Here is a 132,735-nt window from a genome sequence, read left to right as displayed (position 1 = left end):
TTTTTACTTGAAACATCATGATCATTGAATAATTTTGTGATTTTGCCTTTAGTTGGTTGACCATGATTATGATAAAACACAGGACAAAGATTTTTGACAAATAAACAGGTTTTTTATTAACTATATATTTATAAAAATAATGTAACTATCATCTCAGCAATGGTCCTTGTAATATCCATGGCTTGTTGTGAGTTATCTAGGTGAAATAACAAAATGATTAAGATAATTAAGTCTGTAACCGTAATCTGCATGTAGCCTAAATAGGAATACTGATTTTCCTTCAACAGTTAACCCAAAGGGTTATTATATTCAGCCATATTCAAATTTCAGGTATGTGGTATATATCTTTATATATAAATGTACATTTTCGAGGTCCAGATTTTTTTCAAAAGGCTGAACATATGATAATAGTTTAATGAGTCTGCTGAAATGGCCTCTCTGATCACCAATTTGTGGTTACCACAGTGGCGAATTACTTTCTTGCACACATCACATGGCAGTTTCCCTATCAGCTGCAGTGAAAAGGGTCCACACAGCGCTTCTCTTTTTCTCCGCCATCACAGGCTGCTCTCAGTGCTCTGCTCTACCGATAGGCACCTTGGTATCGATACTATCAATATTTAGATCAATACGCCCAGCCCTATTATTAATTAGGTATTTCAGGTTGCATAGAAGGAGTCATGCTGGTCATTTTTATGGTTACAGCACCTAAGTGTATTCAAGCCCTGAAATGAAGTGCATTAAAGTGCACAGGAAAACACAGGCAAGACAATCAATAAGATGCTGAATATACATAAGATTCAGTACTTCACAGCCAGCTTTGTTCTCGAACACACCCCACTTCCTCACAATTATTTAAGATCACCTTGTTCATTAATTTCCCCTTTGACTTATGTCTTTGCATGATACGTGACAAAGCTCACTTTACATCACGGACCAGGAGCTTATTTTGGACCCTTCAGACGCTGTTAAGATCAGCAGACTCCTGAAGTCCTCCTTTTCCGAACATTCATCTCCACTACCACACTTGGTTGCGCTCAGCAAACCATATTTCCAGACGCTCATGGCTTTCAGCCTCCGACAACTCAAACATCAGTAGTAACAGGTCCATTCTCCCCAGCCACAGGTGAAAGCTCTGCCATGTACAGCACACTCATCCCTCATCTCTCACCTCTCATCCCTCTTCACTGCTCGGAAATGAAAATCTAACTTTTCAAACTGCTGAAGGAGCAAAACACAGGCATCTGGAGCACTTCCGGGTTCCTGGTGCTGCATCCATACTGACGCTGAAGAAGCCCAGCCTTCCACATCAGTCATCTCTGAGGGCCAGGTCGAATCAAACACTATTCAAACTCTTCCCTCAAACTTCACAAAGAATCTGAGCACATGTATCCCTCTATCCCAGCACCCTTCCCTCTTCTCACCCCCCTACCTTTCATATCCCATCTTTCTCGGCCACCTCACCTCCTCCTACCTCTATACTGGTCAGTGCAGCTGTTCAGACTGCTCCCTAAATAATTAATAAACACATTGGGGTCTACAACAACAAAAAACCCTGGATGGCAGCGGAGGTGCGGTCACTGATATGAGCCAGAGATTCCACCTTCAAAGCCAATGACCACAACTTGAACAGTGTGGCCAGGGCTGACCTGAGGAGAGGACTTAAGGCTGCAAAAAGGGAGTATGCAAGGAAGGTGGAGCACTATCTGGCTGATAACAACCCCAGACAAGTGTGGCAAGGTTTACAGCATCTAACAAACTATAAATACAGTGGGAAACGCTGATGCTGCGCTGGTAGAAGAGCCAAATAGCTTTTCACCGCTCACTTTGAGTCAGCCACAGACAGTGAGGTTTGGGACCCTAACATCCATCACCCGGACACTGAGCACAGGTTCGCCTCAGGGCTGTCTGTTAAGCCCTTTCCTGTATGCACTATACACTTACGACTGTGTACCATCCCACCACTCCAACATCATAGTGAAATTTGCGGATGACACAACAGTGGTGTGCCTCATATCTGGGGGTGATGAGACAGCATACATGGAGGAGGTCCTGAGGCTTGCAGCCTGGTGCTCAGCAAATAACCTCCTGCTGAATGCCAGCAAAACTAAGGAGATGGTGATGGACTGGAGGAAGAAGAGAGCTGACCCTGTTCCACTACAGATAGAGGCCGTCTGTGTGGACAGAGTCTTCTCTTTCAAGTTTCTTGGGGTGCATGTGGCTGACAACCTAACATGGTCCACCAACATTTCAGCGGTGGTCGGAAAGGCCCAGCAGAGGATACACTTCTTAAGGCTGCTAAAAAAATGTGACCACCCACTACCGTACCACTATAGAGAGTGTGTTGACATACTGCCTCACTATATGGTATCCAGGTTGCACAGCCAAGGACAGGAAAGCAAGGGGTCATTAAAACAACACAGAGAGTCATTGGCTGCCCTCTGACCTCCTTGGAAGAGCTAGCAAACATGCGAGGGCTAAACAGGGTCAAGAAGATCCTGTCTGACCCATCTCACCCAGGCCATGGGCTCTTCAACCTCCTGCCCTCTGGAAGGCGATACAGGCTAATGAAGAGCAGGACAAACCGGCTTAGAAGCACCTTCTATCCATGGGCAATCAGACTTCTGAACACTTAAGTCATAAATGTATGTTATATTATGTACATGTGCAAGAAAAACAATATAGGTTCTTATCCTTGACTGAGCAGCGCAGCTCAGTGGTGAGAGATTTTATACATACCACATTTGCATTAAAACCCGCAGGACCCCTGCAGCAATTCAATAAGGGAACTTATTGGGGAACACTAGAACATGAGCTCTACTGTTGTGTTTTGCAGCTTACTCTTTGCTTACCCTGTGCTGAACACCATCCCATCCAGCTACAACTTGCACTCTCACTGCTTCTCCCAGCATCTCACTGCCTCTCAGCCCCAAATAAAGCTCTGCCATCTTCTGTAGCCTGCCCCCCCACAGCTGCCCCCCATCCATCACCCCCAAAAATCTCCGTGCTGTTCCTCTCTCCTCAGACAGAGTATCAGCACATCCTTAGAATTCTCAGCATCACCCTTAACCCTTAGGAGGTCCTTCAAAAAATGCATTTTATCCTAATGACAAAAAATGCCACCAACCCAAAAACTGCTGTAAAATATTATATTATATTATATTATATTATATTATATTATATTATATTATATTATATTATATTTAGTGCTGTCGGGCGATTAAAAAAATTAATCTAATTAATTACAGGATTTGTAATTAATTAATCTAATCAATCGCATTTTAATCTCATATCTGCTAAAGGTCCCCAAATAAAGAATTTGAATTCTAGGACATTACAATTCACTGACATTCACATTACAGCTGGTGAATTCTTTTCATCACTGTAGTTCTCAACGGTAGCTGGAAATTAGAGTCAGATGACGCTATCTGAAACACCTCTTTTAGGCCCTCGTCTTCCACGATTGAAATCGGCCTGCAATCAGCAGCAACCCACTTTGCGATTGAGTTGGTCAGTTTTTCTGTCATGGCTTTGCTCATTTGTTTTCCTAACTCAGCAAGTGTGGGTTGGCGGAGTGAGCTCACGGTAGCACTAGCGGCACTAGCAGCAACTACATGTTTAGCGTTTAAATGATAATTCAGGCCAGAGCTGCTACGGTGATAGGAAAATTCTTTTTTACACAAGGTACAAATCACTGCGTTCTCGTTAATAGTCCCGTCTTTGTTCTTTTTATAAATAAACTTGCCGTTCAAAGGTCCAAGTAGGCTTGCCTCGCTCTCCGGTGTCGCATCCACGTCTGTTGTCACCCTGCTTTTGACTAGTAGCGCAGGTAGGATGCAGCCTACGGGTCACTCAAAGGGCCAAATTTAAAATGCTTGCGCATTGACTTGCCACTCATGATTAATTGCGTTAATTTTTATAGCACGTTAATTTGCAGCGTAATTAATTAATCTAATTAACGCGTTAAACTGACAGCCCTAATTATATTATATTATATTATATTATATTATATTATATTATATTATATTATATTGTTTCAAGACGTATTTGATCATTATTATTATTAGGCCATGAGATGGGTCAATGATTGGCAGCAACATTGATTTTTAGGCATTGTTATTTTTTTTTGCAGTGTTAGATTTAAAAAACTCGAGCTCCTAATGACAAAAAAATGTCACCTTCCCAAAAAGTGCTGTAAAAATACGATATGTTTATATTTCTTTTCCACATTAAATGATTCAATCTTTTAAAACTACTTCAGCCTGAAATACACATATCAAATATTAATTATATTTTGGGGATTTTAACCCCTTAGATGCCAGTATGTTTACTAATATAATTCCACTGTTTTGTTAGCGAGAAAAAAAAAAAATCTAAAATAATTCCCATAAAATACATTTCAAGGAGTATTTGATTATTATTATTATTAGGCCCTGAGATGGGTCAATGATTGGCAGCAACATTGATTTTGATGTATTGTTATTTTTTTTGGAGTGTCAGATTAAAAAAAAAAAAAACCCACACTCGGGGTCCTAACGACAAAAAAATGTCACCTTCCCAAAAACTTATTATTTACTTATTAGGCCCTGAGATGGGTCAATGATTGGCAGCAACATTGATTTTGATGCATCATTACTTTTTCTGCAGTGGCAGATTAAAGTTACTAACCTTAGCCTATAATGATATATGATGATTTTCACTAGGCCTTCTTCTACCTCAAGTAAAAAGTTTTTTTTTTTTTTTTTTGCCACTAAATGCTGTGTGTACAAGATCAGTTTGAACAGAAAAAAATTTATTTGAGAAAGATGAACATTGAATGATGAACACTGAAAGGTGAACATTAAATGATGAACACTGAAAGAGAAATGCGGAACATTTAGGTATGTTGTTGGGGATGGGGAGAGGGCAAAGGAGAGAGAGGATGAGAGAGAGAGAGAGAGAGAGAGAGAGAGAGAGAGAGAGAAACAGAGAAAGAGAGAACATATGTGTCTCAGTGTGAGAGTCCAGGTCAGGTGGAGCAAATGGACAGACTGTGGTCCGTGCATATTAACTTCCCACATTTGCAGCAGGTGCTGCCAACTCATCTCTTTCTGTCCGTGCAAAAGTCACACTGCCTCCTGCCCTCACGTTTACTCATGAGAGAGGGGCCTGCAGCAGCACTCCGCATAAGCGGGGGGAAGGAGCCCTCTCTTCTTGATATGTGGGGTCACCCAGTGGTGTTGCTAGGGTCTCTTGCAGATTAGTGATTCTCAAAGTGAGGTCCAGGGACCAACAGAGGTCCCTGAAAGCCCAGCCCTATCAGTAATCTTTGTAAATAATTTCAGTTCCAAAGTTATGACTATTATTGACTCCATTGCCCCAATTAAGTTTTGTCAGGAAAGAAAAAGGCACCTTGGAGAAACACCACACTGGTCAAAGTCCAGATGGGAAAAGAGACAGGCAGAGCCAGGTGGCAAAAAACCAAACTCCAGGTTCACTATGAGATATACAAAAACAGTCTCCACACCTATAACCATGAACTAAAGAGGGCAAGGCAGGCACTCTTCTCAGAGATTATCAACAGAAACTGTAATAATGCCCACACTTTGTTTTCTGTTGTGGACAGACTGACAAACCCCACAGCATCAGTCCCTCCTGAGCTGCTATCCAACAAGTCATGCAATGATTTTGCAGCCTTTTTTACAGATAAAATTTTAAGGATAAGACAAACAGTGTGCAGCTCCAGCTCAGGCAAAATGATAAGTCCATTTGTGCCTTCTTGTTCTCCAGTTAATCTATCACATTTCAACCTTCTAGATCACACAAGGCTGACAGAAACTGTATCACAGTTAAACCCCCCCCCCCCCCAAAAAAAATTCTGCCAACAAAGTTTTTTTTTTTTTTTTTTTAAGTTTTTAATTGCATAGCTCCAGATGTATTGCAGATAATAAATAATTCTCTTCAGTCCAGTCAGTTTCCCCAGGCCTTGAAAACTGCAGTAATAAAACCTCTTTTAAAAAAGACTAATCTGGATGCTTCAGTAATTAGTAACTACAGGCCAATATCAAATCTTCCCTTTCTAGGGAAAATTACTGAAAGGGTTGTTTTTCAACAAACGCATGCTTTCATGATGCAGAACAATCTCTTGCATGCAATGCATTTCAGTCTGGATTTCGTCCACACCACAGCACTGAGACTGTACTTATCAAAGTTTTACATACATCTGAATAATGATGCTTCCAAAACCTCAGTCTTAGTATTATTAGATCTCAGTGCTGCCTTTGATACAGTTGATCATGACATACTTCTTGACAGACTGGAAAAGTGGGTGGGACTTACTGGCACTGTACTACACTGGTTCAAATCCTATTTACAAGATAGAGACTACTTTGTGTCAGTTGGTGAGCATGTGTCTGAACGAAAAAAGATGACGTGTGGGGTGCCACAAGGGTCCATTCTTGGACCACTTCTTTTCAATATCTACATGTTGCCCCTAGCTCAGATTATGGAGCATCATAATATTTCTTATCATACTTACGCAGATGATATACAACTTTATATTTCTGTGTCATCACATGACTACAGTCCCTTACTTTCACTGAGTGAGTGTATTCATCAAATCAATGAGTGAATGTGCCAGAATTTTCTCCAGCTTAATGCAGATAAGACAGAAGTGATTGTTTTTGGCCCCAAAAAATGAAAGGTCAGAGATCAGTGCTCAACAGATAAAGTCAGAAATCTTGGTATAATTATTGATTCTGACATGAATTTTAACAACCATTTAAAGCTGATTACCAAATCAGCCTACTACCACTTGAAAAATATAACCAGAATCAAGGGATGTCTGTCCAAAGAAGACATGAAAAAACTTGTCCATGCATTCATCTTCAGTAGGTTGGACTATTGCAATGGAGTCTTTACTGGCCTAAACAAAAAATCAATTAGGCAACTGCAGCTGATCCAAAATGCTGCTGCACGAGTCCTGTGAGTCAAAGAATAGACTGTTGGTCTACAAAGCATTAAATGGTCTAGAACCAAAATATATTCTAGATTTATTAACCCCATATGAAGTATCCAGACCTCTCAGGTCATCAGGGATAGGTCTGTTGTGTGTTCCCAGAATCAGAACAGCCTGGCTCCTCCTCTCCTGCGCTGCTAGCCAGTGGACCTGTTTCCTCATCTCCACAGCTACCAGCCCAAAATCAACAACAGGCTGCTCCACCAATCCAGGCTGCAGGCCCACGTATTGGGGAACCCAGAATACCTGATTTCAAAGAAGGTGAAGATCCAGAGAGCTTTTTTGTTCGATTTGAACGGATAGCCAGAACATGGGGATGGCAGCCAACGGAGTGGGCAGCACGAGTGGTCACCTTGTTGACAGGAAAAGCTCTAGAGGCTTATGCTGGAATGGATGAGGAACAGTCAGAATCCTATGAGGCTGTTAAAGCAGCACTGTTGATGAAGTTTAATGTTACAGAAGAGACTTACAGACAGCGCTTCCGGAGCACTACTGTGCCAGTGGGAAAGACTGTGCGAGAAATCTACAACCGGATAAAGAGACTGTACAAACGATGGATGCGACCCAACAGCCGCACTAAGGAGCAGATTGGCGAGACCATCGTCCTGGAACAATACCTTAGGGTGCTCCCTCCAGACATCCGTATCTGGGTAAAGGAGCACAATCCCCAGACAGGAGAGGAAGCAGCGGACTTGGCAGAACGCTACACAGCCGCACACCGGGACCCTTTAAAGAAAAAGGTGACTGGGGGGAAGCCAAGGTTTGGGGATGGCAAACCTTACAGTTTGCCTACCATGGACAGTATGGACGCTGGGGTTAGTAAGAAACCTGTTTATTCACATTTAAAACCAAACTTTGTGTGTTACTACTGTCAGCAGCCTGGCCACAAAGCTGCAATGTGTCCTTTAAGAAAATCAAAGTCAGTTGAGTTGTGGTCAGTGCCATGAGCAGAAAGTGATGACCTGGATGAGGTTAATGATAATGGATTGATACCACACAAACATGTGGTGGAGGTCACAGTTAATGGTCATGTGGCAAAGGCGCTAGCTGACACTGGTAGTTCACAAACCTTGGTGAAGTCTAGCCTACTCAGGAATGCACTAGCTAATTTTGATCGAAATGTAAATATCACATGTGTACATTGATGTAAGAAAGATTATCCTACTGCAGATGTTATCATTGAGGTGGAAGGGCAAGCCTTTATGTTAACTGTTGGAGTGCTAGATAAACTAGTTTATGATGTAATCCTTGGAGAAGATTTGCTTATCCTTGACAACTTGGTCCAGCAAAACTCCGTAGTGTACTCTTGTGCTGTAGTTACCCGCTCAGTGGCCAAGGGGTTAGAACCCCTACCTGATATACATGATAGTTTGTTTGAAAGGGGAAATAAGGTAAAGAAAACCAAACGACAACGCCAGCAGGAGAAAAATAGAAATCATGACAAAGCTAAAAGCAGTGAAACTGCTCTCCCCGTGTCTCCCCACATTGACCCCCAATGGCAAATCCCTGACAATTGCAGAAAGAGTCAGGAGAATGACTCCTCTCTAAAACCTCTCTTTGCAAAAGCATGTGAAGTTGATGGGGTCCAGGAAGCCGGCACCGGGGGGCTGAAAAGTGCAATTGGGGATCCTTTCATTATAAAAGACAACCTTCTGTATATGGCAGACATTGAGAAACCTAGGCTTGTTGTGCCAAAAGAGCATCGTCAAGTAATCCTACATTTGGGTCATACAGTTCCATGGGTTGGGCATTTGGGACAGACTAAGACATATAACCGCATTGCTCAACGCTTCTATTGGCCAGGGTAATATAAAGAGGTACTGGAATATTGCAAAAGTTGCCATGGCTAATGCCAGGTTGTAGCTCCCACTAAAGCTAGTTACAATCACTGCCTATCATGAGTGTGCCTTATGAGAGAATAGCTATGGATATCATTGGGCCTTTGCCCAAAAGTAGTAATGGACACAAATTTGCCCTGGTCATTTGTGACTATGCATCTAGATACCCTGACGTCTGTCCACTACGCTCCATTCAGATCAAACATATAGTTCGATGTTTAGTGGAGTTATTCTCTAAAGTTGGCATCCCCAAAGAGATCTTGACAGATCAAGGTACAACCTTTATGTCACACTTGATGAAGTCACTGTACTCTCAACTTGGTGTGAAAGGTATGAGAACAACACCATACCGTCCTGAAACTGATGGTCTAGTGGAACGATTGAACAGTACTCTGAAACATATGTTGAGAAAGTTTGTTGAGGATACGGGTAAAGACTGGGACAAATGGTTGCCTTTTCTGTTATTTGCATATAGAGAGGTACCCCAGGCTTCAACTGGTTTCTCCTCTTTTGAGTTGTTGTACGGCAGGCAGGTCAGAGGCCCCTTGGACGTGCTGAAGGAGAACTGGGTGGCTGGTGAGGCAACGTCAACCACAACCAACATCATTTCCTAAATCCTGCAGATGAGAGACAAACTGGAAAGTTACAGAGGGAAAGCCAAGGAAAACATGCAGGAAGCTCAACTAAAACAAAAGGTATGGTACGACAAACGTGCCCGTGAAAGAGAACTGAAAGCTGGCCAGAAAGTGTTGGTACTGCTTCCTACGGGGCCAAGTAAGTTATTAGCCAAGTGGCAAGGCCCTTATACTGTGACCAGGAAGGTGGGCCTAGTGACATATGAGATTTTCTGTCCTGATAAACAAAAGCACCGACAATTACTCCATGTAAACCTGTTAAAGGAGTATCATGGAAGAAACAGCCCGGAGACAGGAGGGGAGTGTGTGCTAATGGCCCAGGATGTCCAGCCTGAAGAAGATGATGCGGTTGGAGGCTGAGGAACCTGATATGATACCCCTCAGGGAGAAGTGTAAACCCCAGACCCCTCCAGAGCACCTGAGTGAGGACCAGTGGCATCAACTGGTGAGCTGAAACAATCTTTCCCATCTTTGTTCTCTGAGAAACCGGGCCGCACTAATGTGATAGAACATAAAATTGTTCTGAAAAATGCTGCACCTGTTCATCTGAAGCCTTACTGGATTCCAGAACGAATGGTGGAACCCCTGAGGAAGGAGGTCCAGATGGGTGTCATTGAACCGTCCAGAAGTGAGTGGTCAAATCCTATACTGCTTGTTCCCAAGAAAAATTCCACTCAACCTCGGTTCTGTTCTGACATGAGGAAACTGCATAGCATTTCATGTTTTGACTCTTATCCCATGCCACGCATTGACGAGCTGCTGGAGAGATTGGGGAAAGCCAAATATTTTACAACCCTAGATCTTTGTAAAGGATACTGGCAGGTGCCCCTCGACCCAGCTTGCAGAGAATACACAGCTTTCCAGATTCCAGGAATGGGTTTGTTCCATTACACCGTGCTGGACCTTTTGGGCTTCATGGAGCTCCTGCAACCTTCCAACGATTAATGGATATTGTTCTTAATGATTGTTCCAGGTTTGCAGCTGCCTACCTCGATGATGTTGTAATCTATAGTGAGTCCTGGGATGAACACATGCAGCATCTCAAAGTTGTCCTGGGCAAGATACAGGATGCTGGACTGACCCTAAATGCAAACAAGTGTTCTTGGGGTCAAGAGGAGGTGAAATACCTTGGGTACCTGGTTGGCCGTGGACAAATAAAGCCACAAATAGAAAAGATAAAGGCCATACAGATGATTACCAGACCCCTGACCAAAAAACAAGTGAGATCTTTTCTAGGACTGGTGGGCTGGTACAGAAGGTTTGTTCCCCATTTTGCTACGCTGGCTGCTCCACTCACTAAACTAACAAAAAAATCTGTCACTAAAGTGAAATGGAATGATGAATATGAGCAGAATATGAGAATATGTTTTCCAGATGTTAAAGAGGCAGATTTGTGAAGCCCCTGTGTTGCAGAGCCCTGACTGTTAGAGAATAAAAGTCTGCCTAAATTTGTTCAGCATCACTCCCTGCCTGCATGATGTTTTTGTCCTCTGCACCTGACTTTGCAACAGTGGGGTTTTTATAAATTTAGACTAAAGACTAGACTAAATCTATAGATCTATAATTTTAATTATAATCATTAATGTTAATGTTTTGTTGCTTATTCATGTAAATATGTCTTATTTCACAGTACACTGTTGTCTCATAACTTTAAAAGGCCTTACTTTTTTGTAAATTTTAAGTTTTCAAAAAAAAAAATCGCTGGCTATTCATATTAGGCCGCATGTAAGCCATAATGCTAATATTAGCTGCTAGCAATCTTTGTTAAAGCTGAAAGTGACTGTTCAGTAACGTTAATTAGACAGCTTGAAAGCTGGAGTCTCTTCTCTTCAAATAAACTTTTTGTTATATTGGTTGAAATAGTCTTTACATACTGGGAGCAATCAAAACACAAGAAAAAAACAACTGATCACTGTATTAGACTATTATATTGCTAGCGTTAGCAGCTAACCACAAGTAACTAACGGTAGCAGCTAATAGATATTGTAATACAGTAATTAACGTCACTAAGATATAGACGTTAGAAATTGAACAAAATCATACCTACCTACCATGCCGACATATCACTTTGTTGCAGTAAATGTGGGAAAATATTCACTGATTTTCAACCAAACACTCCGTCTTCGACTACGTTCTTCTTCTTTCCGTTTTTTTGTTTTTGTTTTTGCAAACGGTAGTTTTTTGTACAACATTCGGGATGTAGAGTACTTCGGAAAGGCAACAGTGTGTAGAGCTGTGAGGAAAGTAACCTCACAGTGAAACGCCTGTTACAAATGATGGTAGTGACTGGTGACTAATGTGGAAATCATATATTCTGTTATTTTAGATTATGATATATATTCTGCTGCGACCTCAGAGTGGGTTCAGTCGCTTAATTAGCTGTCATTTTGCAGGGCTTCCAAATGTGATAGAATGCATAGATGGGACACAAATTCCTGTTACTGCGCCTGCAGAAAACGAAGGGAACTATGTGAATAGAAAATCCTTTCAGAGCATCAATGTCCAGGTTTATGACCTACCATCTTAAAAATGATGTACGTACATGAAAATGTATACATTACAGTACACTGTAACTCATGTCATTCTCTGCACTGGGAAGATCATATGTGATCATTGTGGCATAATGTTGCAACTATTACAGGAGAGCAACACCCTGCTGTACAAATTAATGACCTTGAGGATGACCATCCCATCCACCCTGCAGACGTCCAGGATGGAAGGGCTGTAAGGGACCTAAACAGCAGAAACTGCTTTTGATTAAAACAGTCAAATAATGACAAATTCACATGTGGGTTGGTCTTCTTTAATCCCTAAAAGTACAAAAGCAGCAGTTAGGATTTGTAATATAGCTCCAACCATTAACATATTTCACCTGTGAAGTGCACCCACCTCAACTGGCGTTCCAGTAATAGAATTTCAAGGTCTGTTTTTCTAATCTGGCGATCCAGATAGACCATTTCCTTTTCACTTTTCTTTATACTCTTCATGAGGTGGACTCTATAAAACTCCTTCACTGGTAACTGGGAAACTTATGGAAGACATTTAAATCCTACTGTTCTCCAAACAGATTTAACATGGTATTGACAGAAAATCTCACTGTGTCAAGTTGCGCTGTGGAAGTTGATGGACCCTCCTCCTGGTAATGCCCAGCTGTTCTGTTGAAGGACAAGAATGTGCTAGTTGTTTGTCCATTATCTATGCTCATCACTTCAACTCCAAATTCCACTCATGAATGTAAAGGAATGTGAATGGGCAGAGCACTGCCAGTAGCTCTAGATAATATTAAGACACACTTCAGTAGGCCTCTCTGGATCAATCCCTGTTGCAGCAGACAGTGTTTCATCATCATCATCATCATCATCATCATCATCATCATCATCATCATCATCCTCCTGTGATGAAGGAAAAGATACTGTTTCAGAATTCTTTGAATTACCATCTGAGGCAAGAACTGAGTATGGAATACTTACAGCTGCAGGGTGTTCCATTTTTTCAGTAGTAGGAGGCTGAACGAGGCAGATGACACCATCCACAACTGTCGGGGGGTGGAAATTTTATATAGTTTTATATATAATATACGTTTTATTTTTTAAAAAGACACAAGTGTATACTTGCATCTGTTGTAGGCACTTGTGTCCTGGGGGGTGACAGGCTCAGATGAGGTTCCCCCGGGAATGCCTTCAGCCACCGGTCATGATTTTGGCTGAGGGCCAGCTCCTCAGCCTCAGTCAGAGGTGGTGGATGTGGCCCCTTAATTATTAGTTTGTGGTTTTTTCTAGTATTGCTTTTGATTTTGTATTTCTAGAGGATTTTGGTTGCCTTTTTGTTAATAAATCACTTCAGTTCAGTCTGCACTTTTGGGTTCACTCCTTGGTTTTGGCTCAACCTCTAACTTTAACAAGGCCACAATGATGTCACATGCCCTCTCTGGAGTGACCCTGATTTGAGTATGCCTATGGCCATCTCAACCCTCATCCTGTAGTGGGCTTCATTAAAACGTTGTTGGGGCCCCCGCTCAGGGTCAGGGTAAGGGGTCAACAGAGTGGGCTGGCATGGATAGCTCGATCCCCCAGTGGGTAGCCATCAAACACTCCCGTAATTATTTGAACGCATTAAAAAGTGAGACAAAGAACATTTGTACAAAGTTTTAGCTTCCTTGCACATGCAAATCTGTTGCTCAGACTACACTCCCAGTAGATCTGGGAATCATGTACAGAGCCAGGCCACTTGGCTTCTACATTTATAATGATGTAGGCTGCATCACATATGATCTTCCTAGTGCAGAGAATGACAAGGATTTTCTATTCGCATAGTCCCCTTCATTTTCTGCAGGCGCAGTAACAGGAATTTGTGTCCCATCTATGCATCCTATCACATTTGAAAGCCCTGCAAAATGACAGCTAATTAAGCAACTGAACTCACTCTGAGGTCGCAGCAGAATGTATCTCATAATCTAAAATAACAGAATATATGATTTCTACATTAGTCACCAGTCACTACCATCATTTGTAACAGGCGTTTCAGTGTGAGGTTGCTTTCCTCACAGCTCTACACACTGTTGCCTTTTCGAAGTACTCTACATCCCCAATGTTGTACAAAAAACTACCGTTTGCAAAAACAAAAACAAAAAAACATAGCGCTATGCATAAAATTTGCTGTGATGTGATCGCATGTCTGCAGTGTGTGAGATTGGTGATGTATGGCCGATATGGCCGTATGTTATCAAGATAAATTATACCGTTTGATGAAAAGCGGTAGCGGTAACAGATATTCCTGTTTGGGAATTGGGAATGAATGGGCAATCCATGTCTAACAGATTTCTTCATGTGGGAGGAGACAGGTTGAAACTCAGTGTTTCTTATAGTAAACCTGCCAGCGAGCAGGTTATGTTCACAGAGTCTGTTACCATGGTGACCGACTCAGAGTTTCAGTTTCCTCTCTTTCTGCAACGGAAAACTCAGAGTTTCCATCTCAGGCTTAACTTACTCTGAGTTTTCACATAAACCGCTTTCTGAAATACCCACCAGGTCTGTAGGATCGTAACAAATATATTCTGCAGATTCCCTTACTCATTTCACATTTCCTCCTTTCACTGCTAGGCCACCTCAAGTCCATCACCTGTAACATCCCTCGAGGTGAATCTCTTTTCCACAGCCTCCTCTTTTCCTCATGTTCAACGACACATGCAAGACAGAGCTAAAGCTATGGCACCAGTCCCTGTCCCCACAGATCTTTCTTACGTGACGATCAAGTCACCAAGCCACCAGTATGCAGCCTCTTCCGCCGACTTTGGTGGCTACCCCGTGCAAGATTTACCACTGATCAATGTCAATGGCTAACGTAACAAGTTGCCACAGCATAATGGTGTGTGCATTTCTAATATACCAAAACTGTATTTTTTGTGCACAAGAAAGACAAAGACACAGGTGTAGTGTATGTAAGGATGTTATGCTACAGGTTCATGAGGAAGTCAGAAAAGCCCCACAGTCTAAGAGTAGGATAAAGAGAGAGCAGCTTTGTTACTGTGTTTGTTACCATTTGGTTAACATGTTCCTAACGATTTGGCTTATTTCAGACAAGTTAGAGTCAATAATAAAACCTAATCCTTAATGATCCTTCTTGTTCTTCATGAAAATAAAATTTAATGGATTCATAATTAGTTTTTGATGTTGTAAGTATAATTTAACTTCTATAATAAAATGGACTGAGAGCCTTCTTACATAATCCTTAACATAACATTAACCTGACAGAATTAATACAGCTGGTGCATTATTGCTGCACGTATGGTTTTGCAAACATTGTGCTGTTCTCCTGCTCCAGTCAGCACATTACTCCCAACTCACAATCCCAGTGGTTCTCCCAGTCCTCAGCTGTACAAAGGTGTTTTCATTTTCAAATTGTTTAAAAAATGCTTTTTCTTTTTAATTGTGTGATAAATAATAATCCACTTTAAGACAGATCAGGTGAACAGCTGGAAGAACCAGGGCCCAGTTGCAGAGTCAAACACAAAAAGTTTATTGAAAAAACAGAACCTTTGCAGGGAAAAACTTCTGTGTCCAGGAGCAAACTCACTAGCAAACAGCACAGAGAATGAAAAAGGAACTCAAAGTGTCTAGGAGCAAGCTCACTAGCTGACCAGTCAAAAAACACAGAGAAAATGCTGGAGACATGTAGAGAGAGCGAGAGACAAGAGATCAAAAGTCAGGAGCTAGACTAGCGTGGCAAGAGCAAGTAGAATAGTCTGGCACAGGAGTCATGCTGTAGCTGGCTTAAGAAGCCGGTTGATTAGCCGATGAGGCACAGGTGTGTCTCGCTCCCGAGGAGATCGACCCCCCGCCTCTCTCTCTCACGCGCTGCCTGCTGACAGACAAGAGGGAAGGAAAATAGTGTTAGACTGGGAACAAAAACCAAACGAATCATGACATCAAGTCTTTGAAAATAACAGCTCAAACAGCTTTTACATTTTAATATGGTCATGTGACTGCATGTCTGTCTGTCTCTCTCTCTCTGTCTCTGTCTCTCTCTGACTGCATTTCTGTCTGTCTCTCTCTGTCTGTCTCACTCTCTCTCTCTTGCTCTCCCTCTCTAACCCAACCGGTCGAGGCAGATGGCCGCCCACCCAGAGCTTGGTTCTGCCTGAGGTTTCTGCCTGTTAAAAGGAAGTTTTTCCTCGCCACTGTGGCCAAGTGCTTGCTCATTAGGGGAATTGTTGGGCTCGGCCTGTACCAGCTCTGTATGGAAAGTGTCCTGAGACAACTTTTGTTGTGATTTGGTGCTATACAAATAAAACTGAATTGAATTGAATTGAATTGAATTGAATTGAATTGAATTGAATTGAATTGAATTGAATTGAATTGAATTGAATTGAATCATAGAGCGGCCATACAATATTTGGAAATGAAAATACAAATTGGATTATTGAATTTGATTTGATTTGATTATTGGATTATAATTAATATTATTTTATTATTAGTTCAATAAGTATTAAATGTTATTGTCAAACATCATAAATATTCACTTTTCATTTCAACAGTCCGCTTGATGATTTGAGATCAGTATGGACATATCAGTATCAATATCAGTATTAGTAGGGAAAATTCAGCAGTGCCGTGACATTGTCAGTCTTGTCAGCCCTAAACATAATAGACAAAACACACAATGAGAATGAGCTGTAAAAACTTAAGAACTACATTATTAGCACACAGATGTTCTCAGCTGGACAAGAAGGAGGACAAGCAGTGGAAACAATGCAGATGTCTTAAAATATATACTGTAGTGTAATCACAAAACTACTTAACATTTTTATCAGAGATTCAAAATAAATGATCCACACAAAGGAGGCTTTGACAGTGGTAAAAGGGAGAGACATCACCAATGGAGGGCAACAGTGAGGCATTAACAGTAACCTATACCTTATTAAAATCAAGCAAAAGATCAGATCGAATAGAGGGTTCAATATGCAAATATAAACAGAAACTTAATTTCATGTGATTGCATCATGACTGACGGTCACTTTCGACGGCGCAGGGAGATGCACTGCAGTCTCCTCGCTTTTCCCCTGGCATCAATGGGCCGTATCTCAGTGACCTTTGACCTGATCAGCTGGTAGGAGCTTGCACAGTAGCTGGGTTTCTTGTAGTACTGGATAGGAAGGCAGTCAGGCTGAGGGTCTGCAGGGACACCAATGTTTAAGTAAAATCATATTCTAGTCTTTGAGCTTTGAGCTGTGTGTGTATGTGTGTATTATCAAGTCTTATTTTAATTGTGACAACTTCTTGCAACTTGTATAGCTTTGAGATGGAGGTATATATCATTCCTAAAAAGCAATGTTGCAGGTAGAAAAGCTTTATATCTGTAATTGCAGTGAGAACAATTGGAAATATCACATTAGTACAACTGATATAACCCAACCAGTTGAGGCAGATGGCCGCCCACCTAGGGCCTGGTTCTGCCTGAGGTTTTTCCTTGTCACTGTCGCCAAGTGCTTGCTCACAAGAGAATTTTTGAGTATCTGTAGATAAAACGTATGCTCTGTACTAGCTCTATTTGGAAAGAGTCCTGAGACAACGTCTGTTGTGATTTGGCACTATATAAATAAAATATAGATAGCATAGATAGCATGGTCTTAATAAACACCATCTCTCTTGCAGCCCCTAGGTTCAGCTTCCTGCAAGGCAAATGATGAAGATGCACCTACAATTTCCTGGTTGAGTTTCAGATTAATTGGCTCCATCCACACAGGTCAACAGCTGGCTTTGGGTCAAATGTCTCTGTGGTCATTTTTGACAGGTGAATGTGCATCAGGGCTGAGAGACAAGTATGTGACAGATCAGTACTGTACTTTTTTTATGTTGAGATGTGACAAGCCATACTCAGAGGACATTGTGTTTTCCTGCTTGCTTTGTGTATCTATGACTGACTGCAACTTTGCCATTAATTCCTTTCTCACAGATTGTCTATTGCTCTGCATTATCTGCGCACCCAACATTCACACCTAACAGTGTCAATAAAGCAAAATTGTCAGCATAAAAGGACATAGAATGTGTGTGTTTAGCCTTATGAAATGCTGGGAGAAAAACATACAGAGAGCTTGCAGCTGTTCTTCATTCAAATTGTTTCGCCATTTAGCAAATGGAAAATTGACTGCATTTATATAGGGCTTTACTAGACTTCTTTAACCACTCAAACTCAAACCACACACATGCCACATTCACCTATCCATGCACTGATGACAAATGAGCAATGTGAGCAATTTGGGTGTCAGTATCATGCCCAAGGACACTTCAATATGTGGACAAGAGGAGCTGGGTATTGATCCACCTACCTTCTGATTGATGGACTACCCACTATACCTCCTAAGCCACAGCTGCCCACAGCAAGTGAGCAGTTCAATAGGGGATGAGCCTGTATAAAATGCACTTCTTTCATCTGCTAGATGTGGATGTGAATAAAATATCTTGTGCTACATTTCAGTGTGCTCATTGTCAGCTTCAAGCCACCGCGCAGTCTAGAGCCACTTGTCAGGGTAAAGTATTTTCTTCTGCTCCTGTTCTGTTTGACATTTCTTTGTAGGTGGCCGAATGTGAAAGTAGCAGCTTGATGTCTGTTGTTTTTGGAAATCTCTCACAATAGGTGACTTCATTGGGTCGAATGTGTTGTCAAGAAACATGCGTAGGCAAGAAATGTGTATTGATGACCAATGGCAGTTGCTGCCATCTTCTGTTGAGTTTTACGGCAGTTAGCATCTATTACTAGCATCTGTTAGACAATGGGTACCTTCAGTGATTATTCAAATGGTATATCAGGATCCAATGACATCATTTGCATGTCAGCTGACATTCTTATAAGAAAAAACTTTACACTTTGGAAAATATACTATTATGCTTTTTTGCCAAAAGTTAGATAAGATGATCAATACAATTCTCATATCTGTAAATAAGAGGCTACAGCCAACAGCCAGTTATCTTAGCATAACATGATGGACCTAAAGGCTCAGATAACTTGCCATGAAGATCATGCTGCTACAGCTCTGCTGACCGCACACTTGAAATTTTCTGTAAATCAAAGAATGTTGTCTAATGTTGACTTATTTAATAAAAACTTGTCTTTTTAACATCTAAAGAACATTAATGGGAAACGTACAAGTAACTTTTCTGAAACATTTAAATTAACCCAGAATGTTCTGGGAACGTAACAATACCATTGGTTTCACATCATAAATGAGAGATATAAGGAGCATTGTATAGGAACATTCAATAAATTTTGCTAGCTGTGGTGTAATTATTCCCACAGCAGGTCTCCCCGTGAAAAAGTTGTATACCTTTCTGACAGTACCACTGTTGCATCCCTATGTAGCCATCACGGTTCTTCTTGTCCGTGTATTTTGGATGTGATCCCAGCAGGGAGCCTGCAGCCCCTCCCGGATTGTTGTCTCCGTCTTCCTCTTTAACATGTCGCTCCTCCTGCTGCCTGCTGTTCACCACCTCCTCCTGTCCCTCCACATTTTTCATCTCCTTCTCTCCTGTGTTGGGTCTGTCAACAGTTCTCTTCGACTCTTTCTCCTCCTCTGACTCACTGCCTTCCTGGCCACCCTCCTTTGCCTCCTTCTTGGCATTTTCCTCCAGGTCTACAAGCGTGCGTGCGCATGCACGCACACACACACACACACACACACACACACACACACACACACACACACAGAGAGAGAGAGAGAGAGAGAGAGAGATGTGTTTCCATCATTTTTGGGGACATTACATATACTTACATTCATGATGAAGACTTACCCTCACCATAACCATAATCACTACTTTACTAACACCAACCCTTACCCTAACCTAAACCTTAACCTAAACCTAAACCTAAACCTAACCTTACCCAAGTTTTCACCCTACAAGTTAGTGATTTATATTATGAGGACTTTTGTCTCCATAAGGAAGGCAAGTCCCCACAATATGACTGTGTAGACAGATTTAACAAGAAAAATGTTGTGAATGCTGTTGAGATTTCAGCTGGACATTATTTTGGAGGATTATAACCTCCATCTCCTTCTCCACAGGATTTACATAGAGCAGTTCAGTCATCTGTCCTGAATTCTCACTTGCCAACTGCCCAAGCTTGGATGGTAGCTTGAGCAAAACATCGGCTCCTCCTGCATGGCTTTCCACCATCTTTGAGACTGAGCTGAAAGCTTTTGTTTAGTTTTTGCTGAAACTAAAATAACAGTTTTGCTTTGACTTAACAGCACTGATCATATCAATTATGTTTTTATCTTCACCTGGGAGCTTTTATTTCACTCAGTAATGAAAATAGTGCTGTAGTATCTTACCCCCCCTGCTTAACCACCTGATTTCTGTGTGGAGAAGGAGATCCCTGTTCTCAGCAGAACATTCCTCTAGGGACAGCTTGAAGCTCCTGTGGTGCTTGGCCTTTGCTCAAATGGAGTTGATAATATTCGCAACAAGTGTCAGGACATGATCAAATCCCATAACCTTCATGCATACAGCCTGTTGGTGAATGACACCATGGTAGTTCAGAAATTGACAGCTTGAAGCTCCTGTGGTGCTTGGCCTTTGCTCAAATGGAGTTGATAATATTCGCAACAAGTGTCAGGACATGATCAAATCCCATAACCTTCATGCATACAGCCTGTTGGTGAATGACACCATGGTAGTTCAGAAATTTAGGAAAGTCTGGGTCCACTTTGAAGTGGGAAATATGGCAGTGATGGCAGTGATGCTCTGTCATAGCCAGTGCTCTATCAGTTGTCACAGACACCAGCTTTTCAACTGGAATCTTTTTCTTAACAAAGCAGTCCTTCACAGCATTGCAAATAGTCATCAAACACTATATGAATGAAGACAGCTAGCTATCACTGGAGTCAACCAACTCATCACACCTGAGGGAAGACCATTAGCATCCACAGACACTGCAGACACTCTCCTTGCCAGTTGTACAGATAGCAGACATAATTTCTGTCTTGCTTGGCCTTCTGTTGTCTTTAAAGTGTTGTTGTCAGTTCCTTTACCTTCTCTGTTTAAAGACTAGAACCAGCCAAAAAGTCCCATGAAAAGTTGTTGGAGACTTTGTTGAAGTGCCAGTTGATGTTAGATCTTTTGCTGACTGACACATTCTCACCACAAATGAGACACATGTACTTGTCATTCACATTCGTGAAAACAAATTTGGTTTCCCATTTCCCTTGAAAAAAATGTATTTTTTGCCTTTTCTTGGCCTGGCTATTTTCTGCGGTCATTGTCAAATGTTCAGGCAGTTCATAAAATAATAATTTGGAATAACAGGTGATCAAGCCCTACTTGCCAACAATGTGTCTCATGTGCATGGGCTGTGTCATTGAACCACCAAAAGCAAGAGCTGGAGGTGACACCAAGATGACCACGTCATCTGCAAAAAGCAGAGTTGAGATCCTCAGGTCACCAAGCCCGACACCTTCCACCGCTCGGCTGTGCCTAGAAATTCTGTCCATAAAAAGGGTAGCCATGGCGGATCCCAACCCTCACCAGAACAGATCTGACTTACTACCAGCTACGCAGACCAACTCAACCGACACGTTGGGTAGTATGGGGTGGATGGCCCCCAACAGGATGCCCCTGGGAACACAGTTGTGGGCCTTCTCCAGATCCACAAAACACAAGTGAAGTGGTTTGGCAAACTCCTGCGCTCCCTCCAGCACCCTAGCAAGGATATAGAGCTGGTCCACAGTCCCATGGCCAGGGTGAAAACCGCATTGCTCCTCCTTGATCTGCAGTTCAACTGTCAATCAGACTCTCCTCTTCAATACCCTGGCACAGACCTTGCCGAGGAGGCTGAGGAGTGTGAACCCTCTCTAGTTGGAACACACGCTCTGGTCCCCTTTCTTTTTTTGTGATCAATTGTTTATTGTGCTTTTCTATTAACAGAGGCAATCATACAGTCGTTGAATGTTCAAGAAAGACGCATTCAAATTACAATGGCATCAATATCTGCCTCCAAACCTCCCCCCAGCCCAAATAGTGTGCCCCAGACAGGGTAAAACATTCAAGCCTCCATAAATATCCCACAGATGATTACAGAGAATGCAACATCAACAGTAATAATAATAGTACAAACAGAGAAAGAGAAGGGAAGCAAAAAACAAAAACAAACAAACAAACAAAAAATAAATAAATAAAAATAAAAGAAAAAGAAGGTAAAAAAAAAACCATGGAAACAAATACCTGCAGAACAAATCACTCATGTCACTCACTCACTCACCCCCCCCCCCCCCCATTGCAAGATGCTACTGTAGGGCATATGTCTTTTGTAACAGGCTTGACCAGCAGGAGACATTCTGTGCCTTGGTGTGGCGACATCGTGCTATAGACAACTCTGTCTGAACAATCTCTTTGTAGACCGAGAGCCATTCCCTCACCAAGAGTACATGTGGTGTTTTCCAGCGACAGGCTATTATTTTTTTGCAGCAGTAATACCGGATAGCTGAAGTCGTTTTTCATTTACAGTAAATTTCAGTGATGAAGTGTCATTAAGCAAAAGCAGGTGCTGAGAGTGAGGGACAGCTCTATCAAAAAAAATTAGACAGAATGCTTGAGATATTTACCCAAAATTGGTCAACCTCTGAGCACTGCTACACCATGTGGATAAAGGTACCAATTTTGTTGTCTGAGCAAAAGCCACAAAATGGATCATCTCTGAACTTCATTTGATACAGTCTTTGAGGAGTGAGATAGGATCTGTGAATAAAATTATAGTTTATCATCTGATGGTTTGGATTTCTGAATGACAATATTATATTTAGCCAGATAGTATGCCAATCAATTTCTTGAGAACAATTGATGTCCTTTCTCCACCTATCATCAAGTGAGAGAGGCTTGTAAGAAGCCTTGGTTATATATTTGTAAAGAGCAGAGATAATCCCATTGTTATTTATATTCTTAACCAGTAACTCATGAAGAGGGTGTTTTTCCAGAAGTGTGCCCCATGGTACACCATGAGCACGCATGGGCGCAAAATAAAAAAAGAAAGTGCCCGATAGGTTGTAAGATTTTTGTAAGTCCTGAAACTCACGGAGGCCTTGTTGTCCCATGATGTCTTGAATGGTATGAACACCTTTATCAGACCATTGTGGGAAAATTATTGGTTTGCCATCTATTAGGAGGGAATAATTGCGAAAAATAGGAGACTGGCAAAAGAACTTGTCCGTTTTTGCGAGGTTCTGGACTTTGCGCCATGCAGTAAACATGTATGTAATAACTGGACCAAAGTCACATTTGACTATCTTCTGTGGTATGCTAGAATAAATGAGATTTGTTAGGTTGTATGGATGTGTTAGTCTCTCCTCAATGGGGCACCAAGACACTTGAGATGCTGAATTCACCCAAACAGTGAGTGGACGCAAAGCAAAGCACCACGCGTACCATTCAAAGTTAGGTAGGTTAACCCCACCCTCTGATTTATGTCGTTGCAAAGTGGAGGCCTTGATTCTGGGCTTCTTTTTATTCCATAAATAAATGCTAGTGTAGGATTTTAACCTACTTCAGAACCCAGCTGGAGGGTCAAGAGGTAACATTGAACTAATGAAATTAATACAGGGTAATATATTCATCTTTACGATGGAAAGTCTGGACTGAAAAGACGTGGAGAGTTTGCTCCATCTTTTCATGTCATTCTGGATATCGTTAAGCACTTTATTATATTTATTATATTATATCTATCTTAAAGATGGGGCCCACCACCCTGGTCAGCCACTCTAGTGGCACTCCAGCCAGACAGCCCTACAACATCCAGAGCCTTGAAATACTCAGGGCCAATCTCATCTACCCCCAAGGCTCCACCACCAGAGTTACTCAACTATCTCGGTGACTTCTGCCCCAGAGATTAGATGACCCTTCCCCAAGCCCCTCGACTCTGCCTCCTCTGAGGAATACGTGTTGATGTCAGCAGTTCGCCACCCTCTGTGACCGCAAGAGCCGCACACTGCTTGGCATTCAGGTAGCAGTTGGCTGCCTCTGGGGACCCACAGGTCAACCATGCCCTGTAGGCTTCTTTCTTCAGCCTGATGGCTCCGCCCCAACTAGCCCCAGCAACCTTGCAGCCACAGCTCACAGCCACCTCAACAATGGCAGAGCAGGAACAAGACCTTTCGGGCTCAATGTCCCCTACCACCCTCGGAACATGGTCTGCCGGAGGTGGGAGTTGAAGCAACTTAACAGGTTCTTCCACCAGGTGTTTTCATCAGACCCTCACTACTCATTTGGGCCTACCAGGTCTGTGCGGCATCCTCCCCTGTCATCTGATCCAACTCACCACTAGGTGGTGATCAGTTGACAGCTCTGCTGCTCTCTTCCAAGTGTCCAAAACATGTGGCCACAAGTCAAATGATATGACTATAAAGCCTACAACTATATATATCACCTATGACCTAGGGTGTCCTGGGGCCAAGTGCACCAAGGGTACCTTGGTCCTTGCGGGTTTTGTTCATAAGCGTCCTCTGAGCTGCTCTCCGTCTGGCTCTTCACCTAAGACCAATTTGCCTTGGGAGACCCTACCATGGGAAAAATACCAAAGGCACATTTTTTGGCAAAATAGCTCCTAAGGTCATTAGGGCTCTCAAACTTCTCCACCACAATAAGGTGTCAGCTCAGAGAGAATTACTTTGTCATTTGTTTAAATAGCTTGTAATGTACATATCCACTCCCTCTCTCTAAGTCTGCCAGTTACACATTTCATCAAAATTCTAGGTTTACATATTCTGTAGAAGGAAATATGCAGTATATTATTGAGGTGTTCAATGTTTGAAGTCGGTCAGGTCTTTATCAGGCAAAAGGCCAAAATGAGACAGCTTATAAAAATGTCTTGGATAACCCTCAAATATGTCTTAATTTCTGTGTTTCAGGGCGGATTTGTTTTCCCTTTATCACGGCTTCTCGTCATGGGTCTATTCAAATAAACCCATTCAAATACGTCTATTTGAATGTATGTATGTAATGCAATAAGTTGATCAATATTTTAACCTTGTGAAGACATACTGTGGTATCAGTGTAGCTACCTTTGGCTGCCTGAGCCCTCCATGTCTCCTTGTTGTGACAAATCTCTTGGTTCCATGTGACCTTGAAGCTCTTGAAGTCCACTGTGGCCAAACAGCAGCTGCTATTTGAGCCTGTACTCTTCGTACTGGAATGCTTTCCATCACTGCCACCAATACTGTTGACACTGTGGACAGTGTAGACATGTATGTGCGCATCACAAACATATACACATAAATTCATGCAGTCATACAAATGTATGTGTAAATTAACTGTTTAATTTGTGAAACTGTGTGATGGGCAAAGATGTGTCAGTCTTTGTTTTAAATAAGTAAGTTGGTCCTGTGATGATCCTCTGGCTTCAGTTATCACTGCGAAGTTGTTTACAATATGAAATTTCATACATCAAATGGAGAAGGGGTTATGTCCTGTTGTTTGTAGTTTTGTATTATTTAAAGGGCTCTGAAGAACAATATTGTTTCATCAACAATGGTAGCGGTATTTCTTTACTTGTTCAAATGCAAATAGTCTACTGTACATACATTTACAACTGTAACTTGTTTAAACTTAAAGAATAAATTGTCTATGTAATCGTAATTTCTAATTCACAAATTTAGCAAAGTTATGACAGCTGCTTCTTTGTAAAAAGTCAATGGTGTCATTCACTCCTCATCTCATGACACTACACTGACATCTAGTGTTTCTAGTGTTTCCTGTCGTAGTATATCATGGAGGGTTGCTGCGAGGCGCCGTAATGTGGCTGCATGCATGCCCCCTCTGTGTCTGTGCTGCGAAACCTCCCACCCCCCGAAAACCCTCACTTGCTCCCACATGTGCAAGTCTTTGAGTTTTGTTGTAATGTCTCATTATGCTGCTTGTGTGCTGAGGTGTTTTTTTCCTAATCCCACACTTTGCCCCCCCACCCGACACACACACACACACACACACACACACACACACACACACACACACACACACACACACACACACACACAGGAGTCTAGTTTTTTTGCCCCTTCCTCCCTCTTGTTCTCCTTTTTCTTATCTAAGTAAACGGGGCGCTGATCGCTGGATTGTGCAGACCCACAGTTCTCCTGCTCCTGTACTCCCCATGTTATGTGTCATTGTTCTTTCATGTTTCTTGGACGGGATGTAACTGAAATGAAATTTCCCCTCCGGGGTCTAATAAAGGCTTTCTGATTCTGAAAATTATAAACAGATATTTTATGTTTTTTTCGTGTTACAGAAATGGCATAGACGCCTTTCTGATTTTCAACTCTAATACGTGTCAGGATCATGTTAAAAATGGTAAAGCAATCTGCTGTTTTTGATATGTTAGAGTCAAGGTGTAGAGTGGCAGAGGATGACAATGTGACATTGCAGATTCTGCAGGTATGCCACTGTGTTTCGACCAATAATACAGTTCCGTAATATAGCAACAATATAGTAAAATGACTTTGTGATTGAATCATAGGCAACATCGTCATAGAAACACAGAAAACAGATGTATCAAGTGGGAATTGTGTCATATTTGAAGACAGTCAGTTTTATCTAACAAAATAAGTGTCAGGCATGTCAGGACATGAGAATCTTATGTGTGTCACTTAGAGCACCCAAAGCCAGCCAGTCTACAGTGAGAAGCCTCCTCAATCAGCGGTGTCACAATCTTCTCGATCATTTCTGTCAACACGGTGAATGTTGGCTCCACAATGAAGTCAATAAATCCTGCAGGAAACAGGAACCATGCAAAAATTGTCATTCACTTTGTACCCTCTGCTTGTTTCGTAAAGACCTGGAAATCATTAGATGTTCTCAGGCTACATTGGTAGTATGAGATGAGAACAAAACTGTATGGTCTTGAGTGTTTCTCATTCATCCCACAAATTTTCACCATCATTCCAATTTTTGTGTTTACATTTCAGGGAATCTTGAAGCTTTCAGCATTCACAATGTTCTCCCTGCAATCTCAATGAAAAAATCAGTGTCTCCAGAGAGCCATTGGCAATGCAATCAATCTCACTCTCTGGAGAGAGTTAGCAGCTTTAGGTACCTCATGGTTTCCATCAATGAGTAGCTGACCTAGCGTCTTTTTATGAGTTTATTACATCTGACTATTACTCATGAGGCTACTACATTATGCTTTGCTTAATACTTTACTTTACTTTATTACCGTGTTCTGTAAGACCACAGATGGAAAGAGCCTAAGATCTAAGAACTGTATTGTCAACGGCTGCTCCACTGTATTGCAGCGTACATCACAATAAAGGAACTTGAACTTGGTCTCTCTGATGACAATCTGTTGTGACATTGACATTACCACAGGCAGCTAAGATTGAAGCAAACGCTTACATGACATCTTGTCTTTCACTAAGGTTTTTCTCAGGGGCTGAATATATTCAAGTCTAATACTACTACTCAAAGGTGATCTGGTTTAATCCCTGGATTAATTTCAAAGCCCTGAGCAGGTTCTTCCACTCCACCTCATTTCAGGTGACAGACTTGTCAAATCCTCATTTTCAACAGAACGTTTGGCCATCCCATGAACACGATAACTTCGTCAATGAATCAATGAATGAATATACACCATAGGTTTAAGTTGCATATATGTTAAGGTCACATCACTGAATCCACAAAAAGGAAAAAAAAAAATACAGGATTGATTCCCAAGAGACTCCATAAAATAGTGGATTCTGCACAGAACTGTATATGTCTTAACGGCAGAATATCTTACACTTAAGCATGTAAAACTCGATGCTTTGATACATTTACTGGATAAAAAACACTATCAGGACTACATATAAGTTAACTAGATGTCTGGTATTGAACACACTGAAGAGAAATCTGCGAGAACTTCATGCTGTCAGCAGCATTAGTTGTATTTCTGTACCTTACCAATCTGGGACTGGGCGACCATGGTGGATTTGCGATCACAGAGAGGGGAGAAAGGTAGACCCAGCTCTGCTTCTTTATCACCCTGAAAACAAATTCAATATCACAAGGTACTGCCAGCATAGGCACACCTGGGCAGTTTCACTTACACATAGTATCATTTCCTTCTTTTTTAATATCAAACTATATGTACGATTATAGTGGCCTGTGCTTTTTGAATACAATAAGCTTACAGCCAAACAAATGTAACTCTTTTGAACAACAAAACAGCGAGCAAGATTGCAAATCAGGGCAGTTTTCAGGCCATGCAACTGTAAATGCTATTATGCATACTCTTAACTCTTGCTGATGACATAAGCCTTGCTTTTACAACCAGATTAGACATCTCGTTGTCATGCAAAAATTTGTCAATCCATTAATTTTCCTGTATTAAAACAAGGAAACTATAAAAGAAGCAAGTGTCATTGTATCACTGTGTAGCACGTGACCACATATTGGTGCCACACTTGCTCTTTGTGCAGTTAGTATGGTGGTGAATGGGCAAACCACTGCATCTTTTCCATGTCAGTTTCACAGGTTGTCAATCTGGGTGATAGAGGCACTGGTATTTTGGTGTGTTGTCATTTAGCTAATGTTTCATGTATTTTCAAAGTAGATTTTGTTTGCATTTGAATGCAGTAATTTTCTGTGTACAAGTTACATTAATGTTATGTAAGATTTACAATGGAGTTTCTTATCCCTATATGATTGAGTTTAGTGACAAAGTAATGTTACTAAGTTAGCTGAACTGTGATAATACCCTAACTCATTATTCAACATTGTGTAACGCACACATATGGTGATCAGGCATAAATAGGAGTTAGATTAGCCAAAACAGCGCACCTGGCATGCATTGTAGGCCAGTTGTTCATTTTATCATGGCAGAGATTGCTTACAATACTTACTAATAATGATTATGATTATTAATATTGAAACAAAATGACCCATTCTTCTTCTAAAATTTCCTTGTCTTTAAAGGCCCCAGGCCAGTAAAACAGGAAGTAGGTGACAAACATCTTGGTGACTACCTGTCTGAAGAACTCCTCCAATAGAGATGTAGTCCAGCGATGGTGAAGGTCCCAGTGTTTGGCAGGGTGGCTGATGTCAGCAGTGTGCAGCAGCAGGGATAAGGCTTTTGGTTTGTCAATCCTGAAAATAGAGTCCAGTCAGTCATTGCTGAGCTGCTGTCAATGACATACCATAACATACTGCTCATCAACTGCTACAGGAAAGTATTTTCTTTGGCCAGAATTTGGTAGCTCATTTCATATTCTGGAGTCTTTAAAGTACTGAAAGCGTTTAAAGCCCGTAAGGACTAATTCTCTCAAGAGAAATCCAAATACTCTTGCAGGAAAGTGTGCAATTTCAATTTTGAGAAGAAACTGATAATGGTGCCATGCTGATAGTAGTAGTTGGCACTACTATGAGCAGGTTAAGTCAGTCAATGTGATGTTACTACATGGTCTCCACAACATTTGTTATTAAAACTATTAACAAAGAATGACCAAACAATGACACAGTAACAAACACACTAAGCGTATACTGACGGGACAGTGAACAAATAAATGAAGGTGAAGAATTGGCAGGAAACGTATGAAAGTATGAATTAAACAAAATTTGCAGTGGCTGTCACTGGCACAGCTGGTAAAAGTAGTGATGAAGCCAATTATGATTAGAAATTACACAGTTAACAGAAATGTACTACTTGTGTAAACCTGAGTTCAGTGGCTGAGTTGGCTTGGCAGTGTCAGAAGCAATGAAATGGTGTTACTGCTGAAGGAGGGTGAGGTGAAGATTCAGAGAGTAAAGTTGAAGTTAGAGTGGAGACAGGGGATCTTATGGGTAAAATGCTACCAGTTAACAAATTAATCCTTTTGGAGGTGGAGGTGATAACCAGTTGGATTCATCGTTTTACTTTTGAGACAGTTTCCGTAAAAAACTGTATCATAATACTAAACAATGACAATGAATAAAGATATTGGGTTTTAATGCTCAGAGGAATACAATGACGCTAAACATTCCATATTTATCTTGAACAGGTATCCATGTATGGTTTATCATACATTTAGCTTGCAGCCTTTAGTTTTAAATGATAGCAAACATGGAAATAATACCAAAGTACCCAATCAAACAGTCAGAAAAGTGATAAAGTAATAGCATTGCAATCAATGTCTGGGAGGAAAAGAAAGAGGACATTCATCAAGAGAGAAGGGGGTCTCTAGGTGTAACTGCAGTCAGTGCAGGTGATGAAGTCTTTTTGGCTGAGGTCTGTTGAGCAGTGAGGATTACCACTATTTCTGCATATTGTGATGTGTGCGATGAAGTTGAGCTGTTGGAGCAGACATGGATTGTCATTGAGCCATACACGTATAAGTATAATGTATAATGTGTAAAATTTGGCCACCTGTCAAAGGTTGCCTCATACAAATAGGGGGTGGCACATCATTAGAGTAACCACAAACTGCTGCTTTTTGCTTTCATTATCTCTGGCCATAGCTACTAGCTGTTGTAAGCTTGTTAGCTCGGTAAGCCATACTGCTAGTCTTTGTTTCTTTGTTTTACTTTGTTATTGTGCTTTTTTTGTGTTTCTTCGATTGCTGGTCGTGATCGAACATGTTCACCAACAGGTGTACAACTGGTGAGAGAAGTGATTCTTCTTACTCTTTTCTGGACAATTTAAAACCACATCGGTTGGTGGTTTGATCCCTGGCTCTGGCAGTCTGCATGTCGAAATAGCCTTGGGCAAAAAACTGAACCCCAAATTGCTTCCGATGCTCTGCCATTAGTGTGTGAGAATGGATAATGCTTGTAAGGACCAGGTGGCTTAACTGCCCTTCGGATGTGTGTGTGGGTAAGTGAAAGCACTTTGAGTGTTCATCAGACTAGAAAGTACTATATAAATAGAGTCCATTTACCATTTACCATTGTTTATACATGAGGACAGCTGTTAGCATTGTACAACATGAAAGTAGTCACATTGGAAAGACCAGAGATCCCTGCAAAAATAAGGAGAAGGAAGAGGGGATGCAAAGCTGAAGTGAAGTACTGTGAGAAAAAAAGAAGGTATAACCCATCCATACTGTCTCTTGTTACGGACTAAGCACTAACCACTACAGAGGGAGTACTGGGAGTGTAGCATGATGTGCTACCCGGCTGAATGAGTTCACTCAGGACTTGAATGTTACTTTGGATGACTTTCAACTGCTGAGAGTGGACAGGAGAGCAACAGAGAACAGTAAGACAAAATTGTGAACAACAGATGGTGTAACCCAGGGCTAGGTCAGCAAAATAGACACAGAGCTGCGAGTTGTTCGCCATATTATCTTAACAGGAAGTTCTTGCATGTCATTGCGATAACGCTGTACATCCCTTCATCAGCAGATGCTGCAGCAGCCTGCGAGCTCCTACAAACTGTGATTTTACAGCTGCCGACATCATACCCATAGGCCAGTGTTTCAATCAAGCTCTGCAGTGGCCTTATAACGAGCCGATCATTTGAATCAGGTGTGTTGGAGCAGGAAACATCTAAAACATGCAGGGCAGTGGGGCCCGGGGACAGGAAAAGAGAAACACTGCTGTAGGCCCTCTTTCCCCACTTTCACCCATCCATCCATCCATTGTCTATACCCGACTATCCCTTTTTCGGGGTTGCAGGGGGGCTGGAGCCTATCACAGCTGTCAACGGGTGAGAGGCGGGGTACACCGCGAACCGGTCGCCAGCCGATCGCAGCCACTTTCACCCATGTATGTTAAATATCACACCAGAGACAAAAGAACCTTACTTACTGGATGCAAACGGAAAGGATGCTTACAGTTCTTCACCTCTCCCCCTGCTGGGCTGCTCTGATCACAACCTGGTTCATGTGCTTCCTGTCTACATACCTTTGGTGAGTAAACAATTCAAGTCAACCATACATGTGAGTAGGTGGTCTGAGGAGACCAGTATGGCACTGAGGAACTACGTTGATACCACTGACTGGGAAGTGTTATGCAGTCCACAAGGGGAAGACACTGACAGTTTAACAACCTGCATCACAGAGTTTCCACAATAACAAACTCTGGGTGTCTCTAAAACTAAAAGCCCCACTGAATGAGAAGAAGAGGGCTTTTAGATCAGGGGACAAAACTTAGCTAAGGAGGGTGCAGAGGGAGCTGGGACAGGGCAAGGACATCTCAGGAGGCAGCTGGAGGAGCACCTTCAGGGGAACAACAACAGGGATGTCTGGAGAAGCCTGAACAGCATCTATGACCACACCAGTGACAGTAGGAGGGGCCCAGAATCTGGAGACCAGGGGTTGGCAAATGAACTGAATCTGTTTTTCAAGAGATTTGATTCCACTCCTATTCCTTCCCTACCCAACAGAGCTGGCGGCATTACTTCTCCACACCTCCTCCTTCTCCCCAGGAGCATCCTTGACACCAGCAGCACCCTCCTCACACCACTTAACCCTACTCCACTCCACATCAGGGACTACATAGCCCTCTCCCCACATCACTCAACAGGATATTGGGATCATGGGTAAGTACAAATACCTGGGTGTAGGTACATTGTGTATCTTTACTAGTATGATTCAGTGTAAGCAATAACTCCTTCATATGGAGGTAAATGGCATAGTTAAATGTCCCATTGCAGAAGTCCTTGAAAAGAATGGCAAATTGATTCGAGGGTAAAATCACACATGCTAAATTTCGTGCCTGAAAGAAGGTCCATTGCAAGTGGCCAAAGCAAGTTGAAAGTCAGAGGCTGTGGGAGAAAGAAGCAGATAATTGAAAAAGGACTGAAAAAATGTGTAAAAGCATTAAAGCATTTGTTTCTTTGTGTGTGGACAATGCACATGTCAAAATAGTGCAGATGAGCTCATGCAACCAGCAATACCTCCCTCCCTGATGAGCACAACAACTTCTATGCTGGCTTCAACAGGGACGACAAACAACCAGCCATCAAAACTGCTCCCCACCCAGATGAACAACGCCTTACGCTTTCCACCTATGACGTGCGTTCTGCACTCAGCAGGGTGAATGTCCATAAGGCTGCTGGCCCTGACGGCATAACCTGCCAAGTGCTGAAGGACTTTGCAGAGCAGCTGGCTGGCGTCTTCACTGACATCTTCAACCTGTCTCTGGCCAAGGCAGCAGTTCCCAAGTGCCTCAAGACTACCACCATTGTGCCGGTACCCAAACAGCCAGCTGCAGTGGGCCTGTTAGGCAGTCTGCCACCAAATTGTTAGACCCAATGATGCAGACCCGGAGACAGCAACAACAACAACTTTATTTGTATAGCACATTTAAAACCACAAAGGCAGCCAAAGTGCTGTACATAAAATTATTCAAAAAATAAAATAAAAAATGAGAAGAATAAAAAGAATAAATAAAAGTCAGACAAATACAAAACACTTAAAACAGAAAACAGAAAAAAGACAGATGGGCTCACGGCAGGTGCTGTTTCGGGGGGATGCCAGTCAAAATAAATTAAGAAGTGTTAAAAGCCAAGGAATAAAAATGTGTTTTTAGAAGAGATTTAAAAACTGGAAGCCAGGGGGCCTGTCTGATATTCAGTGGTAACTCGTTCCAAAGCTTGGGAGCCACGGCAGCAAACGATCTATCTCCTCTGAGCTTAAGGCTTGTTTTGGGGACAGTGAGCAATAATTGATCTGCTGATCTCAGGGGTCGAGGTGGGCAGTAAGGCTGAAGCAGATTGGAAAGATATGGAGGAGCGAGGTTGTTCAGGCACTTAAAAACAAATAGCAGAAGTTTAAAATTGATTCTGTAGTACACAGGGAGCCAGTGTAGGGAAGCCAGGATGGGCGTGATGTGCTCACGCCTATGGGTCTGGGTAAGCAGGCGTGCAGCAGTGTTCTGCACAAGCTGCAGACGGGCAAGAGAAGCCTGGCTAATTCCTATGTACAAGGAATTACAGTAATCTAGACGAGTCGTGATAAAAGCATGGTCATGTCTTGATAAAATGGGTTTCACCCTAGCAATCTGTCGTAGTTGATAAAAACTTTTTTGTACGACACTGCTGATCTGTTTTTCAAATTTAAAATCAGGATCGAATTTGACCCCCATATTTGTGACACAGAAAACAGAACCGAGGGGGAGAAGGTATAGTGCAAATAAAAGAGGGCCAAGGATTGAGCCTTGGGGGACCCCATATGGAAGAGGAGCTGTTGAGGACACAGTGTTGTCAAGTTTAACACAGAAGCTTCTGTCAGTCAGGTACGATCGGAACCAGTTGAGGGCAACACCCTTAATGCCCACACAGTGTTCAAGGCGAGAGATTAAATTGCTGTGGTCAACAGTGTCAAAAGCAGCAGACAAATCTAAAAGCACAAGGACAACAGACTTGCCAGAGTCTGTTGACAAGATCATATCATTTGACATCTTCAGAAGTGCTGTGGAGGGCTTTGAACCCAGACTGGAACAGCTCAGTGATACAATTATCTTTTAAAAAGGGCAACAACTGGTTGTAGACCACTTTCTCTAAAATCTTGGAGGTATACGGAAGGTTAGAGATAGGTCTGAAGTTGGAACAGAGAGAGGGGTCGAGGCCTGTTTTTTTGAGTAGGGCCCGTACTACTGCATGTTTAAAAATCACAGGCACTGTGATTGGACACTTGGTCCAATAGCACCTGCAGGGGAACCAGAGGGCTTCATGTGACCGGGACGGTTGCTGCGAGGAGGCAGTGTGTGGTGGTGTTAAAAAAACGGACATTCCTTATTATAGAATCTATTATAGAGTGGTAGGAGAGAAGAGGGGGCGAGTGGATGAAGAGGAAGAGAGCTGTGGAGAATAGTTCGCATTGGTAGCCCTGTCCACACACGCAGGATGGTCAGCTGCAGGCAGATGGGAGGCCAGTGCCAGAGGAGGAGTTGGAGGGGTATTGGCAGCGGCTGAGGGCCGAGGGCGGCGCGAACCACCGGAGTGAATTGCCCTGCGGGCCACTTCCTTTACAATCCTGCGCCGGGAGGAGACGGAGGTGGAGTGAGTCGGGGGCCTGGAGGGAGAGTGACCTCGTCCGCTGTCCCACGGAGGACTGAACAGCCATCCTGTCAGCACCCACCGCGGACGGAAGGACAGCAGTCTCAGCAGGCGCTGTTGCTGGGTGAGCGACAGCGGACCGGACAGCAGACCGATTGGAACTCGCCTCGGGCAGAGTGACAGCAGCCGCCGTGTGCACTGCGAAGCGATTTGAGAGCTCCAGTTCCAGGCATGACTTTGATCTGGGAGCGGAAGATTTTGTTTTGGCACCCCGAACCACGTCAGTCCAGAGACGAGATGATGCTGGTTGGTTTGGAGTGGAACAGTGGATCGGCGGAATCTTCGATTTAGCTCCAACCCTGATCCACTCAGCCTTGGGGAGATGAGCATGAGCATGAGTGGCCACCGATGGAGAGGGCGGTGAGCCGCAGGTGATGAGGTCAGATGGCCGCGGACAGCCGGAGGGATTCCAGTAGATCGTGTCGTGGAGTGTGGCCGAGAGTGAAGAGATCTTCCTGAACTGCTTGTGGGCCAGATCCATAGACCGAGACAGCAGAAGCTCACTGTCTTTGAGTTTTGCAGCCAGTCAGTGATTTTCTTCCGTCAGGTAAGTGATCCTATTGTTAGCTCTGGTGAGCAGAAGGTTGTCCTCAGGTGAGGTTGGGGTAGCCAGTGTAGGACATAGGTGGTGGCTGGGGAGCTGCAGGTTAGCCGCAGGAGACGGGGCTGAAGCCATGACGGTAGCTGGAAAGACAGAGAACAACTGCGGCGGGTGAGGTTGGCTTCAGGTGTTGACAACGAGCCGGCTCTTTAAGTTAAATTAAAAATAAAAGGTCAGAATGCTGTCAGCCATGGGCCGAGTTTTCCACAGGGAAATTTTTTCCAGAATATAGTGAGTAGAAATGCCAAACAGCAATAAGGGAACCCAGAAAAAAGAGGTTTAGTAAAAAACCCTGCGCCGCACGAATGGAGCTTTCGGCTGATAGCGGTGTGCTGCAGTGGTCCACACAAACTCAGTAAAAATACAGTGATTGGATGGTGCGATCATTAAAAGTGACGCCCGATTAAGAGACACACTTATTAAGAAGTAGAGCGTAGATTTAAAAAACCATCATAAGACAGGACTTATGAAAATAAAAACGCAGTTTATTAACAAAAGACAAACCAAAAGCACACTCAACGAGTGGACAGAAAACAACTAAAGACGCACTCAAAAGGAGTGGATAAACAAAAGGAGTTCCGACGAGGCGGGTATAGCAAACAAGGCACGCATGGAAACCAATAGACCAGACACCGTCATGGGAGGATGAGGAATAATCTGGCAACAGGTAGGAGAAGGCACAATGCTTAAATACTCTGCCAAATCAGGAAGAGTGCTCACAGGTGAGTCCAGCGGGAGGTGGAGCTGGCTGAGGTAAGGGGATGTCCAGCCACGCCAACAGGGGTGAACAGACAGTCAACAAACACAGGGAAAAAGGGCAAGGAGACACACAAGGAGAGACAAGAAGGCAGGATCCTAACAGGGCCTTAATGAACTCCGACACGTCGCACTCACCCCCATCATCACCAAGTGCTTCGAGAGGCTGGTCTTGGCCCACCTCAAATGCTGTCTTCCCCCCACACTGGACCCCCATCAGTTTGCCTACTAATCAAACATGACGACAGAGGATGCCATCTCCATGGCACTGCACTCTACCCTGACGCACCTGGACAACAACTAACACCTATGTGAGGATGCTGTTCATCGACTTCAGCTCAGCATTCAACACAGTCATCTTCTCCAAGCTGGTCAACAAGCTCAGTGACCTCAACATCAGCACCTCCCTCTGCAACTGATCCTGGACCTCCTGACAAACAGACCCCAGTCTGTTAGGTTAGACAACCACACTTCCGCCAACCTGACCCTGAATACCGGCGTCTCTTCTCTACTCCTATGGTGTTTTGTGATACATATGTGTTTTTGGTTTTCTGTGTAGTTGTGTGGGGAGGGGTTTTTCGTTTTTCCTCTTGCGGCAGACATTGGGCAGGGCTTGGGAGCTGGCCCTGACACAGCTGATCCCAATCACATTCCCGGATGGGATAAAGATGGCGAACAGCGAAGGACTCGTTGCCAGATTATTTCCAAGACTCAGTGGTATAGTCTGCTACCTTACGTGTTCTCTAGAGATACTGTCTACTTTGTATAAGATAGATTTTGTCGTCCTTGTGAAATCTCACGTCTTCTTTTGTTCCTTGCCTCCGCAGAGGGTCCACCTGTTCCAGCTTGCAGCTTGCAGCTTGCAGCTTCCAGCACCAGCGTGCCTGCCGCCTCACCAGTGTCTCACCACCATAAGCCATCCCGTCCAGCCAATATTCATTCACCTGTACACTGATTGCTCTCCGGATCCACTCATCACCTCTGGATCCCGTGCCTTCCTCGCTGCTCACACAACACTCACTCCAATCATTCATCTGAGTATCTGGAAACCACTGTTGTGCAATAAATGGTTAACTGTTCACTCAAGTTTGCAGACAACACCATGGTGATAGGCCTGACCAACAACAACGAGTCAGCCTACAGGGATGAGGTTCAGCAGCTGGTGATGTGGTGCATCGACAACAACCTGACCCTAAATACCAAGAGGATCAAGGAGCTCATTGAAGGCCCTGCGACGGGTAGTGAAGACCCAGTACATCACCGGTTCCCAGCTAATTGCCATTGAGGACCTCCAGTGCAAGCGGTGTCTAAGAAGGGCCCGCAGCATCAGCAGTGGCAGCTCCCACCCCAACCATGGACTGTTTTCCGCCCTGCCATCTGGTAGGAAGTTCAGGAGCCTCTGTTCCCGTACCAGCAGGCACAAGAACAGCTTCTCCCCCAGAACTGTTATCCTGCTGAACTCTGTCCACCAGCCACCCCTCCTCCAATCCCCACCACCCTCCCATTGACACTGACACCCCTCTACCACCTCATGGCCTCCCTCTAACCCCCATCACTCTCCCATTGATTGACACTAACACAATGACAAAAGAAAAGCCAAGATCACCGACCTGGAGGGGAGAAGTAAACGGTGCAACGTGCGTTGGAGTACCCAAAGCAATCAAGGAAACACAACCAACATCATTTTTCTCTACTCTTCTGGTGGATATACTGGGAAAAGATGTGCTGCCTACTCCCCCAGAACTTGATCAGGCTCATCATGCACTCAGACAGAGGGGGTTAACATAGACCTGTAATTATTTGCTTTCACAAATTTCAGACCAAAGACATGGTAATATGTGCTGCCCGCAAGAAGCGAGATGATCTAAAACATGATGGCAAGTCGGTGTACATATACGATTACTGTCCCGAGGTGATGGTCATGCGTCAACTGTACACTGTCAAGCTCAAGCCCTCTCTGCTGTATCCAGCGCGGCTGTTCATCAAGGCTGACGACGGAACGAGACAACACTTCTTTTCAGTGAAGGAAGACCAGCAGTTTTTGGCATCGTACCAGAAATCCAGACCTTGTGGGGAGAAGGACTGATTGCAGACTACTTTTTTTTTTTTTTTTTTTACATGCTAATTGGCAAATTTGAGCAGGCTAAGCTTGAGATAAACTTGTGAGTTGACAGTCTGATGGGATTACAAGGTTCTTGTTTGGCATGATACCCTGGTGGTAGTCTATATTCTTGCCTAATATTAATTTAGCCTGGATCTTAATTTTTTACATGCCCTTGTTTGAAGTAGACAGTGGGCTTTATGTGTAATGGTGAGCTGTGCAGGTGGGCAGGTCATTGCATGTTCTGGTGTGAGATGTGGTGTTTCAGAAGCTTTCCTGTGTGAGTTTTTTTCCCTTCATTGGACTGTATGAGCTTCTTAGCCTACTGCGTTCACATTATACAGGTGTAGCCTATCCCGCAGAGCCCTTAGGTTAAAGGCACACACAGTTTAAAAGTGAAACTGCTGTTCATCTGTGCTTTTGTTAAATGTTGAGTCTATTGTTTCATGACCATGACCATGTGGTAGGGCGGTAGGTGTAAAAGGGGTGAGGTTGGTAGCCCCTCACTGAATCCATCCTCATCCCCCCTTGGTTGTTTTTTTTATCTCACACACACACACACACACACACACACACACACACACACACACACACACACACACACACACACATATATATATATATTTTTTTTTTTACTCGGATATTACACTATACAGTCATGTCCCACCACTACCTTAATAGAAAGTAAAAGTACAGTGAAAAATATTTGTTTCATATCATGGAATGTCATGGGAGCAATCTATTAAAATAAGTAAGATTATGTCTCATCTTCAAGATCTGAAAGATGTTGTGTTCCCGCAGGAGACACAGTTACGCAGTAATGAGATTCTGTGCATTAAAAGGAGTAGGTTCAGTCAATTATAACACTCAAAGTTCAGTGCCAAAGCCAGGGGTGCTGCATTTTGATTCAAAATAATATTCCATTTGAAAAAGAAAATGTCATAGCTGACTCGACTGGTCAGTTTGTTATTGTGTCAGGGACACTCCGCAACATCAGAGTCCTTTTAGCCAGCATCTATGCGCTTAATTGGGATGATGAACAATTTATCTCAAGGCTTTTTACTTCCACATACCACAATATAATTGAGCCAGATTTTAATTTCATACAAAATGCAGATTTGGACAGATCTTCCAATACACCGCATTCCCTAACTAATTCTGCTAAGTTACTAGTATTTTTTGCAAGGGAACTGGGCTTGTCTGACCCATGGAGGTGTAAATTCCCTGATAAAAAAATCTTTTTCATTTTTTTCACATCTACCACTCTCGAATAGGTTTTTTTTCTTGTAGATAAGAGAATGCTTTCAAATGTACACTCATGCGATTATCATAGTATTGTGATTTCAGACCATGCTCCTACATCACTAGACATACACTTCCCCAACCACAGTCGTTTCTTAGAACCATGAAGATGGTTCAAATTTTCTTGCAGATGACCCTTGTGTAGACTTTTTACGATTAAATATTCAATTCTTTTTTTAAATAAATGACACACCAGACGTGTTGAGAGGAACTTTGTGGGAGGCCTTAAAGGCATATCCAAGAGGCCATATAATTTCATACTCATCTCACCTCAGAAAAATGCCCATGTCTAAACAGAGATACCACAAAAGATTCTGGAGATGATGATAGCTATGCAAATAACCCAGATCCTTCACTTTATAAAAAGCGTCTACAACATCAAACTCAGTTCAACCTCTTAACTACAAATGAAGCAGAATTGCAATTGCTCAAGTCTAGACAAAGAGTTTTTGAATCAGCGGACAATGCTGGCAAACTTGGCTTGCCCAGCAAACCAGAGCTGCAGCAGCATCTAGGCTTATCCCGAGTATTTAATTTTCTCCATCAGGCACTACCATCACTGACCCAAAACTTTTAAATGAAACATTCTCTAAATTTGGCTCTGATCTATATGCTTTCTTCCACCCAGACAGCAGTGCTGCCAATGTATTAAGCACCATTGAGTTTCCTAATGCCAGGCATACACTGTGCGATATTTTATTGTGATTCTGCTCCATCTCAAACTGAACGACTAGATCGCTGAGTTCAAAAGTTCACAGCCCACGAATCTTGTTCTCACACTATACGGCCCGATGCTCTGATGCGACTTGACTGCTCACACTATATGTCCTTAAACTACACGTCGGACTCTTGTATGTGGAACGGCAACGTCAAAAAGAAGTAGAAGAAGAAGAGGAACCCGGAAGTGGGAGACGTCAACAAAAATGCCAACGAAAAACAAACGCGTTGCCTTGGCAATTTGTGCCATTCTGTGTGGAGAAACTCAAAAAAAAAAAAAAAGCGAAAACGGCGTGTATGGGCAAGGAATTGGCTGGGCAGACGTGGGCAATACATGTTTCTTCGTCTACTTGTTTTGACCTGACGTCACTTCAGAGATCGCGCATGCTCTGTGTGAGAGGTTACGGCAAAGTGGGTCGTGACAATGCTTCTACTGTGCAATATCTTCACGAGGAGCGACCAGGATTTCAAACAAGTTTGATTTTCTTGCGAGCACACGATTTGTGATCGGGAGCTCGTCGTTAGGTGTTAATCTCTCCTCGTTACCCCACATACACTGTATCAGGCACGACACACGGTTGAGCCAAATTTCGGCCTGATCCAAAAAATAGTCGCACGAGTGGCAAATCGGCTCAAATTGAGCCGATAATCGCACAGTGTATGCCCGGCTTAAAGTGGATCAGGAGCTAGTAGAAAATTTAGCCAAAACAATCTCAGCAACTGAGATCATGAAGGTGATAACTACATTGCAGAGTGGAGAGTCCAGATGGATTCACAGCAAAATTTTATAAGAAATTTGGCTCGCTTCCCTCCATCGTTCTATGCAACGTGTATAACGAGGCTTTGTCGCTAGGCCGACTTCCCCCAACCTTGACTAATGCTACAATTACTTTCCTCCTAAAAAAGGACAGGGACACCTTACGTTGTAATAGCTTCAGACCCATATCATTATTAAATGTAGATTATAAAATTCTTGCCAAGATTTTAGCCCTTTGTCTTCAGCAGGTTCTGCCAGAGATCATTTCATCAGATCAAACAGGCTTCACGTTAGGGAGGCACTCATTCCATAACACCAGGAGACTCATAAACATTCTGAATATGACCAGCTCCAGCAACCCTGAGGTAGTGGTGTCGCTGGATACTGAGAAAGCTTTTGACAGGGTGGAATTGGAGTTTGGGGGCTTGCCCTCCCCAATGTTTTACATTACTACTGGGCAGCTAACATTCAACAGCTTTTATACTGGACTGACGAAGCTACTACTAACCAGCCTGCTTGGGTCCAAACTCTCTTCCTCTCAGACCTCGTTACTGTCATGGCTATGTTCTCAGCCTACAGTGTCAGCCACTGATTTTAGCATTAACCCAGTAGTCACTCAGTTGTTTAAAATATGATTGCAATTCAGAAAGCATTTTAGCCTGCAGCGTTCCTCTATCCATGCCCCAGTATCCCACAATCATAGTTTCAAACCATCGATTAAGGATTCAGCCCTTCAACTCTGGAGTGACAGAGGTATCTTATCTATAAATAACCTCTATGACAATGGTACTTTCACCAACCTGTCGGCTTAATTTCAGATTCCACCTTCCCACCTTTTTCGTTTCTTTCAAATGAGGCATTTTGTTAAGAAAAACTATCATGACTTTCCAAATCTCGCGCCACAGACACCATTTGACACTCTTCTCATAGTAGACCCCAATCAGAGAGGGAATATTTCTCACATCTATACTGCCCTGGACTCCATTATTTCAGATTCCCCCCAACAAACAAGGAATTTATGGGAACAGGACTTGGGGCATATTGAAGATGACCAATGGGACAATATTCTGGAGTTAGTCCACAATTAGATTATATTATTAGATATAATTAGATATATACAATTAGATATATACTGTTCAATGTCTTATTTCATGTTGTTCAGGGTGGTTATTGCAAAGGGAATAAAGGATTTTTTTATAGATGTTTTTGCGGGCCAGTGGGACTTTGTAGCGTCTGCCTGATGGAAGTAGCTGGAAGGAGTGATGGAGGGGGTGAGAGGGGTCCTCTGTGATCAGGGTGGCTTTCCTGATCACAGAGCGGTTATACAGCTCGGAGATATGAGTTTGTGGTGAACCAATGATTTTGCTGGCCTGATTAACAATACGGGAGAGTTTTGTTTTGTGTTTTGTGGAGAGGGAGCTGTACCAGGATGCAATATTGAAAGTGAGGATGGATTCAATGAGTGAGATGTAAACCAGGGTTAAAATGCTTCTGCTGACATTAAAAGTCCTCAGTTTCCTCAGCAGGTGGAGGCGCTGTTGTGCTTTCTTGTACACAGAGTCTCCATGTTTTGCAAACGTCAAGTCGGTGTCGATCTTGGTTCCCAGGTATTTAAAAACGTCTACCTGCTCGACAGACTGACCCTGGATACTGAGGGGTGTAAAAAGGGGTGTCAGGGATTTACCTCTGCCCCCACAGCACAACTCCTTTGTTTTCAAGATGTTTAGCTTTAGCTTGAGTTTTCATCAAAAGCTTGGGCAAGGTTGTTGACCGTCAGCTGGTAACGGGTCAGTGCATTGCTGTCCAGTAGGTGAGCCACCAGAGCCATGTCATCTGCATATTTTAAAAGAGTCATTCCTTCACTGTTACAAGAGATGTTGTTGGTGTACACAGAGAAGAGAATGGGGGATAAAACACAGCCTTAAGGAACGCCTGTGTTTAAAATCAACTTACTGGATTTAAAACCATTTAAGAACACCTGATGTGGTCTGTCATGTAAAAAACTCTGAATTTATAAAATCAGTGTGGGGTGAACCTGAAGGTTTGAGAGGTGGTGCAGTAGGGTGTCTGTGTGTACAGTATTAAAAGCAGAGGAGAAGTCCATGAATAAAATCCTGGTATGGGGGTGTGCAGAGTACAGTTGTTTGGTGACAGTATCTAAAAGTGTGAGACATGCATCCTCTACTCCACGTTTTGCCCTGTAGGCAAACTGAAAGGGGTCCAGCTTGTGTGAGAGCATGTCTGACAGGCAATCACCTACCACTTGCTCCATGCATTTACATAGCACGGAGGTCAGGGCCACTGGTCTGTAGTTCTTCAGTTTTTTAGTGTGGGTTTTTTTGGGAATAGAGATGATGGTGGATTCTTTCCACAGATTGGGGACACACCTGTAGTCCAAAAGGAGCTGGAAAAGTCTGGTGAGGACTCCACTTAGCTGGGTGGAGCAGTCTCTGAGCACCCTGCCTTTGAGCCTGTCAGGGCCAGAGGCCTTGTGTGGATTTACTCTGCGCAGGATGGAGGTCACCAGCTGCTCATCGATGGTGAGGGCTTCTTCTTGGGGAGAGATGGAAGGTGGGCAGGTCCAGGTGATTGGTGTGCTGCTGCTGTCAAACCGGGTGAAGAAGGTGTTTAGCTGTTCTGCAAAGGAGGTGGGGTCTGGGCAGTTAACCGCTGCAGGTTTTGGGGCTCTGCCCATCATGGTGTTTAACCCCTGCCATGCCTCCCTTGCATTTCCTGATGTTAGTTTCTGCTCCACTTTGTTTTTGTAGTGGATTTTAGCCAGCTTCGCCATCTTCCGGAACTCCTTCTCCAGCTCCCTCACCCTCAGCTTGTCTCCTTGTAAGAAGGCCTTTTTCTTTTGGACCAGGCAGATTTTCATGTCCTTTGTCACCCATTTCTTGTTTTTTGGATGTATTGTTATTTGTTTGGTAGGAGTGACAGTATCCTCACAGAATAAACTATAGGAAGTCAGCACATCTGTCAGCATGTTAAAATCATCATCACAGTCATTAAAAAACAAATTCCAATCTGTCAGTTCAAAACAACCTTTAAGCGTTTCTGTTGCCTCATTATTCCAGACTCTGATTGTTTTTTTTATGGGTTTCCCTGTTTTCAGTTGTGATCTGTATTTTGGCAACAGAAGGATGACATTGTGGTCAGAGCGTCCAAGGGGTGGTCGAGACTTTGAAATATATGCACCAGGGATATTGCCATAACATAAGTCCAGTATTTTCTGCAGTCTGGTGGGAGTTGTGACATATTGTTCCAGATCGGGCAGATGTGTGGCGATGTGACATCTGTTAAAATCCCCCAGTACAAACACTGGCTGCTCTCCAGTCTGACTGACAACTCTGTTGTAACAGTCTGATATATGTTCGGCAGCTTGACTAAAGTCAGGGCCTGGTACATAAACTAAAATCACAGTTATTTGTGAAAATTCTTGGGGTAGGTAGTGTGGTCTGAAGGACACGGTCATCAGTTCATAGTGTTTGCAATACTCAGTCTCTCTAACAGTAAAGTTTGTTGCCCACTTGCTGTTGACAGCCATGCAGAGTCCGCCCCCAATTGACTTCCGCGTTTTAGCCGCATCCATGTCAAAGCAAATGATATTAAAACCCTCTAGATCAAAGTTAGCGTCTTCAGACAGTCATGTCTCTGTAAAACAAAAAAGACTGGTTTGTCGATAGTCCAGATCGTACTGGATCAGGGTGGAAAGCTCCTTGCTTTTATTCCGGAGCGATCGTACGTTTGACAGGGTTATGGCAGGTAAAGGTAGGCAGCTTCCTCTCTTCCTCAGTCTGTTCCTTATCCCCCCTCTCGACCCTCTTTTCCTTCGTATTTGCTTCCACTTGTGTCCGCGAAGTAACTCCGGATGTATGTTGTCAGCGTGAAGAGATGTCACCGCTGGCTCTGACAGAGAGCAGCTCAGCTCCAGCAGGTAGTCCCGTGAGTAGGCGAGCCTACCTGGGTTGGTGGTGAACGGCTGCGCCGGTCGTGAGTGGAGTCCATTTACATGCCATAAACAGGTGATCAGGAGCAGGGCACAGGCCAGGTATAACACTGTTTCTTGGAACATTTCGGAAGGAAAACAAGCATAAAAAACATAAAAAACATACACACTAGTCCACTCGTACACACCAAGCCTTGTCAGGAGTCGCTCCGACAGAGTAGCGCCCCCCTTAGTTCAACAAGTTGTCAATTTTGATTTGGCCTGTTGTGGACACTGAATAGGGGCTGAAGGCAGGAAACCCCACACTTTTAAAGACCCCTCTAATAAAAATCTGCTTTTAAACTTTGCTAAAATGGAGTTTTCTATATAGTACTAGGCATATCATGAGCAAAATAAGCAGTCAGCACCATGGCTGGACATCTCCACCTTGGAACTGCAGTGGACCAATGAGAGTCAAGGTTTCATCCATCAGCTTGTGGAGTGACGCTGCAATGAAACGAGGGGTATCAGAGGAGGTTTTGCTGCATATCCCTCCTGAACCAAACAGTCCATGGTTGGGGTGGGAGCTGTCACTGCTGATGCTGCGTACCCTTCTTAGATACCGCTTGCACTAGAGGCCCTTGATGGCAGTTAGCTGGGCACCAGTGATGTACTGGGTGGTTTTCACCACCAATTGCAGCGCCTTCAGCTCGGAGGCTGTGCAGCCAGGTTAACTTTCTTCTGTCTCCTCAGGAAGTAGAGACGATCGTCAGTGACTGCCATACGACCGTAAACATGTCAAATTCCTCCATTTCTGCCCAGGACGGACTGATTCAATGTAAACTCATACACAGGATTTACTACACTAATTATAGATTGTCTAATATCTATCTCAATGTGGTTGATGCCTGTAATGGATGCAATTAGTCTCCTGCAGACCTCATTCACATGTTTTGGTCATGTCCAAAATTAGCAGACTTTTGGTCTAAAATATTTGACACTTTTTGGATGTCTTACAGCTGTGTGGCAGACCCACATCCTCTTTCTGCCCTTTTTGGCATCCCACATGGCAACATTCTATCAGCTGAAGCATAACATTCTATGGCCACCTTGCTGGCCAGGCACTTGATTTTGCTGAACTGGAAGCAGGTCTTGCCTCCGTCCTATGACAGGTGGATTAAAGAAGGTCTATGTCATCTAAAGCTAGAGAGGCTAAGTTTTTCTGTCAGAGTCTCCTTGAGGAAATTTGATAAAATTTCGAACCCCTTGCTTTCCATCATAGACTCACTAATACCTGATGAGTCAGATATCTGACTTGTTTTGACTTACAGTGTCACCACCCACCAATCCATAGTTTTTATTATTATTATTATTGTTATTATTATTATTCAAGTCAGCCCATGTCATACTGCGCATACTACATAATGCACTTAATACTTGTATCACTATGTTTTATATGCACTGTGTACCTGGAATCAAAAGAATCAGAAAAAGCTTTATTGCCAGGTATGATTTTACACATACGAGGAATTTGCTTTGGTGAGGTTGGTGCATGACACATCTATTCAAAAGAAGCTAATAAAAAAGTAAAAAATATAACAATATAAGTATATGTACACAAGTCTCATCTGTTTTACTTTTTACACATACAAGGAATTTGCTTTGGTGAGGTTGGTGCATGACACATCTATTAAAAAGAAGCTAATAAAAAGAGTAAAAAATATAACAATATAAGTATATGTACACAAGTCTCATCCGTTTTACTTTTTACTGCACTGCTACTTACTACCTCTTGCATATGTCACCTGTTGCATGCTGTCTTGTTTGTCACGTATTTACATACCGTGTTGCACATGTTTTTATGGTTTCACAGAAATTACTGCACTATCTGCACCTACCTCATACTGTTTATACTGTTTATACTTCATGCCACTTGCACTACTTCCATGTATTTATATTTTTTAGATACTACAACTATTTGCACTTCTGCAAACTGCATTTCATTGTCTTGTTGCACTCTGACGATGACAGTAAAGTTAAAATGAGATGACATGCTGAACCTATTGTACAGTGCCATTTTGTGATTAGGTAGTAGAATTTTACTTAAGCTGGCCATGAGCTCTTTTGAAGATTCCCAGATGGTAATGCTGCAAGAGTGCATAGATTCTCCAAACTCTTCAGGTCCTCATGATTGGGGATATGAGTATATGGTAGATTACCTTGGGGTTTGGGATGCCATTGGCCCAAAGGCTGGCCACACAGGCCAAATGAGAGGATGTAGATGAGGGAGAGGTAGGATTTCTATTTTCCTATTTTACCTGACTCTCCACTCTGAGTCCAAGGAGCTACTTTTTAATATTACAGTTCATGGCTGTTATGCTCCGGTCTAGGGGAGCAGGGATCCAAAAGTGAAAAAGCAAATCAACCCACACGGAAAGAACCTATATGAGGATATATGTGCATATATGAAACCTATATGCAGTTTATCTGCGCATATATGCTGCATATATACAGCATATATGCACATATATAATAATATATATGCCGCAATTATATAGCATATATGTGTATATATGCCACATATATGCCGCATTTAGGTCACATATAGGCCAAATTCAGGTGCATATATGTACATATACAGGGCATATAGGTCTCCTATATTGCTTCTTTATATCCACATATAAGACCTATATATACATACAAGATATGTCTCCTATATAGCTCATATACCCAGTGGCAGGTTCTGTTTGTCATACAAAAAAAAATCATGCAATAACTTATTAATGTGTGAACACGTAAAACTGTCATTACATTTGATCATTTATTATTCATTATTAACTATGGCAAGTGAGAGGAAATGAAAAGCTATGATGTCAACACGTATCTATTTGCTCCATTTTTTTCCTGAAACATTAACAAGGTCAATTCTTTCTTGTATGAAGATTGTGGAAGAGAAGGAAATGTATAGCAAAATGGTTTGATGTTGTTTATTTTGCCAATTAAGCCTTTTTTTTCCAAGTTTAAGAAAGTAGTGAAAAAGTAGTACAAAAAAAAAAGTAGACAGAACATACATTCAAGTAAACACCAACATCCATCATCATCATCATCATCATCATCATCATCATCATCATCATCATCATCATCATCATCATCCACATCTATCTGAGCATTTCACTGTGGTTAATGAATCTGAAGACAAAGTCTACATTTCTGTTCACAGTTTTAATGAAGAGACACTTGTCTTTTATCTTACATGCTTGTATAGCAACTAAGGCCCGAGACTTTTCCCTACAGGAATGAAATAACAAGGATTCTTAAATTGACCGCAGATGTCCTGTTTCACTTTTTGGTAGTACTTCCCCACAGCATTGTGTATTCTTGAGTTTATTCAAGAATACACAATTTTTTTTGGAAGGGACTGAAAAAGCCGAGGTGCACTTAGTGGAATGATGGAAAGGCCGCAAATCTTGGCCAGTGTATCGTGCCAAAATTCTTCTCGTGGCAAGTATGTAATGTTACACGCCAATGGATTTTAAAAATTTTACTAATATATAGGTGAACATATAGGTGCATCTATAAGTGAACATATAGGTACATATTTGCACCTATATGTACATATATGAAAACGGCCAATTTTTCAAATTATTCAAAACCTATATTAAATCCTATATGTTTATAAAGGTTCTATCCGTGTGGGAAAAATGAAACCAGGTACAAAAGCAAACCACAAATTTATTGTTCTAACAAAAAGAGGCCTGACGTACATGTAAAAGGGACCAATGCCAAAACAAAACAAAATAGTGCTAAATATATACAGTGTTATCAACTACAAACAAATACCTGGAGAAGATCAAAAACCACCACCAAAAACCACACTATTAACACTACCACAAATACACAGAAGATCTGGGGGCAAAGTTCTCAAGTTAAACACCAGAAACACACAAACCACTGCTGTCAAGCTGAGTCCCCCCGGTGAATGAAAAATCCCTGGTTTACAGCACACTGGACGCAGCAGCAGGGACCAATGGGATAGTGACACCACTTGCTGTATGGAGGAGGGCAAGCAAAAAAAAAAAGGGAAAGCACACACTCAGACACAGAAACACGGACCAGACAAAAGGACACCACAGGACCACAAAGGAACAATCGAACAGAGCAGAAGCAATATGGCCAGGGCTGTAACAATGGCACCATCTAAGAAATGTTGGCTGACACAGGTACAACTGAATCTGATGGGGTTGGAGCTGTTGGCTATGCTATTGTTAGTGATCACAAAGTGGTGAAATCGACAAGACTTCCTGCCCATCTGCTGAACCCTTTGATCTAACAAGAGTGTGCATTCTGGCTCTCATTTTGTTAACAGTACAATCTCATTTAGTAGAAAAAAGGTATTGATTTGAGAATTGTGCTTATGGGTGAAGACCTGAGGCTATAGTGGTCCACTGCAGGCAGTTAACCCAAATTATAAATTCTATTTCTGCCCAGGTGAAAGCAGCCCTTCTTGAGCAAATTGGGAAAACACTTCTCTATCAGGTGTAGATCTCACAACTCCAGCAAGTTTTAGTCATGAAACCCCCTTATTTGAGAAGATGATTTTTTTTTGTATCCACGAAAAGGAGTAACTCTTTTATCCTTGCATATAGATAGTTTATTTTATAATATGTGGGTTTTGCATATGCAACCATGAAAGGGTTGTTATTCATTAAGGACACTTGAAAAGTCTTGCCGAAACATCAGCACACCTGTATTCTGTTTGCTAGAACTGGGGGTTCATGTTTTAAATTTGACTGGTGGTGCTTGTATGACTTTGATCCCAGACGCTACAGTTCATTTCTCATTACCTTATATCTTACCTCATTGGCTGCTGTAGCAGTACAGTCAACCATGAAAATTTCCTTACTAAATACACTTCTGGATGCATATTTACTGAATGATGATAAATGTGGTGACACTGCAGATGAAAATTGCCTTCAAAAGTTGCAAGTTTACTTGGATGAGGATTTTGTGTAATGGACATTATTGTGCTTTTCTCATGGTGCTCAGATAATGTCACGAGCTACTGAAATTCTGTGATTCCTCTGAGTTAACGCAATTAATCATGAGTGGCAAGTCAATGCGCAAGCATTTTAAATTTGGCCCTTTGAGTGACCTGTAGGCTGCATCCTACCTGCGCCACTAGTCAAAAGCAGGGTGACAACAGACGTGGATGTGACACCGGAGAGCGAGGCAAGCCTACTTGGACCTTTGAACGGCAAGTTTATTTATAAAAAGAACAAAGACGGGACTATTAGCAAGAACGCAGTGATTTGTACCTTGTGTAAAAAAGAATTTTCCTATCACCGTAGCAGCTCCAGCCTGAATTATCATTTAAATGCTAAACATGTAGTTGCTGCTAGTGCGGCTAATGCTACCGTGAGCTCACTCCGCCAACCCACACTTGCTGAGTTAGGAAAACAAATGAGCAAAGCCACGACAGAAAAACTGACCAACTCAATCGCAAAGTGGGTTGCTGCTGATTGCAGGCCAATTTCAATCGTGGAAGACGAGGGCCTAAGAGGCGTTTCAGATAGCGTCATCTGACTCTAATTTCCAGCTACCGTCGAGAACTACAGTGATGAAAAGAATTCACCAGCTGTAATGTGAATGTCCGTGAATTGTAATGTCCTAGAATTCAAATTCTTTATTTGGGGACCTTTAGCAGATATGAGATTAAAATGCGATTAATTAGATTAATTAATTACAAATCCTGTAATTAATTAGATTAATTTTTTTAATCGCCTGACAGCACTAGTTTTATCATATTGTGTATTCACTTTATTCTTTGACAAGTTATACTTTGAGTAATGCTAAAGTTTTTTTTTCTATTAAAAACTTCATTACATTTCCTTCCTGAAGTTTTGTTTACTGCATTTGTTTTGCATTTGTTTTTATCATCGTTTTTTGTTGTTGTTTTTACTGAGGGATAGGGTGATTTACCCTTGATTAACTATTATTTCTGTTTTCAGTTTAATACTAATACTTACAGTTTAAGAAACTATGAGATCACTGCGAACACCCTCTGATTTATACCTTTACCTGTCACTCTTTTTTGTTTGTTTGTTTTTCTTATGCCACAAACACAGATACTACTGGCTTTGGGTTATTATTTGCATTAAGGTTATGATAATTCTGATACAATTTCTTAAGTATTTTTTTTCCTTCGGATTCTTACAATAAGTATTATTATGTTTCATCATATTATTGTGTTGTGTCTATCCAATTCTTTGAGGATTATGAGTTATACTCGGAGTAATGCTTAAGTTTACTTTCTTTTAGATAATTCATTACATTTCCTTCCTGAAGTTTTTTTTATTATTATTATTGCATTTGCTTTTATTTGCATTAGTTTCATTTTAATACTTGATGCATTTGTGTTTTTTTTAATCTATCTTGAAATAATCTGACATATGCACGTGTTTCAGATACTCACTGAGTGTATTTGGGGTTTTAAGTTTGAGATTTCACTCGTAGATTTTCTTACTGTGCTACACACAAATTGGTGTGGGCCTGCCAAGAAAGATGAGCCCAATCAGCCACATGGTTGTGCTGTAATTAAGGCTTAAAGATTCAATTTTGGAAAAGCCATGGCTGTCACACAGAAAGTCCAAACAGCTTCTTCAGCCATAAAAGTACATCATGATGGATTTTCAAATATTTTGAATGTCTTGAAAAACAGCAAAATTAATTAAAACCAAAATGGGTATACAGCATTGAAGGACTGAGACACATTTCTTATTAGAAACTAGCAAGATTGGAAAACATGACAGCCATCAACCAAAATTTTGAGCTTAGCAGGAAAATGGCCTAAACTTATTAACAGTTTGTCCATTCATCGTGAATCTGAGTACATATCTTCAGGCTGTGGTTGGGAATAGACTTACCCAAGCATTTTAAGCCAAATGCATTGGGTACCACAAACACCCAAAAAACATGTGCTTCAAAACACAGTGCACAGAAGTTCACCAATTTTGGTATACATGTTGCTTAAAAATGCCATATAAAAGTGCTTAAAAGTGCCATATCCATGGTTCTCTTCTGGCTCTCAACAAAGGTGGACGCTTTTTCTCTTGCTCCCTCCCTGCCCTTATCTGCCCTGCTGCTGCTGCTGCTCTTTGTCTTGTGCTGTCTGTGTCTGATCTATTGGATCCTCTCTCTGCATTCTCTCCGAGAACCCAAAATCATGGATTTGATTAGCTGGTCTCTCAATGCAATCGACCAAATTTTCTTGACAAAGAGACTGGGTCAAGGTGAGCCCTCCTGCCCTGACGGAACGTTTGCAGTCGGATACACGATGGACTCCTGGGAGAGGTGGAGGATCGTGTGCCTGTCGATCCTTTCCGTTGAGGATGTTGAAGATGTCTACACATTTGGATTTATGATAACAGGCTTTCTGCTGTCTGGAGTTAGCAGCTTCCTGATTTATCGCAAAGTTCGGAAGTTGATGGCAGGACACTTGGCTACTGAGAGGCTGCCCATCATGGTTGAGGGAATGTGCTGGGCTGTCAACACTCAGACTCAAGCAATAAGTGAGATCGGTCGCAAACTGGATGCAATTCTTGATCAAAATCGCAGGCTGGATGTGAATTCTGAACTCCTTCACAGGGTGGATTCCAACTTGGAGAAGTTGTCAGCTCGGCTCGGATCAAATTGACCACCGAATTTGGATATATTTGAATTTCAGCCACCGGGAGACTCAGAAAGACTCAAGGCAGACGAAAATTGCAGTATTGGCCTAACCTAAACAAATTGTTATCTTCATTCATAACCGGCCTTCTCAAGGTCGGTATCTCTCCACTCTCCTGGATGTTATGCAGACAGGATGCTCTGGCCCTATCTCCTCCCCCAAACATCCTCTACTCCCGTGAACTTTGTGTCTGGATCAGAACACTCCAAGGTCGTCTCCATGGCTACGGCTGTGTCTTCGTCATCAGTCATCAGACGGAAGAGACAATGGGTTGGGACTGAGCGGAGATGATGTACATGGGCTTAGACATACACACACACGAAGACACATATAACACACACACCCCCCTCAAACTCAATGCCTTCGTGGCTCCCTCCCCCCTCCTTTCCTTGTCGCAATGTAGCACGGAGGGTTGCTGCGAGGCGCCGTAATGTGGCTGCGTGCATGCCCCCTCTGTGTCTGTGCTGCGAACCCCCCCCCCCCCCCAAAACCCTCACCTGCTCCCACATGTGCAAGCCTTTGAGTGTTGTTGTAATGTCTTATTTGTTGCTTGTGTGCTGAGGTGTTTTTTCCTAATCCCACACTGTGCCCCCCCCCCCCCCCCCCCCCCCCCACACACACACACACATACACACACACACAAAAACAGGAGTCTAGTTTGAGTTGGGATTTGCTTTTTTTGCCTCTTCCTCCCTCTTGTTCTCTTTTTTCTTATCTAAGTAAACGGGGCGCTGATCACTGGATTGTGCAGACCCACAGTTCTCCTGTTCCTGTACTCCCCATGTTATGTGTCATTGTTCTTTTCATGTTTCTTGGACGGGATGTAACTGAAATGAAATTTCCCCTCCGGGGGACTAACAAAGGCTTTCTGATTCTAATTTCTGATTCTGATGTGGTCTATTACATCTCAGCTCAGCATAGTCAACATACTTTAGAGCAATCCTGATTAAACTCATTGGAGACATCTTATGCTAGCTCCTAAACATAGACATCTAGTTTTGTTCAATTATGATAAATGGGGACAAATGGCTTGGAGATGATGAAACTACAGTGGTGGAAAAAAGTTTTCGGAGACCCTTAAAATTTTACACATCTCAAATATTATCATGAAATATTTGTGGAAAAATCTTTTTTGTGTTTCAAAAGGTGTGGCTGCATTAGACAGACACAAACAAATACAAATTATATTTTTTTTCTGTTTATTGTTTACAAGAAAACTAACAAAACTAAATTCTTGACAATTTCAATATGTCAGTTCTCAACATTGTCGGTATCAAAGTCAACAAATAACAGAGAATGTGTTCAAAACTGAACAAAAAATAAATAAACCATCAGATCATCAAATTAATATTTAGCAGTCTTGCCATTAGCACGCAGTAGAGCTCTAATCCTGGCTGGCATGTTCCCCACGAGCCTTTCACACTGTTGAGGGGTAATCTTGTCCCATTCTTCTTGAATTACTGCTTTTAATTCTTCTAAATTCTTTGGTTTACGCTTTGAAACAGACCTTTTGATAATCCACCACAGATTTTCCATGGGGCTCATGTTGCACATCTGCACTTAGGCACTCTTGCATTTTTTTTTATATATTTTATATATGATAGACATGAAATTTCCATTCCCTTGAACCAGTATGTTGTTTTTATCTCATGGTTGGCATTATCGTTGTTGTTGGGGGTGATGTGCCCCCCCGCCCCATCCTGTCTTCTTGTATGGTTGTATGTTTTTCATGTGAATTCTTGCTGCAAACAAATTTCCCTGAGGGGACAATAAAAGAACTGAAGTGAACTGAACTGAACTGGGGATTGAGCCGGCCACTCTAAGACCTGGACACTGTGCTCCTGCAGCCAAGTTCTACTGGCCCTGGATCTTGTTGAAACATCCAGTTTTGACCTTGACGGAACAGTGCACGTGCAGAGGGGATCATGTGAGTTTCGAGAATGGCACAATACTTGGCAGAGTTTAGTGTGCCATCACAGACAGTGAGATGACCAACACCAGCAGCACTCATGCATCCCCAAACCATGTTACTGCCTCCACCATGCTTGACAGTAGGCACTGTACATGCTGGAGATAATGCTTCGCCTGGCCTTCTGCATATCCTCACATTAGCAGGAGGAAGATAAATCTGAAAACTGGACTCATCTGACCACAGAATCATCTTCCAGTTCCTGGCTGTCCACTTCTTGTGTGCTTGGGCCCAACGACGCCGGGCTAACCTCTGTCTCTCATTGATCAGGGGCTTCTTGACAGTCTTGTAGGACCTTGAGCCATGATCTAAAAGTCGGCCAGTTTGGTTTGACCACTGCTGCTGAAACTCCTGTGACGTCATTTGGCAGCTTTCCCTGCACATGCGGATCAGGATGCGATCATTTCTTGCTGAAGAAACCCTTGGGCGCCCAGATCTTGTTAGCTGAGTTAGAGTGTATCCAACTGCTGAAGGACTGCATCTGCACTTCCTGGCTATCTGGCGGCAGCTGTACCCTTCCTGGCTGAGAATCTGTATCTCCAGGCATGTTTCCTGTTGTAGCAGAACTGGCCTCTAACTGACCTTCTCTTACCCTCTCTGCATTCCTTCAGGAGAAATGGAGTTGTAAAGCATCCCAACTTTCAAGAGCTATTGACCATTTGAACTGTTTACAGGGAAGGTGTTAATTTCAGAGACAAGATGTCTGGACAAGAGACATCTCCTCCATGTTTTCTTTTCAGGGAAGCCAGAGACACAGACACCTCAACATCAAAGGTGGCCTTCTCCTCACCTTCTCCTCCTTCTATGTTTCTCATGGCAATGCTAATTCTCTCCTGATAGCCAATGGAAGATCAAGACAATAAAACCGTCTGGAGAGACAAATGCCAGGCTCCAGAGGAACATCCACAAACATCAGCAAATGCTGATGGGTCGTAAACCGGACATCCATTGAAGCAGCTTTTTTATGCTTGTGTGCTTTTTCTCAATACTCCGGGATAAGCAAACTTCTATGTTAAACTTAACTTTTGATGTTTTCACCCTACAGGACTCATTGTATGCATAATATTGGTGTTTTTCTCTCTAACCTGAAATATGACAAAGTTGTGATTTTAACTGTTTTATAAAAGTTTGTCTGAATTGCCACCACAAAACCATACTGCCATCCAGAGGTTCCTAATCGTCAGATTGAATATGCTTGACTTGACACATTTATCGATAAGTAACCGTAATCGTGATAATCATTTTTGGCAAATATAGTCTGCCTTTCTTTATTCCTTGATCTTTATTTTTATATTAGTTATACATTGAGTCATTATACATGTTGAGATGAAATTGTTACCATGATTATCTTTAATGTTGTCATACAATCATAGGAATTGCCTAATGCATGTTGTGAACAATGTTGAAATGTCATTGAAAATCGTCCGTTCAAAATATATATGATTGACCATAGTGAGAAGCAGATGAGCCCCTCGTATGAATCATTGATTAATTCCAGCTCCATGAGGCGAGATTACATTGTGCGTCACAAACCGTCTCACGTGTGTGATGGCCTGCCCATTAGACACGCCCCGGAGCGAGATTTAAATGTCTGCAGCCGCAGCATGAATTCAGTGCACGTTACTCTGTCTTGTCAAGTTATGTTCTAGTTTAGTGCGCGTTACTCTGTCTTGTCAAGTTATGTTCTAGTTTAGTGCGTGTTACTCTGTCTTGTCTTAAGTTCTGTTTTTATTTTTCTTCTTTCTACGTCTAGTTACTCTCAGCTGATTTCTTTTTCTTACTTCTTTGTCTTAAGTTTTGCACAGTCGTTTTGCTCTTTAAGTTTTTCGTCTTCGAGCTACTCAAAGCCATTCCGAGTAGTGTAAGTTATCTTCAGAAGACGTATTATAATTTGCCGTAAGCTTTCAAGTTAACTTTCTATTTAGCCAAACGTTTTGTTTTAACATCAGTAAATTTAGGCAAGTAATACTAATTTTGTAGCCTTCTTCGACCGGCCATCGAAGAGACTCTTAATTTGTACTATCAGTCTAAAATAATCCGTCACAGACTCAACCGAACCAAACCCTGCAGCCAGCTGTTGATCCTTGGTCCGGCTAACAACCATCCGGAACCGTCCCGCATCTGTAACTGACACCGCAGAACCAGTTCCAGAGACACCCCCGTTCAACATCAGCTCTTCACCTTGGTGCCTGGGCCTTCCACCAGACCACCAAGCAGATCGAGCCACGGACGAACATCCGGAACATCTTTGAGTCAGTTCGGAGCAGAGCACAACGGCACGCCAGCAATCAAGTAGGCATGCTAAGCGGGTTTGAATAAGAGTTGGTCCGTGAGGTTAAGAGACGGTCAATTCGTCCAAATTATCTCCATTAATCGTTTATTCACTCTTCGTTCGCGTCCCCATTATTCCCTGTCAACTACTTCTCACTATCGCCAATTTATTTACTATTGTGTTGCCATAAGTTTCTTGTGTGTTCTGTCATATCACTTCACATCTTCTGTCGTATTATTCATGATACATCACCCATTATCCATAATTCTGCTTAATAAATGATATTTTGATTTAAGTCCTGGTTAGACGGTGTCCTTTTGAACTGAATATCTACGATCCCTGTATCCAGAATTTACATCTCTCCTTCGGAGATGGGATAGACAATGATGGACAGGGACAGGCTGAGAATAAAACGAACAGAATGAAAGCAAGTGTACTGATGAGACTACTGATGAGTTAATCCTCCGCAGAGAGAAGTCCATGAGAATCTGTCTGTGTGTAAAATGAATAAGGGAACGAAAGCAAGAAAACCATTACAGTCAGACAGCGATCTGTCCCTGACCCCCTTGACCCAGGTGGACCAGCAGAGCCGGTACCCTCCTGTTGACATAAAAAAGTTCCTACAGTGAACAAAGGGGCTTAGGTTGGTGACAGTTGAAGATCACTTCTCAGACCCAAAGGCTTTTATTGAGTCAGCCAGACCCTTGAAAAAAAATCAGGAAACAGTGGAGAAGACAGTCTGACAGAGCAGGACATCGATCGCCTAAAGAAGCTGATTCTGAAAGTTAAAACACAAACTGCTGCCGATGATGATGGTGATGATTGAAGGGAAGGTTTTGTTCCTCCCTCTTGCATTGTTCTGTGTCTCTGTAACCTCTCTATGTGTGAGTTTAAATTAGGCACTCTTAACCTTAATGGAGGCAGAGATGATGTTAAAAGAGCTGCTTTTTTTGACTGATGGAACTGAAGAAGATGGACGTGATATTGGTTCAGGAAACACACAGTGACAAACACAATGAGACTGAGTGGAGGGGGAGGTGTGATTGACAGGTGTTTCTGAGCCATAAGTACAGCTGTAGTGGTGTGGGCATCGTTTTCTCCAGGAGTTTCCTGCCTTCCTCCTGTGAAGTAGAGGAAATCATTCAGGGTTTTTTATTGAAGATCAAAGCATACTTTGGAAATGTTGTCATGGTCTTTCTTAATGTTTATGCACCAACCAACAGGCTGGACAGACTTACTTTACTGGATGTCTTATGTGACACCATTAGACCCTGCAGCGGTGAGGAATATTTGTTTTTAGGGGGCGATTTTAACTGTACTTGAGTATCCAGAGCTGGACAGAAACCACCAGGAACCCCAACCTGCTTCATCACGCAGCTTCAGACAGCTGACTGCAGCTCATGAGCTGTCAGACGTGTGGAGGGTTGTTTCACAACAACCACAGACAATACATCTGGAGTCACTGCAAAGATAGTGTTTTATCTCTGACCAGGTTGTACTCTTTTGAACACCATGTCAACATTTTTAAAAGATGTCACATCGACCCAGTAGACTTCTCAGATCATGCGCTCCTTTCTTGTCCTGTTTTTATAAAAAATTTTTGAGTGCATACTGGCATTTTAGCACTGCCGTGCTTCAGGACTAGGCTTTTAGATCAGCTTTTGAGTGTTTTTGGTTCACCCACCAGTGGCGTATTGTTTAATTTGGTTTTCCTGTTCAACCACTAGATGGCAACACCAGACATGAATTGTACATAATGTACAGTATTTTTGTATAGCTATATAGCTATTTGTATAGCTATATATTGTCTCAAATACAATAAATTAGGTTCTACTAATTCCACTTCCACTGTGGCCATCAACAGATACATTGTCATCTACTAGTTCTCCCATGAAATCACTGTTAGCACAATCTACAATTTATAGGCACCATGGATGCCATAGCAATAATCAAATCAAATCAAATCAAATTATACTATCATCAAAACTGTAATTAATCAAATCTTTCCAGAACATATTCAGTACAGTATTTGGCTGGCAATATGGAATCAATACAACTATTTACTAACTAACTAGTATCTTTTTTCTTTTCATTTTTCTTTTATTTTTTTTTTGCGCACTGTGCATATCGTCCGAGCACGCATCAGTGCGCATGACGAAATTATGTTGGGGCAAGTCTATGAGAGCGCCTGCAGCGATTTTCAATCTGACTGAAATCACCCCAAGGGGGCGGGGCTTCTGTTTGGAAAGTGATATTCAGGCTGCTGAATGTCACAGCAATATTCAGACCAGCAAAATAAACTCTTTTCTCTCTCTTTTTTACATGTGGCTTAAGGAGGGCCAGCCGCCCCTGTCACCCACAGATCCTGGAAATCTGACTATGCCTGTCTCCAGCAGTGGTGGGATTTTGGCAAAGTACAGATCAAGCAGCTGTGCCAGCAGTTCACTCATGATGTCATTAGAGACATAATCAGATCTAAGAAGGACCTGGACACTCAGGTGGTAGAACTGCAATGTTTAGCTGATTCTACAGGAGATCGAGCGGTTTTAGATTCCCTCAAATCTAAAAATTCGGCCCTAGCCAACCTGTTGCAGCACAGGGAGCTCTGGTCAGGTCGCAGTATCATAACATCTCGCAGATGGATGCCCCCCCTCAGTTCTTCATTGGTTTGGAGAGGAAAAATGGCCAGAGAAAGATCATTCACTTCCTGAGATCCAACAGGAGCTTTGTTCGCAGTTTGCAGCCAGTTTTTATAAAGACCTGTTCAGGAGTGAACTGAGAAATGAAAACCTTGATGTGTGCATTGTGCCAATGATAAACTGGGGGCCCCTCTATCCCTCAATGAACTGAATACAGGAGTCACATGGGGAGCACCTGGGAAATGGCAGCATCTTAGACACACTCCTGGTTCCCGTCACAACTTTTGGGGATTGAGGTGGGAGGATTGCACTCTTTCTATCTATGAAGACATGACGAAGGAGCGGTCCGACCAGAGGAGACAGTTTTCCCCATCATGAAAACACTGTGGCAGCATCAGGTGAAGCACACATTAGCACAACCAGCTAACCTGAGGTTCACATGGAAGGGGAAGAGATGGAGCTTTACAGTTTAGGTGGCACAGTGGAATGGTGGTAACCCTGTCGCCTCACAGCTAGACGGTCCCGGGTTTGATTCCCACTGTGGGCGCCAGGGGTGCGTGTCCTCCAACATGCCTTCGGTGCCTGCTCGAGGAAAGGGGCCTTTCTGGAGTTTACATGTTCTCCCCGTGTTCACCTGGGATATCCTCCATAAAAAAAACCCACTAAAAACATGCAAGAAGATCACCACCAATAGAGACGAAAGGAACTGGGTCCCCGGGCGCTGCTGTCAGCTGGAAGCCCACCGCTCCTGGGGCCTCATGTACAAAGACTTGCATGGATTTCCTACTGAGACATGCTGTATGCTCAAATCCAGAAAACGTCGTACGCACAAAAATATCCAGATGTATGAATCTGTGCGCATGCACAAATCCAAGCACATTTCCTTTGTACATCCCAATCAACGTGGAATTGAGCGCACATGTTGGAGTACCCGACCCCTCCTTGTCCATGCCCCTATTTAAATATGCAAATCATATTTAAATGAGCCCTGCACCTAGGATTCCCCTCTCTGCACGATCAGAAAATCGTGAGTGTGTGTGAGAGACTGTCAATGCTGTGGGATTAGAGAAGCGGACACAAGCAGAAGTGAACAAGAAGTGGTCCGACATCAAGGTGGATGTGAAGCATCTGGTGGGGGGATATGCTGTCTGGCAGTGGTATGGCGTGCCGGTGTGCCACATAGGACGCCGCACACCTTCACAATGCGGCACACCTTTTCGGGACTATACAGCAGCATACCCTCAGTCCTGTATAGGCAGCGCCACCGTCCCTTCAGCAGACCGATTGTCCTATCAACAACTGACTGAGTGCGGGAATGGAGGTCATTGTACCTCCGCTCTTGGTCAGTCTGAGGGTTGGGGAGAGGGGTCATCAGCCAGCTCTTAAGTGAGTAGCCATGGTCGCCTGAGGTCAATTGAAAGTCAAAGTACAAAGTAAGCTGGATTTACAGTTTCCATTTGTTAATTTTATACACTACATACATGGATCACACATTGTTGTTGCAAATTAGTGCAGAGGTGCACCGGGGAAAAGGTAAGGCTGATTAAGACATTTCACACCTTACGCACGGGGTTATTAACATGAGTACCTTGCACACAGAGACAATCAGGGGCTTGTTAGAAAAATCTTAAGCTGTAGTTTAACCAGCAAAAAACAGCAAGTCACTAACTTTAACCACTGACTAGTAATGATGCTGTGAAGGTGGGATAGAAATTGTTGAATGCGCATCACGGGGATTAATATTAGAACAATTACACGAATAAATTTATGTTTACGCTTAACGTTATGTTACGTGATACAAAGTATCATTTCAGAGGGCAAGTGCACCTCTGACCGCTTGTGTGTGTCTTCAAAATTATCAAATTCACCAAATAGGTTAAATGAAAATATAAAATCCCTCACATTGTCCACTGTCTTGCCGTTAAATAAAACAAACAAATAAATAAATAAATAACTAAATAAATAAAATGTGAAATCCATCCATCCATCCATCCATTCATTTTCTATACTGCCTATCCCTTTCAGGGTTGCGGGGGGCTGGAGCCTATCCCAGCAGTCGAGGCAGGGTACACCCTGGACCAGTCGCCAGTCGATCGCAGGGCAAAAAATGTGAAATAAGTGCCAGTAAATCCTCTCTGTCTCTGAACACACGCTTTCTTCGCATTGCACCATTTGCAATATCTTCAAATACTGCTAAAGCAGCCATTGTTTTTAACAGTATTTTTTGCACCGCTTTGCGCATACTTTTATATCCACTCGTATTTGCAGACATGTGGGTGTGTTAATTGTTCATCAGTCTTAATTGCTCATGTGTCTCTGATGTGCACATCCCAGCATCACCTCTAATGTCACCAAAGGATCAACAGCTGTAGAAACGTGCGTACACCAGCCATGAAGTTGGTGTGATGCACCGCACATTTCCACGGCCATTTCACTCTTGATACATCTGAACTTTGCCGTGAAAAAGAGCCACGTTTTTGTGCGTACGCACCCTTTGTACATGAGGCCCCTGCTCTGCTGCGGAGGAAGGACTTTCCAGGATGGGTCAAATGCGGAGAAAAATAATTTCACCGAGCATGGCGTGTGTGCAGTCTCCCCCCTGTAGCATGTGTGTGTGGTGATTAATAAAGTATATCTTCTTTCTTCTTCTTTACCGACCCAAAGAGAGCCGAGGATTTTGTTCGAGAGAATATCCAAACTCCTGACTGACTGTTTGACATGCAGATTATAGAGACTGGGACTTTATTTAGAAAATACAGCAGGAAAGGGGATCTACTGATGCTGCCACTCCGGACGGTCAGTGAAGTGAGTGAAGGTAGCCGTTCATAGGAATTATACGGACCGAAATCAGACCAAGCCAGAGAGGCTTATTACACAGTCATGTTCGTTTTAAAGGCGGCGTCTTTTGAGTTACTGTTAATTTTGATTGTTGATTTAAATGTTCTGTTTGAAGATGTAGGTTCAGTTTTTATTTTTACTGTTATTATGGCAGGAATATGGCATTGGCATGTTATATTGAGATGCTTGTTTATTGGTTTTATTTTGTTATTACTGTTTTGTGTTGTTTGTCTTTTTTCTGGATATGTTAAAATCCAATAAAATTTCAATTATATAAAAAATAAAAAATGAAATGCATACAGCTCTGATGAGCCTACAAAGTGGCAGAGCTCCTGGCCTAGACGGTCTTCCTGTCGACCTCGACAAAATACTGTCCAAGGTCCTGGTCATCAGACTTCAAGAGGTGATGGCGTCTGTCATCCATACTGACCAGACTTACTGCGTGCCCGGCAGGCTCATAAGTGACAATGTCACTTTAATTTGGGACGTTTTGGAGGTCTCTGGCTGATTGGCGGCAGACACTGGTCTGATTACAATAGACCAGGAAAGGCTTTTGATCAGGTTGAGCACCAGTATCTCTGGCAAACTCTGGCTGCTTTTGGGTTTAACCCAGGTTTCATAGCCAAGATCCAGGTCCTGTACAGTGACATTGTGAGTGTTCTGAAAATTAATGGAGGTCTGAGTGCCCCTTTTAGTGTCCAAAGGAGGGTCAGACAGGGCTGCTCTTTGTCCGGCATGCTCTACTCGTTAGCCATCGAGCCTCTGCTTCAGAAGCTGAGACGTGATCTGAGTGGTGTTCCTTTGGCTGACTGTGACGTCTCTTTTAAATTGTCAGTATACGCAGACGATGTCATAGTCCTGGTCAACACACAGAAAGACATTGATACGTTGGTGAATACAGTCAGCCTGTTCACTTCCGTATCATCAGCCACAGTAAACTGGGGGAAGAGTGAGGCTGTCATGGTGGGGGACAGGCTGGGAGTTCGGCTCAGGCTACCTGGAGAATTAGTCTGGAAGAAGGGGAGGCTAAAATACCTGGGAGTCTTTCTGGGAAGCAACATGTTTTTGCAGAAAAACTGGGATGGTGTTTTAGAAGAAGTCAAAGGCCGGCTCATAAAGTGGATTTTACCCAAAACATCTTCCAGAGGCCGTGTTCTGATAATTAACAATGTGGTTTCTTCTGCTCTGTGGCATAGGTTGACCTGTGTTGATCCCCCAGTTTCTCTTTATCACAAATTCAGAGAATTTTAGTAGATTTCTTTTGGGACAGGTTGCACTGGATCCCTCAGAGTGTCCTGTTCCTTCCTAAGGAGGAGGGTGGACAGGGTCTAGTCCATCTGGCCAGTAGGGGAGCTGCTTTCTGACTCCAATTCATCCAGAGACTGCTCACTGGTCCTACAAACCTGGTGTGGAGAGCAGCATCCTGCTGCATCCTGAAGCGGTGTGGTGGTCTGGGACTGGGCCTGCCTCTGTTTCGGATGGACTCCAGAAAACTGAACACCTCATCTCTCCCAGCCTTCTACAGAAGTGTTTTTACAGTGTGGTCTCTAATGAGGAAGCAGAGGCAGGAGCAGTCTGACTCTCTTTGCTGGCTCCTGCAGGAACCTGTGCCGCATGGAGGACATTTGGATGGTCCCAGCTGGGGTGGATTGACTCTCCACAGAATGCTTCACACTGCAGTGTGTCTGGAGTGTCCACTCTGGGCCAGGTGGTGGTGGTGACCGGACCTGCGTTGGACGAGCCTGCTGCACTGGCACTCCAGCATTAAGTACTGTTTTTATTGTATGTATGTAATTGGTGATCAGAGAGGCCATTTCAGCAGACTGATTACAAAAATATAAACACTTTTGTTTTTGCTCCCATTTTTCATGAGCTAATCTCAAAGATCTAAAACATTTTCTATGTACACAAAAGATACATTTCTCTCAAATATTGTTCATAAATCTGTCTAAATCTGTGTTAGTGAGCACTTCTCCTTTGCAGAGATAATCCATCCCACCTCACAGGTGTGGCATATCAAGATGCTGATTAGACAGCATGAATATTGCACAGGTGTGCCTCAGGCTGGCCACAATAAAAGGCCACTCTGAAATGCGCAGCTGGATGTCATCACGGTATCTCTGTGCATTCAAAATGCCATCAATAAAATGCAACTGTGTTTATTGTCCATAACATACACCTGCCCATACCATAATCCCTACGCCACCATGGGCCACTTGATCCACAATGTTGACATCAGCAAACCACTCACCCACACAACGCCACACTAGCTGTCTGCCATCTGCCCTGAACAGTGAAAATGAGGATTCATCTGTGAAGAGAACACATCTTCAACATGCCAGACGCTATTGAATGTGAGCATTTGCCCACTCAAGTCGGTTATGACGATGAACTGCAGTCAGGTCGAGACCCTGATGAGGACAACGAGCATGCAGATGAGCTTCCCTGAGACGGTTTCTGACAGTTTGTGCGGAAATTATTTGGTTATGCAAACCGAATGTTGCAGCAGCTGTCCGGGTGGCACAATCTTGGAGGTGAACATACTGGATGTGGAGGTCCTGGGCTGGTGTGGTTACACGTGGTCTGCGGTTGTGAGGCCGGTTGGGTGTACTGCCAAATTGTCTGAAACGCTTTTGGAGATGGCTTATGGTAGAGAAATGAACGTTCAATTCACGGGCAACAGCTCTGGTGGACATTCCTGCAGTCAGCATGTCAATTGCACGCTCCCTCAAAACTTGTGACATCTGTGGCATTGTGCTGTGTGATAAAACTGAACATTTCAGAGTGGCCTTTTATTGTGGCCAGCCAAAGGCACGCCTGTACAATATTCATGGTCTAATCAGCATCTTGATATGCCATATACCTGTGAGGTGGGATGGATTATCTCGGCAAAGGAGAATTGCCCACTAACACAGATTTAGACAGATTTGTGAAAAATATTTGAGAGAAATGTATCCTTTTGTATATAGAAAATGTTTTAGATCTTTGAGTTCAGCACTTTAAAAATGGGAGCAAAAACAAAAGCATTTATATTTTTTTTTCAGTGTACAACTTGGGTGGATATCAACAAAACCGACTCTGACCCAGAATTAAAATCACTACTCACGTCTCAGGCTGCTGCAGGAGGCTTTTCATGACTTTGATCTGCTGGAAGTGGGAAGACATGTCAGTGGCCAACACCATCTCGACTACGAGAGCCCGTAGTTCTCTGAAAAAGTGAAATATTTCAACAACCATTAGATGGATTGCCATCAACATTCATATTCCATTCAGAATGATTTGAAATAACTTTTCATGCAACACCATTATACTACATTGTGCAGTTTTTAGGCTGCCAAACCTTTATTATTCTTATTGCACCATGTTCCGAACATTTAGTAACCATTCACCTTACATTTAATATTATAATGTATTTTTGTATTTCAAAGGAAAAGATGCGGCGTCTGCACATCAGTGATGGAAAAGATAGGCTATATGAACCTGAGCAGGGGTAAGTTAATTAAAAAATACACAGGATATTGTTACGACCCCTAGCTCATGGTGGAAAAAGGGAAGCAACAAAAACCAGTTGTAATTGGTTAAAGTAAAGTTATTTATTTTAAAGGTAAGGAAAAATGATATTTGCAAACAAAAAACCTGAGGCAACTGCTGATAAATCAAAAAACAATCAAAACCACAGTTGCCGTGAATTTTGCAACTCGTCCCACATCGAAGCGGTGACGTCACATTTGATGGCCACTTTAACTGGGAGTCCAGACATGGATGGTGTGGACAGAGGAGTCCTTTGATGTAAGTTGTTGTTTTTTTTTTTTAATTTAACCCCTTTCTGTTGTTTCTTGTTGTTGTTTTTACTTTCCTGAAGCCTGTCTTAATTATTTCAAACAAATATATATTTTCTTCCAGTGGCCTGTAAGACATATTATGATACGGTGCGGAGGAGCTTCAGGTATGCCCAGCCAGCTCTTTCAGTTCAGACAGCAGCTGTGAAGATTTCAGCTCGCAGCAGACAGAGAAGTCCTTCCTGCAGCCGTCAGACTGTACAATAAGAACTGCTCAAAGTAATCTGACAATTCATCTGTAAATCATCTGTGAATAACATGTGCAATAATCTGGGCAACAACTGGTGAAGTAATCTGTGCATTTATCTGAAATTTATCTGTAAATTATCTGTTCAAGAACCTGAGCAAAATTTTACTGGGGCAATAATCTGTACAATACATCCTGTATATAACAGTCTGCAAACACAATTTATAATTTTCATCTTGATAATTTATCTGTATCTGTACATCTTGATAATTTATCTGTATCTGTACATAACAGTCTGCAAACACAATTTCTAATTTGGAGACACTTATTTCTATCACACTTTTTTATTTATCCTTGTATATACTTACTGATTGTCTACCTCGTCTATTTTTTCTTACTGATGCTGCTGTAATTTGGAATTTCCCCTTGTGGGACTAATAAAGGTATATTGAATTGAATTGAATTGAATTGAAACCCACCAACTGAAAAGCAGAGTGGCTCCGCAAATCAGGCAGAGTATTAAACATTTAACTGTTTAGCAGTTCAAAATGCTAGAAAAACACGACGCACAACTTCTGTTATTCATGATTAATTTTCTGGGCACAAATCACTCGGCACGCGGAGATGCGCTGGGAGTCTCTCCAAAGGTGGAGAGAGATGTGGAGGAAAAGGCAGGATGGGCAGATGAGCAGATCCAAGAAGTTTGTGAACGAGCACTACAATAATGTGGATGATTAAGCATAATTATATTTAAAAAACTGCACAGGGTGCCCTACTAGACAAGCAGTTTTTCTTACAGCAGTGGAGGCTATGTGCAGATCTAATGAACAACAAAGAAGACTCAGCAAAGCTGACACGGTAACCAATTATAATGACTGCTCCTCTTGGTGGACTGATCGAGTGAGTGCAGATAGTTTCCACAAATGGAGCTTAGGGGCATTACGAGTTGGCCCCGCGCCAATTACGTCATCGCGGGGGATCTCATTACAGTCACGAACCCGCCTACTGCAGAGCAGGGACTGGTCACGGACCCGCCAGAGCCTTAGCACGAGATTAGGGGAAATTCGAGGCCGCTACATCTGTAAATAGAAAATCAATATTCCTCCTCTTGTCCATCCTTTATACACCCCACCAGCGTTGAGTCATCCGAGAACTAGGTTGCACAATGAGGAGTTGTACTGGAAGTCTGAGGTGTACAAGGTGAAGAGAAAAAGAGACAAAACAGTCCCCTGTGGTGTTCCTGTACTACTTTCCACGGTCTCATTCAGAACATGCCCAGTCGAACAAGCTGTGGTCTGTCAGTCAGGTAATCAGGTAATCCAAGAGATTGTGGCCGTGTCTACTCCCATCATATGCAGCCAGGACCAGCCTCTCCAGCACCTTCATAATGAGTGATGTTAGGGCAATGGGTCGGTAGTTGTTGGGGGGGTGTGGCACTATATGCATCCTTTGCATTAGCATACAGTAGGTCCAGTGTGGTGTTGTCTCTGGAATTTTGGCAGAGTTTTGTCAAAAGTATTGTGATTAAAGCCCCCAGTAATGACTACAAACGCGCTTTGTTGCTGCATTTGTAACGCGGTTATGGTGGAGTGGATGACATCATGCGCTGCTTTCCCGTCAGCCTTAGGAGGGACATAAACAACGATCACGATGGCAGACGTGAACTCCCAAGGCAAATAATATGGCCGCATCCCCACAGCTAACAGCTCAATGTCCACAGCTGAAGCCCGGTACCTGCATACTCCTGCATACTCAGTAAAGGCCATTAGGCTGCATTGTATCCCCACTGAGTCCTGACCAGCGCAACAAGCTCATCCGTCTTATTTGTCAAGGACCTCATGTTCCCTGTGATGATCACAGACTGGCTGTGCCTTGGCCCTCCGTTTAGCTCCGGCTCTGTAGCCCCGATCTCGCCTCTTCAGCTCATCTGGGACCACAATCCTCTCTCTGGGCGGGAGCGTGAGTTTCCACAATGCAATCAGCTGCTCGTGTGTGTAGACAATGCCCCCACCCCTCTTAGTACAGCCCTCTTTTACAAAGAATGCAACAAGTAACAGGAGGGCCACCAAAAAAGTTGTTAAACTGCACGCAAAAAGTTACCAAAAGCACAGTTAAGGGATAAAAAGCATGAAAAAAACACACTAAATGAACAAAAAACAAAGGAAAATGACAGAGCTACTTCAACAGGCGGCCACCTAACACAGCGCCATCTTGCATCAGGTTGCCGATTTTGATTATGAAATTATTGAAATTAGTTGGTGAAGGTCGACAGGTGAGAAATACTCTAAATCTACGACAGGTTTAATAACTATTTCAATGGTTTCTGTTTGAAAATAAATCAGTACCTGTTGAGGGCAGGAGGTGATGAATTTTCTCTCTAATAGTAAGAATTTTATCATTAAACAAGCTCATTAAGTCATTACTACTGAGGGCTTAATACGTGGTTCAACGGAATTATTGACTCTTTGTCAGCCTGGCTACAGTGCAGAACAGGAACCTGGTGAAGAGTAATAGGCTGCTCTAGTGGAATGTCATTTCCTTTCTACTTTACTTTGTGAAGTTTGCTTTCATTTGCACCATCAACCACGTAGTCAATTTGGGAGGGACTAAAGTTGGTATAGGAGTCCTCTGTTGTACTGAGACATGGCATTGAATTAAATGCTGATGGGATCATATCCTTAAATTTAGCTAGAGAATCCGTGTATCATTCGTTCATCCGTTTTTCAAAATAAAACCAAAACCAGAAAAAATAAATAACGACAAAATCGGAAATCGGGAAAACGATTCGTTATCCGTTTTTTCGTTTTGGGTCTGGAAACAAATATTGAAAAAACGAGTCGTTATTTCGTTTTTCTGGTTTTGGTTTTATTTTGAAAAACGGATGAACGAATGATACACGGATTCTAGAGCACTATCAAAAAGGAATCTGGTGTAGGAATTTTTGCGTACTGGCGGGTAGTCTGGTAATATGAATTCTTAAATTATCAAATGGTTGAAATGGACAAAAGAGGATTCTGTGAGGAGATTATGAAGTGTTCAATTTTAATGCCATATGTCAGATATGTTGTACTATTTCAGTGGTTGTTTCAATTTTTATTCGGCTTTTGTTTAATTCCTCCTCTGTTTAGTTTTGGTTTAGTTAGTTTACATGGTTGGGGGCAGTCTCTTGGGTGGGTATGCAGAGAAGCGTGTAGGGCTAGCTTCAGACTTTGTCCTGTGTGCAGAGGCAGCAGTTTTGATGTGGAGACGATACCCAGCTATATTAATATATCAACATATGTCCTATGTCCTTTAACTTCCATGTAAAACAAATTTCAAGGACTGCCTTTTTTCACCTATGTAACATTGCAAAAATCAGGCACATCCTGTCTCAAAACGATGCAGAAAAACTAGTTCATGCATTCATTACTTCCGGGTTGGATTATTGCAATTCCTTACTATCAGGCTGCCTAAATTTGTTGTTAAATACTCTTCAGTTGCTCCAGAACGCTGCAGCATGTATTCTGACAAAAATGAAAAAAAAAAAAAAAGAGAACTTCTTTCTCCAATATTAGCTCCAATCTAGAATAGAATTTAAAATACTTCTTACTTTCAAAGCCATAAATGATCAGACACCATCTTATCTTAAAGAGCTCATAGTACCTTATTGCCCCACTAGAACACTGCTCCCAAAATGCAGACTTACCTATGGTTCCTAAAGTCTCCAAAAGCAGAATGGGAGTCAGAGCCTTTAGCTATTGAGTTCCTCCCTTGTGGAACCATCTTCCAGTCTTTCTGTTCCTCTCGGACAAAGACTAGAATGACATTTAAGAGTGGGCTTGACACTTTCCTTTTTGATAAAGATTATACTTATGGGCTGGCTCAGACTTGCCTTGGACGAGCCCTTAGTTACACTGCTATAGGATTAGACTGTCATGGGACTTCCAACTGTACACTAAGTTCCTCTGTTCTTCTCTCCCTGCACGCTTTCATGTCCTACCAAGGCATGTTGCTAACTTAGCTTCTTCCCTGGAGTTTTTGGGGACTGGGTCCATCCTGACTTCCTCTTGCTCTTTCGCCACGAGTCTGCCCACTTCCTGGTCGCCTCGCTTCCTTTCTCCGCTGCCACCTGCGCAGGCAATGTAGCAATAGCTGCCTGCACTGTTGTGGGAATCGGGCTGTTTGCCTCATAAGTGTGTTTGGTTGTAGCATCCCGTATGGCCACCCTGGGCTGACTTAGCCGCTCATGCACCATTCTCCCAAGCTGTCTGGCTGTTCTCTTCCCACTGCTGCACAATGCAAGCTTTCCACTCCTGCTCAGGTGGTCAAACACCACCCGATCAGTAAGTTAGCTGGATGGCAGTTGTGGTCATGTGCACTTTAGCCGTCAATGTGGTTTTATTCTGGTTTATTTGGAACAGGTGCTGTGGAATGAAAGCAGCGCTGGGGACCGCTGCCATTTTGCCTGACGAGGTTTTGCCTGAAGCTGTTTTGCCTTACGGTGGGGTTCGCCCTCACTTTATTTTGTTTGTATTGCTGATTTTGCTTTGTTACATTCTTTTGAGTTAATGACAGCTATAGATTGTTTTGGTTTAGTTGTATAGTGTTAATTTATTTTTGTTTTGTGGCTGGCTATATTATTTCATTCCTGATTTCTGTGAAACTTTGGGTTTTCGGATATGAATTTGATTTGTCGTATTTTGATTTATTTCGTTAATCAACTTGCTTTGGGGCTGCACGGTAGCGCAGCAGGTAGTGCGCATGCCTCACAGCAAGAAGGTTGCCGGTTCAATCCCCGGGGCCTTTCTGTGTGAAGTTTGCATGTTCTTCCCATGCATGCGTGGGTTCTCTCCGGGTACTCTGGCTTCCTCCCACAGACCAAAAACATGCTCATTAGGTTAATTGATGACTCTAAATTGTCCGTAGGTGCGAGTGTGAGTGTGAATGTTTGTTTGTCCTTGCATGTGGCCCTGCAATCGGCTGGCGACCGGTTCAGGGTGTACCCCGCCTCTCGCCCATTGTAGCTGGGATAGGCTCCAGCCCCCCGCAACCCCGAAAGGGATAGGCGGTATAGATAATGGATGGATGGATGGATGGAACTTGCTTTGGTTTATTTGATCGAAGGATTCCATTTGTGAGTTTTGTGAGCATAACCCCGGTAATTTTATTTCCCCTTTCCCCCTGCAGTTGCTGAGAGCTGACAGTGGTGGTCCTGGTGTCCTGGGTGGTGATTTCCCTTCTTTTTTGGTGTGCTGTGCGTCCCCTGGCCTGGTTTTCCCCTCACTAAAGTGTGCATGTGGCTGTCATGTGTGACTGGGGTAACCTTAATTTTCTGCTGGATCCATCACACCCTTGCGGACCCATCTCCCTGCTGGTAAGCCGCAGCACTTGAAGGCCCCCTTTATCCTTACACCCCATGTGCATGTTGTGTCAATTGTTTTTTTAGTATTTTATCATAAAGTATTGATTTTTGACCTTATTTGGAAGCACGTCTCCTGCCTCATTGTAGAGCAAACCTGAGTCCCTTAATTTGGGATTTGTTGCTCTAGTTCCCTGGGTGAAACTCCCAAGGTGGCATTGTCCGGCTTGTCCTGATTAGTGTCAATATTATATTCAACAACTCACTTTCACTTTCTTCCACCCTTGTGTTGTAGTATAATTTTTTCGAACAGATATGTGAAGAATCAAGTATAACACTGTAACTAATGATAGACAATAGTAGCAGCTCTGTGGAGATTGATATGATAGTAGAAATTGATTGCTTGATTGCTTGAGTAAAGAAGGAGCACATAAAAGGTCAAGATGACACGGTGCAAAGATAAGCAGAGAGGTTGCTGTGCAGCAATGGTGATGTGCAACAGTGACACTGTGCAGCTAAAATTATGAGGGCAGGGCACCTGTATCATGAATCTTTGGGGCTTTCCATGGCCTTGCAGGTGTCCCTGCAGCTGTCTTAGCCAGTTCTGACTAGTCTCATACCAGGATTGTTGTGACCTGATATAACCCTACGTGTCCTTACATAACCTTACTGTATTTAATCCATGTTTGAATATTTGTTATAATCATAAAAGAACTGAACGGTCTTATAATCACAACTATGATTTACTGTGCTTTAACGAATGATGATTTGGGATGATTCAATATACTTTACTATATTTTTAATACACTCTCTATGTGATATGTTCTTATGTTTGCATGCAATTATGATGATAAACTGTAATTTGATGTTGTTTTTAAAAAACAGAGCCCATAAAAAGTCAAAACTAATGGTGTAAAATTAGAGGAATAGAGAGGAGAAGAGAGGAGACAGCAGCCAAAAAGTACCTAATGGTGTAAAAAAAATAGAAGAGCCTAGAAAAAAGAAAAGATGCCCCAAGGGCGGGGAATACCTTGAGCAGAACTGTATAAAGAAGGAGCACTGACCATTGTAAGTTAGAGACTTCTTCAGATTTACACCCTGTGTGTTTCTGGATATTTCTCCCTTTGTTGTCGTGGCAATAAAGTGTTTGCTTCTCGGACTCTGACTCCTGCAGATCCTCTTTGAGCACTTATCTCAGACAGCTGAATTCGACTATTTCTGGCCTGTTGTGGATCGTTCATTTGGCCTTCACATTCCACGACAGTGTCACCACACATAGTGCTGTATTACGTACAGCACTATGAATGTGCATCCATCCATCCATCCATTTTCTATACCACATATCCCTTTCGGGGTTGCAGGGGGTGCTGAAGCCTATCCCAGCCATCAACGGGCGAGAGGCGGGGTAACACCCTGGACCGGTCGCCAGTCGATCGCAAGGCACAAACAAACAACCATTCACACACACACTCACACCTAGGGGCAATTTTGCAGTCACCAATTAACCTAATGAGCATGTTTTTGGCCAGTGGGAGGAAGCCAGAGTGCCCGGAGAGAACCCACGGGAAGAACATGCAAACTTTGCACAGAAAGGCCCGACCCAGGAATCAAACCGGCAACCTTGTTGCTGTGAAGCACGCGCACTATGAATATGTATTACATACACAATCTGTAACCAATATGTACATATATCACATACATAAATATATCACATATGATATACTATGCTATATATACTACATATAGTTAAGAGTCTATTATTGGATCTGCCACTGTTACTATGATTGTGTTTCTCACTCTGTCACTCTCTCTGTCTCTCCATAGACAGTGAGACTGTGTCTCTATACAGAAAGTGTTCTGAAGCAATTTCTGTTGTGATTTGGCAATATATGAATTGAATTGAATTGAATTGAATTGAATTGAATTGAATTGAATTGAATTGAATTGAATTGAATTGAATTGAATTGAATTGAACTGGAAGCAGTCATATCACCCAACAACAATTTAATAAGTTTTTTCTCCCTGGGCTCCATAGGTTTATTGCTAAAGAAATGTGAAAATAATGACACATCATCCTCAACCTCATGCTTTGTGTTATTTGGCACATTAAACTAAAATGATGAACAATGTAAACATCACTCGATAATTATCTGTATGTTAAAATTGTAACTGTGAGCATACTGATGTTAGTATTTAGCTCAAAACACTGCTGTACAGCCGAGAGAAGACCTTTGTTTGATTTGTTCCATCAGTTGAGTGTGGTAGCCTCACAGAGCTGCCACTGTGACTCTTGTTGATACATAGCCAGTAAAAAAAGCCAAAATATGGAGACTGTGTCCTCTCACCTCCAGTCATCTTTGGAAAGATTAGAGAGGATGTTCGCTTCATCATCATCCTGTAGAAGACGATAGGCAGCACTGACATGGTGGTTCTCCAGAACAGCCCGGTCATTGTACAACATTGCTGTGTCTGACCTGCAAATGGAAGGAAGGAAAATCAGGGAGGGGAAGGACAGATACAGGAGGAGAATGGAGGAACAGCTGCAGGAGAACAACACCAGGGGAGTCTGGAGAGGCCTGAAAAGCATTTTCAGGCCACCAGAAGCCAAACTCTCAGGCAGCTGGGGACTCAAAGTGGGCAGATGAGCTGAACACCTACTTCTGCAGGTTTGAGGGTGAATCTGCCCCTCCCCCAGCTGCACCAGCACTGCAGCAGCCTTCCGTTGATCTGCCAGTACTCTGCCCAAGTACCCCACTGACCCGCCCCCCTCCGGCCACCCCACACTGTTCCTCCCAGCCCCCGATCCACTTCACAGGACACTGAGCCCCCCTGCTCCGACTTGTCCCTCACACCTCGCCAGGTGAGAAATCAGCTCAGGAGGTTAAAGACCAGGGAGGCTGCAGGACCAGATGGCTTCAGTCCCAGGCTCCTCAGATCCTGCTCTGATCAGCTGAGCGGGATCACTGGACATCTGTTCAACCTGAGTCTGAGGCTGGGAAGGGTGCCACACCTTTGGAAGACGTTCTGCGTGGTACCTGTGCCAAAGACCCCACATCCCAAGGACCCTAGCTGCTACAGGCCGGTGGCACTAACATTACACCTCATGAAGGCCCTGGAGCGGCTGGTCCTTGCCCGCCTGCGCCCCCTAGTGAGCTCGTCCATGGACCTGCTGCAGTTCGCGTACCAGCCTGGCATCGGAGTGGACGATGCCCTCATCTTCCTCCTCCATCGAGCCTTGTCTCACCTGGTGTTACCTGGGAGCTCTGTTCGGGTCCTTTTCCTGGACCTCAGCAGTGCTTTCAACACCATCAGGCCAGCCATCCTGAGAAACAAGCTGGAGCTTTCAGGAGTGGACCAACACCTCACATGATGGATAGTGGACTACCTCTCCAACCATCCACAGTATGTGAGGACATGGGACTGTGTGTCGGGGACTGTCCTCTACAGTGTGGGGGCCCCCCAGGGAATGGTGCTGGCACCGTTTCTCTTCACCCTCTATACAGCTGACTTTTACCACCTGTCACCCAGCTGCCACCTGCAGAAGTTCTCTGATGACTCTGCCATTGTCGGCCTCATCACAGATGGGGACGATAGGTCATACAGAGGACTTATCCAGGATTTTGTGGACTGGTGTCAGCAGAACCACCTCCTGATTAATGCAGATAAAACCAAGGAGGTGGTTGTGGACTTCTGTCAGTGCCCGCACTCTCCCCCATCACCAGTGAACATCTAGGGAAGGGACATTGAGATGGTGACATCTTATAAGTACCTGGGTGTTCATCTGAACAACAAACTGGAATGGACTCATAACACCACTGCACTTTATAAAAAAGGACAGAGCAGACTCTATCTGCTTAGGAGGCTGAGGTCTTTTGGGGTGCATGGGGCACTAGGTTTTAAATGGAAATAACAATTTCAATTTCCAATGGAAATAACAATAACAAAATGAACAATGACTAATAATGCAAAAAGATGATTATAAACATATCAAAAAGCCTCCAGTTTCATCATTTTCTGAGAAACTGCAGTGATTAAACTGACATAAATAATGCTGGGTGGGAATTACCTTGTCTGAATATGGAAGTTATTGGTTGTCCCTGTATGTTCATAGTCATGAATGGCAGCTGCAAAAATTATAGCAAAGATCTCCAACTCAGTTAGCCAGTGCTGAAAGAGAGAGAGAAAGGTGACATTTTGGAATAGAAACACAAAAGACAAACATAGGGGGTTGCATGAGATGGAGTCTATGCTAAATGTCCAATCAGCATTTCAACGTTGCCTGAATCAACATTGTTAATCAAGGTTGAATCGCTGTTGAATTTTGTTTTGATCTTGCAAAGGGAATCAACATTGGTATTGCAGTATTGTTTCCACATATTACCTTTGAATGAATTTAGGTCTTCCATCTACATTGAACTAATGTTGTATTAAGGTTTGATTTTAAAATCCTGCAAATTGAAGTTTTGCTTTTCGACACTAAATGAACTGTAGATAATTTTTCATTCTACCCCGTATACATGCATTCAAGTATAACCTAATTTGCAATGGGATTAAAAAAAAAAAAAAAGTTTTGTTTTTTTTAATATATATGTGTGTGTGTGTGTGTGTGTGTGTGTGTGTATGCAGCTTGCATGCTTGAATGTAATCAAATGGCAACCCTGGAAAAATAGATTGTGGGCCCTCCCTGAATACCTATTAAGTTAGGTTGTTACTATTTATTTTTCAGAAATGCAAAGACATTCTTTTACAGACATGGTCAGATTTCCAAACTATTTGGTATGGTATGTATTTAAAGTGCAGTAGTGGGAAGCACTGTATAAGGCTATGTTCAGTTCAAGTCTTCTTTAATACAGCACAATGTTAATTCTGTAAATGATGGTCCCATGGTCCCATGGTCCCATTTAGAATAAAATAGGCAATAAAGCAGAGTATCCTCTAGTGCAGTTTGTCTTGAAGGGTTAATGGAGATTACAGGAAAACCTGTTGTGGCACTCAGTGACAGCAAGTGGCTGTGTGATTTGGACTTTGTTGTGGGCATTACTAAGTACCTATCAGAGCTGTACCTCAGTCTCCAAGGTCCCAGCCAGCTACACAGTTCTCTACTTTCAAATGTGAAATATCCATCCATTCATCTATCCATCCATTTTCTCCCGCTTATCCGGGGCCGGGTCGCGGGGGGAGCAGTCTGAGCAGGGACGCCCAGACTTCCCTCTCCCCAGACACTTCCGCCAGCTCTTCCAGGGGGATCCCGAGGCGTTCCCAGGCCAGCCGAGTGACATAGTCACCCCAGCGTGTCCTGGGTCTTCCCCGGGGTCTCCTCCCGGTGGGACATGCCTGGAACACCTCCCTAGCGAGGTGTCCAGGGGGCATCCGATAAAGATGCCCGAGCCACCCCAGCTGACTCCTCTCGATGTGGAGGAGCAGCGACTCTACTCTGAGCTCCTCCCGGGTGACAGAGCTCCTCACCCTATCTCTAAGGGAGCGCCCCGCCACCCTGCGGAGGAAACTCATTTCAGCCGCTTGTATCCGGGACCTCGTTTTTTCGGTCATGACCCAAAGTTCATGACCATAGGTGAGGGTAGGAACGTAGATTGACCGGTAAATCGAGAGCTTCGCCTTTCGGCTCAGCTCCTTCTTCACCACGACAAACCGGTACAGCGACCGCATTACTGAAGCCGCTGCACCGATCCGCCTGTCAATCTCATGCTCCATCCTTCCCTCACTCGTGAACATGATCCCAAGATACTTAAACTCCTCCACTTGAGGTAGGAACTCTCCCCCAACCTGAAGGGAGCAAGCCACCTTTTTCCGGTCGAGAACCATGGCCTCGGACTTGGAGGTGCTGACTCTCATCCCAGCTGCTTCACACTCGGCTGCGAACCGCCCCAGTGCATGCTGAAGGTGCTGGCTCAAGGGAGCCAACAAGACAACATCATCTGCAAAAAGCAGAGACGAAATCTGGCGGCTCCCGAACCGAACCGAAGCCCCTGTCTGCGCCTAGAAATTTTGTCCATAAAAATGATGAACAGAAAGCAACTGATGAAGTGGCAGTTCCAGCCATTGCAGGGGTAAGTGTGATATATGTGTTTAATTATTTAGTATGACCGTTGAAGTTTAGGAAAAAATGAAAGAGGCCTCACAGGAAAAAGGTTCCCCACCTGTACTTTAGGGCGTGACTATCTCGTCATTGAGAAGTCACTGCCAGGGACGAACTGACCATCTGGCATTTTCCTGGTGGGCCGACGTGCTATTTGGGCCAACAGTCGGCCACTTTTTTTTTTTTTTAAATATTGGTCTGACCGGCCCACACAGACAGTTGATCAGCGGCCCAATTGACACTTGGCTGGCCCAATCACATCGTTAAACACCCTTTCGCTTTGGCCCTGCAGCGTAATGCATTTGGCAAAAAAAAAAAAAAAAAAGTCAGTGCAAGAGTTTGTTCGTAAACACCGACTGGCCCTTGACACATGCAGTTCTGCGGCCAATAGGTTATTTTCTTCACTGACACTTGACGGGGCTCATCTCGCCCAATCATACCTTGAAACACTTCCCCTCTTTTACATCGGTAACGTAATCTGTTAGGACCTGCGAGAATGGAGAGAAAACGAAAAGGAGGTGCAGAGAAACTGCGAGAGTAAAAGAAGTTGGCTCTTTAAGCCAGCGCTGCAAAATGCACAAAAATTTCTGATATGTTTGCCACAGCAGGGCTTTCATCAGCTCCCGTGGCCGATGACAGTGGTGGTGGTGGAGACATTGAACAGCGACATGCAGTAAAACCTGCGTAAGCTGGACTGTTTTCAGAACACTTTTAATGAGGAAAGCAGCCCAATCCCTTGGTAAATCTGACAATGATAAAACGTCAATAACATATTTTTGGCTAATGTTCTATGGCCAGGTTAGTTTGTATTCTAGTTAGTTTGTAATACCTGTATACACAGACATTTTTAAGACGTTGTGTATGTAGCCCTCTCCCTCATTCATGTCATCATCCCTCTTAAGTTTTCAGTTTCTACACTGCTATTTTTATCTTGAAGATTTACCAATAATTAAATCTCTCTCTCTCTTTCTCTCTCAAACATACACACACAGAGTTCAAAGTTCATTCAGGAGTTCAGCTACATTCATCCTTTTGGACTGGGTCAGTTCACAATTTATTGAGTACTACTCTTGGAAGAGTTAGCATCTGATCCATCATTTATCATCTCTAGTCTTTCTCTTTCTCTTTTCTTACTCCCTGAAACACATAGGTACACTCAATAGAATGAATTCTGCTTGAAGAGCCATTACTGTGATGGAGTGGTGGAGTGTACTTTTTGTAGTGTTAATAAATTACACTTTTTGGAAGTATTTAATGTGTCCACTCTCACTGATTCCCGTTAACTCATTGCATGGCTTAAGATAGGTGGTTTTAAAGAGCTGCAAGGTTGGTATTCAGGAGACCGAAAAGACCGAAAAGGTGTGTGTTATCAAATGGTCATTTATGGCTTCAAAAACTAAGATGCCGGTGACCAAAATACCAAACTAAAGTCTTCAAACGGCAGTGCACAAAGCAATGGGTATTGTCACAGTGAGTTTACACTTGGTTCAGACTGCAGGTCCAAAGCAGATTTTTTTCATAGTTATATGTGTGTTTTTTCATAACATATCAGATGCAGTTCTGAGTTTATGCTATGTGACCACAGTATGAGCAGTCACATCAGAATTCCTGCCACATTGTCACTTTAGATTGACATTCATCTCAATTCTGCACTGTTTTGAGTTCCTCTGTGAATACAAACATGTTTCTGTGACGTCATACACATCACAGTCCCACCTCTCCTGGCTCTGACTCACACACACCTCCAGGCAGAAATAGCCACCATTTCTCCACAAAAACTAAAAATTAACTCTCAATTTTAATTCCTCAATTTTTACTTCAATAAGAGTGGATGACATCATATTACATGTTATTGTTCTTTTGCACATGTAGAACAGTCTGGATAAGCAATGTATAGCCCCTGAGATGGGTCACTGATCCACTGGAATAGGGGAAGACTGAAGAGGCATGTGAAAATAACCATTATTACTGGTAATATGGTTGCAACTCACAAGCTGGTGAAGTTACACTATGAGCTCATCATAGGGCACAGTAATAATATCTTTGCCTGTTACTGAATGCAGGAAGTATCTTTGAAAAAGTCAGATTATGTTTGATTTCTATTTGGGAAAAGTCAGAGAGGGAGTGACAGGAAGAGATCTCTGAGTGAAGTATATAGTTAAAGGTTGTGTTTTTGAAGAGATTACACACATTCCAAAGATCATGTAGATGTTTTTCATTTCTTTTTTTTATTTGGAAAATCTGTGGTGACTCCAGTTATTTACAGTATTAGCATTGCATGTTATCTGTCGGTATCTGTCAAGCTAGCAGTCAAAACTGGAAGACTACTTCTTCTTTTATCTTACATGCATGGTTGAGCCTTTTGAAATTAAACAAATTGAACCAGTAAATTAATTGGTCAATTCATGGATCAAACCCCTGTGGTGAATTTTGCCATTGAGCTCCTTGTTAGAGAACAGCAAGTTGTGGAAGAATTCCTGAAACACTGAACAGTTGGACATGTGCATTCAAAAGTTTAGAGAAGGTCAAATTACGTTCACCTGTAAAGGTTGTAGCGCATCTTAGGTTCATCCTTAAATTTCACCCGAAAGCCGAATATCCCTAAATTTTTGTGAGCAGTGTACACATACTACCTGGGTAGCACACACAAACAGACGAACACATGAACAAAACTTACCTTGGAGGATATTTTGACTGATAGAACTTTGGACAAAAATACGTACCAGAGAAAGCATCTTGCTGTCATTTTCTTTTATTTGTTTAATTTTGACTGGACTAAAAATTCAGTAAATAAAGGTTTTGTCACATTTGCCCTTAGAGTCAAACCTAGATGAGTCTGATCCAACTGTGAAATTCTACAAGGTAAAGTAGTTCTATGTGGAATTACACTGTGTTACATGATATTTGTATAACAATGAAGAATGAGGCTGGACGGTCACTGAAAAGGCAAGTGAGAGGCCTCCCACATGGAAGCACAAACACAAATGGAAGCCCCAATGGGTGACAGACAGACTGCCTTGGACCACATCCAGACTGAGTGACTTTGCTGAATGAGATGCTTTGTTTTCTTTGTTTATTAATTTTGAATATATCATATTTGTTTTTACCTTTTTTAAATGTTTTTATTTATATTTATATTTCTTTCTTTCTTTCTTTCTTTCTTTCTTTCTTTCTTTCTTTCTTTCTTTCTTTCTTTCTTTCTTTTCTTCAAAACTTGGGTAATGGCAAATCTGTGTGTGGATGATGGACTGCATCTTTATTGTGGATGGTGGACTAGTAAAAGAAGGTAATGAGAGATGGAGTTGATGTGGTAATTAAGAATTTAGGGTATCTTTATGGATGTTTATCATGGCTGATACCTGTGGTCAGGTGCGTGGCTTTGGTTTTTGGGTATGTTTTGAGTTAAGATGAGTTAAGAAACTATTCTAGGTTCTAGGTGTGTTTGCGTGTGTGTGTAAGTTGCAAGACTGTCTTAGTGGTCATAGAGAAAATGTTTTTACTAATTTGTATCCAGAAATCAGGGTTGGGGGTTCATCTCATCACTTAGCCTAGAGGGTTGTGATGTGTGTTAATTATGGATTTTACTTGTTGATAGTGGAGGAACTGGTCTCTCCCAACAACAAACTTCTCAATTAGTGTACTGAATGACATGAATCAGAATCAGAATTCCTTTATTGATCCCCGAGGGGAAATTGTTTTTGTTGTGTTTTGTTGTACTGAGAAAAAAATAAACAGTATATACAAAAGGATGTGCAAAGTTGAATTGGTCAGACATGTATCAGTATAAGTGAAAAGTCCAAGGGCCATTCAGAGGGAGGAGTTGAACAGGTTGATGACCACAGGCAGGAATGATTTCCTGTGGCGTTCAGTCTTGAGTTTTGGTGGGATGAGTCTCTCACTGAATGTACTCCTGTGCCTGGCCAGCACATCACAAAGTGGGTGTGAGATGTCCAAGATAGTCCGTAGCTTAGTCAGCATCCTCCTCTCTGACACCACCGTCAGAGAGTCACACTCCATCCCCACAACGTCACTGGCCTTGCGGATCAGTTTGTTGAGTCTGTTGGTGTCTGCTGTCCTCAGCCTGCTGCCCTAGTCATCAACAGCATAGAGAATAGCACTTGCCACCACAGACTCATAGAAAATCCGGAGCATAGTCCAGCAGATGTTGAAGGCCCTCAGTCACCTCAGAAAATAGAGATGACTCTGGCCGTTAGTTGCAGATGGTTCTGTTCACACCATGTGACAAAGTTGTCCACAGCAGCCCTGTACTCATCCTCATGAATTGGCTGTTTTGGAATAGGTGAGAGGCAAGAGATTCCAATTGCCATGATAGACAGCAGACAGTGTTGTTATGCAACTGGAATTTTGGGTTGTGCAAAATTGGAGTGCACAGAGATTGAGTTGTTCTTGCAATAATGATGTTTGATTATACAACTGACTGACTGTCAGTTGTATAATCCACTGTCACTGTTAATGTGACTTGTCTGTCTCTCTGTCTCTGTCTCTGTCTCTTTCTCTCTCTCTCTCTGACTGCATTTCTGTCTGTCTGTCTGTCTGTCTGTCTGTCTGTCTGTCTGTCTGTCTGTCTGTCTGTCTGTCTGTCTGTCTCACTCTCCCTCTTGCTCTTCCTCTCTCACCCAACCGGTCGAGGCAGATGGCCGCCCACCCAGAGTCTGGTTCTGCTCGAGGTTTCTGCCTGTTAAAAGGAAGTTTTTCCTCGCCACTGTCGCCAAGTGCTTGCTCATGGGGGAATTGTTGGTTTCTTTGTAGATAAAAGAGCTTGGTCTGTACCAGCTCTATATGGAAAGTGTCCTGAGACAACTTCTGTTGTGATTTGGCGCTATACAAATAAAACTGAATTGAAAAATTGAATTGAATTGAATTGAATTGAATTGAATTGAATTGAATTGAATTGAATTGAATTGAATTGAATTGACTCTGGTAGGAAGGGTCTGAAATTGAGGCACTATTACATGGATTTTGTTTTAATTCTAGCTATGGGTTATTGTTGTTTTGCTTTTGGGTCCATCGCAATAAATACTGTAGTTGACTTCACAAGAAATAGTGTAGACAGTTTGGTCCATCTAGCCCCTGTTGTAATGTTGAAAGTTAGATTCTGGGTTTTTTGCTTTTCCAGTAAAATTGGGTCAATGATGAATCTGCACTCTTCGTCTTCGAGGTCTTTGGCAAATAAAATGGACAAGCTCGTCACGATGGTCAGGACTCAGTGGGAATACCAACAGTGCAGCCTAGTGGCCTTTACCAAATCGTGGCGTCACTCAGATTTCCCAGACCAGAGTGTGGAGGTATCCAGCTTCAGCTGTGTGCAGGCAGTCAGAGATGTGGCTCAGAGCAGTAAGAAGAAGGGAGGAGAAATTGATTTATTTGTGAACGGGAGGTGGTGTCATCCCGGACATGTTACCATTAAGGAACGTTTCTGTAGCCTGGACATAGAGCTGCTAGCTGTGGGGATGCAGCCTTGTTATTTGCCTCGGAAGTTCACGTCCACCATTGTGATTACTGTTCACACTCCTGTGAAGACGGGTTGGACTCAAGAGGCAGTACGTGACCACTCCACTATAGCGGACCTACAAACTAAGCAACCAAACACGTTTGTAGTCATTACTGGGGACTTTAATCACAAAACTTTGGACAAAACTCTGCCAACATTCCACCAATTTATTTGCTGCCCCAGCAGAGACTGTATGCTAATGCAAGGATACATATAGTGCAACAGCCCAAACACCTGCTGCTTAATGTGGCCTAGACCAAGGAGATGATGATTGATTTCAAAAGAAACAGGATGATCACACAACCACTGTTTATTCTGGGGAAGAATGTCACAGTGATGGAGGATTACAAATACCTCAGAGTGCACCTCGATAACAGACTAAACTGGAAAACTAACATCAACGCTGTCTAGAAGAAGGGAATGAGCAGACTCTTTTTCCTGGGGAAGCTGAGATCAATTTAAATGTGCAGCAAGAAGTTGGAGATCTTCTACCAGTCAATATTTCAATCTTTCCATATTATTTGCACTTCTGCAATATTGCACAGTACTGTTTATTGTTTACATTTATTTATCACTTGCAACTTACAAATATTTTTACATTTTTTCTGGGACATAGTTTATAGCTCTCTCTCTCTCTCTCTCTCTCTCTCTCTCTGGCCATTCTAGATCCTAAGTCTGTGTGTGAGAGGGATTCACTACCAGATGATGCATTCTTCTGAAACGTTTTGTGTACACATGAAAGAAGATAGGGATAATTTATGATGGAACAGGCAATAGTCATGATTACTATTCATATTGTTACGTTAACAATGATAAAAATAAATGTAATAGCTACTTCTTTTTCAAATGATGAAGTGCTTTTCAGTGAGACACTGGGCTACCACAAGTGGCCAGGACAGCTTTAATGTGCCATATCATAGCATGATTTGTCATGTCTCCTGGACTCTACTGGAGGAATGGAACACCATACCACTGACAAAAAAAAACAAAACAAAAAAAAAAAAAAAACATCTCTGAATAGCCATACCATATAAAGTTTCCTGGTTGACACTGACCTCTGTGAATTAAATAATTTCTGCTGTGTGGCTTATCAAACCCTGAATGCAAGCTTGTACTCTGAGGAGTACAAATTTTACATGCCATATCCTTAATGTGTTCAATTAGCTCTGAGTTTGTAGAGGTTTATCATGCTGAACTTGAAAACAGCACCAAGAGTGCAGATAAACAGATTCACCATGGCAACTGACAAGAAAACCATAGTTTCATATAACCATACACCATTAACTTTATATACAGTTGTACTCATTCATTTACATACACTGGTAAATTTGTGGAATATTAGCCATTTTTTGTAAAATATGCCTGATAATGCTGGAAACATTTAGGGATCAGATGAAGCCATTTGTGTGCGCCAGCACATTTCATTCAGAGCTGCACTGACTTTGCTGAATACTGAAACATGGGGGAAACACAAACATTGTCAAAGGGCCTGCGAGGAAAGGTAGTTGGTATAAATAGGGAAAAGCAAACCAAGATTTCAGCCACAACTGCCAGAAAAATTGGTCAGGAAAAAAGTAAGGTCAAGTAAAACCCACAACCAACTTGAGCAAACATGCAGGCTTTTATTACGTTTTGCAAGTTTAAAGGACACAAAATGCCACTCTCAAACAGAGAAGACAGGAGGCAAATGAAAGACACAACAACAGTTTTAATGAATGCGCAGAGAATGTGCAAACAGACAAATCCAGATGAAACAGAGAATCCAGAGCAGATTGAGTCCATGACAGTGTCCACTCCATTTCCTTTAGAGACAACTATGGTGCAGACGACGACAGGTGAGGATAAGGCATCTGAGCACAAACAAATAACAAGAATCAAGGCAGGAAGGCAGGAACCAGACAACAGCTAAAACATGGGAAAAGGTAAATAGCAATCTTCAGGATCTTCAGGTTGTAACAACACAGGTAGACACACAGGTGATTTGATGAATACTGGATGAAACACTAGTGCTGACATACTGTGACGGCAGGTGAGTCTTGATTGCTTGATTGAGTGCAGCTGTGCTCAGGAGGAGAGGAGGCCGGACCCAAACTGTTGGCCATGCCCCGCAGTGACAGTGGGTGCTTTTCATTACATTTAATTGTGTCTCCTTGTCTCCTCTCTCCTTCCTTCCTCTGTTACGCCTCTAACGGCATATAATTGAAACCTCATCAATAGCAATCAGGAGTAGAACAGTCTGACTGCAGATCTGACCATAATATCACATTTTACAGCTTTTACAGCTGTGCAAACGTCATCAGTAATTGACGTCGCTTCGGACTGGCTGTGGAGCGAGGATTTTTCATTTCGGAGTTTCGTTTCCTCCGTCCTCACGTCCCTTCCTCGCATCCCTCTTTCATGTCCTCGCTGGGCGGAGCTAAGACGCGAGGAGAGGAAGCGAGTGGAGGAGACGAGGAGACCAATTTATGTAATGAAAAGCACCCACAGACTCAGACATGACATACAGGGAGTGACAGACAGGGGACAAATGGATAGGAAAACACAGGGACACAATGGGGAAAAGGAGGAGACTGCAGATCTCCCCAACTTCTCTGTAAAAAATTAAAAAAAAGTGGTGTGGCTGCTTCAAGATGCACAATAAGGAGGTACTGCCTTGGCCCTGCCTGACATCCACTGCAACTGCTACTACTGTTATTACATCCACTGTCACTGTTACTGTGACTGCATGTCTGTCTGTCTCTCTGTCTCTGTCTCTGTCTCTCTCTGACTGCATTTCTGTCTGTCTCTCTCTGTCTGTCACACTCTCTCTCTCTTGCTCTCCCTCTCTAACCCAACCGGTCGAGGCAAATGGCCGCCCACCCAGAGCCTGGTTCTGCCTGTTAAAAGGAAGTTTTTCCTCACCACTGTCGCCAAGTGTTTGCTCATGAGGGATTTGTTGGGTCTCTGTAGATAAAAGAGCTTGGTCTGTACCAGCTATGTATGGAAAGTGTCCTGAGACAACTTTTGTTGTGATTTGGCGCTATATAAATAAAACTGAATTGAAAAATTGAATTGAATTGAATTGAATTGAATTGAATTGAATTGAATTGAATTGAATTGAATTGAACTGAATTGAATTGAATTGAATTGAATTGAATTGACTCTGGTAGGAAGGGTCTGAAATTGAGGCACTATTACATGGATTTTGTTTTAATTCTAGCTATGGGTTATTGTTGTTTTGCTTTTGGGTCCATCGCAATAAATACTGTAGTTGACTTCACAAGAAATAGTGTAGACAGTTTGGTCCATCTAGCCCAATTGAATTGAATCAATTGAATTGAAAATTGAATTAAATTGACTTATTGTGGCAGAACCAAAATGGGCTGCACAGTCAAGTTGTGAAACAGGTTTTACTTCAATAATGAAAGAAATAAACACATGAAATAGGTTTTTTTAACAACTTTAATGGGTCGACAGTTTACAGTGTTATTAAGCTGTTGCTCCCAGCACATTTCATCTGTCATAACTATCAACATGTGGATGGCATTACATTGATGGCACTGCCATCTTTAATTTTTCACAACACTGTAAACCTGCTATGTGGCATGGCTTGTCATTATTAGAAAGACGTGGCTACATAACCATCTTTATATCCACTTATATCCATCTCATTCTGTTCATATTCATGTCAAGTTTGTTGGCATAACGACTGCTAATTGCTAATTTGGAGATCAGCAACAGCCACTGTTACCACTCTTCCAAATAACAGACAGGAAGGTCATCTCCAAGAAGTTACATTCGATAATTTAATTAAAGATATTGAAAATGTTTCAGTCCCAGTCCTGAAAAATAAAATAAATTTTTATTCCAAAAAAAGTCACCAGTGTCAATTTCACACTTTGTGCAGCAGTTTTTCAGTGATATTTTATTACTCGTCAGCTAATGCAATAATTTTTTACCCGCATAAAAAGGTGTGCAGATCTGTATGGTTAGTCCTCTACAAGCCTGAAAAATTATTTTGTTTTTTGCTGTATTTAATGTGTTTTGCCAGCTCAGCCACTACTATACCATCCGTGACTTCTTGCACATTCATAGATTGATGCATAGTAAATGAGGGACGATGCAGAGTCACATATAAGCCATCTTAACTTTTTCATGCAGTCTTAATAAGTCAATTGGTTGGTGTGACGACCATGTTGAGTCTGCCTGCCTGTGTCTCACTCTGCTCTCTCTCTCTTGCAGTTACTGGGGGTTGGCTGGTAGGCGGAGCTGGGAGGGAGTGCCTGCTGGAACCCGCCGTTCTGGGTTGGGCTTGCAGAGGTTATAAAGGACTGCCCTTTGGGGGTGCTTTTCATTCGGTAAATTGGTCTCCTCGTCTCCTCCACTCGCTTGCTCTCCTCCCGTCTTAGCTCTGCCCAGCGAGGACATGGGGCTCTATTTTCGACTCCGCCGCCGGCGTGGCGCAGGCGTGGCGCAAAGTCAGGTCCGTTGCGCTGATGGGGCGTGGCGGCGCAGACTTTGGTATTTTTGTGAGCTGCGCCGCCGGTGCATCTCCACCTCCTTCTCATTTCAGTCCCACCCAGCGGCGCAGCCCGGAAAGAGGGAGGGGAGAAGGCGTGGAGTGGGTTTGGCACAGCCGAGTCAAATCTTCACCAATCACAGCAGCTCCTCGCCTCACCTTTAAGAACACCGCTGGCGAGGCGCATGGCAAGTTTCCAGGAGACTGACGTCACTCATGTCTCCTGACATCCGTTTGTATTACTTTGCACACCCGTTTGTATATGCTGTTTATTTTTTCTCAGTATATATATATTGTTTTATATGATGTTCTATATTTTGTGGTATATTTTGTTTATATATATTTTTTTTATGTATTTGCTTTTTATGTATATAGTTCTCTCTATTTTCTTTCTTTTCTATTTTTTTTCTAATTCTATTCTTGTAAGGAGCACTGCAACAAAAACCCTCGAGGATAAATAAAGGATTTCTGATTCTGACTCTGATGTCTAAGTATGAGGTCCTTAGATGGTAAATCCTCCTCCTCCTCCTCCTCATCCTCCTCAAAGCAATGATGTACTCCATCTTTGTAGATAACGTTAAGCGTTACAATGATAACATTTGTATTTGGAATGAAATGACGTGGGTAATAGAGGACAACAATCATCACTTACGTTTTTTCATGTGTCTGTCTCTCTCTGTCTCTCGAGTGCTCTGAGATAGATGCAGTATATATGCTCTGTAGGATGTCACGGCTGTTTCTGGTTTGCACAGCGACGTTAACCGATAGTTTGCATCCCTGTTTCACCTGTGCACATTCGGTCAGGGTGAGTGACCATTACGCGTGCGAACGCGCTTGCAATGTCGTCAGATGAGATACTGATCAAAATATATAAATTTAGGTCTGACTGTATGTGCTGACTCAGATAGTTGCACTGAATCGTCGCTGTTGCTAATTATTGATCGCAGTGTGCGTTTGATGACTGACCGAGCACTGCTGAAAACACAGTTAAAACCACGCTGCCGCCTTGTTGACGGTGTGATATATGGCGTCATCACGTTTTCAGTGGATAGCCGTAGCAGCCACCCATCCAGAGGGGTGTCCCCCTGAAAGACTGTAGGGATGCTAGAATTCGCCAGGATGAACGAGTCATGTGCCGACCCGGGGAAAGTGGCATATACGTTTGTCACCAGGCAATTTGAGTCACAGATCACCAGACATCCTTGTGTCACCTGTGTACATTCAGTTAGGTTGAGTGATCATTACGCGTGCCGAACGCGCTTTCGATGTGGTCAGGTGAGATACTGATCAAAATATACAAATTTAGGTCTGACTGTATGTGCTGACAGATAGTTGCATTGAATTGCGGCTGTTGTTAATAATTGATCGCAGTGAAATGCCAGACACTGTGGAAACCTGACTGTGAGGTGTTGGTGACGTGCGCGCACAACTCCGCCGGTTTACGAAAATCCACTTGCGCCGCCGGCACACAGAGTTGACTATGGGTGCTTTTCATTATGTTGAATTGTGCCCCCTCGTCTCCTCTCTCCTTCGTTGACCCGGAAGTCGTTTCCCCTCTGCCATGATGAAGGATCTTCCAATTGCTTAAATGCACCTGAAGGAGACGAGGAGCGAGGAGAGAGGAGGCTTCTGAAGGGCATCAGAGTGAGGATACACCGGTGTATCCTACGTGGAAGTCTTTTATTATTTAAGGGGTGTGTCGTATGTGGCACACGTTTGAATCATGGCGGGAGCAGGTCTTCACAAATGTAATCTTGATTCTTGTTTCAACTGTGTCCTTTTAACAATTGTATCTGTCACCAAAAAATTAAGGAAAATTCTTGGTATATTACGTTTTTTTAAAGCAAGGCTACAAGGCTGTTGGTTTAATCTACAACACACCCGTCCTCTGTTATGCCTCTAACGGCATATAATTGAAACCTCATCAATAGCAATCAGGAGTAGAACAGTCTGACTGCAGATCTGACCATATTATCACATTTTACAGCTTTTACAGCTGTGCAAACGTCATCAGTAATTGACGTCGCTTTGGACTGACGCTGTGCAGCGAGGATTTTTCATTTCGGAGTTTCGTTTCCTCCGTCCTCACGTCCCTTCCTCGCATCCCTCTTTCATGTCCTCGCTGGGCGGAGCTAAGACGCGAGGAGAGGAAGCGAGTGGAGGAGACGAGGAGACCAATTTATGGAATGAAAAGCACCCCTGAAGCCTCCTCACTCCTCGTCTCCTTCAGGTGCATTTAAGCAATTGGAAGATCCTTTATCATGGTTGAGGGGAAACGATTTCTGGGTCGACAAAGGAGAGAGGAGACGAGGAGGCACAATTCAACGTAACGAAAAGCATCCTTGGTCACACACTCTCTCCCAGCTGGGCCTGCTACAGCCCCTTCAGCCTGTTTCCCTTTGTTTGGTTTGCTGAAACTTACAACACACTTTACACCATGTTTCACCCATCCATACACTCCTAACACTGATAGCCTTCCTACTTACACATGGCATCAGTTATTTACTTTTGCTTATTTGTTTGAGTTAAATAAATTAACTTTCCACTGATACATCTGTGTGTGGCCTCCCCTTTGTTGCCGGCCTTGAGCCAGTTGGTAACAGCTGGATAGAGATGAAATTTTAAAGATTTAATCAATGCCTTGAATGGGACTTAACATTACCTACCTATTTGGTAGCTCACAGGCAGCATTATTTTGCTTAGAGGAGAAGAGGAGCTAATTCATAATAATGTATCCCTTTGTGTTTTATTGGGGGAAGATGCCCAAAAAGATGCCCAAATGATAACCAGCTGCCCAAAGCCATTTTTACATGCTGAAACTGAAAAAGTAGTCCAACTTGAGGAACTGTCTGTGAAGTACCCATAGTTATTGTGCAACTTGTTGTAACTACTTGTAGCCAACTTTGGATTCCTAGGGGGAAATTACCCTAGTAACTAATATGCAAAGACAAAAAACAAAAAAACAAAACAAAACAAAACAAAACAAAAAAACAAATAAATAATGCAACTAAGGTAACATAGCAGCCAAGCTACAGTTACACATACGCTTTCGCTGTCTATGGAAACTTGCACTACTAATTAACATTAGCGGTTAAATTATCAGTCTATACACTGATAATCTTTAAAAGAAAACTGGCAAATTAGCAGCTAAATTAACAGCGCAACATGACACATGATATATTTTGACTCCCTGGAAATTGCACTAGTAACTGCAGAAGTACAAGTTGACATTAAAGTGCCTAAAAGTATGTGACAGGAATGTCAAAACTTTTGTTTTCATGGTCACTACAACTACCTAATTTAGCCACTAAAATATGGTGTTAGCCTTAACTTCCCTAGCATTGGCACCATGCATTTTAGATATATCAATCTTTATATACAAATGAAATACCGTTATACCTTTCAAATAATGATTTAACTTACCTTACCTCAGAAGGGTGCGGGATGAAATGTAATCTTATCACACTACTGCATTCTCTTGTTGTGTTTCTACCATGGATCCATGATCAAATAAGAAAAAGGTGCTTGTGAAGTTATGTAGAGCCATGTGCTGTGCCATTACACTGTCTAGTCTTGTGTAATCTTGCAAGATTACCTAAACATTCCAGTTTGTCTGGATGTGGATGGAATAGAAAAATAAAAATGGTCTTGACAATGTTAAATTACATATTCTTATGTAGATAAGATCATAACTTTCAATACAATTATAGTCAATTATAACATATGTTATCATTATTATTAGTGTTGCTGTTTTTATTTTCTATTTCTAACATAAAAACTTAGATTTTGGAAGTGGTTTATGATAAAAATATATCAAAATACCAACAAAAAATATTAATGATCATAAAAAAAGTCAGAAATTTCTTGAAGACATGTTGATTCAACATATAGAGCTTCAGCATTTTACACATCTTGCTCAAATTTCAATATTAATTTATAGTTTTAAACAATTTGCTTTATAAATGGTTTCAACATTTTATCATTGTTGAAACAACGACAACCACATTTTAACACTGAATGTCAGTCATGTGCTGGCTGGGAGGTTTCATCAACAACTCTTTATATCCATAATTTTGTCTTACTTTACTAAACTCTTGCCTGAACCCCACAGTGTAAAAATAAAAGTTTCAAAAGTCACTAACTCATTCATTAAAAGAATGCTGAAAATCTGCACAGCAGAGGCAGAGCTATCCATCCATTATCTATACCGCCTATCCCTTTCGGGGTTGCGGGGGGCTGGAGCCTATCCCAGCTACAATGGGCAAGAGGCGGGGTACACCCTGAACCGGTTGCCACCCGATTGCAGGGCCACATACAAGGACAAACAAACATTCACACTCACACCTACGGACAATTTAGAGTCATCAATCAACCTAATAAGCATGTTTTTGGTCTGTGGGAGGAAGCTGAAGTGCCCGGAGAGAACCCACGCATGCACGGGAAGAACATGCAAACTTCACACAGAAAGGCCCCGCCTGACCCGGGGATCGAACCGGCAACCGTCTTGCAGTGAGGCACGCGCACTACCTGCTGCGCCACCATGCAGCAGGCAGAGCTATCCTGATTTCTAATCCCTAATATGGAACGAGCTTGTACACTTCCTTTAAGGCAACCTGATAGTCCTTTCATGTCTGTTAAAACCCTCTTAAATCATTTTAAGGCTTGCTTGATTGAGAAAATATGCAGTCTTTTCCTTCTGTAAAATGCTTTTTTGTTTTAATTTTCCATTAGGCCAACACAAGACTTACCACCATGCCAGTCTTGAGGAGCAGGTAATGGATGGTCTGTGTGACATCAGCAGCATGCATCAGGTTGTGGTATGGGTTCTTGTGTTTGCTGTAACCCAGCTCCAATGAATCCACAAATGATATGAGAGCAGAAATAGGAACCTGAAACAGTGGCAACATAAAGAAGCACAATGACAAATACTGCAGCATTAATGGAAGTTAAAAAAAAAAAAAAAAAAAAAGAATGGACAAGTCCAGATTATTCCAATTTGGACAATATTTTTGTGGTTTTGTAAGCACAACATATGAATCCATTTAAATTTCCCATCAGGATTTTTCTTCAGAAATTCACAAAATGTGTAATACAGCAACTGGTCTTGAAATTATTTGAGATTATTTCACTACGTCAATAATGCATTATTTTTCCTTGTCAACAACTTCAGCATCGACATTGCCAACAATGCAACACAACCCCTGGCAGTTTGGTCTGAGATTCTTGCCTGTGAGTGGGTAATTTAGCCTCAGGTTGCTCACTCAGAAGTGACATTATGACAAAATTTAGCAAACTTCACACATCTCCTCCAGACACACAAAAGCCTTTATATTTATTACTTGAAATATACAGTAGCATACTCCTTCAGAGGATGTTTGCAACATCTGCTTGAAGAATGATCTTGTTGTTTGGCCTCATGTTTTGTACATATATAGTGCAAAATACCAAACATTCCTCTGTGACCTCTTCAAACTCCCCCTTATATAACATTGAGAAAGAGTTTAATTACATTCATCAATGATATTCATAACCGTCGAGTTTCTCCCGTGACACATATGAACCAGGTATTAGACAGTGTGTTTGGAAATGGAATAATGATGGCACACAATCACATATTATCTGGATGGATATTAAGTGGATGATGAAGACAATGGAAGTTTGTTGGCATACCTTGAAATGATTGATCAAGTCATATCTGGTGAGCAGCTCATAGAAGACAAATTTCAGAGCGTGGTCTCCACTAGCATCATTTAGTGCAAACACATCAAAGGACCACATGTCTGCATGCTAGAACATATACATACAAAGAAGTTTTGTTAGCACATGGATATCAACATACCCATTCATCTGTTTATTGCCATGGTACCTTATTTTTTAAAGGTATTATGATAAGAAAACTTAAAAATACAGGTAGTATTTCAGTCGAAATGTTCTTATAGCCATGCAAAATTAATCAAATTAATATCAGAATCCACTGTGAACTGGTCATGGTCTTGAACTGATCCGCAAAGGAAGAATAACACTGTCATATGACATAATAGACAGGATGCTGTCATATGAAAGTAAACATGGAGGCTACAGAAGTCTGCATTCATGATTTGATCTGTAAGTTGACATAAGGTGGAAGTCAATGAATTTGTGTGGAGATGATCATGAGGATCGGGACAAAGCGAGACAAATTATTAATTATGTTTTTTTGTGGAGCAATGGCTGCTACCTCTGTATGGAGATGTGTGTGTTGGAGCCCGGAGTGGTGCAATCATGACGTGAATGGCTTCATAAAAAAAAAGGTTTCATCCAAAATTTAAGGATGTAAAGGTCTTTTTTGAACATCTGTCAGTGCCTCTTCATAAGACTGTTGTGGAAAGACACTGGGCTCTATTTTCGATTCCGCCCCCAGTGCGGCGGAGGCGTGGCGCAAAGTCAGGTCTGCTTCGCCGATGGGACGTGGTGGCGCAGACTTTAGTATTTTCGTGCACTGCGCCACCAGCGCAACTCTTCCCCCTTCTCATCTCAGTCACACCCAGCAGCACTGAGACTGAGGGAAGAGGGAGGGGAAATGGCATGGAGTGGATTTGACACAGCCAAGTCCAATCTTCATCAATCACAACAGCTCCTCGCCTCACCTTTAAAAACGCCGCTGGCGAGATGCATGGCAAGTTTCAAGGATAACTGAGCCCGTGCAGGAAACTGTCTGACGCCCAAACTTCTCCCTAGAGAAGAATGACGTTCTGGTCCGGGAGGTCCAGGCTCGCAGTGGCCGTATCTACGGTCTCACAAAATTTATTTCAATACTGTCTATCTGTTCAGTGTGGAAAGTTATTGATTGTCAGATGTTTTTTGAACTGATGTAGCCGCAAATACTCACTTAATGACAAAGCTGGGTGGCAAGGCGCTTCCTCCTCTCCCGTGCGCTCTGCTGCTCTCCCAGTTGACACGACACATGCAGTTCGGCCTCTCTCCATTAAGTCCCTTAATGTGTCCTCCGTGAGTTCATAGTGACATCCACGTCGTACAGCCATGTTGTGTAAAACGCAACATGCCACGAAGAATGCACCGACACTCTGAGGGCTGTACGTTAATGAACCATCTGTCCGGTCCAGACATCTAAAACGCATTTTGAGAACCCCAAATGTACGTTCGATAACTGACCGAGCACTGCTGAAAACACCGTTAAAACCACACTACCGTCTTGTTGAAGGTATTATAGACACCCTGAAGTCCAAAAGCTGTAGGGATGCTAGAATTCGCCAGGATGAACGAGTCATGTGCCAACCCAGGGACATTGGCATACACGTTTGTCACCCGGCAATTTGAGTCACAGATCATCAGACATCCCTGTTTCACCTCTGTACATTTGGTCAGGCGTTACACGTGCCGAATGCACTTGCAATGTGGTCAGATGAGATACTGATCAAAATATATAAATTTAGGTCTGACTTTATGTGTTGACTCAGATAGTTGCATTGAATTGTGGCTGTTGCTAATAATTGATCGCAGTGAAATGCCAAACACTGTGGAAACCTGTGACTGTGAGGTGTCGGTGACGTGGGCGCACGACTCCGCCGGTTTACGAAAATCCACTTGCCCAGTGGTGCGCCGCTGCCGCACAGAGTTGACCAGGTCTGGGGTGGCGAGCTTTCAGCGCACTTTTACACCACCGGCGTGGACCGAAATGGACTGAAAATCCAAATCCACCGGTTGATTATGCTGACACCTCCACCTACTGCCTCATGAGAACACTCTGCATCTTCCCTCCATACAGTCATACAGTCTTCCCTCCATGCTGCATGTATTAAAGAGACCTGATTCATCCCACCGAGTCTATAATTCTTCAGAGAATTAGCAACTCTCAACAAGCAACAAGGAGAATTTCCCTTACACCTCCCTGACCAACACTTCCCCATCACCACGGCATACTTTCATGCAATATCGCACCTCCTGCTGCATGCCTCCCAGCCTTTCCCATAGAAAACCACTGCTAAACTCTGCCATTCCCCAGCCTCCATTAGATACACTGCCTTCTCCTCATTCACCCTTTACCAGGCCACAATAATTTCATCTTAATTCATCAGTATCACTTAGCTCCTACTGCCCGTCTGTAATACCCACAGTGTATCCCCGTTGTCAGCCCAACTAAAGCTTACAGTGTCACAGTCCAGCATAGCACTTACCTATGCTGCAGCTTTTCAGCCACGCCCCATTCCTGCCCATCTGCACACCTAGCCTATTAGGCTCATCAGGAGGGTATTTAAGCCATGCTGTCATTCTTCCCGCTTGCCAGATTGTCTTTGCGTCATGCCAGACTCTCCAGTATTCTTTACTAGACTGATCTCCGGTGTCCGACCTCGCCTGTTACTGACTACTCCTTCTGTCCAAGCCCTGTGTCTGCGGGGTGTGCGGACCTTACCGCCTCCGTGGTTTCAAAGAACATATTCCTCCTTCGAGTGGTTTTGAGCACGGCGAAATCTGTCAGTGATTTCCGCGTTTGATCCGCTTTCCTCACACTAACTCCATCTGAGCTGGCTCTCTGCTCAGTATGGCACAGTATTGCCCCGGTTGTCCATTTCCCCGTATTCCCCATAAATTGGCTGGCACTGTAATTGGGTCCTCCATTAGCCCGTTACATACAGACACATAGCAGGGAACTCACTCTGGTGGAATTCACCTTTTCTCTTTCTTTGTATTCATATGTCAATTGAGCATCCTCCCATCCTGCTGCAGCATCAGTCATTACTGTTTTGTTCTTTCACACCACTTCATGCACCCCTTCTGTATTTTCTCACCCACAGGGGAAAAAGATCAAGCTATGATGCTTCTTTGAGGTGTTACTTACATGCATAAGTGCTATGGCCTTTTTAATAAAATGCAGTTATTGTGGTCTAGCTTCCATGGGATCAGTGTCACCACACCTTTAGCCATCCACAATCTCCAAACACTTGGTTTATCTGTTTATTATCAAACTGTCGTTTGATCTCACCCTTCAACCTTAATTTCTTTTCATCCCTCCATTCTAGACCAGTTCAGTAATGGATGGATGAAGATTTTTGAAACTCACCATGTTCTTGTCATTAAAACCTTTGTATAAAATACCATGAATGTTCAATGCCATTTGTACGACATTTTAATACAAGCTGTTCACAATACACAAACTACAGAAGCGTATTGCTGCCACATCAGGAAAAAAAAAAGGATCAGTATTACGTTATAACGTGAAAAGTTTATTGTTCTAACAATACGTTTTTCACGTTATAACAATATGTTTTCACGTTATAACGTGATAACATATTGTAAAAACTTCACGTTATGATAATTTATATTGTAAAAACATGAAAAGTTTCACGTTATAACGTGATGATTTAAATTGTAAAAATGTGAAAAGTTTCATGTTATAACGTGATAATTTTTATTGTAAGAACGTGAAAAGTTTCACGTTATAATGTGATGAAGAGATGATGAAACGGTGAGCAGAGAACTGCGGTAAAGTTAGAACTGTTAAACATGCTTTTACATAATTTTGGGGAATTTTTAGAGGGAATAATATTTAATAACTTCACATTAATAACGTGTTGTGCAACCAAAATCCCCTCATACATTCATGGCCTCCTCCTAGTTTTTCTACAACACTTAGTTTGGAGAAATGTGCTTTTACATAATTTTTGGGAATTTTTATTGGGAATAACATTCAGTATCTTCACTTCTATGAAGTGTAGTGTCACCAAAATCCCCCCACACATCAATAGCCTCCTCCTGTTTATACTACAACACTTAGTTTGGAGAATTGTGCTTTTGCATAATTTTGGGGAATTTTTATTGGGAATAATATTCAATAATTTCACTTCTATGACCTGTAGTGCCACCAAAATCCCCTCACACATCAATGACCTCCTCCTGTTTATACTACAACACTTAGTTTGGGAATAAGTGCTTTTACATATTTTTTGGGAATTTTTCAAGGGAATAATATTCAATAACTTCAGATTAATAACATGGAGTGCCACCAAAATCCCCTCAGACATTAATGGCCTCCTTCTCTTTATACTACAGCACTTAGTTTGGGAAAAGGTTATTTTACAGAATTTTGGGGAATTTTTCAAGGGAACAATATTCAATGACTTCATGTTAATAATGTGTAGTGCCACCAAAATCCCCTCAAACATCAATGGCCTCCTCCTGGTTATACTACAACACTTAGTTTGGGAATCAGTGCTTTTACATATTTTTTGAGAATTTTTCAAGGGAATAATATTCAATAACTTCACTTCTATGAAGTCTAGTGCCACCAAAATCCCCCCACACATCAATGACCTCTGCCTGGTTATACTACAGCACTTAGTTTGGGAAAAGGTGCTTTTATAGAATTTTGGGGAATTTTTCAAGGGAATAATATTCAATAATTTCACTTCTATGATGTAGATTATGTAAATAATGTGTAGTGCCACCAAGAAAGCAGAAAGCAGAGAGTCTGATGATCACAAAGATGTGTTACCAGGACGTGGACAGCACAACTATTGTCCACATCTTGTCCTTGGAATGTGATAAGCAACCTGTGCGTGAGTGTTGTTTGGGCATGGATCTAATGCAACAGACATCGCTGACAGTAGAGAAGAGAAAGTGTCATCTGCCTCCTGTTATCCAAACTGGCTTCCACCAGTCATGTTATCTTACTACGCTGAACGGTACAAGGACATTCGTTGGGTTAGACAAATGCAATAATATATCACAGGATGAGAACACATAAAATGACTTGAAAGGAACAAATCGTTACAGGACTACACTACAGAAGTAGCGTTATTGAATATTATTCCCAATAGAAATTCCCCCAAACTATGCAAAAGCACCTATTCCCAAACTAAGTGTTGTAGTATAAAGAGGAGGAGGCCATTAATGTCTGAGGGGATTTTGGTGGCACTGCATGTTATTAATCTGAAGTTATTGAGTATTGTTCCCTTGAAAAATTCCCCAAAATTCTGTAAAAGCACCTTTTCCCAAACTAAGTGTTGTAGTATAAACAGGAGGAGGCCATTGATGTGTGAGTGGATTTTGGTGACATAGAAGTGAAGTTATTGAATATTATTCCCTTGAAAAATTCCCCAAAAATATGTAAAAGAAACTTGTCCCAAACTAAGTGTTGTAGTATAACCAGGAGGAGGCCATTGATGTGTGGGGGGATTTTGGTGGCACTACACTTCATAGAAGTGAAGTTATTGAATATTATTCCCAATAAAAAATCCCAAAAAATATGTAAAAGCAACTTGTCCCAAACTAAGTGTTATAGTATAAACAGGAGGAGGCCATTGATGTGTGAACTGCAGTAAAGTTAGAAATACATTCACAGATTCGAACTTCCGAGATCAATAAGTCACACGCGAAAATTTGTTAGACAGCAAACGATACCTCTTTCCAACCGTGGTAACACAGACAACGAGCTACAACCTACTTTTTTTTAATCAAAATAAGCCGTCCTCCGTGCAGTATGAATTAAATTGGTCTCTACGAGCAGCCGGCAGCGAGACTGGAGCGCAGGGACCGTCTACAAATGTCTATACCGATAAGAAACAATGAAAGATTATTCAATAGCTTCACTTCTGTTGAATGTAGTGCCACCAAACTCACCTCACACATTAATTGCATCCTGCTGGTTATACTACATCATTTGCTTTGGAGAAACATGCTTTTACATAATTTTGGAGAATTTTTAGAGGGAATAATATTCAATAACTTCACATTAATAACGTGTTGTGCAACCAAAATCCCCTCATACATCCATGGCCTCCTCCTAGTTTTCCTACAACACTTAGTTTGGAGAAACATGCTTTTACATAATTTTGGGAATTTTTCAAGGGAATAATATTCAATAACTTCACTTCTTTTCACTTTTCACGTTTTTACAATATAAATGATCACGTTATAACGTGAAATTTTTCACGTTTTTACAATATGTTATCACATTATAACGTGAAAATATATTGTTATAACGTGAAAAACTTATTGTTAGAACAATAAACTTTTCACGTTATAACGTAATACTGATCCTTTTTTTTTCCCTGATGTGGCAGCAATAAGCTTCCGTAACAAACAAACATACACACACATAAATACCTTGAGGACAGTGATGACATCTGGAGGATAACTGAGACCAGCCATGTTGGAAGTTCGTCTGTACATCCTGTCAGAGAGATATATGCCACAACACAAGGTCAAAACAAACCAACACACAATAATGCTACTTCGGCTAGTATGGTAAGAATTAGAATTGATTTATGTCGTGTTTTCTCTCAAACATGTCAAGGGGTTTGGAATTGGACATATTTCCAAAATAAGAAAAGACAAAAAAAATTCCATCCTGCAAATTCAAACCATAATCTCCTCTCTCCCATTTCTACAGTAACAATACGTTTGAGTTTAGCAAGGGTCACCAGAAGTTGACAAGGAAACTTATGCTGACACTTTCACTTGGCTTCCAATTCCTGCTCTCTTATAGACCAGATGTGTTGTTGCTTGATATCCTTGTGTTTTTTATACCTAGAGATTACATGGACTCAAATTAATGAAAGAAGCAGAAGGCTACCACCATATTTTTTTATCACTTTTATTGTTTGTCACTATTGTGTGAGTGTTTTTGCTGTCTGTGATTGGAAACCTGGGATCAGGATGGCAAACATGGACAACATGGCAAATCTGTAAGCTGCTCTGAGCGTGAACAACTGACTGAGAATTGCATTGCATTGCATTGCATTGCATAAATCATTGACTTTGTCAGCAGCCTCTGTACAAGGTGCTGAAAATTTCTACTCAGGATTACTTCAGCTGTAAAGCATCCTTGCACAGATTTGACATGCTGCTCTGGATGTGTCCTAACACCACTGGATCAGCTGTTAAGGCTCCCAAACCAGCCTTCCCTGAAGGTTCTTCTCTCTGGCACATCAACGGCGCCAGAGAGACAACTTCTACTCCGACCAAGTTTTGTGTTGATGTTGTCCACCGCAAAGGCAAATCCAGCAAGAAATTAAAAGACTGAAAACTTAACTTTGAATGACACGTCTGTCAGGGATCTAACACAGCTATTGGCCGCATCCAAGTGACATCACAGTGGATTCTTTTAACTTTTCTATGATCGAAAAAACTGACTCAGACTGACTGACTCACTCATTCTCGGTTCAGAAAAAAGACTTTTGCTTGCTACTGGAGAAGTAAGTGGCTGTCAGTCACAACATGTATTCATATCAAGCCCCATCTCAACCTTGGGAATCAAAACTGTCACTAAACTTCTCTCCCTGAATGGCTAACCCCATGGCTACAATAACATGCATCATGCATGGGATAACATTTATTAGTTATTATTACTTTATTTCAACATCTTTCGGAACTGTAAAGTCTGCTTTAAGCCTGATGGGATACATCCAAACATAACTGGTAGCAGTTGTTTGGCACCAACCTGCGACATGCTCTTGGCATGCTGTTCTAGAACAAGAATGTTAGTCACACCCCTCTTGATCACATTCTCCATGGACCCAAGACCTGCCTTCCCTACCTACCTAGGTTATTAGACATAACCCATGCTGCTTTAAACATATCAATGATTTAAACAGACAGTGGCATGGTCAAACACATCATAGCAATCACAAACCATCTGTACTCGACTATAACTCATTTGAAAGCCTTGTTCTCACTCTTTCTCATGAGAAATGGAAAACAGTGCAGCCACTTTTATTTGTTGAGTTCTCGGAGTTTCTATCAAGTTTAGTTCTTGAAGCAGATAAAGTAATTATTGTAGGTGACTTTAATGTACATGTCGACGTTGATAATGACAGCCTTAGCACTGTGTTTATCTCAGTATTAGACTCAGTTGGCTTCCACCAGAATGTACATGAACCGACTCACTGTTTTAACCACACCCTCGACCTTGTTCTGACATATGGCATTGAAATCGAAGACTTAATAGTCTCCTCACAGAATCCTCTTTTATCAGACCATCATTTAATAACTTTCGAATTCATATTACCAGACAGCCAGTAGGCAAAAATTCTTATACCAGACTCCTGTCTGATAGTGCTGTAGCTAAATTTAAGGATATGATCCCATCAGTATTTAATTCAATGCCATGTCTCAATACAACAGAGGAGTCTTATGCTAACGTTAGTCCCTCCCAGATTGACTTCCTGGTTGATAGTGCTACAGGATCGTTGCGTATGACACTTGACTCTGTTGCTCCCCTAAAAAAGAAGAAAATTAAACAGAGGAGGTTAGCTCCATGGTATACTCCTCAAACCCGCAAATTAAAGCAAACTTCACGGAAAATAGAAAGGAAATGGCGTTTTACCAATTTGGAAGAATTTCGGTCCGCCTGGCAAGACAGTCTTAAAATATACAGGAAAGCCCTCCGCAGTGCCAGGGCAGCCTATTACTCTGCACTAATAGAGGAAAATAAGAACTATCCCAGGTTTCTCTTCAGCACTGTAGCCAGGCTGACAGAGAGCCATAATTCTGTTGAACCATGTATTCCTTTAGCTCTGAACAGTAATGACTTCATGAGCTTCTTTAATGATAAAATTCTAACTATTAGAGACAGAATTCATCGACTCCTGCCGTTAACAGGTACTGTTTTGTCTTCAAACGCAGAAATCGTAGAAACTGTTACTCAGTCTGTCACAGTTTTAGACTGTTTTACACCTTCACCAACTAATTTCAATAATTTCATCATCAAAATCATCTACCTGTATTTTAGATCCTATCCCGACTAAGCTGTTTAAAGAAGTATTACCTCTAATTGACTCTTCAGTTTTAGACATGATCAATCTCTCTTTATCAACAGGCTACGTACCACAGTCCTTTAAAGTAGCTGTGATAAAACCGCTACTGAAAAAGCCTACTCTTGATCCAGGGGTTTTAGCCAACTATAGACCGATATCCAACCTTCCCTTTCTCTCAAAAACTCTTGAGAAAGCAGTTGCCAATCAGCTGTGCGACTTTCTAAACAATAATAGTTTATTCGAGGATTTCCAGTCAGGATTTAGAGTGCATCATAGCACAGAGACAGCACTGGTTAAAGTTACAAATGACCTTCTAATTGCATCTGATAAAGGATTTGTCTCTGGACTAGTCTTACTGGATCTTAGTGCTGCATTTGACACCATTGACCATGGCATCCTATTGCAGACACTGGAACATTTCATTGGCATTAAGGGAACTGCGCTAAGCTGGTTTAAATCCTACTTGTCAGATCGCTCTCAGTTTGTACGCGTTAATGACGACTCCTCTGTGCTCACTAAAGTCAGCTATGGAGTTCCGCAGGGTTCTGTGCTTGGACCAATTCTATTCACCTTATATATGCTTCCTTTAGGTAAGATTATCAGGAAGCACTCAATAAATTTTCATTGCTATGCTATGATACCCAGCTATATTTATCAATGAAACCGGAAGAAACCAGTCAGTTAACTAGACTACAAGCATGTCTTCAGGACATAAAGACCTGGATGACCTGCAATTTTCTGATGCTAAACTCGGACCAAACTGAAGTTATAGTAGTAGGCCCTAAACATCTTAGAAAGTCACTTTCTGATGACATAGCAGCTATGGATGGCATTGCGCTGACCTCCAGCACCACTGTAAAGAATCTGGGAGTCATCTTTGACCAAGACATGTCCTTTCACTCCCATGTAAAACAAATTTCAAGGACTGCCTTTTTTCACCTACATAATATCGCAAAAATCAGGCATATTTTGTCTCAAAATGATGCAGAAAAACTAGTCCATGCATTCGTAACTTCCAGGCTGGATTATTGCAATTCTTTACTATCAGGCTGCCCAAATTCGTTGCTGAATATTCTCCAGTTGCTCCAGAACGCTGCAGCACGTGTTCTGACAAAAACCAGGAAGCGAGATCATATTTCTCCAATACTCGCCACTTTGCACTGGCTCCCTGTAAAGTTTAGAATAGAGTTTAAAATTCTCCTCCTTACTTACAAAGCCATAAATGGCCAGGCACCTTCCTATCTTAAAGAGCTCATAGTACCTTATTGCCCTACTCGAACACTGCGTTCCCAGAATGCAGGTCTACTTATGGTTCCTAAAGTCTCAAAAAGCAGAACAGGAGTCAGAGCATTTAGCTATCAAGCTCCTCTCCTGTGGAACCATCTTCCAGTCTTTGTCCGTGAGGCAGACACTGTCTCTACATTTAAGAGTAGGCTTAAAACTTTCCTTTTTGATAAAGCTTATAGTTAGGGCTGGCTCAGGCTTGTCCTGGACCAGCCCCTAGTTATGCTGCTATAGGATTAGACTGTCGGGGGACATCCAAAGATACACCGAGCTCCTCTGTCCTTCTGTCCCTCTCCATCCGCATGCTCTCATGTCCTACCACGGCATATTACTAACTTAGCTCCTTCCCCGGAGTCTCTGTGCTTTGTCGTCTTGCAGGTTCCCATGGACAGTGGCTGAATCTGAACTGCTACTGCTGTTATTACATCCACTGTCACTGTTACTGTGACTGCATGTCTGTCTCTCTGTCTCTGTCTCTGTCTCTGTCTCTCTCTCTCTGACTGCATTTCTGTCTGTCTGTCTCACTCTCCCTCTCTTGCTCTTCCTCTCTCACCCAACCGGTCGAGGCAGATGGCCGCCCACCCAGAGTCCGGTTCTGCTCGAGGTTTCTGCCTGTTAAAAGGAAGTTTTTCCTCGCCACTGTCGCCAAGTGCTTGCTCATGGGGGAATTGTTGGTTTCTTTGTAGATAAAAGAGCTTGGTCTGTACCAGCTCTATATGGAAAGTGTCCTGAGACAACTTCTGTTGTGATTTGGCGTTATACAAATAAAATTGAATTGAATTGAATTGTATCTGTCTCAGTAATCGTGAATTTGTCAGTGTTCTGTGGTATCTGTCACAGAATCTATAGTAGCTCTTTTTAATGTCAGATCATTGCCTACAAATCCTTGTTGGTTTATGATGAATTTGTGTTTTATGTTTTTCGTTGAGACCTAGCTAAACAGTACTACTGGTGTAGCAACACTAATATAGCCTTGTCTTCAAAATTATATTTTTTTAATCAGTCAGACAAAAGGAGGGTGGGAGGTTGGGGGTGGCATTGACCTGAGTGAATTCACAATTCAATCATTTGAATATCTTTATTCTGGAGCTCAAAGCAGAATTATCAGTGCTCATCATTGTATTGTATCGAGCACCAAGACATTCATCACTGCATATCCAAGAATTCTCAGAGCTGATGGCAGTGAAGTATCACTAGATATGGCGGATTAATCCTAAGAGACCTGAATACACGAAAACAAGAGAAATGATTTAAAGAGGTGACATGACATAAAAAGGCAGGTATTATCTTTTACATTTGGCCTGAGGACTTCCTACCTCAAAACCGAACACTATCTCGTCTGGTCTCTCTCTCGTGTTGAAAATCAGGCTGTTCCATGTAGAACTACCTCTAGGTTTAATTTCAGGGTTTATGCATTTTAGACTTTGTATTGCTTCTATATTTGCAGCATCTTTCAGCTTTCTGTGGCAATTTTTTTTTCATTTGCAGCACATTTTTGCTTTATTTATTTTGGACTTTTGCATATGTTTTTGGTCTGCCTCACATTTCTACTAACAGAAATGTTTTGGGTTGTTGCGGTACATTTGCCCTTGATGGCCACCATAGCATAGGACCCATGAAAAAATGCACTGAGGCCCATCATTACTAGCTGATGCCACCAGTGGCTGTCGTTACTGTTCATTAAATTACCAGTCAGTGTCGCAGCAGAAAGATCCTTTTCATAGTTAAGACAGAGGAGAGACTGAATGAACTCTTAATTCTATCAGATTAGAGCCAGGTAGTTTGATTTAAAGGACATTTTTAAACAATGTCCTTTAAATGCTATGCATATAGCAATGCTTGTCAGATGCCACACAACAAAATTAAGTCAGCAGGCTATAGACTGTTTGTTTCAGTAGAGGACATGGTCTGGGCATCTGTTGTGCCAGTCTGTTATAATAGCAAGTGACTTGGAAACCAAACCAAGGAGAAATAATATCATGTTCTTGTGGAGTTTGTACTATCAATTAATTTGTTGTGTGTGCGTGCGTTCATGTCTGTGCAAGCATGTTTGCCTGATTGTGTGCACATCTCACTGTGAATAGGGCAGATGAAAAAAATCTTGCAGTGAGGCTCATCATTACTATGTGATGCTACTGAGACCATAGATTTGTCTGTGACAGAGTTCCTGTTGTAATGGTGTCCAGGAAAAGACAGAATTCAAACACATATGCAGACCAAACAAAAAGGTGGAGCTGGTGCAGTTCATTAATTTAATTTAACAAAAAACTAATCAAGCAAAGACTTACAAGAGGGGAGAGGCTGATGGGGTCAAAACAAAGTAAAAGTCCAATGCAGTAACTAAATCCAAAACAAAGGGAGCTATAGTCCAACGGGAACAAAAGCAAGCCCACAGAAAACAAGTCAAAAATCACAGGGTAACTGGGGAAACACTCACCAATACAAGAGCATTTGACAAAAAGGTACAAAGGGAGGCACAAGTCCAACAAAGAGGTAATCCAGGGAAACAATCACATACTGACAGGAATCTAAGGGATGAATGACTGAAAGACTGAGGGGAACACACAGACTTAAATACACAGGGGAGGAGAACCAATGAGGCAAAGGTGAAACAGATCAAACAAGGTTGGAAGTAATGCAAAAAGCTGACACTGATGTGAACCTTCAACATAAAACAGGAAATAACCAAATAAACTGGATCATATCAGTTCCTGCAAATTGTAGTGTTAAATTAGGAAACAGTAAAATGGGTAATTTCAAAGGCAATGCCAAGCTATTTATTTATTTATTTATACAACTAAGGAGGACTTATTGGACAATGGAAAGGAAGGAAGAGGGAAACTGTGTGTATCAGTGATTAGTTGCAAGTACTGTATGTGTCAATACCATCTTAAAACATATATACGCATATTGAAACATATTTGTTTTGATAACTGTTTTTCTTTTTGTACAGTCATCTGATCATAAGGAAATACCAGTGACAACACCTATATTGCATGAGCAGCTCATAAACAGTAAAACGTCCAACCATTCTTCTTACTGGTTCGCGACAATAATTCACAGTTTTGTTGATTGCTAATATGAGTACAATGAAGGACAAATAATGTAAATGGTCACTGCATGTATGGATGGCAAACTGAATTTGATCTTAAAATACTGCATGTAGATGGAACCCTGTCATATATGCAAACCATGCTCTTAGTTGTATTGAAATACTTTGTCAGATCTCATTATTATTTATGATGAGTCATGATTAAATCAATATCAGTGACCAACAATCCCACAGGACTGTCAAGTAAACTGGACACATCAAGTAAACTGGACAGACAACCCAAGACCCAGCAAGCCAAATTAAAGTAAACCAAACAAACCAAACCTCTCCACAAAGATGCCAGCCTGCACTGCATGGACGATACTGCGGAAGCGTGGCTTGTCTTCATTACGGTGGAGCATCAGGCCCCTCTGCCGGGTAAAAGTAGAGGCCAGCCAGTCACGAACCTCTGATGGCACTGAGTCTGACTGGATGTCATTCAACTCATCCTCCGGATCCACCAGCCGTCTACAGGGAGAGGCGTATTCACAAAAAACAAAAACTCATGCAATGTGCAATTGCTCCCGGAGATGCGGACATGTGGAAACACCTATTGTCGTAAGAAAAACTACAGAAATGATCCTGAGCACTTTGTTTTATATGTCTGTGAACATATTTTGTCCCACAGTGTCACAGTCATGCAAGATGCGATCCGGAAAATGTACAGGTGTGTAGCTGAGATCATAATGAAGTTAGAGATAGAAGATGGGTGTAGTCGAGCCCATGAGTGCTGGATACTCATGCAATAATGTAGTAATGACTGAATATTCATGTATCAGAACATTAACATGTTGATGGGTGTTGTGTGATCTCATTGCAAGATGGTCTCTAGGTAGTTGATGATTTGACTTTATCAGAAAAGTAGATGGTGTCTGACTTGATCTGTGAAATCTTTAATAAGCAATTTAAAAAAAAATAAAAATAGGTTGCTGAATTGCATTTTTTAACCAGTATGTAGTTCAGACACTACAATTTGTGGATACAAATCACATTTTGATAATGCATCCAATGCATTAATACATTTATTTGATTTATCCAGTGGCCAGGATATTATACCGGCCGGGTATCTGATTACTGGCAGGGCGTAGGTGTTTATTGCCTGGATCTTGTTCTTGCCATTCTGCTGACTCTTGAGGACCTGCCTCACCCTCTGAAGGTATTTGGCTGTGGCTGATCTCCGTGTTGCCTCCTCATGCCATTTGCCTGTGGGATCCCGAGGTATTTGTAGCCGTCCTGAACATCTGCTATGTTGCCTTCCGGTAGATCAACCCCTTCAGTGGTGATCATCTTCCCTCTTCTGCACACCATCCGTCCACACTTATCCAGTTCGAATGACATCCTGATGTCATTACTGTTGTAGGGGGAATTAACAATTTGATGTTGCCCAAAAATGATTATCACTATTATGGTTACCATTAATAACCATCTCACGTCAAGTAACTGCTACAAACCTCTAGATGGCAGTATGGTTCCATGGTAGAATCTCAGACAAACTTTGTAGGAAAGTTAAAATCACAGCTTTGTCATTTTATAAGCTACAAACAAGGGAAAAGCATTGATATTATACATATTATGAGCTTAGTAATGTGAAAACATCCAAAGTTAAATCAAATATAGAGATTCAGTTATCCTACTATACTAGAAAACAAGGCACACAGACCTACAAAACAGTAGGTCTTCAGATAACAGATAACTTCCGGCACCGTACGAGCGGCAGCCCTTTACAGCAGCTCGCTAGACTTTAAGAGTTTTTTCTTATCTTTTTCTGCTTTCTTGTGCGTCTTCTTTTATTCTTTTTAATCTACGTGTTTGTTAAAATCTGGCGCATCAGAGACATTAAACACAGTGACTCTTCGTAATCACTTTTTACAACCCGTACACTTTCTCCACGTCTGTGGGTCCGTGAGAGACAATGGCTCCCATTGTTTACAGTAGGGATCAGCTGCTGGCCCTGCGTAACACAGCTGTGTGGCCGGAGGAGCGACCTGATGTCCCCCGCGAGTTAAGGAGGAGGATGCGGGGGTGCCGCGCAGGGATTAAACGTCACGACAGGAGGAGAGCTTACAGACCGACTCTCCCGTCCGTCATCATGGGGAACGTAAGATGGACGAGCTGGCAGCGCTGACGCAACATCAGCAGGACTACCAGCGGTGCAGTTTGTTACTTTTCACGGAGACTTGGCTGGGAATGCAGCACACGGACGCGACTGTGGCGCTGGATGGATTTTCACTCGTTCGAGCGGACCGGACAGAGAAGAGCGGTAAGAGGAAAGGAGGAGGGCTGGCAGTGTTTGTGAACGATAGATGATGTAACTCCAGGCACATCACTATCAAGGAGCAGCACTGCTGCCCACACATTGAACTGTTGACTGTCTGAGGCCATATTATCTGCCACGGGAGTTCTCACACGCCATAGTGGTGGCTGTGTATATTCCCCCCTCTGCTAACGCCGACGCAGCCTGTGACGTCATCAACACCGTGATCAGCAGGCTGCAGACCCAGAAACCACAGGCCCTCTTACTGATCTCTGGGGATTTTAATCATGCCTCTCTGTCCTCCACTCTGCCCAAATTCATCCAGTATGTCACATGTGCCACCAGAGACAATAAAACATTGGACTTATTCTATGCCAACACCAAGGAGGCATACGAATCATCACCCCTCCCTCCTCTGGGAAGAGCTGATCACAACCTGGTTCATCTCCTGCCTGTCTACAAGCCCCTTGTCAACAGGCTACCAGCTGTGTCCCGCACAGTGAAGAGGTGGTCTGACGAGGCTGAAGAGGCTCTGAAGATAGCCAAAGACAACCGTGTGGGATATATTCAATGACTCTCATGAGGAGGACATCGACAGTTTGACAGACAGCATCACAGACTACATAAACTTTTGTGTGGAGAACACTGTACCCACCAGGACTGTACGGTGTCACTCCAACAACAAACCCTGGATTAATCCTGACATTAAGGCTCTTCTAAAGGAGAAGAAGAGGGCCTTCAAGTCAGGAAGCAAAGAGGAGCTGAAAACTGTTCAGAGGGAGCTCAGAGGGAAAATCATGGAGGGGAAGGATAAATACAGGAGGAGAATGGAGGAACAGCTGCAGGAGAACAACACCAGAGAAGTCTGGAGAGGCCTGAAAACCATTTCAGGCCACCAGAAGCCAAGCTCCCAGGCAGCCGGGGATTCAAAGTGGACAGATGAGCTGAACAGCTACTTCTGCAGGTTTGAGGAAGCATCTGCTCCTCCCCCAGCTGTACCAGCCCTGCAGCAGCCCTCCTTTGTTCTGCCAGCACTCTGCCCAAGTACCCCCCCCCCCCCCCCGCAGCATTCAGCTCACCACCTCCAACGCCACCCCCACTGTTCCTCCCAGCCCCCCAGCCACTTCATAAGACACTCAGCCCCCCTGCTCCAACTTGTCTCTCACACCTCTCCAGGTGAGAAATCAGCTAAGGAGGTTAAAGACCAGGGAGGCTGCAGGACCAGATGGCCTCAGTCCCAGACTCCTCAGATCCTGCTCTGATCAGCTGAGCGGGATCATTGGACATTTGTTCAACCTGAGTCTGAGGCTGGGAAGGGTGCCGCGACTCTGGAAGATGTCCTGCGTGGTACCTGTGCCAAAGACCCCACGTCCTAAGGACCCTAGCTGCTACAGGCCGGTGGCACTAACATCACACCTCATGAAGGCCTTGGAGCGGCTGGTCCTTGCCCACCTGCGCCCCCTGGTGAGCTCGTCCATGGACCTGCTGCAGTTCACGTACCAGCCTGGCATCGGAGTGGACGATGCCCTCATCTTCCTCCTCCATCAAGCCCTGTCTCACCTGGAGCTGCCAGGGAGCTCTGTTCGGGTCCTTTTCCTGGACCTCAGCAGTGCTTTCAACATCATCAGGCCAGCCATCCTGAGAAACAAGCTGGAGCTTTCAGGAGTGGACCAACACCTCACATGCTGGATAGTGGATTACCTCTCCAACCGCCCTCAGTATGTGAGGACACGGGACTGTGTGTCAGGGACTGTCCTCTGCAGTGTGGGGGCCCCCCACACTGGCACCGTTCCTCTTCACCATTTATACAGCGGACTTTTCCCACCTGTCACCCACTTGCCACCTGCAGAAGTTCTCTGATGACTCTGCCATTGTTGGCCTCATCACAGATGGGGACGATAGGTCATACAGAGGACTTATTCAGGATTTTGTGGACTGGTGTCAGCAGAACCACCTGCTGATCAATGCGGATAAAACCAAGGAGTTGGTTGTGGACTTCTGCCGCCGCCGCCCGCACTCTCCCCCATCACCAGTGAACATCCAGGGAAGGGACATTGAGATGGTCACATCTTATAAGTACCTGGGTGTTCATCTGAACAACAAACTGGACTGGACTCATAACACTGCACTTTATAAAAAAGGACAGAGCAGACTCTACCTGCTCAGGAGGCTGAGGTCTTTTGGGGTGCAGGGGGCACTCCTGAAGACCTTCTATGACTCTGTTGTGGCCTCTGCCTTGTTCTATGGTGTAGTCTGCTGGGGGAGCAGCATCACAGCAGCTGACAGGAAGAGGCTGGACAAACTCATCAGAAAGGCCAGCTCTGTCCTGGGATGCCCTCTGGAACAGGTGGAGGAGGTGGGGGAAAGGAGGATGACAGCCAAGCTGTCCTCCATGACAGACAATGACTCCCAGCCCCTCCAACACACACTCACTGCACTGAGCTCCATCAGTGACAGGATGCTACATCCAAAGTGTGTGAATGAGCGGTATCGCAGGTCTTTCCTTCCTGCAGCCATCAGACTTTACAATAGAAACTGCTCCAAGTAGGCGGTACAATAATCTGCATAACATTCTGTGCAATAACTGAACTGAACAATTTTTTTGGAAAACAATCTGTGCAATAACCTGGGCAACCTTGTCCCACTTTGGAATCAGTATCCAAAGCCACTCTTGGTGATGATCTGGCTAAGGGGTTTAGGCCTATGCAGGGATCTCCTTGCATCTCCTTGGTATATACCACATTTGATGCTCACTTCTGCAGTTGGCTGTGAGTTGGCTTCCGGAGTTGTCTTCCACAACCTCACCGAGGTCTTGATGAAGGCTCTAAGTGTCCTGTTGATCTTATACAGGTCCAGGTACTCTAGTATCCATGTGTGTGGCATTGAGTCATAGGCCTTCTTGTAGTCAATCCAGGCAGTGCATAGGTTGGTACTTGTGGTTTTACAGTCCTGGGTGACTGCCCTGTCAACCAGTAGTTGGTGTTTGGCTCCTCTGGTGTTGTTGCCAATTCCTTTCGGTGCTCTACTCATGTCATGCCTTAGACTTAGTTCTTGCCACGTTGAGTTGCAGATGGTTCTGCTCACACCATGTGACAAAGTTGTCCACAGCAATCCTGTACTCATCCTCATCACCCTTACTGATACACCCAACTATCACAGAGTCATCAGAAAATTTCTGAAGATGGCAGGTCTCTGTGCAATAGTTGAAGTCCGTGGTGTAGACGGTGAAGAGGCAGGTTATAGGCCGGTAGTTGGATGGTATCGGGCCCTTCTGTGGGTCCTTCATGATGAGGACTGTACGGCCTTGGGTCAGCCACTCTGGGTGGGTAGCCAATCTTAGCAGCTGATTCATCTGTGCTGCCAGTCGTCCATAGCCTCCTTGATTTTCACCTTCAGTTCCCTCTGTATTGTTCTCATCTCCTCTCTCTCCTCTCTTCTTCTCATTGAAGATGACTTTGATGTCCTTTGTCACCCACGGCTTGTTATTTGGATAACAATGGATAGTCCTGGATGGGACAGTGGAGTCCACACAGAAAGTGATATAGTCCGTGATGCACTCTGTGAGCCCATCAATGTCCTCCCCATGCGGCTCACAGAGTGCCTGCCAGTCTGTCACCTCAAAACAGCCCTGCAGTGTCTTGTTTGTCTCCTCTGACCATCTCCTCACTGTCCTTGTGGTCGTAGGCTGACTCTTCACCAGAGGCACATAACAGGGAGTGAGGTGCACAAGGTTGTGGTCTGACCTGCCCAGAGGGGGGAGCAGCTGTATGCATCCTTGGCATTAGCATACAGCAAGTCGATTCTCTCCTCTCTTGTAGGACAGCTCACATACTGAGTGAAATTGGGCAGTGTTGTTGCCATGGTGACATGGTTGAAGTCACCCGAGATAGCGATGAATGCACTTGGGTGTTGAGTTTGCAGACGGGCTATGCCAGAGTGAATGACGTCATATGCCGACATCGGGTTGGCACAAGGGGGGGGGGGGGGGGGGGGGGGGGGGGTAAACAGCAATGATAATGGCATGTGAAAACTCTGTGGGCAAATAATATGGCCTGAGCCCAACAGCCAACAGTTCAATGTCAGTTCAATCCATACAGTGATACAGACTGTTGTCCTGTCACACAGTGTGACACAGCAACACTAAAATAATATAGCTGTAAAGCAAGTCTTCAGAAGCCCTGTTTTTTGTCCATAAGTTGATCGCAATTTGGAAGTTAATTAACATAGTTCTTCTTCCAGTCTTACTTGTACTCTTTTGTCCCAAATGTCCACATACACAAGCATGGTTATGGTGTCCTGACTGCTACCACTATTCCATGAAGCCTGCATCAGTGAAGGTTTTATTCAAAACCAGTGGCGGAAGAGCACATAGTTAAGCAACTTATTTAAGTCCAGTTTTATGCACCATCGCACTTCTACTTTTCTACCAAGCAAGGATTTGGAATGAAAGCCTTTTACTTGCTAGTAAAGAATCTGTCAATGTAATGATCAAAAATGATAAGACTGAGCAGCATTCAAGAACATATTTTTTAAAATTCCCCAATCTTTGTGAAACAAACATAAACGTTTGGTATCACACCCTACATGTTTAACTATAATACAGTTTGACTAGAGCAGGGATAAGCTGAAAATTCCTTGCCTGGTTTCCTCAGTGTATAAAGATTCAAGGACTGAGGCGGCATACTCCAGGTTTTTCTTCAGGTCCACCACAGATGCCTCCCCTATCTCCAGCTGCTTTACAAGACATCGCAACCTGCAACACATAGACACCACACCAACATCAGCACCTTCACTTCATCTAAACAATGGTGCATGCTTGCTTTGGGTTGTAGAATCATAAGTCAGGGAGAGAAGGAAATACACAGCTTGTAACACGCATTGCAAATGCCCCTTACATTGACATAATGGCCTCAACCTTTCATCTTTCATATGTAACTGAAATATATTGAGTGCCTATCATCTATTTTTTACCATTACAGATATTGCTAAATATGTGCATACGTATGTCCATAAATCCAGGATGATAGTTACAATAATACAAATAGTTTTAATAATACATGATAAAAGCAATATATATGGACATTATAAGAAACTATAGTAACTGTGTGACAGAGGTATATTAATTTTGAGCATGGAGCCATAGTTGTTAAGTTTTTATAATGCATTAAAATTAAACTAATTGCTCTGGATAATGCATTTCATCTGTATCCCAGCCACATTGCCACATCAGCCCATCTCTCCATCTAACACTTTGATCTAGCAAAGATATCTCCACAGCTACAAGCCAGGTTTACATGAAATTTGCTGTGGACATTTCTTCCAGAGGATGAATCATGTTTTGGTGACCTCCTGAACTTTCCTGTAGTGCCACATTACTTGGAGGATGAGCTCATTCACTCACTGAGCACATCCTCTCTTTTCATTAGGGTACTGAATGTTACGGCCAGTGCTGAAAAACAGGACTCAGATGCAGAGAGCCGGAATAACAGTTTATTAGAACCCAGAGAGCAAAATAATAATCAGCCCAATGGCGATAATCTGAACGGAGGTGGCAGTCTCAGCTGGAGGACCCTCGACAGCTTCTGATAAGGAGAACACAAAACACCGTTAACGGGAGAGCACTCAGGCAAAAGAGAACAACAGGTGCTGGAGGGAAACAGCCATAATACTGAATTCTCTTTCCCCACCATCAAAGCTAAATGTTGCAGAAAGATGCAATATCTCATGCTCTAGCCAGTAGATTTATGTGGAATTTGCGGAGCACTTTTTTGCTCCCCAAGTGATGACCTTGGCCTTTACCCTGGCACCACTCAAAACTATCATACTGTAATTCTTTATTTAATGACTTATGACATTTGACATATGCATGTAATGTTATCCAACACAATACTGTGCCAGCACTGTAGCTGACATGGTCCTTCTTAAAAATTAGGCTGCACAGCAAGGCTACAACATTGAAAGATTATAGAGACAAAAAGAACTGTGATTGGTCAGCTTGGACTTCTTGTTTTTTCTCCCACAAGTGTTTGATGCCATCAGTGATTATTGAGAGTGAGGATGACATCGAACAAGTTAAAGAAATGTTCAGTCATCTGCTGTTTTCATTCAACACACATCTAACAAAGACATCTCCATTACTGCAATTGTGGATGATACATTTACAAAGTAGGTATAAATAATGGTGAGGAGAAACAAAGGGCAGTTTATGTTTGTACTTCGTGTTTCTTTTGGAGTGTCTGTGCATGTGTGTTGTTTCTGTCTTCATCTGACCTGATAGCAGCCTTCTCCATGGCATCAGGTTCATCGGGGATTGGCAGCTCATCAGCCAGAATTTCCTCTGCGCTGCGTGGATCGATCAGAATTTCTTTATGGTCAGTGATGCCAACGCAGGCTGTGACAGCGGTACAGAGTGCATTCTGGGACTGTGAGCCTGGAAAAATTTCATACAAAATTCTTTACTTATTTTTACATGTATCATCAGCCACACCATATCTACCTCTGTTACACACCTCATGATAATAACTTCTGAATTGTTGAACTTGGTGAAAACTGTCAACTTTGGTGAACTCACGTGCAAAGCCGGCCTTTGGATGGCGGCTGCTTTCCCCCGCCTCATTGGCAACTGCAAAGAGAAGAATTAGGATTTCTTTTGTTTTACGTTCTAATTTGTAATAGAAAACAGGTATTTAAGAAGAAGAAGAAGAAGAATGGAGGGACAATCCCCTTTATTAGTCACACAACAACTACATCACACACACGCCATGCAGATTTGGTGAACTTTGTCCTCCGCCTTTATCCCATCCTGGTCACCTTCCTCCACAGCAGACCAGGAGCGGTGGGCTGCCATTCGACCGGCACCCGGGGACCCAATCTCTTTTGTCACCACTGGTCAGGTGGTGATCTTCTTGCATGTTTTTAGTGGGGGTATTTGAGGAGGATACCCCAGGTGAACACGGTGAGAACATGCAAACTCCACACAGAAAGGCTCCTTTTTTCTCAAACAACAGGCACCGAAGGCATTGTGGAGGACACGCCCCCCGGCGCCCACAGTGAGATTCGAACCAAGAGATTTAGCTATGAGGCGACAGCGTTACCACCGTGCCACCATTTAAATGCATCCAGCAGTTATGGTTTAGTCCCACAGGTGTTTTCACTTCCTGCACTTCACTGTCTGTATCTGCATATGTGACACACATGACGAGAAAATACACAGTATGAGAGGGACAGAAGTTCTCCATCAGCTCTACTCCTTTCCCTCTCTCCCACTCCTGTAGCTCAGTCCCTGTTCCAGCGCATGTAAATTAAAATTATGTCATCATTTTTGTTGTCGATAATTATCAAACGCAAACTCCATGTAAACAGATGGAGCCGGCAGTTGCTGCGTCGCTGCAGACACGTAGATGAGACACAGGATATGTGAACAGGAACACGTGCGAGAGACGCAGCAGCTGAGCAATGCCATTCACAAGCTCTAGGCGTGCTGTGTATGAACTGCCACTCATGTTTAGCTCAGTCTGTAAAAATGCTCCACCTAGCTTGCACTCTGTTGACAAATGACTGATGATGACGTGGTGGACGGTTGATGACGATTTTACCCAAAATACACTTGGAGACAATATTTGTATGTAATGAAGTTAAATGTGAGTGTGAAAAAAAAGCCAGTCATGCAGCATGTCATTTTATTCATATTTTACACTTAACTACATCACTAAAGTCAGTCTTGGAAAGTTTTTACCAACCATGACTCATCCTGACTGGGTCAACATATATAAGCCCACACATATTACACCTTAAAAAGTATCATAGGGAAAAGGCTCGGTGCCCTCTGCTTGGAACAGAGATCTCTCTTTTCCGCCCCACCCCGGGCCCCCCTTGGGCCGAGGACGTGTCACCCTCCCAGCCCCCCTGGAAGCTCTGCCCCTGATACAGAGGTCAAATCATCCTGAAAATGCCTGTGTGGGATGCGTCCGTGCGTGTCAGAAAGTGATTGGGGGACGCGGAGTACGGCTTGAATCATGCAGATAAGGAGGAGATAAAGCCAGCTTACGCTGTGACAGAGGCCACTTCATTAGTGATAATGACTCCCTGAGCTCAGCACCCTAACAACTGACAACACACAAACGTTCATTTGCTCCAGTCAAAATTATTTCATGATCGTTTCCCATCTCTTCTGGTTCCCATAGAGACAGCAGTTAGTAAACATACACACACTGGAAAGTGCAGGGCGTTCTGTTGAATGTGAATCATGTTTCTCGCCACAAAAGATTTTGGGGAAAGCAGGTGCAAAACTGTTCTGCTGCATAAACAAAGAAGGTAAGAGACTATCCATGGAAAATAAGAGAGATACACCCAGTTTACATCTATAAATAACATGCAATCTCAATATGTTACCAGCGTAATTATATCTGATCATGTGTCTTTGCTTTTACACCTGGTGTTAATAAGGGTGGTATTACTAAGCTCATCATTTTGATCCCCCCCACTCTGACTGGATCAGACCAACACATTTCCTATTCTGTCCAAAATCAAAATGGGATCTTATTTATTTATTTTTATATTCTTTGTTTGCTTATGGTATTTCTGTTCAGCCTGTCTACCCATTCAGCAAGTTTGATCATTAGTTTTGGATTGCAAGTCATATATGCATATGTAGAATGAAATGCAAAAGAGCACAACTTTTCTTTTCATGTGGCTAATGTTATATAGCCTAGTTTATAGTGCTTCACGAACACCAAAAATGGTCAACTAATAGACTTCACAGTGTATCATTGTCTCACGGGCGCTCGGCAAAGCGCCCCTGACTTGCAGCTAAATAGCCAATCCGGTTATGGTTGCTAGGGGAAAATTATGAATAATTAGCCTATCAACGTCGCCAAATTTAACGCCTGTGGGGCGCTGGAAATGTAGCCCCAACTGCTGCGTAAAATGCATGAAGGTTTAGGATTGCAAGAGCTACGTGAGGAGCCAGCGCTAGGTTTTTTCGTAGTCCTACAGGGGAAAAAAAAATACGGCGTCAAGGAAGAGAGATGACGGCGATGGTGATGGTGGTAACAACTGGAGTTCAAGAGCAGCTTCCTACGGAGCCCTGGACCTGACATGGAGAAAAAAAAATTTGTGCGAACGAAATACTAATTTGTTCCCATGAAATACTAATTCGTACGAATGAAATACTAATTCATGGGATAGGCTACTGGGCTCTCCCTTGAGACGTGCTTCTCACAATATAGTCAGTGAAGTGGTAATTTGGCTGACCTGCGCGCTGTGCATAGGCCTACAAGTCTGCAAAACCTCCCAGGCAGATTTGGATATCTGAAGTAGGCTATCCGCTGTGCGCTCCACGCACCCACCCGCTTCACCGTGCTCTCCAAGAGCGCAGCGGCACACCGGTGTCTCATCACCAATCAACCCGAAGGTGACAAGATGGGACTCCGCTCCAAACAGATCGTTAGACTCCACCAGTCCGTATGGAAATGGTCTGCAGATCCGGCGATGAACAGCTGTGTGTGTAGTTTTGGAACAAGTGGATGCACGCTGCACTGACCATAACATCATTTTTAACCCAATGGGACCGAAACACGCTAAGTGTGGTTAAAATTATGTTCATGGTTGAGGTCGTGTTAAATAGGTCTCTGTACAGCGGAGGTCGGCAATATGCATATCAAAGTAAACAGGACGATCTCCTCTACAATGTGGTATAAAACACATGGCACCAAAACGCACTATCGTGAGATCCAATGCTGTAGTTTAAGTTATGAATTTCACCAGAGATACAGTTATATAAAAGCTATGATCAGCTGTGCAACTCTGTGACTCTCGTCTGATCCCTCGCTCCTGTCTGTCAGCAGCGTCAGCAGCCATGTGTAAACACGCCCACACACACAGACTTCAAAGAAGATGTCAGGCGCATTTCTGTGCAAAGTAACCACAACAAACACTATTTACTACATTAAATTATCTTTATTGATTGTCCCATCGTATCTGATGACATATCAAAGACTGTGCTTGCGTATGTGGCTGTGTGTCACCGCTTTGTCGACAATAAGCATTGTGCCACGTGCGATCGGCAGCAGCATAACCCTGTGATTAATTCGTGGGAACGAATTAGTATTTCGTTCACACGAATTAATTATTTCGTTCCCACAAATTAATTATTTCGTTCCCACGAATTAGTATTTTGTTTGCACGAATTAGTAATTCGTGCGAAAGACTTTTTTTTTTTTTTCTCCATGTCAGGTCCAGGGCTCCGTAGCCTCCACCAAATTCGGTGAAGTCATTATTAATGTACCGTTTTGCAAGACGACAGAGCAAAAACTTCTCGTTAAGGAGCTGGGACCCAACAAGCCTGAAATCGACATTTCCCAGCAAAACAAGGAGAAAGATAAATTGTACAAATGGATTTTTTGTCGGAGCTGGTTCAACTGTAAGACGTGGCTGGCAGCTAGATAATGGGCGCCGGATTGCTGTAAGAAGGCACAATGAAGAGGTAGATAGATAAAAACCGTAAGTAATAATAATAGTTGTGGAGACTGCTTTGTTGTTTCTCTCAGGGTGTGACATGCAATGACAAACTTTGCTGCTTCTATGGCACCGATGCTGTTTTCTCCAAGTAAATATGGCATTTTTTCTTGATTAGAGAGGGTATTAAAATAATCTATTTATGTTTAATTTTTGAACTTGGTTCTCAATTCTTTGTATATGTTACATTTTAATAGGAAATGTTCTGTTTCATTCTCTCTTCATATAATAACTCAACCCACACTCACCTTAGACACTTCCCCCCTCCACTCACCCACTCACTCACTCACTCACTCACTCACTCACTCACTCACTGTTGATTTGTATAGATTCAGCTGAAATCATACCATCATATCATGTTGTGAATTTATCCCTTGATTGCATTGTATAGTATTTGATAGCATAAAGTCTAATATAGCTGTAAATTGTTACTTTTTCTTTGAAACTGTGAAATTAAATTATTGTGTAACTGTAGTCATTTTCCAACTGTTCATTTGAATGCCTATACTAGATTAGGCAGGGAAATCTGTTGGCACACCAGCCCCACCAAGAATTTTTTTCACCAGCTGCCACTGAGTGAATTCAACAAAATATATAGTTATGTAATATGTATTATAACATTTAATACATATTATGTATTATTATAATAATAGAATGGAAAATGTGACAGCGGAGCTTATTGGAAAAGGAGCTCCTCTGTCTGTTCACGAGGTGGTGAAGAGAATGTTCAGGGTTATCCATGATGGATAACATCATGATCAGTTTGTTCAGTCTGTTGATGTTACCGGCTCCAATGCTGCTCCTCCAGCACACTACAGCAAAGAAGAGTGTACTGGCAACAACAGACTGGTAAAAGATCTCCAACATTTTGCTGCACACGTTGAATGATCTGAGCCTCCTCAGGAAATAGAGTCTGGTCATCCCCATCTTGTAAACAGCGTTGATATTAGTTTTCCATTTCAGTCTGTTGTCGAGGTGCACTCGAGGTATTGTCGAGGTATTTGTAATCCTCAACCCCTGCGACATTCTCCTCCAGAATACACAGTGGTTGTGTGGTCGTCCTGTTCCTTCTGAAATCATTAACCATCTCTTTGGTCTTGGCCATGTTAAGCAGCAGGTGATTTCTACTAGACCATTCCAAAAAATCATCTACCACTGCCCTGTATTCCTCCTCTCATCCATCCTTTATACACCCACCCCTGTTAAGTCGTCCGAAAACATCTGGAGGTGGCACGATGCAGAGTTGCACTGAAAGTCTGACAAGGTGAAAAGAAAAGGAGACAGAACAGTCCCCTGTGGTGCTCCTGTACAACTTTCCATTGTCTCAGACAGAACATTGCCCAGTTGGACAAACTGCGGTCTGTCTGTCAGGTAGTCAGTAATCTAGATGATTGTGGGCACACTGACTCCCAGCACTCGCAGCTTCTCACCAAGGAGCAGCGGCTGAATGGTATTAAATGCACTGGAGAAATCAAAGAAAGTGATCCACAGTGCTGCCGCTACAATCCAGGTGGGAGTGAGCATGCTGCAGCAGGTGTATGATGGCGTCGTCCACACCCAGATGAGGTTGGTAGGCAAACTGGCAAACTGTAGAGGGTCCAGTGATGATTTCACCTGTGTTGGAGGTGGGCAAGGACCAGCCTCTCCAGCACCTTCATCATGAGCAGTATAAGGGCAATGGGTCGGTAGTCTTTGGAGCCAGGTGGAGATTTCATCTTTGGAACCAGAACCATGCAGGATATCTTCCACAGCACCAGGGCTCTCTGTAGGCTCAGGCCATAATTCGGACAAATCACTTGCTGGCACGGATGTGTGCCTTCAGTAAATATATTCAGAGAGCCAACAGACTGTGCTGTGTACACGTTGAAGCAAGCTACAAATATTGAGGAGCTTTTTGTTTTTTACAGAAACCTGCAATAAATTTGCAATCAAGGACAGTGCATGTGCAGCTCCGTGAGAGCAGAAAAGAAAGGCAAGTCACCATCATATTTGTGTGTGTATTTTCTTTTGAATGATGAAGTCACCAGCGCAAGAGTGTCATTAATGTGTTGACGAGCATCTACTAAACAAGCCTGTTATACCAATGGCAATCCTCTCTACCAGTCTCAGCAAAGTGTAAGATGCAGAACAAAAAAGAACAAAATTAGCTCTGCCCCCCTTATAGTGAGCTTGTAGCAAGCTGATCAGCAGCCCGAGCCACTACAGAGTTATCAATGGTAATGGAGAGGTCATGGATGGGAGAAGCCTTCCCTGGAGGGAGGAGCAGTTCAGTGATGTTGAGATTGGGTTTCAGGTCATACACAGACAACTACTGACAGATGCTAGCCAAGTATGCAGATATTCATGCTACCACCTGGGGTTCACACCATGCAAAAGACAAAAAATTGCTGAGTGTCATCAACATAGCTGTGGAGGAAAAGCTATGTTGAGTGAATAACAGAACCAAAAACATAACACTGCAGGCTCAGTAGACAATGGCAGGTCCGCTACCGAAGGAAGCTAAAGTGAAGATTCAGACATTGGCACTGTGCTGTGTGTACTTTATGTCTTGAAAATGTTGCCAGCCTGACGTTGAGTGTTAAACTTGAGTCTTAAATTCAAAACATTCAAAGATAAGGCAGACAAGGATGAATCCATCAAACGTGCAATGTCCGGGTATGGGAACAAGCAAACACCCTGTTAGTCTTTGCCACTGCTGAAAATCATGCTACTGAAGAAAGATAGAGCATTGTATACTGAATGACCAAATGTGGAAAGCTATTCACTGATGGAAAATATATTGAGGAGGCTTTCCTCTGTAGCTCTTTTCACTTTCTGCTACTTCAGACACTTAGGGGAGCTGCATAACATCACCACTGCTGAAATATGCAAATACATATATCTGAGTTCACAACATGTATAGACAAGAATTTTTTGGGGTTGAAGATAATTCAATTCAATTTTATTTGTATAGCGCCAAATCACAACAGAAGTTGTCTCAGGACACTTTCCATATAGAGCTGGTACAGACCAAGCTCTTTTATCTACAAAGAAACCAACAATTCCCCCATGAGCAAGCACTTGGCAACAGTGGCGAGGAAAAACTTCCTTTTAACAGGCAGAAACCTCGAGCAGAACCAGACTCTGGGTGGGCGGCCATCTGCCTCGACCGGTTGGGTGAGAGAGGAAGAGCAAGAGAGAGAGAGTGAGACAGACAGACAGACAGACAGACAGACAGACAGACAGACAGACAGACAGACAGACAGACAGACAGAAAGAAAAGCAGTCAGAGAGAGAGAGAGAGAGAGAGAGAGAGACAGAGACAGAGAGACAGACATGCAGTCACAGTAACAGATAGAAGATTACCTACCTACAGATCAGGTAGACTGTGTTCTGGACTGACTCCATGGCTATCTTTAACTCGCTGCTGTCAGAGTCATGTTGGTCCAAGGTCTCGGTTGGCACCAGGACCTCCCATCCTGGCTATATGTAGATTCCATGTGGAACTCAGCAGTTGATGTCATTAGAATCATACCAGAACTGACATTGGCTAACAAAAGAACCTACAGATCCTCCCTCCTGCTGTGCCCTCCTGGCCAGTCAGGCTATCCTCTGTTCTTTAAATGATTAGACAGCTGAGGAAACCTGTGCCCTGTGGAATCACCATTGGTGACAGCCATACCAGAGCTGCCAGATACCTACAAATCTGATAGCCAACCCGCTACAGCCTGTTATTGACAAAATGACAAAATGCTCTGGCTATAACAAGCTCAAGAGAACATCCATTCATCCATTTTCTATGCCGCTTATCCCTTTCGCGGCCGGGGGCCGGAGCCTATCTCGGCTGTCAATGGGCGGGAGGCGGGGTACACCCTGGACCGGCCACCAGCCGATCGCAGGGCACATACACACAACCACAACCTAGGGGCAATTTAGAGTCACCAATCAACCTAATGAGCATGTTTTTGGTCTGTGGGAGGAAGCCGGAGTGCCCGGAGAGAACCCATACATGCACGGGAAGAACATGCAAACTTCACACATTATTTCAGCAAATAATACCAACTAAAAACTGGTGAAAGACCCCTGTCTCAATGGTTCCCTTATGTCTGCAGCTGAAATTACTCTCTGTCACTATCATTAAAGATGATCTGTTTTTAACTGGATTTGCAATCTTTTGATAATAAATAGAGTTTGGAAAATACTTTCCTGTAACTTGCATCATAAACATTGAAATGATTTGTGATTGGTGTCATTGGTGACAGGCTAATTTAAGTCATTAGGAAATTGTTTAAATCAAAAAGTAGGGTCATTTTCTAATGGGTTTTACATACAGGCTTCTTTTTGCAATCAGTGGAATCACAGTTAGAGATAATGCAGGTTCAAGGCTCTCACACATTGGCTTCACTTTTTGCAGATCTGGGAGTTCCATCCTGTCTATGGATGGCAGTCAAGTCCAGGGGTGGACTGTTTTTAGTTTTAATTTTTCTTTTAAGACAAATTTAAACAACTGTACTCATTACAAAGATCTGGCCTTTTGATCCTCTGAGTACACATGCCATATTTGTCTGTAATGGTGATGCATATATTATTTATGATGCATATTTAACTTGTGTGTATTTAACTTGAAACAAGGTCTTAGTGCTTAGGAGCTGGGCATGCTTGGGTTCTGCCGTCAGGGTGTCATGTGTTACTTCACACAGGGCCACTATATATAGTATAGAATAGTAATATGGTATAAATATATACAATATGCATATATATGCATGTGTGTGTGTGTGTGTGTGTGTGTGTGTGTGTGTGTGTGTGTGTGTGTGTGTGTGTATATGTGTGTATACATGTACACACACACACACACACACACACACACACATATATTGTTGCTGTCTGATGAAAAACATGCATGTCCATTTTTTTTTTCCCCAGGAGAACGAGAAAACGGGTTTTCTCAGAAAGTAACTTACAAAATATACAGAAAATGCTATAAAAATGCTATACACACAATACACACACCGTAATTGAAAAATCTGTCTTTAAACAGTCATTACTGAACTGTTTACTACTTTAAGTGGACTTTCATGGATTGCCATTAAAAAACAAAACAAAACAAAAAAAAAAACGGATGTCGGCTTCCCACAACATGCGGTTAGTTAAGAGCCTTGAATCACTTGTTCATGTCCAACTAAACGATCGATAACAAGCTGTCCTATGTGTTCCTCATATCATGTTGGCCTAATCAAAGATTTGTCTATTATTTTGCAGGTAAATTAGCAGAATCCATAGGCTAAAAACTAATATAATTACCCAACACTGACATGCGTCCATTAATTTAGAGTTTATTGTCTATGCTGAGCTCAAAGCTTAATATTATTTAAACAAAACGCTCATTTTGGACTCCTTATATGATCGTTTTTTTTTTTGTTTGTTTGTTTCTTTTTCAGAAAACTGGTCTGTATTACTGTAATTACTACAAGAACCTACCTACCACAGGTTACTGAGATGAAAGTAAGTGCAGTGCTTTCCTCCAAAACAGATTTTTGGCTACATTTTATCAAATTTACCTGTAGTCTCTAGTCAACAGCAGAACTAATGCTATCTGAGTTAATCCAGGTTTTAGAAACAATTTTAGTAATCTAACAACAGGCTTTCTTTACTGTTGTGAATGTTGCCAGACAATGATGACCAAATAATATAAAACTGGCTTATTCAACACTCAATATTGGCAAAATTCCATATTTTCGTGTAAAAAAAAAAAAATAAATCAAAATTAAAATATTGGGACCTCACAAATATCTTTGTATTTATTTTTAATATTGTTACAAACCACCAGGAAAGACAGAGATAATTGTCAATACTCTTTATTAGAGCTTAATAACTGATTTAATTCTAAAAATCACAAATTTATGAATATGTAAAATCAGTAAACCCATCACAAAATTAAGTTAAAAATGCAGTTACACTAAATAAACAATACTGTAAGCAATCCGTCTATGTACATTTGTGTGTGTGTGTGTGTTTGTGTGTTTCTGTGTGTGTTTCTGTGTGATTTCAGTTGGTAATGGGCATCACTCATAGTCAAGCCCATCATAGAAGGCTTGGAAGTCCTTTGGCAAAACCTTCTTCAGTTCTTGAAGGTGTCACTCTCAAGAGAATCTTGATAAGATAAAGAACACATTTAGTTTAGAGACTGCATCCTTTGCTCACGCTAACGTAATCCTAGTTTACTCGAGCTGTAAGTATCGCCAAGGTGTTTTCTTAAACTCTGAGTTTTCAAAGACACCCACAGAATCGACAACACTTTGTGCAATACGGTATCAATAAAAACAGTTTTATGTTTTAAACAGTTTTTATTTGACAAACTAAATTTAGATGTGTGAAGCACATTCAGTTGTATTCTTGTATCAAAGGTTTGATACAAACATGGTAAATATAATGATATTAATACCTACCTTCATTTTTAGATTCATATGGGACACTTTCAAATGAATCTTGAAAAGAAAGAAAGGAACACGTTAAATACACCGAATATAATGCTGACATATCCATGTCACAGTGCAACAGTCAATACAACTTAGTGTACTCGACTGGAGAAATAATCTTAGATGCTGTAATATGACTGATGACTAATAAGACTGCCAGTTAAAACTGCGATAATAAAGACATGGAAAATAATCTGATATATAGGTAATATTAGCTGAAGTTAACAAAGGCGAACTCAATGTTTGATGGAAACTAATAATTCAGTGTCAACTTAACCACAATACAAATTGACTGTGTTTATTAGCCTGCCCTAACTCACTAGCTACGAGAGCTACGTGTTTGCACAAGTATTAAATAATTTGCAATAACGTTGGTAAACCATGCATTACAAATGTGAATTAATGTCAACCAGTACAAACTACAATACAGTTGTCAAACAATTATCTCATGGTTATACTTTACCTGAACGGAGGTATCTTCAATATGAGGCTGTGACTTGCTGCAAACATTCATCAAAGAGGAAGCGGGAGGGAGGGGCATCAAGTCGGACGTACGTGTTTTGTTTTACACATCTGACAGTGAATGGCGATACTTGTTAAACTGACGATGTAATAAAAATGCGCACAAGCCATTCATTTTACTCACTGTGAATTATTTCCTTTTTCTTTTCATTCATGTATTTTTCTGTCCTCATGTAACCTGCAAATCATCTGACTATGACCTTATGTGAACCTGCACATTTCATTGTGGCCAGCCTAAGGCACACCTGTGCAATAATCATGCTGTCTAATCTTGATATGCCACACCTGTGAGGTGGAATGGATTAGGAGGAGAAGTGCTCACTAACACAGATTTAGACAGATTTGTGAACAATATTTGAATATTTGAGATAAATTGATCTTTTGTGTATATAGAAAATGTTTTAGATCTTTGAGTTCAGTTCATGAAAAAAAAAAGACTAAAGAACTGGTAGTGGACCTGAGGAGAACCAAGGCACCAGTGACCGGTGACCGCTGTCAATATGTACCTTTTTATTTATTTATTTTTTACACTGTTATATAACTTATTTTTGTAAATACATGTAAATCTCTTCTATCTCTTCTATTCTTCTAAGGAGCACCTGTAACAAAAACAATTTCCCCTCGGGGATCAATAAAGTATTTCTGATTCTGATATGCCTCACTGTTTCTTGATGTAGATGGGTGACACTAAATTCTGACATCATGAAATCCTTAGAATGGATCACAGTTGTCAAACTGTGAGGTGAGTCATACCTAGATGAATACTGTCAAGAAAGAAATGCAGCACTGATGACGCCATTTTGACCATATTGCCTTTGTAATGAAGCACTCATAAAGATCTGTTCTGTTGCCATACTTGTACCCACACATATTGCTTAAACAGTTGCCTATGTGAGGGGAAGGTCAATCTATTTTAAGATTGTTTTTTATCAGACATTCACAACAGCAATAACCTCAGCCTTTTTATTCATTGATGACCATCATTTGGACATCAATCAGTCTGAAAAACTATTGGATCCCAGGACAACTGGAGATCATTGCCCTGTTACCATATACAGTCATGAAATAAAACAAGTCATCTCTTACAAATATTAAGGAGTCCAAATTGACAGTGATCTTAGCTGGCACACTCAGGTTGCAAATGTTTCTGTACTTCCATCTATCACTGCCTCCATGTATTTGTTTGTGTATATATCTTCTGGATGTCTGTTTAAGAATTCTTCAAATTTTAACAGTGAGTGTATTTTTATGACTAGGCCCTTTAGGTATTTCAGTTCACACCAGTGTTTCCAAATGTACTTTTCCAAATTAAGTGTGTTTTTATTGATGTATTTTTTTATGGAGCAATTTTTTAAATCTAGTTGGAATGCATGGGCCCTGTACACCACACTATAATTATATAATAACCTGAAATAACAAACACCATCTGTTCAGTCTCACAATAGCGCCATGGATAAAACCTCTCCCACACACACAAGCATGCACATCCTGTAACAAAGAATCTCTTACCGATGGTAAAGCTGAAACCATCTATGCTGAAAGTGGCACTCCGACACGTTTTAAATCCCTGTTGTTTAGATGTCGGTTCTGTCATTTTGGTTTTTTGATGCACACTCCTCTGCTCTCTGTCAGTCAGTGGATGAGTGTGGAGAGCATAACACTGTTTCCCAGGAGAGGAATGAGCCAAGAGGCTATTCCCCCTTGAGTGGCTGTAACCCTGGCAGTGGTTTTAGTCCCACTTGAGACTGGAGGTGCTGCTGAGCTTCCAGCAGTCATTTTCAGGTGGACTGCTGCCATCCTCCCCTCTTCCCCTCCCTGCCTTTCATCCCTCAAGGCCACTGTGATCCTGTAGGACAAGCAGTCACAATAGCAGTTCTCTCTCACTGTCTCTTCCTCCCTCTTATTTTCATCATTCACACCACAATTAATCAGATAAGCATCCCTTTCTTCTTTGTGGTCTGTTAAATGGCCATCCTCACATCTCTGCTGAAGCCAGCTTAGTCTCCGCCTCCTCCTTCACAGCCTCCTTGTCCACCCCCCCACCCCCCCGCCCAACACACACGCAGGCATGCATGCACGCACACAGGCTGTCTCTCTTTCTCTCTCTTTCTCTCCCTCTCTCTGTCATATTATAACTTGATTGTATCTAATCTAATCTTGATTTAATGTAGTGAAGTTACACGAATAAAAGTGATAGAATTTCTTCACATGTAACAGATATACAAAGGAATCGAAATTACGTTTCCCACTATCCCAAAATACAAAATACATTGTAATGTGAAATGTAACTTGAATTCCATCCATCCATTATCTATACCGCCTATCCCTTTCGGGGTTGCGGGGGGCTGGAGCCTATCCCAGCTACAATGGGCGAGAGGCGGGGTACACCCTGAACCGGTCGCCAGCCGATTGCAGATGTAACTTGAATTCTCCTCGACAATTGTGCGATCAGCTGCGTTAGCAGCTGAGACAATCCACTGAAGGCGCTCAGCAGTTTCCTCTCTAAATTGTTTGGACTTTCTGGATATGGTCGCTCCGCAGCCAGCCCGTCCACTTGTCGCAGAGGAGTGCCTTCTGGGATGAACTGAAGACGACGTCCGGCCATTGTATGAACAGAGTTAGAGTTTAGCAGGACCCGAAACGTAACTGTTCTGATCCAAACTCGATTCGCGTTCACAGACGTTTCTGCCGACGTCATTGCATCAGAGGAGGCGTCCAATCATACTCGAGGTCGCGCTCGGAATTTCTCACGAGACCATTTTTGTTGCGTAGAAAGAAAAACATGCTGTGATTTTGTTAGGTACTTTGATTTTCTATTTTTGTACCTGAATATTTTATAAAACATGTAAACTTCTTTAAACCCACATCATTGAAAATAAAAAAAAGAAAAGTTACTTTGGTGTGTTCCCTTTTTATTCCTACTTAAAGAATCATCAGTGGACTTACCCTGCTGGAATTTTGCAAGCTAATCACGCAAGCATTGTTCATCTGGTGTTGTGGTGGCAAAATGCGAAAAATTGCGACCAGTGTCCAAGAACTGTAGATGCTTTAATTTTCACAATTTCCATCCATCCATCCGTTTTCTATGCCGCTTATCCCTTTCGGGGTCGCGGGGGGGCCGGAGCCTATCTCGGCTGTCAATGGGCGAGAGGCGGGGTACACCTTGGACTGGTCGCCAGCCGATCGCAAATTTTCACAATTTGATTTAGCAATTTAAGTGGAAAATTAAAGGCTTTTGAGAGTCAGGACACTTATTCTGTATGTACCCTATAAAATTATTTAAACACACTTTTAAATCCTCATGAAAAAAAAAATCTTTGTATTCTGTAGGCACAGAACACACACACACACACACACACACACACACACACACACACACACACACACAATTCCAATTTGCATTTGTATAGCTTGCAGCATTTACATTTGCATTTTAACACCTCATGGTCACAGGGGCTGAGAGAGAACTTCCTCGGCAATTTACAGTGAAGATAATTGACGGAAATGTTCCTTTTCATGCAGTGTGAGCTAAATTAATTAAAAAAACTTATGGTCTTGGGTGTGGAATCAACACCCACATGAGGAGGTCACACACACCTAAATGAGAAGGGTATAAAATATCCAGAAGAGGGGAGAATGGGGTTCTTCTACCGACATCTCTAATGACCTCAAGCCAGCTCAAGAGAAAGAGAATGTGAGGAGCCTGACATCGCAAAGGAGGACCTAGAAAAATCTACAGCCATGACGATCTCAAAAGAGGTAGAGGCTTGTGGAAAAAAAAAGAAGTAGCCTCATTTCTTAGTTCATTCTCAAGCAGAACACTTCAGACCGAAAGGCAGAGCCCCTGACAGTGCACAAGCAGGAGAAGTGGCAGCAGTGTTAGAGGGACTGCCAGAACTGACAAAACGAAAGATCAGCAGAGCGAGGATAATAACAGACATTTATTATTGTTCTCAAGCTCTCAAAGAAGGCCTCACTATTTCAGAAGAAATGCATTTGAGGGAGCCAAAGGCAAGATGGTGGACTTAGATAGCTGAGTGGAGGCTAAACATGGACCTGGACATGGTGCATCAAAAAGCACACGTCAAGGAAGGAATGCACTGCCAAGGAAATGGATCGACATCACCAAACACTGGTTTTCCTCCTTTGTGATGCTTTGCCAGACCTTGACTGCAGTTGTCTTCAGTTGTTGTTTGTTTGCAGGTCTTTCTGCCTTAAGTTTTGTCCCAAGCAAGTGAAATGCATGCTCGATCGGACTGAGTTCAGGTGATTAACTTGGTGTGGCAGACTGAGTTCCGTCTCTGAGCTCTGGCTTTACATGACTTGGTGCTGTGAGGTAGGCTCACTGGAGTTATTTTAAATTGGAGCCGATCTCTGCCTGGTCTCCTCTCTACTTTAATTACCTCTTGAGTTTTTGTCAGCAGTTGGCAGAGTGTGCAACGGGCGTGAGTCCTCGTCTTTCCATTATGCTGTCTGAAAACTGTTCCCTGCTGGGTGGTATGTATCCAAATTTCTGATTATTGCTTTCAGTGCACTTTCAATTTGATGATATTAGTATTTGTTAATCCACATTTTAGATACTTCAAAGGCCCCCCTTACAGAAAAACCACACAATTTTCCCACGTGTTACCACATGTGTCCACTTGTGTCCACATGTGATAACATGTGGTACCACGTGTGGACACATGTGTCCACTTGTGTCCACATGTGATCACGTGGTACCACATGGGTACCATGTTATCACATATGATACCACGTGTTATCACATACAGTAACGTGTGGTACAACATGTTACTACATGTGGACACATGTGAAACGTGTGCGTGTGCGTGTGTGTGTGCGCGCGCGCGCAAAATGCAGACGTTATCTTGATGAGATGCTGACTAATACCTTAAATGTGTTTTTCCCACAGAGGCACATGGTAACATGTGGTACCATATAGAGCACATTTAGAAAATGTGTTTCCACATGTTGTTAATATGTGGTAATGTGGAGTGCATGTAGCAAACATTTTACCATGTTGCAACATATGGAGCACATGTGGAAATGGAAATGTTACCATACCATACCATCGCCACACCCCCAACTAGGACCAACAATTTCCTCTAAAACAACCCAAATTCGAATAAAAAGTTTATGGTTTTAAGGCCCCCAAGGCTGTTACTTGAAACATGGAGTGGCTTCTTCATGATTTCAACTTACACGAAAATCACTAATTGTTTAAAAAAATCGATTTTTCTTTGTTTACACAACTTGCACCAGGTCGACTTGTTGCTGGTTTTTCTCGTGGCAGGTCACATATGTGAGAAATACTGCACATTTTCAAGGTTTCACCATAACATTTTAAACAAGTGCAGTAATTTGAGTACTGACAAACACAAAGCAATACTGATAAATGATAAATACATATAGAATCTGTATAACGGCAATACATACACTACAAAGATGGTTGGCATTTAAAAGTATTTTATTGACTGAATGAGTAAGTGAAGCTGGACTAAAGTATGACATAATGACACCAGATGTAGTCTTGAAAGTAATGCAGTACTGTATGTATTCAAAGAACTCTCCAAGATTTAGAGTCTCTAGGACATGTTTCAGTTGGCCAACAAGGGATAAGGTAAAGACAAAGTTACCATTTTTCATTAGTTCATTTTTGTCAAATACCTAATGGCAAGTCTTGCATGCATTGTTTTCCAAAGCACAAAACCAGTTGGGCCAATATACATGAAAATCATATTTCCCTGTTTTGAAAAGTTTTTTGAGCAGATATTTGGTGGATGGCAAGAGGAAAGTTTGTGGTAGAAGAAGTATCACAATTTGGAGAAG

The 132,735-nt window shown here is 42.5% G+C and overlaps 1 protein-coding gene across 7 annotated transcripts; it reads right to left on the bottom strand.

Moving 5' to 3' along the window:
* Positions 1 to 15,462: 15,462 nt before the first annotated feature.
* Positions 15,463 to 128,923, bottom strand: LOC139346490 (dual specificity calcium/calmodulin-dependent 3',5'-cyclic nucleotide phosphodiesterase 1C-like). 7 transcript variants are annotated; one of them, XM_070985538.1, is made up of 18 exons: positions 128,416 to 128,918; positions 115,986 to 116,036; positions 115,685 to 115,844; positions 114,054 to 114,167; positions 107,446 to 107,628; positions 100,135 to 100,201; positions 93,703 to 93,819; positions 92,781 to 92,921; positions 75,992 to 76,092; positions 74,271 to 74,399; positions 65,668 to 65,769; positions 28,945 to 29,065; positions 27,881 to 27,962; positions 26,602 to 26,713; positions 25,012 to 25,175; positions 19,291 to 19,596; positions 16,948 to 17,140; positions 15,464 to 15,827 (listed from the first exon to the last, which is right to left on the bottom strand). In XM_070985538.1, the coding sequence occupies exons 1-17, from the start codon at positions 128,498 to 128,500 to the stop codon at positions 16,980 to 16,982; spliced, it is 2,196 nt and encodes a 731-aa protein (XP_070841639.1). In that variant the 5' UTR covers positions 128,501 to 128,918; the 3' UTR covers positions 15,464 to 15,827; positions 16,948 to 16,979. The 7 variants fall into 7 exon arrangements, with proteins under 7 accessions (XP_070841641.1, XP_070841639.1, XP_070841640.1 ...); XM_070985539.1 differs by having other exon boundaries at positions 15,464 to 15,830; positions 16,978 to 17,140; positions 128,416 to 128,917; XM_070985537.1 differs by having other exon boundaries at positions 16,978 to 17,140; positions 128,416 to 128,917.
* Positions 128,924 to 132,735: the final 3,812 nt, after the last annotated feature.

Source organism: Chaetodon trifascialis, chromosome 18 (genome assembly GCF_039877785.1).
Source record: "Chaetodon trifascialis isolate fChaTrf1 chromosome 18, fChaTrf1.hap1, whole genome shotgun sequence".
NCBI lineage: Eukaryota > Metazoa > Chordata > Actinopteri > Chaetodontiformes > Chaetodontidae > Chaetodon > Chaetodon trifascialis.
Note: the sequence above shows the minus strand (reverse complement) of the source record. Positions and strands in the feature narration are given on the sequence as shown.

Excerpts from the sequence above, each read along its gene's own strand:
- LOC139346490 (XM_070985538.1), bottom strand. The coding sequence starts at position 128,500 with ATGACAGAACCGACATCTAAACAACAGGGATTTAAAACGTGTCGGAGT. Across the intron at positions 107,629-114,053 it reads TTATACACTGAGGAAACCAG|ACGGCTGGTGGATCCGGAGG; the intron begins GCAAGGAATTTT and ends CTCTCCCTGTAG. Across the intron at positions 92,922-93,702 it reads ACTTGATCAATCATTTCAAG|GTTCCTATTTCTGCTCTCAT; the intron begins GTATGCCAACAA and ends CCACTGTTTCAG.